This window comes from Procambarus clarkii, chromosome 32, assembly GCF_040958095.1.
Source record: "Procambarus clarkii isolate CNS0578487 chromosome 32, FALCON_Pclarkii_2.0, whole genome shotgun sequence".
Lineage (NCBI taxonomy): Eukaryota > Metazoa > Arthropoda > Malacostraca > Decapoda > Cambaridae > Procambarus > Procambarus clarkii.
Genome location: NC_091181.1, coordinates 30896394 through 31040572, shown reverse-complemented (window position 1 = coordinate 31040572; position 144179 = coordinate 30896394). Strand labels below are relative to the sequence as shown.

The 144179-nt window shown below is 39.1% G+C and overlaps 9 protein-coding genes and 1 long non-coding RNA gene across 24 annotated transcripts in view; 4 read left to right on the top strand and 6 right to left on the bottom strand.

Annotated features, from left to right (window-relative positions):
- LOC123759353 (nuclear cap-binding protein subunit 3) overlaps nucleotides 1-13062 on the bottom strand; it is a 25086-nt gene extending 12024 nt beyond the window's left edge. For 2 of the 4 annotated variants that reach the window (XM_045744286.2, XM_045744288.2), the window contains exons 1-7: nucleotides 12802-13062; nucleotides 9315-9401; nucleotides 6029-6100; nucleotides 2919-3019; nucleotides 2418-2569; nucleotides 1516-1649; nucleotides 251-640 (exon numbers count right to left, since the gene is read on the bottom strand). In XM_045744286.2, the coding sequence (XP_045600242.1) occupies nucleotides 251-640; nucleotides 1516-1649; nucleotides 2418-2569; nucleotides 2919-3019; nucleotides 6029-6100; nucleotides 9315-9401; nucleotides 12802-13023 (1158 nt within the window). In that variant the 5' untranslated portion in view covers nucleotides 13024-13062. The remainder of the gene's footprint in view (nucleotides 1-250; nucleotides 641-1515; nucleotides 1650-2417; nucleotides 2570-2918; nucleotides 3020-6028; nucleotides 6101-9314; nucleotides 9402-12801) is intronic. The other 2 variants (XM_045744289.2, XM_045744290.2) reach the window with 2 other exon arrangements.
- Nucleotides 13063-16379: 3317 nt separating this feature from the next.
- Nucleotides 16380-26290, bottom strand: Vps28 (vacuolar protein sorting 28). The gene is made up of 8 exons (XM_045744283.2): nucleotides 26162-26290; nucleotides 25785-26044; nucleotides 24103-24166; nucleotides 23481-23550; nucleotides 21716-21841; nucleotides 19606-19707; nucleotides 19216-19329; nucleotides 16380-17163 (listed from the first exon to the last, which is right to left on the bottom strand). Exons 2-8 carry the CDS (start codon nucleotides 25816-25818, stop codon nucleotides 17011-17013), a joined length of 663 nt encoding a protein of 220 aa, XP_045600239.1. The 5' UTR covers nucleotides 25819-26044; nucleotides 26162-26290; the 3' UTR covers nucleotides 16380-17010.
- A 6456-nt stretch (nucleotides 26291-32746) lies between these two features.
- On the top strand, nucleotides 32747-44042 carry LOC123759350 (insulin-like growth factor-binding protein-related protein 1). Its single transcript, XM_045744282.2, has 6 exons — nucleotides 32747-32904; nucleotides 33806-34007; nucleotides 37881-38028; nucleotides 38401-38544; nucleotides 41206-41379; nucleotides 43609-44042. The coding sequence occupies exons 1-6, from the start codon at nucleotides 32807-32809 to the stop codon at nucleotides 43638-43640; spliced, it is 798 nt and encodes a 265-aa protein (XP_045600238.2). The 5' UTR covers nucleotides 32747-32806; the 3' UTR covers nucleotides 43641-44042.
- Nucleotides 44043-47308: 3266 nt separating this feature from the next.
- Nucleotides 47309-57350, bottom strand: Cdc42 (Cell division cycle 42). Of its 3 annotated transcripts, none has more exons than XM_045744284.2 (5): nucleotides 57204-57350; nucleotides 52915-53039; nucleotides 52692-52764; nucleotides 50881-50990; nucleotides 47309-49202 (listed from the first exon to the last, which is right to left on the bottom strand). In XM_045744284.2, the coding sequence occupies exons 2-5, from the start codon at nucleotides 53017-53019 to the stop codon at nucleotides 48915-48917; spliced, it is 576 nt and encodes a 191-aa protein (XP_045600240.1). In that variant the 5' UTR covers nucleotides 53020-53039; nucleotides 57204-57350; the 3' UTR covers nucleotides 47309-48914. The 3 variants fall into 3 exon arrangements, with proteins under 3 accessions (XP_045600240.1, XP_045600241.1, XP_069191221.1); XM_045744285.2 differs by having other exon boundaries at nucleotides 57158-57270; XM_069335120.1 differs by lacking the exon at nucleotides 57204-57350 and adding an exon at nucleotides 57100-57179.
- A 4131-nt stretch (nucleotides 57351-61481) lies between these two features.
- LOC123759349 (FGGY carbohydrate kinase domain-containing protein) lies at nucleotides 61482-96081 on the bottom strand. 8 transcript variants are annotated; one of them, XM_069335111.1, is made up of 13 exons: nucleotides 96059-96081; nucleotides 78940-79129; nucleotides 77725-77836; nucleotides 76198-76279; nucleotides 75481-75636; nucleotides 74554-74678; nucleotides 71343-71519; nucleotides 69580-69772; nucleotides 68139-68289; nucleotides 66347-66421; nucleotides 65820-65940; nucleotides 63882-64038; nucleotides 61482-63375 (listed from the first exon to the last, which is right to left on the bottom strand). In XM_069335111.1, exons 2-13 carry the CDS (start codon nucleotides 79120-79122, stop codon nucleotides 63240-63242), a joined length of 1668 nt encoding a protein of 555 aa, XP_069191212.1. In that variant the 5' UTR covers nucleotides 79123-79129; nucleotides 96059-96081; the 3' UTR covers nucleotides 61482-63239. The 8 variants fall into 8 exon arrangements, with proteins under 8 accessions (XP_069191212.1, XP_045600230.2, XP_045600231.2 ...); XM_045744274.2 differs by lacking the exon at nucleotides 96059-96081 and adding an exon at nucleotides 82864-82989; XM_045744275.2 differs by lacking the exon at nucleotides 96059-96081 and adding an exon at nucleotides 82659-82981.
- Nucleotides 90235-100854, top strand: LOC123759516 (uncharacterized). The gene is made up of 8 exons (XM_069335117.1): nucleotides 90235-91047; nucleotides 91662-91792; nucleotides 92070-92175; nucleotides 96103-96208; nucleotides 97011-97117; nucleotides 97272-97527; nucleotides 98331-98520; nucleotides 98838-100854. The coding sequence occupies exons 1-8, from the start codon at nucleotides 91027-91029 to the stop codon at nucleotides 98995-98997; spliced, it is 1077 nt and encodes a 358-aa protein (XP_069191218.1). The 5' UTR covers nucleotides 90235-91026; the 3' UTR covers nucleotides 98998-100854.
- Nucleotides 100855-101897: 1043 nt separating this feature from the next.
- On the bottom strand, nucleotides 101898-117883 carry LOC123759348 (peritrophin-44). 2 transcript variants are annotated; one of them, XM_069335119.1, is made up of 2 exons: nucleotides 117727-117883; nucleotides 101898-104057 (listed from the first exon to the last, which is right to left on the bottom strand). In XM_069335119.1, exons 1-2 carry the CDS (start codon nucleotides 117760-117762, stop codon nucleotides 103068-103070), a joined length of 1026 nt encoding a protein of 341 aa, XP_069191220.1. In that variant the 5' UTR covers nucleotides 117763-117883; the 3' UTR covers nucleotides 101898-103067. The 2 variants fall into 2 exon arrangements, with proteins under 2 accessions (XP_069191220.1, XP_069191219.1); XM_069335118.1 differs by lacking the exon at nucleotides 117727-117883 and adding an exon at nucleotides 115937-116005.
- A 2939-nt stretch (nucleotides 117884-120822) lies between these two features.
- Nucleotides 120823-121737, top strand: LOC138370609 (uncharacterized). Its single transcript, XR_011230171.1, has 2 exons — nucleotides 120823-121630; nucleotides 121678-121737. It is a non-coding gene; the product is annotated as an uncharacterized lncRNA (long non-coding RNA).
- Nucleotides 121504-125550, bottom strand: LOC123759347 (uncharacterized). The gene is made up of 2 exons (XM_045744270.2): nucleotides 125346-125550; nucleotides 121504-122316 (listed from the first exon to the last, which is right to left on the bottom strand). Exons 1-2 carry the CDS (start codon nucleotides 125379-125381, stop codon nucleotides 121687-121689), a joined length of 666 nt encoding a protein of 221 aa, XP_045600226.2. The 5' UTR covers nucleotides 125382-125550; the 3' UTR covers nucleotides 121504-121686.
- Nucleotides 125551-136159: 10609 nt separating this feature from the next.
- Nucleotides 136160-144179, top strand: part of LOC123759345 (glycine receptor subunit alpha-2) — a 15931-nt gene continuing 7911 nt past the window's right edge. Inside the window, exons 1-3 of one of the 2 annotated variants that reach the window (XM_069335108.1) lie at nucleotides 136160-136321; nucleotides 142729-142886; nucleotides 143221-143365. In XM_069335108.1, the coding sequence (XP_069191209.1) occupies nucleotides 142834-142886; nucleotides 143221-143365 (198 nt within the window). In that variant the 5' untranslated portion in view covers nucleotides 136160-136321; nucleotides 142729-142833. Of the gene's footprint in view, nucleotides 136322-141713; nucleotides 141801-142728; nucleotides 142887-143220; nucleotides 143366-144179 lie in introns of those variants that run through there. The other variant, XM_045744265.2, reaches the window with a different exon arrangement.

Genomic DNA, 144179 nt, shown 5'->3' with positions numbered 1-144179 from the left:
TTTGTATTATTTGAACTTTCTGGATGATTTTCATAAGTTTTCGAGTTGCTCTCTGATCCCCATTCTTTCCTTACATCAGTGAGCGAATCAAATTCTGTTCCTGGTTCTGGGTAGGGTTGTGTAAATCTCAGGACTCCAATATGATACATGGGCTTAGTGGTACCAGTGCCAGAGCTCAGGGAAGCAACTCATGGGCCAGCCCAGAAAACCTTTACAAGTCAAAGAAAAATAAACTCCTGAAACACTTTACCTCTTCTTCGACAACTTTTTCTGGTTCCACTATATCTTGATCCATATTTTCAACTTTAACTTTCACTTTTTTCTTCTTCTTTCTTGTCTTTTCTTTAATATTCTCTGTTTCATTTTCAGATGAATTACTATCACTACTGCTGCTACTACTGCTGCTGCTACTACTACTGTTGCTATCAGTACTATTACCACTACTACTGCTACTTGAAGAGTCTGACGAAGAGCTTTCCTCATCACTCTCACTACTACTACTATTGCTACTTGAACTACTACTACTCTCAGCATCCTTATTACTATTTTTCTTTTTCTTAGATTTATCTTTCTTTTCTTTTTTTATTTTAATCTTAGGTGTTCTGCCATCATCACTCTTCTTATTACTTGTATCTGGTCTCTGAAAGACAGGAAAAATTTTGTTAGTAAGCAAAAATAATGATTTTGAATACCTAGACACTCCTAGTGTCCAGGTGAATGAAATATTGTTATCCACAATATAGTGATTAAAAATTTAAAAATAATGATAAATTAGTAGAATTATGATCTATAAAAAGTTAAGTGAGTTGCCTAGAAGAGCAATATTTGCATATACGAGGTGGTTCCACCACGTTCTCAACAATACACTAGTAGTCCTGTCAAATCTATAATGAATAGAGGAATCATAATTAAGTACGGTATATGGCCCCAGCTTTAAAATATTAGGCCTTTCTACCTGTGCCTTTCTGGTGCCAATATAGACTGTGCTTGTTGATTTCTATACTTAACAGCCATATTTTATATATTGTACAGCCAAATATATATTTGAAAAATGCACTGTGCATGCTAAAGACCTGTGCTTCAATAAAAAAAAAAAAAAAAGTTTTAATGTGACAATTTAGGTTGGCTAAAACCCAGTAGGCATTAAACTGTGGAGCAGTACACTGACAAATCACATCATGATGTTTCAATGAACAAATCCACAGGAGCCGTGATGAGGGTTCGAACATAAGCGCTTCGTGTTCCCAGGCACGCTCTGGGAACACTCCATTAAAATGGTGGAATAGATAACTGGATAGAATACAGGGACATACAACAGACAGCATGAAAAACACAACCAAGTGAGGCCCTTTGTCTGACATTTAAAATGAACTGTACACATAACAAATCTATTCTTAGAATAATAAAAATATCACCAAAGTATTTTGAGTATGCAACTGACATCTGAAATAGTAAAGAAATTATGCAATTATACAATTTAAATTTAGAATAAGGAACAATTAAAATTAATTTAACCTTTTGACCATTTCTGCTTTTAGAGGCACTAGTATGTCTACTTTTTTTTAGATCTGCTTCGCGAGGTAGAATTGGACAGGTGAGTCCTATCAAAGCACGCACTGGGCCAGCTGCATCTGGCCACACGACATTGCCTGAAAGAAAGGACACCTACATTAGGATTAAGTCATAATTACCAAGAATTTAATATAAAAGTTGTTGAAGGTGAAGAAAGTGTATTAAAAACTTCCTTTTTAGATGTAACCCACATCCTTTCTCAAGGTAATGTACACATTATTATACAACATTGGAAGAACAGAAATGGTAGAACATTGTACTAACTACCTAGAGAAAGGATGTAGGTTACATCCAAAAATTTGTTTTTTAATACAACAATACATATACATCTTTCTTCACATTCATTCAAACACTATGGCAATGTAATAAGTTTCTCCATAAAAGTAGTTAATATTAATAATGCCATTAAAATGTCATAAATTTGCTGACCATCCAAAAGATGGTCAACACTTTATCTGGAAAAATATTTTGGACCTAAAGGGATATGGCGACTTGAGGAACACCTATGAACAGTGCTGCATCAAATGAATGACTGAGGAGCAACACCAGCTGGTCCAGGAGCCTACAGCGCTGCCAACTGGTGGTGGCCAGTTACTACTAGCAGGTGAATGACTTATCTACTGAATGCTAGAGTTTTTCTAGATGTGCATCTTCACTGTCTGTTTCACTCTGTCTTTCTGGTGGTTTATTTTTCAGCTAGAGTGATTAATATCACCCAGCTTTTTGTGCCTCAGCAAAGAATAGGATGGGGTCTGGCTTGATGATGTGTGTGTGTGTGTGTGTATGGAGCTAACCATGCAGCGAGCCCTCCCAGAAACACTATACTGAAAGCAAAGTAAACTTACAGCTGTTGTCATTTATCCACTCGATACTTGCAGGGGCATAAGACTGAAAGTAGTCAAATATGTCTTTGGTACCAAGATCTTCTGTGCCTCGCATCAATAGAGAATCTGCCCGATAACGACCTCGAGCGAAGTCTTCATCTATGACATCCAAGCTGCAAACAAAATTTTTTTAAAATGGCTATTAAAATATTGAACAGGCATAATAAATTGCCAACTGATTTCACTGTGTGGACACAAAACATTATCTAATGAACTTCTGATTTCACAATATTGTACTGTATTATAAATAAAACCAATAACATAGTACGGTATATTTGTTTGACTAAGACTATGTTATTGGCAATTTAAATATTTCAGGGAATCCCTTTGAATGTGTGTGACGGGTACTGAATTCAGGATTGAAATCAAATGAGAGAAACACAAAATAGAGCAGAGAACAGTAAAACACACACAAAGCCTCAAACTGCATTCATTAATGAACAGTATATTTATGAGAAATACCTTTTATACAGCTTTGCAATAGCCTCTGGCGTTGGGGCGGACTTGGGTGTATCTGAAACTCCAAATCTTCGAGCCCTCTCAGACAAGACCTTGGTGCTAACCTGTTGATTAAATTACTTTATCAGCATTGTAGAAACAAACTTATATATTGTGTATTAATATTAATATATATAACCAGAGGAAGCTCTAGTAACAAAATTCAAACCACTCTTTAACATACTTGGAGCAGCGTATCACACATCAGTCTTAGTTATAAATGCCAAAAAATAAAAAAATAAAATGTAGGAAACAGAAATATAACACTTACTCTAAATGGCAAGGTACTGAGCCGTTACACATAAAAATCACAATTGCGTGATGCATCAATGAACAAATCCACAAGGGCCGTGACGAGGATTCGAACCTGTGTCCAAGAGCATCCCAGACGCTGCCTTGGGGCGTAGCTCAGTCGATTAAGGTAGTGTCTGGGATGCTCTCAGATGCAGGTTCGAATCCTCATCACAGCCCTTGTGGATTTGTACCGAGCCGTGTTCAGAAGTACACGTACTGTATCTGGGCATGTACATTATATTGGATACATATGCAAGAGTAAAAATGCTGAAATAAATCATATTAGCATCTTATGTAAAGCTCAACTGCATCCTCTAAAGGCACTAGCATTTTCTGGTAAAGGTGTTGGGTACCTATCTTGTGGATATTATACATAAGCACTGTTCGGTCCCCGATAGACTATGCAGCACCTGTTTTGTCTTACACAGGGCAAGGCAAATTAAAAACAAAACAAAAACTAGAACTGATACAGTATGCAGTTATGAGGATTATTCTTGGGTGTCAAAGAAATACAATGATTGAAATAATGAGAATGGAATTAAATTTGCAGTGTGTGCACTCCTTGACATTAACACTGTAGTACTGTATCTCTTCACTGCCTGAGGAGAGAGGGGAAGGAATTAGCGCTTTCAAAGCAGATTCAGGCTTGCTTGAGCGATGTTCAGACTTCCAAGAAACAGACATGCTACATAAGGGGATTGGCTAATGACCTCAGGGAATACGATGTACTTGACTGCTGCAAACCCTCTCAAAGGGATAGTAGAACTGGAAGGTACAGAAGGCTGAAGTAGAAATTGTACCTGTGCAGATGAAAAAGCCTCTGCATGATCCAGGACAGCTACGGTGTTTGTATGGAGGCATGATACTGTATCTCGGTTACTGAGAGACAATAGTTTACATACTTTAGTATATTGTAACAGATTGGTGGCTGAAGATGGTAAGGCAGGGTGTGGTGTCCTGATAAGGGCATTGTCTGTGCATTAAAGTGTGGACAGGAAAATTGGACATCGACTTAACAATTATATTTCATTCACACAACTGAACTGCAACCCTTTCTGTCTGGTTTGGAGGACGTGGTTCAAGACAAAGAAGATGATTTCGTATGTTGACAGCCGAGGAGCACTCAAATCATTGAACAGTCGAAACCCAAACTTCATGTCCATAGTTGAGCATTGTAAGAAAAGGATACGAGATAAAGTTAAAAGATCACAAAGTAAAACTCATGTGGAGTCCATCTCATATTGGAACAGTGCCCAATGACGTGGCAGATGAGCTGGCCAAATGTGCCACAATAAAGACCTCAAGTTGACATTGAATGTGTTTTAACCATGAAACAAATAAAACGCAAAATAAGAAAGTATTCAGGCACAGACAGAAATAGTGAAGAGATATAATATATGAGAGAAGTTAAACCATGCAACACTACAAGTGAGTCAAAACACTAATTTCACTTACAGTAAGAGCAAAATTCTGTAAACTGTAACCATGTGGCTCAGAAATATTTGTTAATATGTTGATTATTTGTGATGTGTGTAAATGTATATAAACATTTTGTACTGAATGGGGTGAGAATGGCTTGAGCTACCCTTTGTATGAATAGCCTTTTGTGTGTATTTATACCTCAAAAAACCTATTTCAATTTCAATTCTCCATAGAGAAAGGACGAAACCGGGACAGACCGTTGGCAAGAATGTTGGACACTATTAGAACATGAATGGCACGGAAAGCCAAACCTAGAAGAGCAGAAAACCCAGAGATCCCCCATACCCTACAGTTGAGGCAATGACCCAAGAGGGAACAGTCCAAATGGAGCCAGACTAAGGCGCCCATGTGAATCCGAACCCTCCACAGCACATGCCATATGACCACAAATTCCCGCACTGCACTGTGTGTCCAACGAAGGAGGGGCAGTGGGAAAATTGCGTACCTACTTACATAAACTATTGTGTATTAGCTTTATAATACTTTATGGCTATGAAGATTTGTCTTCTGTTAGGCTAAAAACATTACTTACAACTTATTAAAATACAAACTAAATAATTATGAGGACTTCCTATGTTATTACATTACTGTATTCTGATTAAATAATGGCTGATGAAACATTTGTGACATCAGTACATGCCACGTCACCAAAGGGAGTTAAGAACTAAATTAATACATTTAGCTGCTAATTAAATAACTACAGTTTATAGCTTTGACGCTTTACACTACAGTATTTAAAATGTTAAATAATACGATCTGAAATGGCTTTAACTTAAATCGCCTCTTTCCCCAAATAAAAAATATTTGCGTTCGTCTGAATACAAGTGAAGAAATAGACGGGTCCATGTTTGTTGGTATAGGAACACTTGTCAAATGTGGGTGGTGGCTACTATGTTTGTTGTTTGGTTATTCAGCATGGTGAGCAACATAGTTTATATATGCTGCTACTAGACATGTGAAACTGGTTATGATGTATGCCCCAAAAGCATACAGCCACCCATCTCTCACCTTGTGGCACCCACCCATCTCTCACCTTGTGGCACCCACCCATCTCTAATCTTGTGGCACCCACCCATCTTTCACCTTGTAGCACACCAACCAAGTTACAGGTGTCATCTTGTGACATACAAAGCTTTCACCTTCTATGTGACACAACACCGACACCACCACCTCGTGACAAATCAACCAGACTTCCACTGACTTGTGATGCACAACTCAAATTCCAGGCTTTTTGTGGTATACCAACCAGATTCTCTCCTTTTATGACATAGTAGCCAGTGATCCTTTCCTTTCCTTACCTCATAGATGCCAGAAACAAAGCCGCCACCACTCCTGTTTTCATACCTCCTCTCCGGCCAACTTTGTTTAGCCTGGTAAGGAAAATTGACATAAGTATTTATGCAATTGCTCAAAATTAAGAATAAATACCACAGTTTAATTACCATTAAACTTAATGCCTGATATTTACACAAACTTCATTAGCAATGCAGTCCATACTTACAGCGATTTGCACAAAGTATGGCAGATTTTGAAAGAATCAAGATACAGTAATCTGGATTTCAAATGCTAATCATAATTAGTGAGCACACATTCCCACTGTTTATGTCTCTGATATAAGTTCTTTCAATAAATAACTTTCAATTTTGTCAATAATCAAATGGTCAGTCACCACAGACTGCAACCTGTTATGTTCTGAAGCATCTATAACACACAGATGTATAACAACATAATGTAGCATAGACGACATTCGGTGACACTACCTTCACACAAAATACAAAGGCTAAAAATATGAAAGCATAGTAACAGGACATTTCAAATTTGATGCAGCATGGCAATACTATAAACAAAAAGTTATCTTAAAAGCAATAGATGTCTATTAATCTCAGAAAAAGTATCAAAAGTCTTTTCTTAGTTATAGTGCGTTTACATGCAGCCAAAGAGTGGGTTTGGGAGCCAACTTTAGATCCAATCACCATACAGCCCTTTCACTCTATCTTAGCACTGATAAACATAGCCTAGTTTAAATAAGTATAAATAAGGTGGTGTCAATAGGTGAATCTGGGTCGCAGTCACTATGTCAAAATTGTTGATACGAGTGAGAGGCAGGTGAGGTGGAGAGTTAGGAGGATACATGGACAACAATTCCCCCAAATTAGAGAAAGGAGTATAAAGTGTGGAATCATGTCCATGAAAATCATATACTGTACACTAACATAGAGTGGGACAAATAATACCAGAGCTAACTGAAATAATTCAGCTTATTAAGATGGCTGAGAGTGTCACACTAACAGAGACAAAACTTGAAGATAATATTTTAAACGAAGTCATATTCCTGAGGGGCTACTCAATTTGGAGATGTGACAGAAAAATTACAAAAGGTGGAGGAGTTGCCATGCTGGGAAAGAACACTGAATGGTAAGAGAGTTAATAATTGACAGCCCCCATTGCAGGTTTGAAATGAGGATGACAAACTGATAATTACAGTATAAATGCCTACACACGGGACAAAGGAGCTCAACGAAAATGAGAGAACCTCGTAATGATCATGAAAGAGATTATAGTATGTATGAGCAAATAACGATCAATCACGATTGTTGGTACAGTACTGTACTTGGTGATTTCAACTTGAAATCAATAGACAGGGAGGCCAATGAAACAAGAATGGAGGACATTAGGACTCGCAGGTTCATAAACCTCATCCTGAAGACATCCATGTTTCAACTGGTTAGACAGGCCACGAGAATGGGCAATGGGATGTTTCATCTATGCTGGATTTAATATTCAACAGGAAAGAAATATTTGACATTGCGAAAGAGTGACCATGTCTTATCGGAAATCAAATATGCAGCGAGTTTATCCCTTGGGGGGCACAGCTATTAATAGCCGACAACACTGCTGTGTGCAAGAAAGAATAGCTTCTGGAACTGAAAAACAAGAGTTACGAGGAGAGACTAGAGGCGTTAAAAATGCCAAAACTAGAGGACAGAAGAAAAAGAGGTGATATGATCACCACTTACAAAATACTAACAGGAATTGATCAAATTGATACAGACAAATTCCAGAAACCAGCAACTTCACAAACAAAAGGACACAGATTCCAGCTAAGGAAACAAAGGTGATGAAAAAATATTAGAAGATGTTCTTTTGCAAACAGAGTAGTAGTCAGTTGGAACAAGTTAAGTGAGAAGGTGGTGGAGGCCAAAACCGTCAGTTGTTTCAAAGCATTCAACCCGTTCTCGCAAATTCGTAAAGTCAATATTGACTTATTAACTACGTGCATAGGTGATATACTAAACATAATAGATACCCTTAAAAAGATTCATAGAAAACACCGACCTTCCCTAACCTTGTTAGTATCTTAAGATAAGCATCTTATTGCTTCGTAATTACAATTATTACTTAACCTATACCTATTATAGGTTAGGTAATAATTGTAATTACGAAGCAATAAGATGCTTATCTTAACATACTAAGTAGGTTAGGTAAGGTCGGTGTTTTCTATGAAGCTTTTCAAGGGAAACTATTATGTTAAGTATGTCACCTATGCACATATTTAATAAGTCAATATTGACTTATTAAATTTGCGAGAACGGGTTGAAGCATTATACGACAAAGAGTACTGGGAAGATGGGACACCACCAGCGTAACTCTCATCCTGTAACTACACTTAGGTAAATATATATATATATATATATATATATATATATATATATATATATATATATATATATATATATATATATATATATATAATTATATATATATATATAAATTACTTTTCATTACATTCAATACTGGATTTTTTAATTACTGTATAACTATAAATTTGGTATCAAAATTTTAACAAATGTACTAGAATAAAGATGCAAAACATATATGGTGTATGGATAATAGATTATGTGTGATGGAGCTGAATAGATCAATGTTTATGAACATTTCAACATTGCTCATTTATTTGTCATTAAAATGAAAATACTCGTACAACTGGTCTACTGTATATAGCTATAAACAGATAATAAATATAACTCATACATTTCCATTAGGTAATTTGCTAAGCAGAGAGGAAATACGCTGACAGTCAGAGCAATTGTTGTCTTGAATGATGAAGTGGTTGGTTGAGGCGATTCTTTTCAAGTTTTCTGATAAGCTCTGTCCACAATATGCTCGTGTATTTCAAGATTTTTGTCATGAAAGTGCAAATAGAGCTACTGTATTAAGAAAATTATTTGTGGAAATTCCAAGATCGAATGACATTCTAGTGTCATCAGAACATTACAGTAAATTAATAATGACACTGAAACACATCATTGGAATGATAAAATGTTAAAATGTAAAATTTATTTTCTAAGAGTTCTTTTTTCAACATTTCCAATTCAAGAATTCAGGATATTGAGAAAATTAATCCCCCCCCCCTCCCAACACACAATGACAAATAGGGAAGAGAAGAAAGGATATCCTGTGCCTAGATGTAATTTTAATTAATAGCTAATTACAGGGTAAATAAAGCAAGCAGGGCTTAGAGGTAATGATGTATAGTAGACAAAAATACCATTAGAAACATGTACTGTACTGTACTGTACTAACATCGTGGCCAAGTAAGTGAAGGTTTGGAGGGTTTGTGACACCCAATCTCCGTACCCGTTTCAAACCATCATCATACTGGGGCTGGAACTAAAACATGAAAGATTGAGAAAAGAAAAGCAAAAGTTAACACTAAACAGAAGACCTTCCATTATGGAAACATTGCTTACAACAACAAAAAAAGTAGACCTTGTAGGCAATAACAAATGAAATCTGAGAAGTATGCAGTACAGTATTATAAAAATGTACATGACAAACATGAGTTTTAGCCATTATAAGAACATTGGATGTGACCTGTTTCCATTCCAAAATTACTCTGGAGAATTTCTTGTGCTTCCTTGTGGTTACATGTTGTATAATTGAACTGATGCAAGGAAAGAGTGTACTGGTACTGGGTCACTGGAAATGTGAAGGTATAGTTTAAGAGTTTTTTAAATCAACATTAACATGCTGTGTAACCAATGACAGGGAAAACAAGACAGTTGAACATTCAAAATGGTAAGAGTCGAGCCCATGGCAGACTTCTAAAATTTTCCCGAGTACAGATTCTAGGTACCCTCCACGTTATCCTAACATGGAATAACTTTACCTATATACTTTTATTTACCCAATTTAACGATACCTTTTTTTTTGGTAAAATTATACAATATAGTGTACAGTAAATATGCAACAAAATTCAGTACTGTAGTTAGTAAGCAGTAGCATATTATTAACTTACCATGGCAAGGAAAGATCCCGGGCGGGGCAGAAATAGTTGGGCACATTTCCTATCACCTAATGCTCCTGTCCACCTAGCAGTAAAAAGGTACCCAGGAGTTTGTCAGCTTCTTGTGGGGTTTCATCCTGGAGAGGGTCAGAAATTCAACCCAAGGAATCCCTCAATATAAGCCTAACATGTACTGTATAAACTAGCTGCCTTTTCACCGACGAAATGAATTATTATTGTGAATTAAAACCCTTAGAATGCATAACGGTGACAATTGATCTAACGTACATTGACAAATGGCAGTCTTGAATTCCATATATACAAAACAGTATTAAGCAAATCTGTTCTATTTCATCAAAAGCCCAGCACTGAATGTAATGAAATGCCAGTTTGTGGAGGAGCCTCAGCAGCTCCCTGGAGCCATCTTCACGAGATTGTTTCATAATATAAGTTAACATCAGTTGCAGATAGCTCCAAAAGAACAAACCATACTCCAGAGCCAAAAGAACAAAACCTCCTGCCTCCAGTAATTATACAAGTGATGTAGGTTTTAAATCATTGAGGACAACATTGGTTGTATTAACATCAATTCAGATGTTTCGTATCATAGGGCATTAGACATCAGTAAAAGAACTCGGGGAGATTTTATTAATTATTTTTATTAATTATTTTTATTAATTATTTTTATTAACAGCCTGAACCTTTACAACCAAACAGCAGAGGTGAAAACCAACAAGAAAATCTGCTTAAAATCCTGAGCCAAAGGGGATAACCTGTAAATTTCAAAGAAAGAAAAGCCAAAACACGGTCAAGGGACCATGGATGACCAGGACCAGGAGGAGCATGAGCAGGAGCTTATGATTTACTCCTTGATTTGCATATAAAGTATATGGACATTACATGCATATACTTCTGGTTTTAATGCCATGTAAGTAATTCTATTGTGAACAAATTGATACCATATAGAACGACGTAGGACAAGAATTGAGGTGAGAATCCCACAAAGAGTACACACATTTTGGTGGTGTTGCGCACTCACAGGTAACCCTCGGCCGATTTATGAGTTTGGTGCGGGGTGGCATGCTGGGCTTTTAGACTTCATGTGTATATATATCCCTGTAGGGAATTTTATTGCAAACAAAAAGATACCAAAATTAATGCCGTAAGACGAAAATCGAGGTGAGAAAACTTAAATAAATAAAGTATACATATTTGAGTCTGGCTGTGCACTAACAGCCAACTCTCGGTGCACCTTGAGGTAGTCTTGGGAGCGCACAGTAGGGATGGGAAAATGTTAACATTAATAATTCATGAAAAAAGGCGCACGAAAGCTACAGTATACACAGGAACCTGTATACCAGCTGAGAGGCGGGATCAAAGAGACAAAGCTCAACCCCCGCAAGCACAATTAGGTGAGTACACAAGCCTTAAATGATCATTAGTTATCCATAGTGTTAGGTACCATTAACTTTGATAGATTTGTTAATTAAGTGCTTAATTTATAATTAATAATAATTCATTGAGTTGGGGGACAGGCACTCGCTGCCTGTCCCTCGATAGGGGGACTTTCGAGACTTGTATTGAGGTCCCCCCCCCTTGCAAACACACAATGTAATTGTCCCTATTTTCAGCTTGTTACAACTTGTAATAAAGTTGTTACATCTTGTTATAACATTTTTATGACGTATTAGAATGGTGTTACAACTTGTTATATAGGTTGCTACAACTTATTAGGAGGCGTTAAAACTTGTTCTAACATTGTAGCAACGTTGTGTAGTTTGATTGTAATTTTGACGTGTTTGGCAGGCCCCCCGGGGCCGAATTATTGACTCTCCCCTAGAATGCAACCCCACAATAAGCTGACTCTCTCTAGGGCACCTATTTACTTTTAAGTGAACTGGTGCATTAGGTGATAGGTAATACGCAAAACCACGCTGTCCTGCCTGGGATTCGAACTCATAATTCCCAATTGTTAGTCAAAAACAAACCCAATTGTACTGCCAGGACAATACTTTTTTGTATACACATATAATACAGTACTGTATTACATAAATGCTTGACCAGCTGACTAAAATGTGCAACAAAATGGTGGCGCTGACTTGGCAGTGTACAAAATGACTATATATTTTAATTTGAAAACATTTAAGCCTACTGGTGATTTTAAATTGTTAAATTGTATTATTCTAAATGTTTAATTTACCCAAAAGATTCCAAATTTCCCCTACTGCCTTGTGAAACTTACTGATGACATCCAATGGATTATGAGATTCCACGGTTTGTGAGCGAGGGGTCTTTAAACAAGCCTAGCCCAACCCAACCTAACCTATGCTCATTTTACCTAGCTGAACCTAACATTAAAATAACACACATAATTTGATGTTATATATATAGTGCGCACGAGATGTTTTGCATCGCCGTTATGTCATAAATTAGTTCCAGGGGAGTTGGTGGATGTTTGTGGTTTGTGACCACCTTTAAAGAATTGTTTTGCCCTGGTAAAACCCCCAGTAAGTATAATTATACAATTTACTAATATGTGGTTCCACTATGTAGTGTAATGTTGGTCATTAGGTCATGCCTGACAGAGAGCACCCCAGACAGTCAAGTCTTAAGGGACAAAAGCTATTACCAGCCCAACACAGGAAACATAAATCCAAATGCCAGTTTGTGTAATAGCACAAGATCAGATAATCTACTCACGTGGCTAACCTATAATGGTTACAGTGATACTGAGTCATGTGTAAGGCAGCATTAGACACATAAAGAGGCCAGGATAATACTCACGGGTTCCTTAGTTGTGCGGCCTTCCCCGCCGGCGTCGCCATCCCCGATAATGACATTAACTTCCACCTCGTCCTCAGACGCTTCTCCTTCCTCTAATTCATCCTCTTCCATTCTCGTCTCTCCGTCGTCCTCTGTTAATTCACCCTCTTCCGGCTGGAGATCGTTGGGAACCTCAATTTTAAGATTTGTGAAGCCCACTCGACTGCCCTCCAGTCCCGCCATGTTTGCTGCTGACTCTTGTTTACATCGCCAGGCTCTTGTTTGTTTTGGACCCCCCACACCCCCTCCCCCCACACACATACACATTCATTCATTCATTCATTAACACTACTAATGAAATTGTAAAAAATATAACTAAATTACCATGTCTTATTGTACCAAGTCAAGCATAATGTATTTTAAATTAGTAATAATATATTGTACTACTAAAGAAAAAGTGATAACCGACTTAAATGTTTTTAAAATCGGTTTTAAGTTAAGTTTTAAGTAAATGTTAAATCTGCCTGAAACGCTTTGCGTAAGTGGGTTTAGGCATTGTATGTACTAGCTCTATCTATAAATCTATTAATTTTTGTAAAATCTCTTGTATGTTTGTACCTTACCTGAATAAACATTTATTTATTATTATTATTTTTTTAAGATTCATTCATTGTGTGGGGGGGACAAGAAGTCAGTTTATTCATACAGTACTTGTGAGGCTTATATTGAAATCCCCCCCCCCCCTAGGATGCAACTCAAGAAGAAGCTCACTAACTCCTGGGTACCTATTTACTGCTTGGTGAACAGACGCATTAGGTGATTGGAAAAGCGCCCAATTATTTGTTCCGCCTGCGATTCCAACTGACAGTCGAGAACGAACCGATTTGTTTTGCCAAGATCCTATATAATTTAAATAGATAGATAGATATAGATTCATATATAGATAGATATAGATAGATATACTGTATACACATACATACCACTCCTTTATGTTGTGCACTTTACTATACAGAACACTAAGAGGAAATAAGGAGAAGTTTGTTTTCTAGAGGCTGTAGATTTCTTCGAACTCCTCCGACGCCGGGCAGGAACCGAGGATGCAGCGGGCATTCCCCCTCTGGATCACGACACTGCGGCGCTGGAAGAGAAAACTTGCTGCTCTAGGGTCTCTGGCAGTGTCAATGAGCCTGGAACCAAGATCTTTAAAAACTTTCTTGCACTCTCTCCCCATGGCCATGTATTTACCTTCCCAGGGGGCGTCTCACTTCCCTGGTGGTGGTGGACAAGATTCATATTCACTGAATTTTATCAGTAACACTGCTCTCTCTGCCTCATTAATAAAGGGGGCCAGGTGTCTTTTTTTTTTAGGCTCATGATCCCTGTAATCCTAAAAAAAAAAAAAAAAATGACTGATGACAACTTGTAATATTGTACTATATTAGCATTGTAGCTTCAGGGAGCCACAAGACACTTCCCCAGAGAAGTAACAATGTCACAATCAAATAAAATGGTAACGTGTATGATTTGACTATAAACATAGAAGATTTAATCACTTTAATGTGGTAACCAACTAACCAACTCTTTAGAACATCCTAGCAGATGGAAATTAAAACACAATAATGGTCGACAAAATATATTCTCATTTACAGTATATAAATAATCATGAAACGGCATCAGGACACTCTGGGTCACAATCAGGCTGGAGGCAGAGTCTTGATGTGATGGTGTAACTACTTGTTGAGCTGCATTGGAACTGATTTGATTAGCTTGCTTGCTTACATATCTTTACAAAGGCAAAGTGGAGGCAGAAGAAATGGTTGTGGAAAGTTTATTGTGAGAGGAAGTACAGTACCAGTTTAACTCACGTGCTCGATGTTCTAATGTTAGTCTTGGCTCGTGAAAACAAAGTAACGGACAGAATTGACACACATTTAAATATTAATGCATATGAAGTTTACTAATGCAGACCTTTATAGGTTACAGTCGAACTAGCCAAGAAGATTTAGCTATATTATGGCCCAAGTAGGACTAATCTTACATTTTTAATGTCACAAGGATTCCATATACATAAGCTCTTTCTTCATATTGAACTGAATACTTTGCTAAAGTTATTTGGCACTTCTTTATAAATGTAGAATTTCAGGAACCAGGTCCTGGATTTAAATGAATGCGCAAATTGGCCATTTCTTTAAAAATTAAAAAAAATTACAATTAGCTTAGATTTTACTGAAAATAGACAAATATATTTGCTTAGTTATGCTCCCTAAACATAAAGTCATCATTATTCACAGATCCTTTACGTGCTGCTTTCCTACAATGGGGAGATTTGATTGTGTTTTGTATTCTGTATTTTAAGGTCTTATTTTTTAAAATTACTGTACCTGGAATTTATCACTGTTAAACATCATTAAACAGGGGGCCCTGACGACTGAGTAGACAGCACTCGAGGTTCATAGTCCTAAAGGTCCAGGTTCAATCCCTGGCGGAAGGCAGAAACAAATGGGCAGAGTTTCTTTTGCCCTGATGCCCCTGTTACTTTGCAGTAAAAAGGTACCTGGGAGTTAGACAGCTGCTACAGGCTGCTTCCTGGGGATGTGTGTGTGTGTGTGTGAAAATCAGGATTAAGGACTTGCCCAAAACACTATGCCTGCTAGTGGCTGTACAAGAAAGTAAGAACTCTTGTATATATCAATAAATAAAAATAAATAAAAAAATTATAATCATGTAATTTTCTGCTATGCAATTGAAAACTCTTAATATCAGCATGTGGTTTTCAATGTATTCTACAGAAGTAATTTTCATGCAGATTTTTGTCATCTGCAAAATTTGGCACAAAATCGACTTGTATTTTTGTCTATATCTGATATGAGAACAAGGAAAAACAGTGATGCAAGGCCTGTGCCCTGAGATACAAAGCTTAATGAACTTAACCCAACCTAAAGTATTTGTACAGGCACATCAGTATTTTTTGAATGAAGAATGTAAATGACCGGGACGTGAATGAACAGTAATGAACTGGACTGGTGCTGAAAGGTCTAATCTTGCACTAAAATTCCAGTGCTGAATTGGACCCGTCTGAAATCATCATCCCTCACTAGGATGGTCATTACATTATGACCCATCCATTTAGCATTACCATACGACCACATAATGCAAGATTAAGTACTCTAATTCTTATTTTGATAAACTTATTTCTTCTATGTCAACATTTGTATTTTTATATACAAAAATGCTGGCAGAAGAATAAAACAAAATTGCCAATCATAAGTGTGAATATTCAAATTTATTTGCTATGGACAAAAGGCATTAAATCAAAACAAATTAACATCAGACAGTAATATCTATTAATAGGGTGATGTGAATATATATATAATATATAAATCTAGTGTGATGTCAGCCAGCCTATCATTTAGAGACCATGAAAGAGACAATGTTGCCTAACAAAGAAAATGGTATAGTGACTTGTGGTTAATTATTTCAAAAGAAAGGAATGTCACACCATTGAAATCTGTTTACGTGTACACAGATGTAACACGTGTCCTCTTAGTTTAAAAATGGTTAGGTGCTGTATATACAAAAAAGGCTAAACACACACACAGTAGATATATAATTTAATGAACAAATTGGAAGGTTTGCAAATAAAATATTTAAAATTATACAATTTAATATCTGTATTCAAAAACATATCCCAAATAAGGCATTTATAACAATGATGAACACAGACTAAATCTTAAAAAATTTACATTTAGTTATACTTAATTCCACCACAAAAAATATTCAGCATCAAGACATTAACTTTATTATGGAAAGGGTAAATACAGTTTCATACTTCTGAAAGCCTATAATTATACTTTCTCTGCAGCTTCACACTGATGAATACATGCAATAAAAAAATTGTGAATTTAATTACCGGTAAGTACCATATGCATAAATTATTCTCGATTCCTTCTTCAACTAAATCTAGGGAAATTTGGTATCGGCCCTTGATTAAAACACTTAAATAAGCACAGTACAATATACTTTATACATACTGTATATCAATCTGTCTATTATATATCTGATGTATATACAATAATGTATATGTACTGGAAGTACTGTATGTGTATATATATGCAAACGAAGTTGAACTTTGGCCTCGAGGGACATAAATGAATGCAAAGAGATTATATGAGTTCCTACAAAATAAAAACATTTAAATTAAGATAAGTTTCTTGGAGAATTTGTATAAATTTATGTATGTTGGAGGAGTCTATTAAAGGCATTATATGCTGACTCCAAATCGAAGATCATCTGTCGAACTTGAATTTCTGATAATGTCTCATCCGCTGTCATTCCTTCCAGTGTCCCAATCCATTCCTTAACTTTTGCTCGACCTTCAAAATCCTGTGGGTATGTGAGAGGGGATGTTGGTACACTAATACAGTGGTGAATGGAATGAAAGGGCAGCTAAGAGAAAATGACATAGGAAAACATATTAACTTTTTCAAGCCTGAGCCAAGTAAAGCTGTCTTGGTAAGTTTTGCCAATGCTTCAATTCCTAGATACTAAATTTTTTCAATGGACACATTTCTTCATTATTTCACTTTAAATAACAGGAACAATAACTGATCTGAACTTTTTTTCCTTGCAAAATTAAGTGATAAGCTATCAATTATTAGGCTTTAGCCCTTATACTGCTCCAATTGCTTCAGAGATTGGCTCATATGCACAAATTGCCTGGAGATGATTTATGGTGCCCCATTTTATTCAAAAACCCACTCAGTCTAGAGGGAACATCATTTGAACTAGAGACCTCTGCCGCTCGCTTACCATATTTGAAAAAAGCCAGCGTTGAATTTAATGAAACAAGTTTCTGGGAGAGCCCTGGAGGCTCCCTGAAGCTATCACACTTGATAAAGTACCATACTATTAGGTGGATCCAGTAAATGTAGCCAAATGTCAGCAACAAAATCAAGCACTAAGTTCTGAAACCACCTAGAATGTATCCCTCAAACTCTCATACTTACACCTCACACCTATTTTTTTGGTTATTACATTTCATCAATTTGAATACGATGACCAAAAATACACACCAGAAGATGAAGAAACAATGATATTTCGATCCGTCCTGGACTATTCGTTTCTTCATCTTCTGGTGTGTGGTTTGGTCATCATATCTTCAGCCACGTTATTGTGATTCATCGTCTGCATCGATTTGAATATCCTGTACTTTACTTTTATCATGGGCCCCCTCTTATTCTGTCTTTCTAGTGAATACAAGTTTTCGTAGTATCTCTTCATAATAGATATTTTTATTTCTTGGATTAACAATATCTTTCTCTATACATGCTTATGTGGATTTATGAGGACAAGATAAAAAAAAAAACACTGTCTTAGTGATAATACAAATTTTTTAAAACATGAATCACGGTATGTATCCTAAATGCTTTATTTTGAACATTTAAACACCAAATCTTGACTTAAGATCCATAATAATCATGGCTCTCAACATCTATCTCTACCAGGAATTGAGCCTGGGAACAACTGATTGTGAGGTGATGCACTAACCATATTGTCATCGAGCAAACCACTTGAAAATTTACTTATTTCTATGGAGTTCAAAAGTCACTTGAAGCCCTGCATGCTAGCAGTAACTGGGGTAAGTCCTTTGTGTTTGTTAGTGAAGCTCCAGGAGGAGGTAAAGCTCACAAAGGCAGAATTAACATGAAAACCCTAGGTGAGAATGCTTACTGATTACATTTACAGGTATGCAATATTATGTGCACTGGAAACCCGTATGAAATATTATTTAGTTACCCGAGGCATATTTTATATAACAAAATAAGATCCTTCAGCAAATGTGCTCATTGGTTATATTTTTAATTGTATTTTATGTTAGGTATAAAGTTACTTAGACCATATTTTCTATTAGAGATTGATTTATGTTTTGTTTTTCCACCGATAGGTTTTTGCAAAGATTTTTAATGGCATAGATGAAAGAAAACAGATAATGATGAACCATAGCAAAAGGATGCAAGTGAAAATTAAGTAGCATATGTAGCATAACTTTCATATAAAGGAATGAGCATTGCATTGTTCTCTTTATTAACCCATCTCTTGAGATGATTTCGGGGCCTAGTGTCCCCACGGGCCGGTCCTCGACCAGGTCTCCTTTTTGTTACACATCCCCAGGAAGCAGCCCGTAGCAGCTGTAACTCCCAGGTACCTATTTACTGCTAGGTAACAGGGGCATCAGGGCAAAAAACTGCCCATTTGCTTCCGCCTCCACCGGGGATCGAACCCGGAACCTCAGGACTATGAATCTGAAGCGCTGTCCACTCAGCTGTCAGGGGCCCCATATATATGGCTCCTTCATAAAAATGCTAAAACTCAAGTTTGTCGGTTCTATCTTAAATAGTTTCTGTAAATCTCTACAAAAATAATCTGGTAACATACCTGTGGTATTACGGAAAGTCTTGTCATATTTTCAAGAAGATCCTTCAAGTCTGGTTGCAGTTCATCATTGGCATTAATACCTAACCTCAGTTTGTCCATGACGGTGATGAACAACTGCAGTAAGAGACAATATTAAGCTTCAAATTTATATTTAGGTTAATACAGAACTAGTTCACTTTTTACTAAATTGTGTGTGTGCATGGTCTGTGGTGTGTGGGGGTGTGTTTTAGGGGTAAAATGGGCATAAAGCTGGTGGTGATGTAGTGGTCGAGTGTGGGTGAGGTGGTGGTGTACGTTGAGTGGGATACGGTGGGAATTTGGTTGGGTGGGGGTTCCCACTAGACCTTACCACTATTTATTTCATGTAATAAAATAAAGTTAGCTACTAACCGACACAATATCAGCAATGCACTTGCTGGTATTGCCCTTGTCGTCCTTAATAGTTATTGGGCGATCTTCACGGATACGGTCCAGAGCAGCCGGACAATCAAGCTGAAATATGCACCACATGAAACTACTTACATTGTACATTTCACAAATGAGATTATGTCCTAATCTCCAAAACATGTGTATTATTTTATAACTAAACAAATAAAGCACTAAGTGTTAAGAATTTTTCCCATCTGTGAGGTATCTAGAAAAAGATCAGTCATTGGCTACAGGGTTATCTTGAGATGATTTCGGGGCTTTTTTTTAGTGTCCCCGCGGCCCGGTCCTCGACCAGGCCTCCACCTCCAGGAAGCAGCCCGTGACAGCTGACTAACACCCAGGTACCTATTTTACTGCTAGGTAACAGGGGCATAGGGTGAAAGAAACTTTGCCCAATGTTTCTCGCCGGCGCCTGGGATCGAACCCAGGATCACAGGATCACAAGTCCAGCGTGCTGTCTGCTCGGCCGACCGGCTCCCCTACCTCAATAAGCCCAACAGACTTCCTATTCCCAACAATTGGATACCAAAAACTTCAGTGCTTATACTGTTGGATGCAACTTAACTCCAAATATGTCTGGAACTCTTAAAATATACAATAGAAATATACAAGTTATATATAGTAAGAGAAATAGTTGGAATGTGACTTGCACATGGGCTTCTTAAAAAAAAAATTAAAAATATTTTATTCAATATAAAATACTGTATAAAGCATTATTTTTTATATATTTTTGCTTTCAGGTAGTATATAAGATATCTTTAACCCCTGCACTGTACACTCAATTTACATGATAAACTGGTGTGTAAGAAAGAATATAAATTCTGAATTTTTTGCTCTAATTTTTAAGTAAATTTTTTTCCCTGATCACAGCAAAATTAAAAAAAAAATTATGTAGCTTATATTGGTTATGGTGGAGAGATGAAATCTCATGATGTCACACTTTATGAGGGAGCTGTATGGCAAGAGTTACCACAAATATATTTATACCGATTTATATCAGTATCACTGATTTGCTTTTCGTTTCTTTTGCAGTTTTATTATGCAAGTGTATAATTAAAGAAATCTCTAGTACAAAATGTGTGGAACATCAATACACACAAATACGTTCATGTCACACATATGTTCAGATTATTATATTCTTTAGACAATAAACCATACCATTTTTGCCAGGTCAAGGCCGCCAGAGGCAAGGAAAGCAACTCGGACAGTCCCAAATTTGTCAAGTCCGAACCTGGGAAGTCAACAACTGGTACTTCGACCAGCTCACTAGGAACCTGAACCCAGCTAGCTGGGAAAGAACCATATCGCTGGCTGGTAGACACGCAGATCTGCTCGGTCCCATACCATCCAGTTATTGAGATGGGACAAAACATGAACCCCCAACATATGAAGACAAGCCACAACTACTCAGGCCAAGCATGTGAACACAAATGGAGCCAAATTTAGCCCAAACAGGATGCAAAAATGGTAAGCCTTCCACCCCACCTTAAAACATAACCAATCCCCAAACTCAGTGTACTGTACTGTATAGGAACATGCCAATACGTGTACCACAGGTCCAGGGAAATCATCCAAGCATCCACTTAGAGGACGAGATGGACCTGGGACAGAGTGGTCATCCAAAAGGAGTAACAAGGAATGAACTGGTTCACCCTCAATGAATCCCATTTCTCGACTGGAAATAGTGGGGAACCCACTCACTCCGAGATGACTCTGTCGCAGGTGAGGCGAGGGAGCCTGCCCAAAAAGTGAACCGCAAAAGGGCCAGCACAAACTACGAGAGGCTGCCTTCTGAAAAGAATGAGCACAGCTCTGACCAAATGGGGAAGGACCAGCTGAGGTAAGCACTTTCAAACCACTGCACATAATTACTTTGCCAATGTGTGCTACAAATTAAAATTAATCCAATAAGGTGGGCTTTGAAACAATGGGTCAGAAAAGCAAAATAGGTAAGTAGGTAAAAACATAAATGCAATACTGTCCAGTTTGTTATAAGAAAGATATAATTTTGAATAACTTGCAATTCAAAATAAATTGTGGCATTCTACGATTAGGCAGTTACACGACTTACCTTGTACTTTTTGGCAAATGCTTCCACTGAAGGATATTCATCACATTGTACCAATTTGAAGGCTGCTTTATATTGCACAAGCAGTTTACTACACCATGCTGTGTATTCCTTGGGTGGAATCACATCCTAGAAAAAACAATGCATATGTTGAAGTATTTATACAAGTCATTACATGAAAACAACTTAGCTATTGTCATTTGTCAAGAGGTGTCATTCACTGTCAAGTCAGTTCAGCTCACTAAAGTTGCGGAGGCATCCCTGTTTCCACTGTACCAGTAACTTAAAGTGTGAGAGCTATAGTCTCTCAGGATGTGGGAATAATTTAGCCAATCTGGCCCACCATCAGGTACACATAACTTGTTGGCCTAAACCTGCAGGCCAACAAGCAGTGGATAGGACATCCTACGTCTGAAGGCCATCAATAATCATATTATTGTTATTGATGTCCTACACACCAAAAATCCTCCTATGACTTCCCACAATTATGTAGTGTATTAATAATTCTTAGAGTCCTAGGTTTGGCTGGGATGGTACGCTAGACTTTCAGATCTCTTGACACACACCAAAGAGCAAATAATACTTAAAGCAACATTAACAAAAACTTATTGAAGAATAGCAGAGTATGAAGAAAAGCTCTGAAGGAAGGGGTTGGCTGGAAAGACAAAGACGCTTCAGCAGGATAGAGAAGCTCAACTGCTTCTGCGCCTGTACTAGACGGGGCCAAATCAGGATCCACCCAAGTCGCATCCCTAGCTAAACCCTTTCTCAATTCCAAAACTCTCAAAAGTTTTGGAGTTGGAAGCAGGAGGGAGGGAGAAGGGCAAACTTTGGGCAAGGATAGAGAGATGCGAACGGAATCATGGTCAAACTCACCAACACCCACAAATTTGAGTCCCTAACACTAAGCGGGGCAAATCAAACCGGGCACACAACCTAGTTCTGGTTTGTGGTCCCCAGTAGGCCAATAGAACTCCGTAACTGATGGCACTCTGTAGTATGGCACTGAATTAGTGATAACTTCAGGGAGCCTAAAGGGGCACCCCTCAGAAAAGATTATCATTGTCAGCCAAATACACGACTCTCAAAATCAATAGGTCACCCTTGCCATACATTTTCCAAACTAATGGCACAGTCCATGGGTTAATAATTATTCCTAGCATTTTGTATTAAATTTACAGAACTGGACAGTTTAATATTTTGTGACATGCAAGGGTTATACTCCAGAAAAAACTTGTGCTCTGTGCATGCGTGAGTGCAAAAGAGCGAGAGATATAGACAGACAAAGAAGCAGAAATAGAAAATTAAAATAATGAATTTAACAATTAAAATTTTAAACAAGTCTCTTATGAACATATTTTTATACACATTTTTTTCTTAATTGAAACTACTAGCTCCAAGTCACCTTAGTTTACTGTGTTGAAGAGTGTAATATGACAATAAAACTATAGTATTGTAATTTACTGTACATATAGTAATTTTTATTATATCACGCTCAAATATCTTTGAGTTGGAAACTTATTTTTTCTACTGTATAAAGTTATTAACATTATTCAGTACAATTCAATTCTGCACAAGGTCTCAAACTTATACCTGCATATAGCTAGTGGTCTATTACAGTCAAGTTTCTCTTACTATTTATCACCTTTAGTCACACCAGTGTTTCCCATCTATACTTTGGGATTGATACAATCACTCCTTCCTGTTGGACTTGCTCATTTACACATGTTAAATGAGCAAGTCTAAAACACCCACATCAGTTACTGACCTTGATGTACATCTTCTCCAGAGACTGTAAAGTATTCATCACAGCATACAGTTCAGCAAGGTTGTCATACCTGACAAGCACAAATTATAAATTTAATTTATTCTTGTAGTCATTATGTTCAATAGTGTTTGTATCATACTCAACACAAATTATTTAAACTGAAAACTTAAGAGTACAGTGCTGTACATAAAGTCAAATCCTCACACGACTAGATAATGGTCCAGGATGGAACAAAACGTAGTCGTTTCTCCACTTTATGATGTGTGGCTTGGTTATCATATTTTCAGCTATCATGTTACTGTGACTCATTGTCCAAAAATTAATATCTTCTGAAAATTATTTTGTGAAGATCTTATGACCAAGATTTTATATCTTGGCTTGCTGGCATTTTAATTTTTCTCTGACAAATCAGTTTTTGAAAGATTATTTAGTAAACACATCTGATACATTACTAAGAGGAATCCTCAGCATTGCAGTCCAGATTCTGAATGTTCAACTTACCTAACTCTGTAAGCCTACAAATACAAAATTACTTAAATTTTCAAGTTTCTATTTTGCTCATTTTGTACATAATATAAATGAAAAGATAAACAAAAATAAATTTACTACTAAAAAAACTCACTTTTCTCTTTCACGAGCATTTGTGTAAAGCTTAACCTCTTCATAAAGTTCAGGGCGATTGTGATCTGGAAAAAGAATGTTTTACTGGTAGTAAAGATGTCAATTATACAGTACTGTCCTGTACACTGTATATTACAGTACAGCACAGTACATGTACTTTCTAGCACATCCCATTTTGTTGGGAAACTAGTTTCAAAGAAAGCATTTACTTTCATTTAAAAAAAATGGCTGTCATTGGAAACACTGTATCTGACTAATATACAGAAAGACAGATATAAATATTTATATATCTATATACACACACATTATATATATATTTGCAGTTGCCTACTGGCTTGAGGACCATTCAAGCTTGCTTGCATTATATATATATATATATATATATATATATATATATATATATATATATATATATATATATATATATATATATATATATATATATATATATATATATATTTATATATATATATATATATATATATATATATATATATATATATATATATATATATATATATATATATATATATATATATATATATATATATATATATATATATATACACATATATATATATATATATATATACACATATATATATATATATACACATATATATATATATATATATATATATATATATATATATATATATATATATATATATATATATATATATATATATATATATATATATATATATATACACATATATATATATATATATGCAACAATGATCACAAAAACACTGATCCAAGTATGCAGAATAACCACATATGAAAAATAGAAAATGCTTAACGCGTTTTCGGCTAATTCGCCTTCATCAGAGCAAAGTAGAATCAAAGTAGAATTCATTCTACTTTGCTCTGATGAAGGCGAATTAGCCGAAAACGCGTTAAGCATTTTCTATTTTTCATATGTGGTTATTCTGCATATATATATATATATATATTATAAAGTACAGTATATATATAGTATATATACATATATAATATATACATTCATATTACTATTAATTATAATTATATATCTATCAGTGAGAAGCTGGATTAGGTTAGGTTAGGTTTTAAAAGTAAATAAAAAATTTTGTGAACCATATTTTATACAGAAGTACTCGTATCCCACAAATCTAGGACATCATATACAACAATGGAAGGACAAGTCATATCGTACCTCACTTGCTTTGCCAATGGATCTTAAAACGTACGTATTCTTACCCTGCCTAACCTAACCAAGTGTAACACATCCTAATTTATATTTATATGGTTCAATTTATATGGTTTAGACAATCATAAAGCTCTGTGGAATCGTCTTATGTCCGATTTGAGCACCGGAACTCATTCATAGCTCATTCATTACTTTATAATCAACCACATAATAATGTAAACCGTGTTAAGAATAAATTAGTTAGCTGAATAATTTATTGGACTGTTTGAGCCAATACATTAGTGATAAGAGGATATACCCAGTGACGTCACCTTCACTCGAGGAAGTACTGTAGTAGTATCTTCGTTAAGTTAGTTATAAGAACAGCTATACCATAGCTCAACTAGACGAACTCAACACCTGCAGCTCATGAATAGCCTGTAACGTTTCCAGAACCACTCACAAGGAAGGGTCATGGTATGCATAATAATGGAGCTTAGATCTATAACTTGGGAGTGACTCAAGATTGTTACCTTGCGTGCTGTTGGAAGACAATGCACCAAACATTGTGCCGACGGTGTACTCCACACTCTTCTTCCTTGATATCTCTACTCTCTCTCAAGGTTTCTTCTCCCAGACGGTGGCGGGGGTGGAAGAGACGGAGTGGGAGATGGAAGAGACGGAGAGAGGTGGAAGAGACGTGGTCACAGCCCCATACACCTCGCTCCTACTGTCAACTACCACCCTTTCGTACACACGTTAAGGGCTGGCTTGTGTCACTTGCTGTTATCGTCTGCAAAGGCAATAATATAACCAAAATGAGACGATAGAATTTGCTAATAAGTTAATGCGAGTAATCAGATGGTACAAAATGATAATATATTAAAATAATGATCGACCAGCCACAAACCTGCAGTGAGGTCGAAACGTATATAACCACTTCGGAGGGCGTCAGTTTAGTACACAAAAGTTCAGTTCGTTCACAAACAGGTTTATATTCAGGAACCCTTTTGTATACGAGATGTGTAGACAAAAACACATACAGTATTTGTGCTGTAGACAAAACGCAACTATAAAACACACATATGCGCTGGCGTGTGTTCGCTTCGGTTCTCGTCTTCCAAGATAATAAAATGCCCAATAGAAATTTAGAATAAGTCAAAATTGTGACTAATAAGATGGCAAATGAGTATATTATATTATAATAATACGAAAGTATTTTTCAGATATGCGAGGCGATTTATCCTTATACAATTGAGTTAAAGTTCAAGTATGTTTATTAAGAAAAGAAAGAAATACATCTCAAAGGGATAGAGTAGCTTAGGCTATTTCTACCCTCTCTACTTCAAGTCCCTCAAGGGGCGCACAAATTCAGTGAGCACAAATAGACAAAACATTACAAGAATTACATTACAAATTGAATGAATTAAGTTCGCCTTAACAGCTTTCATATTGCAAAATCATATCAAAGTATCTACACTAAAATCATTAATTGTAGGTACATGCCTAAAGATGCGTATTAGTGGCTTTAGGAATAGTATATACTAGTTTTATCTAGAAGTCCAACATTCTGCTTGTAACTTTTTGAATGTATTTACTTTTACCTTTATAAACATTATTATCAGTATTATTATATAGATATTAAATGTGGGCTGACGTGCTTAACGCTCGGCTTATACTGTTGTATATCTTATTATTATCTATCAGCGAGGGCTTTGTCTCTTATTACAGAACGAATAGACTCAAGATAGTGCAAACAATACAACTGCAATAATCTTTTGGATTATTACATGATTGCAACTAGACCGTAGTTGCACTCTTCATGAACGAACTGAACAAACATCCGAAGCACAAACATACACGAACGGAAGCCCGACTATATGCACAACCCGAAGCCCAAGTGTCACCCCCAGAGCCCGACCAGTTTTGGTGACCGCAAGCCTAGCAAGCAAACATCTCATTCAACCCACACCAAGCCAAACAAACAGCCCCAGAGCCCAACCAAACTCCCTCCCTAGCTCTACCAAATAAACACTTCCTTAATTATAGCCCTACCCAACAACTGCCCTCCCTTGCCTTAGCAAATAACTTTGGAGCCAAAGCAAAAAAACAATTCAGTCCTATACAAAAAAAGAAACCTGCAACTCTTGCAAAAATACAACAATGAAGTCCTAGAAAATAAACATACACTCAGCCATAGCAAAGAAACATGAGATACTAGCACACAACCTCTGAAGCACAACCATACACGAACCGAAGCCCGACCATGCACAACCCGAAGCCCAAGTGACACCCCCGGAGCCCGACCAGTTATTTAACCGGAGCCCGACCAGTTGTGTAACCGGAGCCCAACCAGTTGTGTAACCGGAGCCCGACCAGTTGTGTAACCACACGCCTAGCAAGCAAACATCTCATCAAACCCCCACCAAGCCAAACAAACAGCCCCAGAGCCCACCTAAACTCCCTCCCTAGCTCTACCAAATAAACACTTCCTTAATTATAGCCCTACCCAACAACTGCCCTCCCTTGCCTTAGCAAATAACTTTGGAGCCAAAGCAAACAAACAATTCAGTCCTATACAAAAAAAGAAACCTGCAACTCTTGCAAAAATACAACAATGAAGCCCTAGAAAATAAACATACACTCAGCCATAGCAAAGAAACATGAGGTACTAGCACACAACTTCTGGAGCACAACCATGCACGAACCAAAGCTTAACCATGCACGAACCGAAGCCCGACCATGCACAACCCGAAGCCCAAGTGACACCCCCGGAGCCCGACCAGTTATTTAACCGGAGCCCGACCAGTTGTGTAACCGGAGCCCAACCAGTTATTTAACCGGAGCCCGACCAGTTGTGTAACCGGAGCCCGACCAGTTGTGTGACCGCAAGCCTAGCAAGCAAACATCTCATTCCACCCACCCCCCCCCCAAGCCAAACAACAGCCCCAGAGCCCAACCAAACTCCCTCCCTAGCTCTACCAAATAAACTCTTTCTTAATGCCCTACCTAACAACCGCCCTCCCTTGCCTTAACAAATAAATTTGGAGCCAAAGCAAACAAACAATTCAGTCCTATACAAAAAAGAAACCTGGAACTCTTGCAAAAATACAACAATGAAGCCCTAGAAAATAAACATACACTTTAGCAAAGAAACATGAGGTACTAGCACACAACCTCTGGAGCACAACCATGCATGAACCGAAGCCCAACCATCCACGAACCAAAGCCCGACTATGCACAACCCGAAGCCCAAGTGACACCCCCAGAGCCCGACCAGTTATTTAACCGGAGCCCGACCAGTTGTGTAACCGGAGCCCGACCAGTTATTTAACCGGAGCCCGACCAGTTGTGTAACTGGAGCCCGACCAGTTGTGTAACCGGAGCCCGACCAGTTGTGTAACCGGATCCCAACCAGTTGTGTAACCAGATCCCAACCAGTTGTGTAACCAGATCCCAACCAGTTGTGTAACCAGATCCCAACCAGTTGTGTAACTGCACATAGATGAGAATATTACAAACCATATCAAATTTGCAGATGACACTAAGATATTTAGTAAAGTGGGAAGTTAAAGTCATATTGAAACCTTACAAAGATCTACGTGAACTCCACAAATGATCAGATGACTTTTTAATGTCGATAAATGCAAGACCTTGCATGAGGGGCATAACAATCCACGTCACAACTACCCAATTGACAGCACTACCTTCCAACAGATAAATGAAGAAAAGAACCTTGGAGTCAGCATCCATCACGTAAGGCATAATACACTACTAAATCATCAACCTTATCTTGGAGTCAGAATCCACCAATCACTGATAGTTGTACAACAAGTGGGAGCGGCAGTAAAAAGGCAAACCAAACCCTGGGAATAATAACCTTCAAGGAAATGAAAGTAGACCTTAAATTGTACAAGTTTCGCCCCCACATGAATTATTGCATCCAGGCATGGAGACCTCATCTTCAGAGAGACATAGTTGCTCTGGAGCCATGTCTTACCAGAGCTATGGAGCTATGTCTTACGACAAAAATCATACCAGAGCTTAGTCATCTCTCGTATCAGGAACGGTTGAGGGCCACAGGCCTAACACCACCACAAACCAGGCATGACAGGGCGGACTTCATAGAAACCTTTAAAATACTAAACAATTTGGAGGATGTTGATCAGGACAATGTCTTCAAAAGGTCAGATGTTGCACGAACAAAGAGCAACGGGTTCGAACTCAACAAGCCAGAATGTTGGACAGGAAACAGTAGATGCTTTTTACCCATACGATTGTAAACCCGTGGAACTGCCTACCCGCCGAAGCCGTAAACGCCAAAACTCTGTTGGGGGTTTTAAAATACAGCTGGAAAAGATCATCAGGGCAAATGGGGGGACCTCTGACACGCCGCCAGCTTACTGTCCTCATCGAGGTGTTAGTGTCCCTCAGGTAAATTCAGTTCCTGGAAGGGTGTCCCTGCTCCTTCCCGTTGGGAAGTTGTTCATCTAACTCAACAGTAAAATGGGTACTTGGTTGTAACAACGATTCTTCGTGGGGGTCGTATTCCAGGGTCCTGCCCGAAACGATACGCGTACTAGCGGCTGTACAAGAATATAACAACTCGTGTGTGTGTGTGTGTGTGTATGTGTATGTGTATATGTGTGTGTATATGTAATATATATATATATATATATATATATATATATATATATATATATATATATATATATATATATATATATATATATATATATATATATATATATATATATATATATATATATATATATATATATATATATATATATATATATATATATATATATATATATATATATATATATATATGAGCCCATTATATGCCTCTGTAACCCTTTCCACTACTGCCCACAAGATGGGTATGGGGTGCATAATAAATGAACTAAACTAACTAACTAAAGTATTTGTACACTGGACTGTCGTTTGTCACTAAATTTAGTTTATAAACTATTAACTTTATGAAATAATATTACCTTATACGCGAGAATAATTCTGAATACCCACTGCGACCAAATTAACGAATGCAGCTTTGGGTTGGGCGGCCACGGAGGCGAGCCTGGCCTGAGGACAGCCAACTCTAAATGCTTCACCCTCCACATAATTCGAGTGCAAATAATTACCAACAGAACCTAAATACCGAACCTATTATATGCCTAATTAAACATAGAATATAACATTAATTTGTACATAATAAAAACAATTTTTAATACACAGTGCATGAAAGTCGATAATAAGTGCGCCTTAGGAGGTGAGGGGGGTCGACCGCCGCGTTAACGAGCCTAGTCGTCATAAAAGCGCTTTGGGAGGTGAGGGGTCGACCGCCGCGTTAACGAGCCTAGCCTGACGACAGGGTGGTTTAACACTCTGGGGAAGTGTATTCTACATAATATCCTACCCATATAATGTTGACAAATCATGATCCTCAAAATCTTCCACAATATCCGAGAGAGGACAGACTATTTAGCATTAGTGGAATACAAACATTTGAACCCGGATGAAAAAAACAATACGGAAACAATGACTCTCGGAGACATTTCAAAAACTCAATGTTATAAAAGCGAAGAAATGTATAATGCATTAAGCATTGTAGGTGGAGGTAGACTATATATTCACGCGTACCTCCCAACTGTTCAGACATATTAGTAAAACAAAATTGATCAGCCTTATCTACACGAGAACGACGATGCTCAGCCGCCGCTGCTTCCTGACGACTGGCGGGGCGGTAGTCGGTGACCCGTATGCGTCCAACCGACCCAGAGACCCCCTGCCTAAAATTATTTGAACGCCATTTTGAAATTCCTAGCGTATAGCGCCAGGAGTGTGTAAATTAATATTTATATGCATTATAGGCCGTTCTAAAGGAATTTATAGATCTGAATATCATATATATTGTCTAATAAACGCATTATTTAAGTTAATATTTTAATTATGCCGGATACGAGTCAGATCGCACACAAGAAGATTCGTCAGCGGATTTTTTATTAATTTTTTTATTTAAAAATAAAAAAAAAGAGTTCTTAAATTCTTGTAAAACCATTAGCATGCATAGCGTTTCGGGCAGGTCCTTAATCTTAATTTTTTTTCCTCGGAATACCGCCAAATTGTTTTTCCCGCCAAATCGTGTAACAACCCATTCTCTGCTGGGTGAACAGTTAAGGATTGGCGCTTGGCCACTCCTTTCGGCCAGGATACGAACCCAGGTCAAAGCGCTGGCGAAGAGCCGGGCGTGTGCTTTACCACTACGCCATAGAGACTGCTCCGTGGCGTAGTGGAATTTTGAATTTTGAAACCTGACTAACCTAGCTGAACCCAACCTAACGTAACCCAAATCAAAACAATCTAATCCAACTGAGCCAAATGCAGCCCAACCTTAATAACATAACCTAATACTTGTACTTGTATCCAGGACTACTAAGTAAATATGAAACTCACTAAACACTGTATCTAATCTACTCAACAACGTAACATAATCGTACGTTACACAGCCTAGCATAACAATACATCCGGTTTAAAACAGAAAATGAGTTTAGCCGAATCGTCTCGTGTCCGAAACGACCATATCCCGACCAGTTGTGTAACCAGAGCCTTTCACCAGTTGTGTACCCACAGGTCTAGCAAACAAACACCTCACCTAACCAGACAAACGTCCCCCTAACTCTACCAAGCACACCAAGAGCATAAGATCAATTTGCTGTGGTTGAACCCCATACACAGATACCGTATGTAAGATAGGGATAGATTAGCGCGTAGTGTAATGAGAGGAGAGCAGAGAGGGGAACATTCCAACAGTCAGCTCCACTAACTTGCTCTAGCTTCTGCCTTCCTTTTCTCGGCTACCTTATCATGGCGATGTTTGATGATGCCCCTAATTTGTAAAAGAATCTTGGGGCTGAATTAGCATGCAATATGATCTACTACACCCTCACTGACCAGCACATCTGTACGTTAGTTTCCTCAAATGCCAGCAGGAGAGGCAATCCACTGGGACTTGGTCATCCTTCCCTGGTTAGATATCACTTTTATCTTTCTCTTGATTACCGTTTTTTGGGGACTATGAAATACGCAGCGCTATGAAATGAACTAAAACTACATATCTATGACAAAGTACATGGTTGTTAGTGATGTTTCAAGAATATAATTTTCATATTAACATTGTTATCTGACCCATTGTTACAGTCTTGTGGTTCAAATAAACAAACTAAAAATAAAGTGATTACGTTGCTGGTGGCGGGGTTACGCCCTTGTTACGGGTCAAGCGAGAGCTTGGGCGTGAACTCCGCCTCCCTGGCACCAACCATATGCCATGCCTGACGTATGATCAACACTCACAACTTAATCTTACTGACCGGACTAACGTAATAAACTAACTAATAATTCCTACAACTTCAACACTAACATTTCTGAGATAAATTTACAGGCGAGGGTGCGTACGCGTCATTGAGCTGTTTGCGGTATGATAGTTTAAGGTGCCAGCTGAAGAGCGGAGGGGTGCCCGGGCGCGGGGCACGCGGGCACACGAGCACCAAGGGACATGGCTAAAGGGGTCGTCCTGCTGGGCATCGCCGCCGCTCTGTCGGTGGGCGCGGTGGTGGGCCAAGTTATCACCTCGACATGTGGCGAGTGTGACAGGTGAGGTGACCATTCAAATTCAAATTCAAATTGAAATAAGTTTATTGAGGTAAAATACACACAAAGGGATGAGGTAACTCAAGCTATTCTCACCCCTTTCAGTACATCGTGTTAATACATACATATAAACACATCACAAACAATAAACATATTACCAAACATTCTGAGAGATAAACATACATTACCTAGGTGACCATTACTCTCACTATAACATAAAATGCACATTTTTTGTGGGATAAACTTGCGCAATAATAATATTTGATTTATAAACATACAGGATCAGATTACATGCGGGGATTATTACAATATTTGTTCATTTTATAGAGCCACTGTAATTACCGTGTATATTACGGTGATGTTCAGAGTGAGTGAACCTGGTCGCACCCGGCTGTGTCACCACACAGGCAGTGACACAGTGGGCACACAGTTATTCAAGATTAACGTTAATTGAACGCTAAATTAACGTTATTTCTGGATTTTGTTCTGTCACTCTTGCGTTAATTACTGTACTGCTGAACATTGGTCAACGCTGAGGGTGGCACAGCTTATCTGAGCCCATCCCCAGACCAGATCCATTACCATGACAAACTACTCCCTCCACTCAAACCACCTGGATAGTTATCTAGATATTTGTGATGGTCTGAAAGCATACTAGTTCCAATAATAGTCTACATATAAACTGAGAATTGAATCTTTGCCCTAAACACAGATTACTCTCAAGTTATAACTTTATTGTATTATAAGTAGTTGGTTTAAAATATCAAGAGTGTGTTGAGAACGTTTCCTTTGAAGAATTTGGTTTTCTCTAAACAGAATTCTTGGGTACACTTAGTACTCGTGGCGAAGCGAATATTTCTCAATGAGCTCAAATTTACTCATGACCTTATGATTGATCTCACAGATCCAGCTGTGTTGATGTGGAAGCCTCTTGTCCGGGCGGTCTGGTGCTAGACGCTTGCGGGTGCTGTCAGGTGTGTGCGCGAGGCCTGGGTCAGCGGTGTGAGAACCGCACTACCAGTAGTCCTCCATTAACAACCACAACCTCAGCGCACTATGGCGAGTGCGGGGAGTACCTGGTTTGTCGCACTCGTACCGATACAGGCGTAAGTTAGTCTACTTCCTTCATGGTTGTTGTTAGATGAGTCCGTATCCCCTCATCACACGTTCTCTATCTTCTGATACATGTTTTTTTTATACTAAAATTTTGTAAACTACCGTTGTATCTGTTTATACGTTCTGTACATTGTTAACAGATAATTCCCGCAGTCACTGAGCAGTGACTGGGGAGATTAGCCTTTAGTCGGGGCAGTGACGCCTCAAGGATGGGCCAGTCACAGGCTAAGGGCAATTGTAGGTTTTAATCTTGGTAATAGTCGTCCATTCTGTAGTATGATTGCCAAGACTGCACAGCAACCCCCTTGTGAGGCCTCACTGGCACGAGAGATAAAGCTATACAATGACATCAGTATTCCTACAATGCAAGAGTTGTCTCCGTCTTGTGTCGTATTTTAATACACCGCTGTCTTAGGCTTTAATTAATATCATGTTTTTGTTGTTGAACTAACCAACGTTGCATGTGTCGTCTGGGCATCATGTGCATCATTGTTTACCAAATTGAAAATTTGCATTTGTTTTGAGTGAAATTAAAGTCACTTTTTGTCTTAAGTTGATATCGAAGTTCTGCAGTTTAAAAGCTTCGTTTAAGACTGGGGTAATATTATTGTTTTCATCAGTGGAGAAATTAATTAATTTATAATCAACTTATGATCATAAATGTATGACCTGATCAGACTATGTCCTTCATAAATAATTATGAAAATGCGTTTGTACTTTGAAGTAGAAATAATTTGTTTAACTTTATGACAGCTTACACAGAGCTAGTAAATATTAGCTTAATTAGTATGTTACGTGTTGATGTCTACCAAATTTTCTTCATCCCAAGAACTTTCTATTTTTATTCTGCTCTTCCATTTACTGTTTAATGTCTTCCTTGTGTGTGTCTGCCTCTTGCTTTATTTTATCTTATACTCAACAATATATATGGTCTTGGGAAACCCTAGCAAATATTTCAGCTAAGCAGTACTTAAGATGTCTAGAATGTTGTTAGTTGTCTCATATATTATTGTAGGACTTTAAACAGTAGACAGACTCCACACAGGGAATATCATACTAAACATCATACATTTATGATATTAAGTTGATTATGACACAAGTGGCGTCATAGTTAAGCAAAACCAAGACAAGCCGAGGAACTCTTGCATATACAATGTGAAAAATTATTATTATTTTTGTAAGTATGTTAGTTGTTGAGGATGAGAGTGAGTGAGGGCGGGAGTAGTGAGAGGAGTGGGTGTTGAGAGAGGTGGTGGGCGGCCTGACTAAGCTGGCCTGACTGTTGCACCCATCCCAGTGGTGACGTCACCTCACACCACCACCACACTCCCTTACTCCGCCCTTGTTATTTTGCATGTTGTCATTTACAGCATAATTTTGAACATTTTGAACATGTTGTTGAGCAAGGCTCAGCGTCTTGAATATATTAGACCCCAAAGCTGATCCGTCCCAGATACTAACTCTAATCTAGACAAACATTGCCACATGTGCGCGATATTTGATAGCACTAGGTTGTTGAGAGAGTGAAAATCTGATGTGAATGAATGAATGAGTGAATGATTGAATGTGCGAGAGAGAGAGAGAGAGAGGGGAGAGGGATGGTTGAGTTTCGACTCTTTGGTTCTGCTTCTTAACTGTCACTCAACAGATGTGCAAGTTACTGAGTCTGTTGGGATCTATCGTATCTACATTTTGGAACTGTATGGAGTCGGCCTCCACCACATCATTACTTAGTGCATTTCACATGTTCTCTCCTCTGACACTGAACGTATTCTTTTTAATAGAGATGGGGAAGGTATGAAGATGTTTACACTGATAAGGACAGTATGTCCCGTAGTTACAACGGCAGAGACAGGGAGGGCATGTTTGAAAAAAACAGGAAGGGTGTGTGGGAGACCTGGGCGTCGGGTCTACCCGGGCACTGCCGGGTAACATGTGATATGCAAGGTTCTTAATGATTTCTTCTTCCTCTTTCTAAAGGCAGTTCTTATTTTGTGCAACCTAGCACATGCCGCGGGCGATATCTGGGGGACAAGTTTAGTGTAATATCGACTCCGGCTTTCTCTCGTTTTTAAAGGGTTTCTACTTTTAATTGGTACCTTAATTGTGTGCGGCCTCCTATTTCCAGCACCCAATGTAATTACTCTGCACTTATTAAAGTTAAACTATAGTAGCCATTTGTTGGACCATTCCTTCAGTTTATCCAGCCCATCTTGTAGCCTCTTGCTATCATCCCCTGAATTAATTCGCCTCAATTTCTGCACCTTCGGCAAACATTGAGAGGAATGAGTCCACCAACTCACTAAATATGATAAAAGATATGTAGGTCGGGAACGCTTGTATTAGTAACAGGCAGATAATAGGTGGGAGCAAAAGCCGGAGCTTGGTCCTCCAAACACAACTTTATGAGCTCGTGCAAAAACACATTCACAAGAATTTATGGCCAGCAAGTCTGTGAGAGAAATAAACAACATGCCATATCCTCACACACATTACAAAGCGTTATATGACAAAGAGCGCTGGGAAGACGGGACACCACGAGCATAGCTCTCATCCTGTAACTACACTACACTTAGGTAATTACAAACATATACAAAGGGGCAAAGGCACACGGGGAATACATGGAAGCAACGGAGCCGCCGACCTCACAAACATAAACTGTTTATTGAGGTCTGTGTAAACTCTCGCCCAACTTCTTGTTCACTATCCCTGCGTCTTGTTCCCCTTTCAAGCGCCTTTCACCCTTCATGCTTCTTCCCTTAAAATATTAATTTCTATTAAGTTTTTATCTCACGAATAACAGTCAAATCCCAGAAATACCCATACAGCTGCCCCTGGTCAACGTCCTAGTTAGCAGGAGGCAGCGACCCGCTGCAGTGCTGGCTCAGGGCCCCACCTCCCCTCAGCTAGTTACAGCGGCGGCCTTGTGCTCCCCTTCCCTTTGGTCACGCACTCCCAGGGACGGGAGGAGGGGACAGTGTGTGGGGGGGACGGAAGGAGGGGATGCGTGTGGTGACGGGGAGACGAGAGGGGAGGTGGAAGAAGGGCAGGTTGTGGTGTGAGGCAACGTGTGGACACAGCAGAAACTTTGCACTCAGGAAGGAGCGCACAGAGAACTCTTGAGAAGCATGGCTTGGGGAGTGCTTCTTGAGTGACAGATGAGACGTGTGCTCAGTGCAACAATTAAGGGTGATTAATAGAACTAGGAAGAGGTGCCTAATGGAACTAGGAAGGGGTGTTTAATGGAACTGGGAAGGGGTGCTCAAAGGAAATTGGAATGAGAATGTTCCAAGTGCTTAACACTTGTAGTGGAATCTGTAAGACTTTTTATAGGTTCACATTCCCAGGAAGGGTTTATTGTTGTTGTTTTATATTTAGCTACTCAGAAAGAAGTGTTCATGTAGCACGGGCTATGGTGAGCCCGTAAGGCAAGCCTAGAGAGGGCGTTGTTGTACTCTTTATAGGTGTACTGGGTGTTAGTGAAGGTGAACAATGTTAAGTGTAGCGAGACTGAACATGTTTTAGGATGGAGAGGTATTTGCACATTTCCTTTCAACTGATATCATTGTTCACTTAGTGGTAAATAGTTTCCAGAACAATGGAGAATGTTGTTCACAAAAAATGACATTTTATGCATGCACCTGTTATGTATCATTGCAAGGTTTTTACTTTTTTTAAAGAATTGGGCATGGAGGCAAGTACTGGTAAACAAATTTAAGAATACAATGAGTGCAAAACATTTTATATTTTAAAATGTAATGTAAATAAATTGTAGGAAAGCTTTGTGAGTGAATAACAGTAACTGTTTCAGACAGATAATATCAAAAGGAAGTGGAAACTTGAATATTTGTATCATTGTGCAGGGTACTGGTGAGGCCACGTGTGAGTGTGAAGATCAAGGGGAAGTGTGTGGGACAGACGGGACCACCTACACAACTCTTTGTCACCTCTTAATGGAAACTGTAAAAAGACCTGATCTCAATGTTGCTGTAAGAGGTCCTTGCAAGACAGGTAAGGCATGAGAAAGACAACCAAATTCGAGTACTGTACTTTAAGTACAGTACTCGAATACTTTAGTACAGGATACTTAATACTTAAAGTAGTACAGTACTTTTAAGTATTACTCGCTACTGTGATACAGTACAGTACTGTATCACAGTATCAGCGATGACTAAATCAGTCCACATTTTAATAAGTAATGAAATACTCCATAATAGATTTCATGCCAACAATTCTTATTCATTTAATAGCTGTAGTCAAAACAATCAAACTCTTGGAAGAGTCGAACCCTCCTTGACTTCAAGGAAAAGGAGTGAATATAACGTTATGTTGTACTGTATTACATTTTTCAAATGACAATGGTATAAATCTTTTTATATACAGCCCCTGTGATCAAATCCAAGCCAGAAGATAAGATAAGACCACTTGGAAGCATTTTGGTACTGGACTGTGAGGTTGCTGGTTACCCAGTACCAGATATTACCTGGGAACTGAACCTTTCTGATGGATCATCATTCAAATTGCCAGGTGTGTACTTAAACTCATGGTAGTGATTAGTTGATTATTGTTTTGTATTTGGGAACTTAGCTTAAAATCTTTTTATCAGTGTATGAGACAAAGATAGACCTATTTGACTGATAATTTCCACTTTGTTTTTTCCTGTCTTTGTCATTTGTCTCAATGGATATTTATCTGTAGTGCTGTATCTATACTGTTGATGTATTTTTGCTTATTTATGTATAGTATGTGTTTATACTCACCTGTTTGCAGGGACTGATTTCCATCTCCTGGTCCCTATCTCTTAAAACATTTAGCAGTATATGTCATACATTCCCCATTTTCCACTTGCCATTTAACCATTAGGTTAAAGAGATTCTTTAACTTTATTTTTAAAGAGATTTTGCTATTTCCAATCCCTCTGACTTACCAGTATTTGAACGTTCAGCTTTTACTTGTACTCGTGCGCTTGCATTATTGTTCTCACCATCACAAAAGGGTGAAACACTCAATTTTCTCATCTATGTTCTTTTTCGTCTCTGTATTTGTAGTCCTCAATTTTTTGACAGAAATTATTAAAATTTATTTGATTTTAAGCCAGTCACCAATACCTAAAACATTTCATTGATAATTAAAACATTAAACTAAGCCAAAGAACACTTTATTGTCGAAGGACAAGAAAGAGATCATTATAAAATACTGTACTGTACTGCGCTTTCTCCACAATTTTTTAAATTAAAGTTTCTGCTCAATGAAAATATATTTCCTTTTGCTCTTACCACCTTCAGCAACATGACTGTTGTTATGATACATCACTTTTAATTAAAAGTACAAAACAGTGTAAATAATACCTTTACCAACTACTGTGAAAATAGTTAAAAACCATGAGAGTGAAATATTGGAGACAAAGTGTTTATTAGTACGAATAACCATGTATACCTTCGTTTCTCATATACTGTACATAGCCAATTAACCGATTCACATTATTTTTTCATAGACATAGTAAATAAAATATAAAAAATTGCGTAATTACCCATGTGGAATAAAAAATATTAGCTATGCCCATGGTGTCCTGTCTTCCCAGCACTTTATCATATAATGCTTTAAAACTATTGGTGGTTTTGGCATCCATCATGAATTTTTTATTTTATTATTTATTTATACACTGTATATACAAGAGTTCTTACATTCTTGTAAGGCCGCTAGCATGCATAGCATTAGGTTGGGCAGGTCTTTAATACTGTACTAATTTTCCCTGGAATACGACCCACCAAATCGTTTAACAACCAGGTACCCATTCACTGCTGGGTGAACAGAGGCTATAGTTAAGGATTGGCACCCAGTCATTCCTCCCCTGCCAGGCTTCGAACCCAGGCCAAAGCCCTCATGAAGCGACGGGTGAGTGCTTACCACTACGCCATGAGGACTATCTACTCACATAATTCGTTCCAACCATCTACCACTCTGTTTGCAGAAGTGAACTTTCTAATGTTTCTTTGGCAACTTTGTTTACTTAGTTTGAATCTATGTCCTCTTGTTCTTCAAGTTGCAGTTTTCAAAAATTATTTTGTCAATTTTGTACTCGGTGATCATATCACCTCTTTATTTTCTGTCTTCTAGCTTTAGTATAGTTAACCTCTAATCACTTCTTGTTGCTCATGTTTTTCAGTTCCGGGGGCAATTTGGTTGCATATCTTTACACCTTTCCAGTTTATTGATATGCTTCTTAAGATATGGGCACCATACAACCAATGCACATTCCAATTTTGGTCATGCAAATGTTGTGAAAAATTTCTTTAATATTTCACCATCCAAGTAAATAATGGCAATTCTAAAGTTAGAAAGCATAGCATATGCTCCTTGCTTATTGTTCTTTATGTGTTCTTAAGGTGATAGTTTTCTATCTAGAACTACCCGTAGATCTTTTTCTTTAACAGAATTCCTTAATTCTTTTTTCACACAATTTGTATGTTGCATGTGGCCTATTTTCTCCTATTCTACATTCCAAGGTATGACATTTATTCACATTAAATTCCATTTGCCAAGTGTTGCTCCATACACTTATTTTGTCCAGGTCTTCTAGAAGGACATGATAATAGACTGTATATCTTAACTTCTCTAATAACTTCACATCATCAGCAAACATATTTATATTATTCTGTATTCCTTTTGGTAGAGCATTCATATAGACAATGAACATTAATGGTGATATAACTGAATCCTGTGGCATACTACTTGTAACATTTCTCCAGTCTGATACATTGGCTGAGTATCATCCAAATTTTTGTCAGACAATTTTTCATCCATGTCAGATTGTCACCCATTTCAGTATGTTCCATTTTCTAGAAAAACCTGTTATGTGGGAATGTCAAAAGCTTTTTTGTAGGTACAGATAAATGCAGTAACCCAATCATCTTTGTCCTACAAATTTGTTGTGGTTCTATCATAAAAACTAAGTAGATTTTGTGTAGCATGTTATGATGCTGCCTCCTCCATTCTTCATTCCTTCTTTCCATTCACTGCACCTTCCTCAGCTGACAAAGCAATACAGACTGCTCTGAATATTTGAGTATACAGTATATACATAATCAACCCATCCACACTATTTTTACCTTAAATAATGTAATACATAGGACACAATATTTACAACCTATTCTGAGGCCTTTTTTTCACTATTTTTATTATTTCCAGGTGATGACCCTTCATTTGCTGTTCAAGTTCGTGGTGGTCCTGAACCTTACATGGTTACTGGGTGGGTTCAGATAATGCGTATTACAAAGGCAAATCTTGGTACTTACACTTGTGTGGCTACCAATTCTGAGGGAGAGGTTCGTGCTTCTGCTTCTGTTGCAACAGAGAAACCTGGTAAGTTCTCATTGACACAGATGGTTGCAGAATTAATTATTCATATTAGTTAACTGCATTCCAAGCACCTTAAAACTGTATGGAACATGCATACAATACTTGATTAGGGTTAATCCTTTAGTTTATTTCACATGTTTAGCAGACACTAGGTAAATTCAATGATGTCAAAGTTCATGTGCATGTTACTTAAACTGGAAGGTAGCTAACATTCCAGTTCCATCATTCTTACTCTTGTGGAAGTTAGCTTGCCCTTAGAAAAATAAGGCATAAAGTGGGATGAAATGATTGCTTCTGTGTTTCCTTGGTTGCTTCCCTAGCCATGGATTCACCCAGGTTATTGCTATCAATCCAGACTGTGGTCAACTTTGAGCTCCACTGTGGGAAAAATTTTGTTAAATTGTCTTGTCGCAGAGTTTTCGGGCGAGAAGACAAGTGAACACACCTCAATCAACCACTCACTTTGGTACCTAAGAACAGATCAAACTACTTACAACCTCTTCAAATGATCATTGGGACCATAAGAATTGTTGATTTGATTGAATGTAATTAGCAAACTATCTGCTACACTGACTGCCACTAGTTGTCATTCCTAGTTATTCTGGCACATGCATGGCCTGCGCTGAGGGTTCAAATCCTGGTTGGGTCACTTAAAGTTCTTAGTGATCTATGGCTTGTGCGTTCATGCAGCCTTTGTCATAATTGAAGAGTTGGTGCAGCCCATGCATGTGCCAGAATTTTATGAAAAACTGTACCTAGATTGAACCATCAGTATAGTTGGGGGGTTGGTTAGTCGTGGAGTTTTGTTAACAAGCACAAGGACAAACCGATCCCTTACAAGTGCTATGTAGTTGTAATGGCTTGGCACTTTTTTCTGATAAATAACTTACCAGGAACTTGTACCATAAGCAGAAGTGTCAGATTAGGAATATCTTTCTTAATCACTTGTGATGCTCAGCCTGTTAACCCCTGCACTGTGCTCCTTGTATAGCTGACATCACCCCAGTGGCCAAGAAAAAAATATAAAATATGTTGTCTACTAATGTTGTTCAAATGCATTTCTTGATCATGGGAACATAAAATTTTATTTTATGTTACTTTGGATGTGTTGCAGGTCTGAAAATCTCGCAATGATTTCAAAAGAATTCGTGGAGCAATCCACTCCCAGGCCAGGTGGGAAATGTAGTGAAAGATATTTTTACATATTTATTTCGATGTCTCTTGATTTGTTTTTCACCATTGTTTTTGCAGTAATATTATTTAATAGTGTGTCCTTTGAGAAATGTATATACAGCACTGTAATATAAAGTATGGAACATCAGAATGCTCAAATATATTTGTCATTAAGATGCACACCATATTTATGCTTAGAACAATAACACACAGTCCATCACATTTAGGATCTTCTATGACACTATCATTACAAAATAATTGCAGTTACTGTATTTATTTTGTCATTATTTAGTGATCATGTGGGCACAAGCTCAATGGCAGTGCTGTGAGCTGCTGAGGCATGCTCTACCTATGGTCACCTCTTAATATTAAGGCTTTCACACCTGAGGGATGCCCACAATTTTTTTCCAAGATGGTATCTGTTTATTGGAAGTAAACTGGAAGCATGAGGAAGTATATGCGAGTCCTTTGTACACGTAGGACTTTTAAATCTTATGTGATACCTTAAATCATCACCGATTGACTCACATAGTGGAGTCAGAAATGGCATGATCGTTCCTGATTAACTTTAAAAGACTAAACATTTAAAAAAAAAAAAAAAGTTAAAATGTGTAATAATTCATTGTGTCAGGGGGACAGGCAGCCAGTTTATACATACAGTACATGTTAGGTTTATATCGAGCCCCCTCCCCCCTCCTCCCCAGGCAAATTACTTACCTTCCTCAGGATGCAACAAAAGCTGACTAACTTGTGGTTACCTTGTTTACTGCTAGGTGAACAGGTGCATTAGGTAATAGGAAAAGCGCCCAACCATTTCTATCCCACCCAGGATTCAAACTCGGAATTCTCTATTGCAAGTCGAGAAGGAACCCAATTGTACTATTGGAACCCTGTAAATATAATATTGTATAATAATTTTGTCAGATAAATAACGAAGTCAATTCATGTCATCTGTTGCTGGTTTCGGGAACTACATATACTGTACACTATACAGCATAAAGTATAATCATGGTTTTGTTATTTTAGCGTCAACATTTATTATGTCTTCTTTACTTTCAGGAGAAAAAGAAAGTTCCATTCAAGACCTGTAATCATCAGAATCTGCAATGAGACAGCACAATTTCAGCTGTGAGCACTGCCATAGTATTTAGTCTTTATATACTTACTGTAGTTTTACACTTAAGTTTTATATATTTTATTGTCTATTATCTGAAATTAATTTTAGTACTTCTATAGATAGTGTGTGAATGTGAGAACTGTTGTAGTAATCTATTTCTTCAGTCACCATTTAAGAATAGCATTAACAGAAACACTATTTTACTCATTGAATTTTATACTTCTAAGATGCATCTTGTTTGAAATATTTACATACAGTATTTTAATAAGTCACTAGGCTAGAAGTAACTAAGTATTTACACTGGTATCATTACTTTTAATGTTAAACTGTGAGCTTTATTTTATTGATTAAGTGTTTAGTAAACTGTAGGAAGTTTGTCTTTTTTTCACCATTCCCCATCCAACTCCTAACTACTGCAAACTTTAATAACTACTGAACATGAAACATCTCTGCACTACTTGAGAAATATATCCTAGTTTGAGCATACAAATGATGGCTGCATAAGAAGTCTAGCCAAGCATTAATAAGGATTTCATTATTGCGTGTACTGTATTTTCAGGAATTATAGCAAGAGATGTAAATTACTTCAATTTTCAAAGTAACAATGAAGAGAAATAAGGGACAAATAATGATGGAAGGTAACTATTAAAAAGAACATCACAAGCAGTTATCAAAATGTGCCAAATCCTGAAGGTTATGTATAGCAAGATCATTACTAATTTGCCACTAGAAATCCAAAAAATCCAAAAGAGTAAATAGATCAATACCTGCAGACATTCACATGCAAGAGTTGGCTCACCATTATTGAGGCACAATAAGGTTGAGAGAAAGGGTTTCAAAATGTGACTTCAGAAACTAATGAAGGAATTGCCCCGCAAACTGTCTGCAATTAGTCACCCAAGACCACCACAGATATCTCACATTTATTGAGGCTTAACCAATACCAATGTCTTTAAGACAAAAATTTATACTTTACAATCTTGGTTATAATACACTTGTTAATGCTTTGTGATGATTAAGTGAAGGCTGTTAAGTAACACCTCTCCTTGGAAATTAATTTTTTACCACTTAACCAATATTTATGCCATTTTATACTTAAAAATTATGATGATGATTTCCTATTACCAAATCTCTTAACCTTCTTAATCTTTTGGTTAGAGAAGCCAAATACTGGCTGTATTATATTTGTAAGTAAACACGATCAAGAAGTTATGCTGGGTAACTAATCATATTACACACTCCCATGAACTGGCCAATTAAAATGTAAAACCTACATGTCAAATATGCCCACTGATCTTGAAATGTATGGCGGCTCCCAGCTTGACTATGTAAATAAATTCAAATACCTTGGCCTTGAGGTGCCACTGTATGGTCCTGTTGTATTCAGACTCTGTCATCAGTATAAAGAGAAGCTCAAAGCTGTTGCAGGTTATCACTCAGGCTGGAGCCAATGCCAGAATTATAAAAGAGATGTACCTTGCATACATCAGATCTTTAGTGGATTATGCTGCACCTCTGCTTGCTTTGATGCCTGAAAGCAAGCTTGGAGGGCTTGAAAATTGAAGAACGAAGCCTTGAGGATAATCCTTGGGTGCTCTTGTACCACAAAGATACTTAATATGAGAAGGGAACTTAAAATTCCAGGCATCGCTGATCGTGTCACTGAACTTAACTGTCAAATTGGTATAAAAATACTTAGGCTAGCTTATCTTAACCATTGCACAGAAGCCCTCCAGAATTTCTTTATTTTATTTATTATTATTCACTGTTCCAAATGGATAACTAAAACTTGATCTGAACTCAAAAGGTATCAGATTTATCATGTCTACCAAGAGAGAACAATAGTGCTTTCCTGCACCATGGGAGAGTACCACCTTTCCAACCAAGAAGCAAATTAGAAATCAGCCCAAGCTTCATCTTGAGGCAAAGTTCAAAGCCTTAAGCAATATTGATGCTCTGCCCACAAAGCATTCTCTCTGACAGCATGACACTGATGGTTCCGCCCAAATTGACCTGCAGTTTTTAAAATATAATGCCTATTGGAAATATGACTCTTGAGCATTGTTTTTGAGTGGAATTCAAAATACAATGGTGTAGGGAACCACCCAATGCGTGCAGGTGAAAGTGCAGTTGTCCTGACAATGGGTGATAGCTTTTATTTTTCCTGCTTGATGGGGTTCTGGGAGTTGTTCTACTCCAAGCCTGGCCCGAGGCCAGATTTGAATTGTAAGTTTTGAGTGGGGCGCCTGTAAAAACAACAGGGCCTCTACCCTTCAGACCGAACAATTTGCCTTGCTTCTTGCACCGAAATGTGTAAAAGTCTCAAAACTTGATACATTAATAGTAAGTGACTATCATCCTTAATTGCACTCAACTCCTCAAGATATAACTTAACATGCTTGTGTCTGAAGTTAGACACACACACATCAAAATTATTAATGAAAGTAACAGAGTCCATTTCATGTGGATTTCATCTCAAATTTAGCCTCCAAATGAATGATAAGAGCTGACGAGTTAGCCAAAGAATCTGCCTTTTTAAGGAGAAATTGAGAAAGTGAAATCAACACCAGTAATTCCATCTGTTATCATACTATCATGCAAGAGCAGCCACACATCTATGCATCACCCAATCAATGGCGATATAGATCACCAGCAGACTCCTAGATAATACTACTGCTCAGTTTAGACTGCTATAAGTATCTCTGGGAATTTTCATTATCTGCAGATGAAGACCTGACCAAATTATTCGCATACCCTGCATCACAGTGATGAAGTGTCATAAAAATTTAAATAATTTAATTTAATACCAAATACAATTTTTTTGGACTGTCCCAAGAATTTTTTTGTTAGGGCAAGGATGCACTGTAGTACTGCAATTAGAATTGACAAAATCGACAGGAATTCTTGAAACTAGCAACTTCAAGAAGGTCTTGGATCAACCGTAAAAGGTGCCATAAAGTATTAGAAATTGTTGTTTTGCAAACAGTGGTAGGTGATTAAACATATTAAATGAGAAGGGGTTGAATACCAAAACTGTTAGTAATTTCAGTCATTTGACAGTACTGGGAAGATGGGACACCCCCAAGCATAGCTCTCATCCTATAACTAAAATTAGGTAATTGCATATACATACAATGAAGAGCACTCTGGTGGCCTAGGTATGTACAGTCATTGTCATTTGCTGATGTAGGACTAGGAGCTTAAGTCTGACTTCAAATTATTTTCTGGCCATCCCATGGAATGTTGGGTGGTCAAATGGGCTATTGTAAGCAAGTAATTATCAAAAAGGCACCAAACCGGGAAGGCTATGTAACACCATCAAATGCGCAGGATAATCAGAGGGCGCTAAATATCACTAAGGACGCCAATACGAGAACAGAAACGCCTAAGGCGAACAATATCAAAAGTATCCGAGTCACAAAGAGACGGCGGGGGGACGGTCGGAAAACAAGACACGCTCGTCCCGGAAGTCAGGACATTCAACAAGGATATGCACGACTGGGGCTATTGTAAGCATATGATCAACACTGGTATTTAAGCAAAATGTTAATCATTTGTTATTTGCATTGCATGAGAGATCAACAAATGAAGATGGCCACTTTTAAAGGGCCATTGAAACACCTGGAACAATAACACAATCAATCCAATCCAAATGGTTTATTTGTAACTCCCTCCATAAATACCAAACTCTCTCAAAATGATCAGATTTTATCACACTTTAAAAGACAATCAAGCTGTCTTCTATTTGCAATGGTCAACATGACATGGCAACTATGGTTATTTTTAAACAAGAGCTCCCTACCAAGACCAGTGGTGGGTTAGTTAACATGAGGCAAGGTAGCTACCAACCATCTGGTTATCACCAAACTTTGTGTCTGAAGCAGCAGAAATTTAGATAATCATGGAATACTACTTTCAGATTTACAGATTTTGTACAAAAATAATGATTCATACCATTGAGCCAACTACTAAGTTAATATATATATATTTCTACTACATCAGACGTTCCCAATTGTCTTGTAGCACCCATACGATAGTCAGCACTTAGGACTGAGTAGGTGGGCGACTCATTACAAGCCATTGTTGCTGTACATGAACACAAAACACTGGGAACAACATGCTTTAATGTGAACAATAATTGATAACCCCTTTGCATAAATGCCACTTACTTCAAACCTAGTTTCTTACTCAGGCACACCACATAGTAATTATAATAATATTAAATCAATGGTCTTGTCTTGGGGATTATCTTGGTCTCTGAGCCCACAAAACCAAGGTTTAATCCATTGACACTCCTAAATTTGCACTTATTTTACAATAAAAAAGAAGATATAGTCATTAGATACACATCAGTTATAAGTGTTTATGTAAGAATAGGAAACTTATGATAGTCTGAGGCAGTTATATCAGAAGTTAAGCTCATACAAATATTGGTTACTTTTTAATTATTAACACTTCTAATTCCATTACTAGTAAATATGATGAGATGCATTAAATGTTGAGAAAGAGAGCAAGAGAGAAAGAGTGAATACTAATAAACTTGAAAATTGTGATGTTCATCACTGTTTTATGAATAAAATGAATCTAACAGATAATTAAAAGATGACTGGAATTGGATGATATTTGTGTTCATAGTCTCTATAGAAGTTAACATGAAATGTTTACATGAAAAACTAAAAAACTAAAAGGACACACTTGACCTAACTGGAAGCAAACCAAATGGAACCATCAGGTCCTCAAGTGGCACAGGTTGGATGCTGACCCAGGAAAAAGGGATAGGGCAAATGGGAACACAACAGGTTTATGGTACAGGCACACAATGACCATCAAAGTCAATATGCCTTAAAACCTAAATATATTGATTGAATAGGTTTGTGGTGTGATGGAAAAGGAGGTTGTGCGAGTAGTGTATTCTGCTGCACAATACCGCTCCTCCACCCATGTTACCTGGCAGCCATTTCTTGTGCTTAGGTTGCTTAAATTTCAAGGAGTTCAGCCCCAAAGCTGCATGAAGCTTCATTCATTCACTAAGAAATGCAAACTTTGGCATCTTCCATCATTCACTACTGGAACATACCTTGTAATAATAAAACACACACTCCTGTAGTTGTAACAATGGCAAATTCTCATCCAAGTAAGCTTCAGAGGCAAACCTAACTCCACAAAAACCCTACTGACCATTAAAGGCAATCTTGCACATCGTGTATGTTTGGGGCTCCTCCAAGGTCTACAGTGGATGTGTCCTACCCTACAGAACAACACATTTCCTTCGTTTCTGGGGTTCTGGGGGCTCTAAGGCTGCAAGAATGGCTTCATCAAATACATTCTTGAGCCCTTTCTGTGTAAGTGCAGAACATTCAACATACTTGACAGCCTTAAGCTCACGGCTCAGCTTGTCACCTTGTTCATAGGTTATTGGCTTCTGTTTATTCTTGGCCAGTTTTTCTACTGTAGCAGCATCATCTCTCAAATCAATCTGTGTGCCCACTAGGAGGAATGGAGTCTTCTGGCAGTGATGAGTAATTTCTGGAACCCACTGAAAAATATTTAATCCCATATTAACAATGATTCCAGATTTACTTTTCTAAGCCCTCATCCTTTTCAGGCATATAGCACAATTTTCTTAATTAAGCAATTTACATAATTGACAAACTACCAAAATTAGCCAACTGCACAACTCCACATATAAATCACACAGAGGACTTTTAGTGGAGCTCCACAAAACACTCCTTACCTGGTGCTAACTTTATCCAGAACTTCAATTATTTGGAAGCAAAGATACGTATACCAATTATTCCATATACTAGGGAGGGTTGCACATTACTATACTTTTATCTTTGCAATTTTTTCACAATTGTGTTATTAGTAAAATGAGAGCACACACTCTCTTGCACATTTAGATACAAAAATCCTTAGGCAAGGGTGATTAAAATGGTAATGTAACACATCAGATTACGTTTAAGTTTCATATACATAACAATGATGCCCAGCTAAACATAACCACATTTGCCCAGAATTCTTACTGTGAGCCATTACATGTTCTAATGCTTTTGAACTAATAATACATGGAACAAAAATATATGAAACAGTGATTGCCTCCGAAATAATTTATATGTTTAAGCAAGACAACCAAAAAGATGCTAGATCTAATTAGATATATTACAGTACAGTAGAACCTCAATTCGCCGAACCTCTGGTTGGAACACACTGTTTCCATGCCAGATTTACTCACCTGATTCAACAAAGAAGAGTTTCCAGAAGTTGGGGTTGTGTGGATTTGCTTAGGATGGTGGGACAGAGTTCACTTATGAAGGCAACATTACAAGAGTTGGGAATTTGAGAAAGCGAATGAGTATATTAAAAACCAAATTATTATCATTTTTTTTTTATTTCCAGGTAGGGGGTTTTTGTTCAGTAAAATATGAACCCCCGTTCCTTTGAAAATGAGATTTTGAGGCTTGGATGAAGGAAATTTGCTAGATGTGGTTAATCTCTTTACACACAGGTTCTCTTGTCGTTACCCTTCATATGACAGATTGAAATTATAATTCTGCTCGCCAAAATCAGCCCAGAGAGTGAGAAATATCTGGGTATGAATGGTAACTCAATATGGCTCCAATCATGTTTTTGAGGACTTTTTGTGGATGGACTCAACATTACAAGAAACAGTTGGAGCTTTGGGAAAGGTATTGAGAATATTTAAAACCAAATTTTAAGTTGGGAATGTTTTTGTTCACTTAGGTATGGTCCTGCTATCTTTTGAGAGTTAACATTGAGGCTGGGGACATGAGAAATGAGCTAGATGTGGTTAAAAAATTTTTTTTTAACATGCATGTTCTTTAGGTGGTACAGTAGTTTATTATAGGTTGAAATTAAAATTTTGCCAAGTGAAATTAGCCTATAGGATGTAGGAAATGCAACTTTGAGGCATTTCTGACTGCAACAAATCCTTCACTGCAATGAATTGGGTTTGGTCCTGTACAGTGCTGTCATTGAAGCAAGGTTGTACTGTACTATCTAGCACATTTAGAAATATGCTTTCAGGTAAGTGAAGAAAATAATTTTATTTTAAATAACTAATCAGTTTTAGACTTTTTTTTTAGACATAATGAATACCAAACAGAAGATAAACATTGCATAGAGCTAATAATTTGCAATACTCATGAAGTTTAGCAACCAAAATATTGGAAACTTTATCCCACATTATAACTCACCTTTTCCTTGACATTCTCAAATGATGATGGAGACACCACTGAGAAACAGACTAGGAATACATCTGTCTGGGGATAGCTAAGGGGCCGCAGTCTATCGTAATCCTCTTGTCCTGAAATACACATGCAAAACCACTGAAAAATTTAACAATTTATAATCTTACATAATCAGTGGCATACATAACAAAAGCTGAACATGTATAAAACATTCACAAAGGCATTAAGCCTTGGTATTTTGAAGTATCAGTATCTTACCAGCCTATTTTGGTACAGTACTATAGTATCAGTAATTTTCCACATTTTTTTCACAGGTGGGTACAATTCTGATAAAAACACTAAATATCAATTCAGTCTTTTATAGTACTGTACATTACGGTATTAGTATTGATCAAAATATTTGTACAGTATCTGTACAATTCTTATTTTGCAAGCTTTCAATCTAAAGTATTGAAACAATTTTAACTCAACCCATTCAAATTTATAGTCCCAATCAACCTTGATAATTGTGAACCAGTTACATTTTATGATATAGGCTCTTGTGGGGATAGTTCCAAAACAGTATTAACCTACATTAATACCTTTAGGTTTCCAAATTTCATTAGTTTTCTGGGGTGCTTGTCCAACTCAGCCTCCCAAAAAAACTTTATAGACATTTATGCAATTTAACATTTTAATACAGTATTCCATTGCGTGATTTTCTACTTTACATTTTTATATATAAAATTATTGCATCACATTCTATATGTACTGTACTTTATTTTGTAGTACAATATATACAACATGTTGTAATGTAATACAACATTTTCTCAGGGAAACCCCTTGTGGCTTCCTGAAGCAATGTCGCTGAGAAAGCGTTTAAATACTGTACTAAGCTACATCAGAAATGGGCATCTAGTTGGATTACTGGAGACCAGAGCCAGAACCTGGCTCCCTCAAAGAGGCACAGGAAGCAGGGACTTGGTGCAATCACCCTCATCAGGAAAGCACCCAGAAAGTAGACAGGAAAATACAGGCAACGGCCAAGGTTCATTTTGGGGCTAATTTGGAATTCTCCGTGAGCATCTCTCTTTCCTTGCCTTCTGCAGCTCTGCTCTGCCTGCAGTAGCATCACCGACAGGTGTTGGATTGGACCTGCGTATCTCGGTGATCGAGTGTTTGTGCGAGAGCCTGAACTTTGCCTGCAAAGTATTTCTTCTAGGCAGGGTTTGACTCCAGGCACTGTACTGGTTAAATGAACAAAGCCACAAGGGCTGTGATGAGGGTTTGAACCTATACAAGAGATCTTCCCAGATGCGCCTTAGTCAACTGTACCCCGACATGGTCAAAAGACTTGCTATCTGGAGTGCTACTACCATTCCTAGGATCCCAATGCATCTCCGAAGCCCAATTGGGGTACAATCGGGTTTCCACACAGTGAACCACTGATGGCGCATCCTTCTGTTGGCTCTGAATTGTTTGGTTGCCCCGAGGTGGACCTCTTCACATTGTGATGACCAAACCAACACACTAGAAGAGGAAGAGACAATGACATTTTGGTCCCTCCTGTACCACTATAAAGTCAATTGTGAAGGGAAAGATTGATTGATGAAGATTAAGCCACCCAAGAGGTGGCACGGGGAATAAATAAGGCAAGAGTGAGGTAAAAGAAGAAGGTAAGAATAAGGTGAACGACATGAATGGGATAAGTGTAATAATGGAATGAAGGAAGAATGGAATAAGCAAGAATAAGTCAGAGGAGCATATGACAACCCTAAAAAGGGTTGTCTATCTAGTATTGCACAAGTCTTCAAATTATAATACTGTACGGTACTTACCAGCAGTATCAAAAAGGCCTAATGTGTATGGTTCCCCTCCAATCATTACTGTAACTGCATAGTTATCAAATACCTGGAAATATAATTTAATGTTTTAATAAAGTCAAATTAAAGGTCTATGTTATAACTTGAAACTCAAATCTTTTTTTTTATCTTAATCATGAAAATTTTTTTTCCCTCAAAATATAAGATATAATAAAATATAATTTGTTACTATACATACCGTTGGAACATACTCGGAAGGGAATTTGTTTGTTGTGTAGGAGATGAGCAGGCAGGTTTTACCCACTGCTCCATCTCCAACCACCACACACTTTATTGTCTGCATCTCTCACGATCCCCAGCAGGCTATTAGAAATTGTACAAGTTAATTATTAGCACTGAATTTTGTGTTTCAAGTGGAATATTGTAATGTAGTTTACCAATCATTATTGAACATACAGTACCAATACTCTGTCGAGTGTGCGTCAGTTATAAGAGGAACAGCAAATTTAACCAAATAACAGGTAATGTTACGTTATGTTATTTCAGCACCAAACCCATGAGTATTTTTTGGGAAAAGCTTTAATATCTATGCTGTAAGAAGTTTAACAAGTAATAACATTACTGCATCCGACTATGGAAATGCATGTCGTTTAGATAGAGATATAACAACAAAGCTCAAATTTAGCTAATGAGCTATAACAAAGCTCAAATTTGTCATATATTAGACAAATTAAAAAAAAAAAAGAGACATTGAAATACAGTAATTATGTAAAAATATCTGCAGCAACCCCCGCCACACTGCCGGGCTCAAGCACACTGTCGCTGGCATGCACACTGTCAATACCCGAATGCTGCCAGATTTCTTCGTCCTATCACAGCCGTATGTCGCGCACACTTTTTTCTTTAAGTGATAAAGGATTGCATTTTAACAATATTACAACAAAAAAAGTTCTGGGAGATATAATTTTTTTTGTGCATAGACAACATGTTATTAAGCTACTGTGCAGTGCTGTAGTTTAGCTATTGGCCAGCAAGTCAGCCTTAACTTCCCAAGGGTCATTCACTGAAGACCAGCTACAAGTACTAATAAATATTAAAGCACTTCAATCACTCCATTCACCATTTTCAAACAATTTCTCTTGAAATGATTATTGTTGTTCGTATGAAGGGCAGAGACAAGACTTCTCACAGATCTCATAGGACAAAACTAAAATACTGAATACTTATCTTACTCTAATTAGGGCAACCACAACTCTTTTACATTTGTAGAAACCAGCATTTTTCATACACTGGTGTGTTGAAGTTTGGAGGGAAAATCAGAATGAAAGAAAAATTTAAAGAAATTGTCGATGTAGATTTTGGAAAAGTATTTTTCATAAATAGCCACTACCTGACAATGCTAAGCGACAAGCTGGTAGTCAGTAGTTTGGGTGGTTGTGTTTTTTCAATTAGCTGGCACCAATTTTTTTTAATGTCTAAAAATCACAGTTTTCCTTGATAATTTTGGTGCCATGATCAGTGTGATGTGAATTGAATAATGCCTTGTTCAATCTGCAGCAAGTTGTAAAAGATTGAAAAACCTCTGGATGAAACTCGGTAATATATCTTTAACCAAGATAAAGTTCCACTTCAGAATGCAAAACAAATATATCAAACTAAATGCTAATATTATAGCTATTGTACATTTACAACATTTTCACAAATTTAAAAAAATTAAGTTTCTAAATATATATTTGAGTGAAATATATTGGAACACATGAAGGAGATACATCTGTGATTTGTCTATTCTTGTGTTATATAATGGTTATCTTGAGATGATTTCGGGGTTTAGCATCCCCACAGCCCGGTCCTCGACCAGGCTACCTTTATGTTACACACACCCAGGAAGCAGCCCGTAGCAGCTGTGTAACTCCCAGATACCTATTTCTGCTTGGTAACAGGGGCATCAGGGTGAAAGAAACTCTGCCCATTTGTTTCCTCCTCAAACCGGGGATCGAATCCGGAACATTAGGACTACGAATCCGAAGCGCCAGGGGCCTGACACTTAAGCTGTCAGGTCTCTGTAGTGGTATGTAATTTCCATTCACAAAACAGGTCAGATACGATTAAATAATTTATTTCAGTCATAATATAAATGCAATCAATTGCAATTGGAGGAAATCGACATTTTTGTTGGAGCGTACTTCGTTCACGAAAAGCAAATTACTATACATTTAACAACTTATTTACAATTTTAAATGTTTCCAAATGATTTTAGTATTAGAATCAAAATGTAAAAAAATTCTAGCCTATAATACCGTATATAAATAGAAAAAATTTATATTAAAGTCAGATTTTATGCAGTTTTGTTATTGGAGTACCATATTAAATGGTTTACTTGAGCAAGACTTCATTACCCAAGGAATCTGGATATACTGCACTGAAAATAGGTTCACAGGGCACAGTGCCATTAAGATACAGTACAAATCTACTGGGTACTGTGCCACTGGTTCACAAAGAATCATTGTAGTACATTAACTATACATGAATAGTGCAAAATGCTATGGGCCTCTCCCAGCCACTTCATTCAGGGTAACTTATTTCCTGAGGCTATTGACATTTTTCCCAACTGGTAATTTTCTCCATAAATTTGAATTTTTAACACTATACACGTATTTCATATTTTTTAGCAGGTTTACACATACAAATTAACACGCATAGTCTTCATGTACAGACCCCTTGCACACGACGACAAACCATCATCTGTGAAGGTTAAATAATGTGAGTTAGGATGAGCTGCTTGCAAGGAAATCACAAGGAACCAACTGGCATTGGTTCCTTGTGATGTGGCCTTTCTGCACCATTCTCACTTTATACAACCATGCAGACAGTGCTCTGCCCCTATAGGCAATCAGTACAAGCCTTAAATCTCCGTCACTTGTCACGGTCACTTTGCACAGCCACATTATAAATGTCCAGTAATTAGTTGCAAATTCACATAGGGCCAAATCATAACTATCATATTAATAGTTAAACTGCATTCCAGTAGCCGTGCAGCTAATGAAGTTATGACCTAACCTATCCTAGACAACCTATCCTCACTACCACAATGAAACAGGTTTATTCTTGCTTTTTCTATGTATCACATAATGTGCATTTCTGGGCATAAACATGGATATGTAGCACAACCCTAGGGTACACACACGTCTCACGAACGTGTTAATTGTTAAATCCGTATAAGTCGGAACGTACGTTTTAAAATTAAAATCTACCGATGAACTATCTTGGGTTTGAAAGGGGAACAGTCCAAAGGTAAGGTAATTATGAGTTCAATACGGTATGAGATACCTATCATTTCAAAAGGTAAGGTAATTATTAGGAGGAAGTGCCAAGTCATTATGACTATAGCACTTGGAAAGGATACGAGGATAAGGATTTGGGATACAGTAGAATGGTGCCCAATAACCTGGAACATCGGGGATTGAACACCGACCTGAAAGAAGTGAAGCCGTTGTTGTGCCGACTAGTTCAAGTGGTTGAACACTTCAAGAGACGGTTTACATACAGATTGCCAAGGTAACTATTGCAAAGGTACAGTAAATTTCAAGAGAAAGTGCTAAAAATATTGCAAAACATTACCCGACCCATAATAGTTATGAATGTATTACGAATGAAATGAAATCGAATCTTAACAAGCTTCAATCTTCAACAAGATTAGGATGATGGATATATAAAATATTTAATTCCCAAATTTTTTCTACAAAATGACTAATGGTCAAAATGCCTTTGCCGGATAATATTAATGAGGTTTAAGACCATTAGGCTTCCATTTTAATCTCAAAGATGGGCAAATTTAATCATGATAAAAGATATAAAACAAGATATATATGAAAACACTCATGATTAAGAATCTTCTTAAATTCAACTCACTCAGGAACGTTTCCTCCTAAAATTAAAAACCAAACCATTTTATTTCGTGTGAGAACAAGCCATGTGAAGAGGCTGCCAGGAAATGCCATGATTCACCCGGACCCTCCCCGCGCCCTGCCTCCCCCAGTGACACACCTCTCCTGCTGGCCTGGTGCTGGTGGGCCCCCTGGCCACCCCGGGCCCTCACACCCTCACCCCTCACCATCACTGTGAGCGGTGAGGCTCCATGGAGGCTCCTGCCCACCTCACCATACACGGGGGGAAGAGGGGCAGACCACACCGGGTCTCTCATCATCCTCGCCTCCCCAACCTTTATCTCCCGCATATAGAAAACAATTACACTCGAAATCATGCATATGGAAATGCAAAAATGCCATACTGGAGCTCGGGCTAACACCTTGACATTTAATTTCCTAACGTCAAGTTGAAGTTTTTTTTTTTCAGCCATCTTGGCGAGCCCCGCCTTCATATCCAAACACTTTTCGCCGAAAACTAGACAAAAACCTTCACGCACACCGTACTCTATATTCTCGGACTACCCATGCACAGCAACTATGGTGAATAACGTGTACATTTAGGAGATAAGCCAGAGTGTAAATGGAGGAGGTAATGCCTCACCAGCTGGGCGTAGTTCATCAGTAACACTACTGCCCTCTGCCGCCTGCTCTTGTAAACACTCCTCCTCCCTCCTGCCTCATGCATCCACACTCACAATTTCTACCATTATATTTTCCTAATGACACGCTTCATTTGATGCTTTACGTTGCCTCAAATACATTTTAGATACAATTGACAATGTTACAATATCTCATATTTGTATAATTGTAGCATTGAAGGTACAATAATAAGAGTGTACTATCTGTGCTGACAATCTCTAGAGGTCACCTACATTCTTCAGGAGTGACCAGTCAGATACTCACATTTAATCTCTTTATTCACGAAGAAGCTACACACAAGTATTGTACCTGTTTAGATGAATACATATAATACAATAACACTTGCAATCTAGATATAAAATTTTATATAAATATAGAGAAGAAAATAATTTAGATGTTCAACGGGACACTTCGCACATATATTTTTACCATTTCGGACATAAAATTTGTATGTTTCGTATATATATAATTGTTTAATATTAAAACCACATTATAATGTTATTAAAATTTAAAATCTTCTACTTAACAGGCATATAATTATTAAATAAAATTTAGTGATGTAACGGACATAATCCGGGCTTGGTAAGACCACCGCCCGCCAGCGTAAACACTACACATTTGTGTGTTCGATCATGTTTGTGGGCACAAACATGATCGAACGCACAAAATACAAGACTGTAGGAAGTTATAATAATAATAATGCTTATTCAGGTAAAATTATATACGTATAAAATTAGTAACAACAGAATGTTGGATTTCTAGATAGAGCTAGTATATATATGCTATACCTAAAGCCACTAATACGTAAAGTGTTTCGGGCTTCTGCCAAATTAATAACGAGCCCGTAACGGACGTATGACTGTTACGGGCTCACCATATCCCGTGCTACATGGGCACTTCGTTTTGAGTAGCTAAATCTGAAACAACAACAACAAATAACATTACATTGCAGCAGATTGATGAAGAAAAGGACTTTGGAGTCAAAATCCACCCATCAAAGTTGCACAATAGGTGCGGACAGCAGTCAAAAACGTTAACCAAACACTTTGAATAATCAAGCGTACTTTTAACTTTAAGGAAAAGAAGATAGTGATTCAGTTGTAAATTCAGGTATAAATCTCTGGTATTCTCCCATTTGAATTACTGTATCCAAGCATGGAGACCTCATCTTCTGAAGGACATAGCTGTCTGGAGAAAGTGCAGCACCAGGCAACAAAAATAATTCCATAGCTAAGTTAACTCACGTATCAGGAACGGTTGAGGGCCACAGGGCTAACAACACTACAAACCAGGCATTACAGGGCGGATCTCATTGAAACTTAAAATACTGAACAATTTGGAGGATGTTGATCCGGACTAATTTCTTCAAAAGGTCAGATGTAACACGAACAAGGAGCAACGGTTTCAAGCTCAACAAGCCACAATGTAAAGGACTGTAGGACTGAGAACAGATGTTTTTTTCACCCACAGGGTTATAAACCCATGCTAGTTTAGTTCATTTACTATGCACCCCATACCCATCTTGTGGGCGGTAGTGAAAAGGGTTACAGAGGCATATAATGGGTTCGGTGACTAAACCCATGGAACTACTTACTCTTTGAAGCCGGAAAATGCAAAAACTCTGATAAATTGTAAAATCCAACTTGAAAAGATCTCCAGTGCAAGTGGGTAGACCTTTGACAAACCGCCGGCTTCCTGTCCTCGTCGAGGCCTCTAGAGTGTTACTTGTATTCAGATAAATTCAGTATGACGAGTAACTCAGTTTGCTTAGTATGGAATTGTCTGTGTGGACAGCCTGTACGTTTTCTGTGGTGGTCGGAGAGGTGCCGGCACGTGTTACAGGGGGGACTGTAGAGGATGCATGGTTGTTGTGCAATTTGAATTACAGTATTGGAGGCTGGGGCTGGACCCAAGAGTGTACGGGCCCACCATAGCCCGTGCTACTGGAACTTATTGTTCTGAGTAGCGAATCTTAAACAACAACAACAACCAAGAGTAATAGTTATACGGTGATAATTGGAAGTCCATTGTGCAAGATAAATTCTGGAAGATAGTCAGCAAAGACAGCTGCTTTTGTTTGCATTGATTGCATGCATTTTGTTTTTGTTGCACGTCAATGAGTTCCTCACTAGAAAAAGGCACGAACTTTTCTATAGATTCCGACAAGCTCGTCATAGCAATGAATTGAAAGAAAGATACTTTGTTAGAGTTCTCATTGGGAATTCCCAATGAAGTTTTAGAAACTTTTTGGGTATATTTTGTATGTAGCCCTGGAAATTCAGCTCGTTAATAAGATCAAGGAATTTACCACCTACTTTCTTACTAATTTGAATACTGTTAATTCCTAGATTAATTTGATCAGAGGATTCATTACCAAACAAAATATAGTAGGTTTTACCAATATTAAGGGTGAGTTTGTTAGCAGTTAGCCAAAGATGGACTTTATTTAGGTAAGTATTTACTGTCATTCATTTTTTTTTATTAATAAGTTTAGGTATACACAACAATGTGCTGCTACCCTATTATATACGAAATATTACACAATGTAGATAAAAAACTAGCTATAAGTTCATCTAATATTCCCCTCACAGGATGGCTAGTCATACATGAAATAAGGAGAAAAAATACCTGCATCAATACAAAAAATAAATCAACTCTGACTAAACAATAACTTTACGATTTTCAGAAAAGTTAAGCAATGAATCATGGAAACATTATAATTACTCTTACCAGTTTCTACAAGATTCCTCTCAAACACTCTTTTTCTTTTCTTTTTTAAACAAGCTTAGGTATACATAGCAATGTGCAGAATAAGAGGGTTAGGACTGGAGAAAATGAAGGTTGTGTCATCAGGAAATAAAATTGACTTGAGGTGTTGAGAGGCATTTGGAAGGTCATTAATGTAGATGAAAAAGAGGACAGGGCCAAGTATACTGCCCTGTGGAACACCAGTTGATGGGTAGGGTGGGAGAAATTGAATAATTTACAGACATACTGGAGCCTGTCACTAAGGTAAGAAAGTGACCTCTGACTTCATAATTATGTAATTTAAGAAGCAGGTTATTGTTGTTGTCAGAACCCATGAGCACCACACCAGAAATAAATACAGTTTTGATATTCCTAGAGTACGTCTTAATCAAACTAGAAATGCTCTGCAAATCAAGGGGCCCAGAATGTGGAATGACCTTCCCAACCATGTTAAAGACTGTACCTCTCTCAACCAGTTTAAGATAAAAACTAAACACTACCTAATAAATTCCCTGTAATCTACCTCACTCCTCTATTGTCAACCCATGTCTGTTATTTTCTTTTTTTTTTTTTTTTTTAATCAACACTGTTTGTCAACCTATTGTATTTGTGCTGCTTTTTCAGTCATGTTCCCCCTTTTTTTTATCTTTATTTGTATTTGTTCTCAACATCTTTTATTCTTTATGCTCAATTAGTATTAAGTTCTAGATATTAATGTTTTCTTGCCCGAAACGCATTGCGTAATAGTGGCTTTAGGCATTGTATGTACTAGCTCTATCTATATATCAATCCATTAATGTAACATCACTTGTATGTATATACCTTACCTGAATAAACATCTGAATCTGAATCTGAATCTGAAGTAATTTGTTGTAGACCAATGCAATGGGCAGAGCTAAAAATCTATAGACTTTTTTGTAAATTAGAGTCCGTATATCAGCAAGGGCACTTGACTTTAAGAGAAAAAATTATCTCATTAACATCAGAGGAATTAGCGGGAGTTAGGGACAGAGAGACTGGATAGTTTCCTGTAAAGTAGTCCTTAACATTAGTTAGGGATGCATGCTGGGATATTATTTGCAAGAACTCTGCCAATGGATAAGAAGAAACTACTGAATTTAATGTCAGTGTCAGAGATAAATAGTATTCCATCGTCATTGGCTAGCATTGGTTTCTTATTCAAGATCTTCGATACAAATATTTGGTAAATAGTGCTCCACGTTTTCTTCATGTTGCCCCTAGTTTGATTGAATTTATTTTCATAGTTTAGTTTAGCTCTCCTAATTATTTTAGACAGCCCCAAAGAGGACCTCCTTGAAACTTTTTTGGAGATGACCCTTAACCTCTACTTACTTCTCTTTGTTGCATTAAGTGCCCATGAGTCAACTGTGTGGGGCCAATACATAACCCAGCCAAAGACATTCTCTACTTCCTGTTTCTGTGGATATAATCTCTGAAATAACTGTAAAAGAATGTTAAAAAAAAAAGAATGAAAGAATACAGGTTTACACATTTGAAACCTTTTTAATATATATCAAGATACAATACATATGCACTAAAACTAGATGCTATTATTGAATCACAAAACATGGAATGCCTAATATTTTTAATATGTTAAAAATCTGCTCAAAGTTATCATTAAGCATAATGTTGAATTTTTTATGGAATGTCAAGAATTAAATTAGTATTTTCTCAGTTACCCCAGCCTACTTTCCAACTTGTAATTGCTCAAGTAATCAGCTAAGTGTAATTACATGATGAAAGCTACACTTGTGGAGTTCCATCTTTCTAGTACTCTTATCATATGATGCTTTGAAACTAAGTTTTGGCATCCACCGCATTCTCACCTAATTTGTTCCAACCGTCTACCACTCTGCTGTATTTGGAGAAAGAGAACTTTATAATGTTTTTTCAGCAGCTTTGTTTCCTTAACTTGATTTTTTGCTATACTTACTATGACTGTTTTTGAAGTTGCAGGTTGTGGATGACAACATTAAAGGCTTTCATGCACTCCAGAAAGATGTAATCCAGTCACCATTCTCTCTATGGCCATATCTTGGCAACTTTATAAAACGTGATCAAGTTCTTGAGGCATGCCTTTCTCTTTCTAAAACCATGTTGTCTCTCAGTTTCAAAGTTAATCCTTTCCAGATGTTCCAGAATTCTCTCCTGATTATCTCCACTATTATTTTAAATAGTACTGTATACAGGTCCGTGATAGAGGTTTGGCTACATGTGTGTATTTTTTCTTAAATATGGGAACCAGTTGGAATCTAGCATAATTCTGGTTAGTCCTTATTTGTTAATGACACATTGTAGATCTTAGTCAGAGGGCTACATAGTATTCTGCTGCCTTTTCAATATCCATGGTAAAATCTATTCTCGTCCTACTGTTCTGCGTACATCTAATTCTTTCAGGTATTTCTTTACCTCCTCCGTTACTACCATATTCTCCATAATATGGCTTTCATCCTACAAACAAACTGTGCCAGCCATCCACTCTAGCTTGATCTAGAATATTATATTGAGTTCTTTGCAGACCTCCCTGTTGCTTTTGGTGAGGACATTTACATCCTTTATTAGTCTAATAATTTAGTCCCTTAGTGTTTTCAGCTTGTAAAGCCATGTCATAGCATGACTGCTCTTTGTTTTTAGCCACTGTCATTTTCAAACAGACTCTTGGTGTCCCTCCAGACCCTATTGCATTAACTTCTAGCAGTCTTTTGTGCCTCTGCCTTTGCACTCTGTTGTTGGTACTTTTTCTAAACCTTATTGTTTCTGATTTGGCCACCTTGTACCGTCTCTTAAACTACAAGTTAGTTTTGTTGTTTTCTAGTTCTTTCCTGGGTGGCATGTACATTAATATGGCCTTCATGATATTATGTGCTATCTGTGCAGTGTTTGTGCTCCTCCCACTTTGCATGACATGTTTTTATTCCTTCTGATAATGTTAAATGATACGGTTAGTGTATGTACGTCTCCAAGCCACTTAACATGTTTGTACTCCACCTGCTCAATTTTCGTATTATGTTTGAGGTCCTCCTAGTCACTCCCATGGTGTGTTTGAGCTCTTACTGGTTACTTTTCATGGACTGTTTGAGCTCTTACTGGTTACTTTTCATGGACTGTTTGAGCTCTTACTGGTTACTTTCCATGGACTGTTTGAGCTCTTACTTGTTACTTTTCATGGACTGTTTGAGCTCTTACTGGTTACTTTCCATGGACTGTTTGAGCTCTTACTGGTTACTTTTCATGGACTGTTTAAGCTCTTATCATCATCATCACCACCACTTTGCACAGTGTATTTAGACACATGCATGATGTCTTTATACTCCTTCTGGTCAATTTGCATCTTTTTAAACACTGCATATTTTTGGTCATGGTACCTAAGGAAACAAGTATAAGACATACTGTTAGTATATTGGTCTCCACATCTACAATTTTAAATGCTTATTCATGTACTTTATTTTGGGCAAGTAAAGTCAATTTACAATATTAGGATATAAAATAGATTGGAGAATATTATTTTTAGACATGTGAGCCAATTAATCTGAAAATATTTATTAATAAATCAGCAATAATCCTTTATGATTTTGAGAAAACATGGAAACTAGACGACGTTCTGTACGCTCCTATATCTGGTTGTTCAACTTTATGTTTATTGAGGGCTGTCACACAGGCTGTTGCTATTTGGTACATTCTGGTTTGTACCAAACCAGAATGAATGAATGAATTCTCAACAGCAATGGTCTGTTTTGTTTTGCTGAATATATATATACACTATAATAGTCACATTAACAGGAAAAAGACATAGCAGACAAAGGATAGAACCATTAATGAAAGGAGAAAGAGAACTTTCATTTTTACCAAAGTTATGATACAGGGAAATCACCTTTTCCTAAATATCTCAGGTCTATAGCTCTGAGCTGTCCCTCCCATTGCCAGGGCTGCAGCAGTGACATCAGAATAGTTGCCAGATGCACTTGCTGCAAGCATGCTGGCTCCAAGTAAAACTGACTCCGTTTCATCAGGAATGAGCACTGGAACATCTGTCAAATGTTATGCATTTGACATTCAGTTAACTTATAAAGAACTACAGTACATATTTGGATTCTGAAATATAGAAAAGGTTATTAAAAACTAGTTTTACATGAAAGTTATATTGTAAATTATTTAATTACTACATATATAGTCTACAGTATCTTATAATATGAACATAGTATTGACATACTTCTTGTCTGGAAGACTCGCATCTATTTCTTGTTGGTACTGTAGCAAGTACCTGCTGCATTTTGACCAGTGGTCATCATAAGACCCCATAATGCTGTCATCATACTTTGATCACACCTGAGTCCCTTCAAGACAATGTAGCTAGAGCTCATTCAATACTGGCCATTGCACAATTAACATTTTCACATTCTGATGATGCATTAATAGTACATCCAACAATTTTACTTAATTGTTCTGATGCCCCAAAAACATGTCATCTCATAAAAAATATCCTAAAATTATTTCACTTCCCATCATTTATACCTGATGATGATGCAAGTCACACACCCATTTTTTTATATACAGTACATACGTAATTACTGTATTGTACTTTTCTTCGTAATTCTTTAGCAAGTCCTCAATAATCACTAACTTGCCAAGAAAATATCCTTTCATTATATTTTCGCCGAGAATCCTTGGAAACATTCATCTGTTATTTCACACCATTAAGCTCACTGGTGACCACCACAGATTACACAATTACATCTATGCTATAAGCGAGAATGTCTGTCTGGCTGGCTGAGACAGAGTAGGTATATGGATGGATAGATGGATATATTGTAGGATTGATTAATGGATAGATGAATAGGAAGATGAATAGGCAGATGGATGGATATATATATGGATAGAAAGATAAGTAGGACAGATAGATGTATGAATAAATGGATGCGTGGGAGAATGTATACGATATGATTCTTATTTCAATATAGCAGACAGCATAGAATTTATTTATTGGCACACACTCCCACACCCTGGGGGGGGGGGGGTGTTACCTTATACCTTGCAATTACCTTGCATTGATTTCAAGGGTCAAGGTCCTCGCAGCCGAGTCTGTGACCAGGCCTTCTGGTTTATGGTCTGGTCAACCAGGCTGTTAGATGTGACTGGTCACAGCCTGACATATAAATCCCAGCCTCCTATTAAGAGGAGCTTCAACAACACGATAAAATCCAACACAGGCAAGTGGCGTGAGTACTGTTCATCAATTCATGTCATTTAAATAAAATTTAAAAATTCCAAATAATTCATCAGACAACCCATTTGATATTTCATATTTGTTATAATAGCACAGAACAATAAAGCAAAATATCATAACATTTTTAGTAAACTACAAAATAAACAGTTAAAAGACAACTCCAATGCAGAATGCTACCATGAAAAATACAACCCGTTCTCGCAAATTCGTAAAGTCAATATTGACTTATTAACTACGTGCATAGGTGATATACTAAACATAATAGATACCCTTAAAAAGATTCATAGAAAACACCGACCTTACCTAACCTTGTTAGTATCTTAAGATAAGCATCTTATTGCTTCGTAATTACAATTATTACTTAACCTATACCTATTATAGGTTAGGTAATAATTGTAATTACGAAGCAATAAGATGCTTATCTTAACATACTAAGTAGGTTAGGTAAGGTCGGTGTTTTCTATGAATCTTTTTAAGGGTATCTATTATGTTAAGTATGTCACCTATGCACATATTTAATAAGTCAATATTGACTTATTAAATTTGCGAGAACGGGTTGGAAAAATACTGTGTTCATATACTAACCAAGGGCATCGACATGAGTACTGATGAAGAGGGGAGATTTGGAGAGTCCACCACACAATAACACACAAGTAATGTTGTGACCGGAGGTTGTTAGCTGCTCTATAATTTGTCGAGTCCCATACTGCCATTTGCAATATAAAAACATGCAGTTAGTTAATGCACAATCATGTGTATGAGCCAGTTCTGCCACTGTCCATCTATTTGCATCCAACAAACCATCGTTTATTTTGATGTTGGATGATAAATAACCGTTTCCTATTTTTTTATATTCTATTCTTGTACATCAATTCCCACTAATGAACTGAGTTTCAGCTGGACCATCAGTTCTAGTAACATGGCAACAGAGAAGGCTCATTAAACATGCATATGATATAAAGATCAGGGAGGATTATTTATTGGTATGAGCACAAAAGTTCACACATGTCTCAAGTACATGTTAAAAGCTAGTTCTATTATTAAAATGCTATGCACAACCCAAAACAAAGCAATTATGCTAGTAATTTGTATAATGCTAATACTGCACTTACAACCAATGCTTGCAGAGTTGCAACATACAGCAATGCCAAACTCTTGCTACTTGAATCCAGAGTGAGACCACATACCTGAAATAGAGCACATAGTATTACTGTAAAAATATATTTTCACATCTACAGTATAGTATTTCAGTTACTAAAACTCTAGTGCTGTATGCTATATTGTGCATATCTGTATATACTTTGGTCAATTTACATTTTCCAGTGTTTCATGTTATAAGATTTATCATAACACTTGCAATATTATTCATTTAGATTTTTCAGTGTCCTAAACATTAAGTTAAGTTTTTAAGATACAGTACCTTTAAACATCTTTATTTCAATTAAACTGAAGTGCATATCAGATGCAATAAGTAGGAAAAGGTAGATGTTAAGATTTTTTTAGAATGACCAATCCTTGAAAAAGAAAGCAATGTGAAAGAAGTTAAATATGATTAATTGTTATTTTGTATGAGAATTTTGTACATTAATGAATATATTCATCTTGTGAATCCAAAATCTACTGGAAAACAACATAATAATAATTTGCATTTGTACTAAATACTGTGCAATGCCTCGCACCGTACTTGCTGACCAAGGGAAGTGTTGCGGCACAACACAGGATGCCACCACATTTACTGAATAAAGTACTGAAAACATACAGCTAAGTACATACTGATTTAAATGAATAGCCAACACATTGGATTATGATTATCAACCGAATTGTGGTAATACTGCACAAGATAACAATGTAACATAATACAAGAGCTTGTGCACACACAACAACAACAACAAAGCACTCTTAGCAATTGTGTACTCACCTAGTTCTCACCTAGTTGTGCTTGCGGGGGTTGAGCTTTAGCTCTTTGGTCCCGCCTCTCAACCATCAATCAACAGGTGTACAGGTTCCTGAGCCTACTGGGCTCTATTACATAATTACAAGACTGTAATTATCATATCTACACTTGAAACTGTGTATGGAGTCAGCCTCCACCACATTACTTCCTAATGCATTCCATTTGTGTGGTCAGTTCCTCATGCATATGAGACCTGATTCATAGTAAACGAAAAGCAATAAATGCCCCATTCTAAGTAGCACAATATTATCACTCCTGAGCTCATGGGAGTGGTCCGTCTAATTACCTAAAGTAACAAAATTGTCGCTTGGATCGTCGATTTCTTATTGCATCAGCAGCCACCTAGTTTCATCTAATTTAATTAGAAAATATTATTTCAGAGTAAAAATATGTTTTTTCATGTTCTACATTCAGCACCAACATTGTGAGTAATATATCATATTTCTTTATTACTTTTGTAATGCTAGGAAGCTTTGGGTAACTTTGGGTAATTAGATGGACCCCATGACACTGGTTCTTAGAGACAACATGGGGAACCTGCCATGTCCAGTATATGTATAACCTTAATTATTTGGTTTCAGTTTTTGTCGAGTTTGGTTACACATAAATAGGAGCTGCCTCACATGAGCCAATAATACTTCTGCAGTTTCCTTTATTCTTATGTTATTCTCTCAGTAATTACATTTTTATATCCATAACAAGAGACTGACAATAACAATGCTTAAAAATATGTAGTTTTAAATATACTGTACTACAGTATTCAAGCAATTTATTTCATAAATATTTGGTTCCTATTAATAGAGTATTACTTATTATCACATTACCTGCTTTGTCCTCCTCTAACCATCAGTGTAAACAATTCAGAAAATTAAGGTGTATCCAAAACATTCTCATCTACACAACAATGAAAAACATGTACTCATATGAAGAAAAAGCCCTAGTGTACACACCATTCCCATCATGGAAGGGTCAGCCAGAGGAGACCTGTTGCCATGGAAGTCTGGATATACGTGTAAATCCTTAGTGAGGTATGTGGGACTAGACACGAAGTTCATGTCTGCCATTTCTTCCAATATCCCTTCAAGCCATTTATAGACATTTCTGCAGATTATTTCATATAAAAACATTATTACAAATAAATTAACATTAATTTTTTTTTAAATTAAGCAAGAATTAAAAAAATTAGATTACAAATAAAATACACTATAGTAATCACTAATTCAGATTCTAAGGGGCAAACCCCATCTGAGTTATAATGAAATTCCAGTAACTTGATTTTAATGTTATGATGATCTTTATATATTACAATTACTGTTTATGCTCAATTATCCAAAATACTGTATATGGGGCCTACGCCCATTCAAGTTAGCCGGACATTCCACTTAGCTGGACATTTAAGTTAGTCAAATTTTTACCTGAAAAGTACAAAAATTAAAGTATTTGAATTTATTTGGGTATTCATTTGCCAGATATCTTGGTAACCTGAATTTTTATTCGCAATCAGCAGTCAAAATTTTAATTCAAATTTATTCAGATTACCCAAAGGTTCAGGTTATTGGAATTCAGTAAGAATGCATGAATTCAGAAATTCATGATTCTGGAATGCAGGATCAGAATTCCAGAATTGAATTCCCATTTTTAAGGAACAAAGCTGGCCCCCCCCAAAAAAAAAAAAAAATTTGAATGTAATGAAACGCCATTTACTGGGTAAGCTCTGGAGGCTTCCTGGAGTTATCGGACTGATATACACTATAATAGTCTGGGGCTTCAGTCAATGGAATTCTGTCTACTGGGGACTACAAGCCAGAACCTGGCCCTCCTCAGGGAGGCGCAAGGAGCAATGGCCTAAGGAAACCCATAAAAAATCTAGATCTCGCTCCCCTATGGTCACTGATGGGTAAGCACCAGGTGAATGATCGAGTTATGACACCAACTGATCAGTGAGCTCCCAGTGTTGCCAGCTGATGGTGGGCAGCTGCTATTAGAGGGTGAGCAACCTAACTATAGGGTGGCTTGTTTTCTGAATGGTTTAGAGTGTCATGCTGTTATCTGTTTTGTTACATTCTACCTTTCTGGTGACTGTTTCCTCAGTGAGGGGTGATCAAGGCTCCCCTGCTCTCTGCACCTCTATGAGGGGACCAGGTTTCACTGTACAGAGCTTTATTATTATTATGCAAACTACCAGGCAACAAATGCAGAATTTTAATGTGAGTATTTCAGCTGCCCCACACATTGATGCTTCCTCAAGTAAGGGATTTTTAGGAACTTTTTCTATTGAAAATGCCTGGACTTTTCTGAAACATATAACCCCTTTTTTAATTTAGATAAGAAAATCTGTTGTCACATATATAAGGAAAGAAACCAAGATAAAGAAAGCAACTTTCTTCTTACTTATCTGTGCATTCCTTAGCAGCGGGATGACTTTTTATAATGTGATCTATAAGGCTACCAGTTGAACTCTGTCCACCCTCAGTAAGCCAACAGCCAGGAATCATTGCACTGTAGTAAGGTCCCCAAACACCCGGTACAAATATGGGATCTACACTCACACACATGTGACATGTTGATGTTCCACAGATTAGACCTGGAAACAGTTATGGAATCACTGTATAGACTGTAGCACTTTAGAGTATATCAAATCAAGCACTGAATATAATGAAATGCCCTTTTCTGGTGGAGATAACTGAGCAGGTCCTTGAAACATCAAATGATGGGATAACTACACCCACTGAACACCACAAAACTAGGAGCTGCTAGAGTAAAGGTTGCTATAAAAAACAAGGGAACAACCAGACCGCCTCCATCACCAGAAGAGAAGACCCACTAGAAATAGGCTATCATTGTAGACCTGTATCGTTTGTTAAGTCTAGTATCTAGTAACAAAAGAGACCAATCATCACTAAGGTCACCACAAAGGCAAGAGCCAGTATCATAGACCAGAGGCCCCAAAATGGCAGAGACTAGCAGTAGTACATTGGGGTGGGAAGATGGCAGCCCTGCAACAACTAGCAGAAAGACAGTAGCCACTGTGAAACTACTCAGTTAAGTGTGGAAACAAACGGGAAAGTCGTAACAACCTGACTGAAACAAAGAAGACAGGGATGAAGGAAACCATCAAGCTGATGGTCAGTTATGCCAGGCACAATAGAAGCTTGATGGCAGAACCCCAAAACTTGACTCTAGATGCCTGGCAGGAAAAAATAGGCAGTTATAAATAAGAACAATTAGCAAGTGTCCCTTCAAAAAGTGCAAGGCCACACAAGAGCAGGGACAGGTGCAACTGTAACCCCAGCACACAACTAATACTACACTCCCTATCAACAGGCCTTGAAGTGCAGAACAGGTCACAAGCATTACGTTATCTAGAAGTGAAGGGTCTGAAGAGTGGTCAGCTCATAGAGAAGGAACCCAACCCTTCAGAACATGCATCTCTAATGGGACAGGGCAAACAAGAGCTAACTACCAGAGAATAGAAACCTGACTGATGATGAAACTTATAAACAGCTTGAAGGGTTCATTAATGAAGAGAACAGTCATCTGTAAAAAATCTGTAGGAAATAATTCAGAATGCTCAAAAGATAAATGAAAGTGTAATTCAACAAATAAATATAGAGGACATTACAGAATTTACAAAAAGCACAAACCACTTTTTCATGAGGATTAAGAAAGTTTTCTGTAGTGATGGTAATGAAAATGGCACAACTCTGACCTTTCCCAGCTAACATTAAAACGACAATATACAACACACAGTGTGCACTTCAATGTAATATAGAAATACACTGTACTGTAAATTGTGGGGAGGGTGCATCATACTGTTCTGCATGCTAGGAGTGTGATTTCCAAACTTTACAAATCACCTATAATTCCCATGTTTCTGGTCCTGACCAGTGTGGGAACAAGTCTATACCATTATTCTGATTTATTCACTCACATTCTTTCATAAAATACTTCCACTAAACACAGTCCACATCTCCTCTAATATTTAATGCAAAACTTGCACTTTTCACTATTTTATTTAGTGAATGCAGGAACATAAGTGAAACCATAGCAGAAATCCCAACAGAATTGGTAAATTAATATATAATTTAAACAATAATAACTTTTATGAATGGACAACACAGTGTACAACAATTACAATATCTCATTTTCCTTACCTAATCTACCAATGAGATTTTTCTTGGACGTAGCATCGGCAGCCAATAGAGCAAGGCCTCCTGCATGAGCATCTATAATAGATGTTGCAACATGTGTACTCTCTGAAAGTCCCGACTCAAGAGCTGCAGCTGCTGACAACTTGCCACACTGGGTTCCCGGGGCCAACACAACCTTTCCTGATATAAAACCCAAACTGAGGAAATGAATTTGGTTGTAGTCTATTTTTAATGCATACATGAACAAAATTAAAATTTTAAATTTTTAAGTTATATAATGTCAACATTCTTAATATAATAAATCAAATAATGAACACAGTAAGCCTCACATAATTATCTTGAATGTAACTACAACACACTCTTAATTGAAAATAATTGTGGATATTTAATGTGGAACATTCCTATGTAAGGTATAAACTAAGAATTTATTTCAAGAATGCTTTGTTGATGACCTAACCTTCAGCCATTTTATTGTGACTCATCGTCTGCAATGCTATGTTATTCTCTGAATTATATGTACTGTAAATGCATAATAATAATAATTTTCAAAGAATGTTTTAATGATAAAACATTTATTTATAAATCTCTTCCTGCCTCTCTTCTCACAGCTGTAATTACACAACTGTGTAGTTGTTTCTTGCTTCTGCTTAAAGTGTTGGTACATGACTGTCTCCAGGATGAGGTTTACAAATCTGCCAGTACAAATGTCTTCCATTCTTGCTTCATATACCTCACAGTCTATTGCTTTCAAGTTAATGTCACCAGGTACCAACAATCATGATTTATCTTTATCAGCTCTTATTATAATCTCTCATGACCATTATGAGGCCCTCTCATTTATCATCCAGTTCCTCCTTTGTCCATGTGTTGCTTGCTGGTGGACTGTAGGCATTTATGATTATCAGTTTATCATCCTGATTACAAACCTGCAATGCCATTATGTCAACTTCTCTTGGGTTGTTGATAACTCTCTCTCTTACCTTGAAGTGTCTGTTCACCAGCAGAGCAACACTTCCACCTTATCTAATTGTTCTGTTATGTCTCCAAATTGAGAAGCCCTCAGGAGTATGACCTCATTTAAAAGATTTTCTTCAAGTTTTGTCTTTGACAATATCTGGCACCTTAAGTTGAATTATAGCTTTTAGCTACATATTTGTTTTTTCTCATTCCATCTACATTAGTATATAAAATTTTCAGTAACATGTTCTCTAGCCCTTTATGTCATTTGTGCACATGTATGTGTATGAATATGAACTTATAAAAGCAAACTAATATATAGAATCTTAACACTTTAATGTTCTGTCCTGTCGGCAAGTACTCGACCATAAATATACCGAGCATCTCAAGGACCAGCTGAGCAACACCTAAAGTGCTTGTACTCTATGTTTTCTCTTCTAACATTGCTCATATATTTCTAATATTCTTCATTTGACAACATTAATTCTTTTTTGTTTAATGTAATGAAATGCCTCTTTCCGGATGAGCCCCAGTGCTCCCTGAAGTTATCCTGCTTAGACTGATGCCAATTACTAGGTCACATCCGTCACAGTTCTGTTTGGCCAGAAGGGGTACCACAGCTAGAGCCTGGCCTCTCATATAAGTGCAGAGAGCAGGTGACACACTGCCACTCCACTGGGAAAGCATCCAGAAAATCTACTTACCAATTCACACCACTGCTAAGTTAAAATGAACCATAGCCCACAAAATCGTCAAATACTTTAAACTATGTGAACAAACGATCAACACTTTTGCAACTAGCTCAAACTGGTTAGTACCAAACTACTGTCACCAATGGGGCCTGGAGCCCCAGGGCTCCCACAACCACCAACCCCCATCCAGGTTACTTTTGGACTATATGTAAAATCTCAACCACCTGATCCTGGTTGGGAGGGAGGATATCAAGGAGCCACTGGCATTTACCCAGAAAGTGGCATCTCATTACATTCAATGCCGGTTTTCAAGGGAAGCCCCTTGTGACTTTCTGAAAGATAGCATAAAAGAAGTCAAAAGAATAGTCACTTGTGACTTCCTGAAAGGTGGCATAAAGATAGCAGTGAAGAGCTGCCAATGGACACAACAAATGATGCGCCCCTGGCTGAACCAGCCAAGCACCAAGATGCAAGGGACCCATCTGGAAAGTGTGCCGACTCAAATCTTTGCCAAAAAATAAGGGGAGGGCTACAAACAAACAAAATGCCTACCAGGCCTAAATGGACAAAACCTATGCCTCTAAAGAAAAGCTTGAAACTTCCTCACCCTACAACAAGTGGTGAGAGCCAACAGGAACACTGCCTTGAGAATAGAAACTTGGACCAAATGTAAAGCTGTAAATCATAAACAAGACAAAGATGAGGATGCAGTCAAGAGGACCAAGATGGCTCAGGAGCATAAGCAGACTAAAGTGAAACAAATCCCAGGACAAATTGTGGAATGGCACCGAGGCAGCATAGATGCTGAATCAAAACATCAGTGGTTCTGGCAAATGCTGAACGATAAAAGGCGACAGTATTAGGCATGAGATGTTGGTTAAGAAATAACCTAGACAGAAAGGAGAGTACTGTACAACCAAAACAGCATAAGAAAGATGACAGAGGAACAGTCTTTTCACTGGAAAGACAGAGGAACCCAGTGAAAGACCACTGTTGGATTCTTTTTGAACCCAGCAATGATCTGCACTGGAACAATGATTTTCTGGATGGTTTCCTGGTGGGGTGATGGAGTATCACCTGCTATCTGCTCCTCTGTGAGGGGGCAGGGCCACATTCTGGTTCTGGTCCTCAGTAGGCCAAACAGAACTCTGCAACTGATGTGACCTAGTAGTTGGGAGTAATCTTAGCAAGATAGCTTTAGGGAGCTACAAGAGGCTCCTCCCCCAGAAAAATATAAAAAGTATGGAAATGTTCACACATGATGTCCACACATACATCTATATTGATGTAACAAGTAAAATATAACTTCTTTCAGACTTTTCTGGCAGGTAATTTGCAAAGCATTGTAAAAAATACAAGCATGCAAATTACATTTTGAGTGATAGATATTTGGCTAAGGTGATCTCTGGATGGTCCAGATGGTCTGGATGATAAGCTATGCCCACATTGTGCTAAAAAAGAAGGGCTTTTTCAAAATTTTGAGATGTATGTTGTGTTTTAGCATCTTCGGAACATTTACTGTCATAGGTACAGAACACTAAAGTGTTAGTAGAAATCATACACACCAATTTTGTTCCAGTCATCATCAGCTAAATCTTCCAATCCAATGGCTTTGAAAAAGTTGTAGTCCCATCCCTGAGTCTGTTCATCACACATGTACGTCCACTTGCATACCAATGAGCACAGTGACCTTTGGAAAAACCAAAAGTAAGCTTGACTAAAAAGTAAACTGCAAAAATAAAAACTATTATACAGTACAGGTATTAGAAAACTTGACTGAGTGATGGACTGCAAGGAATGCTCGTGCCCTACTGAACATCAAAAAACATGTATACTTTACGCAGGCGATGAGTCACAATAATGTGGCTAAAGTATGTTGACCAGACCACACACTAGAAGGTGAAGGGACGACGACGTTTCGGTCCGTCCTGGACCATTCTCAAGTCGACACTCGACTTGAGAATGGTCCAGGATGGACCGAAACATCATCGTTCCTTCACCTTCTAGTGTGTGGTCTGGTCAACATGTATACTTTACATCCACTCTCTGAACTTCTGTAGTGTCAAATATAACTTGCTCAACTTAGGGACTTCATGAGATGCCTCAAATTGCCTCAAATCAAAGTTAGAATATTTATACAGTGCAATTATTGTTTGCCTTATTATCCAAGGGTGACACATTTTCTTCAAGAAGTTGCATTTATTCATTCAGGTGGGATTTTTCTGAGTTTTGCCTTGATCTCTGAAGCTCACCTCACCCAATAGAGATAGCTAAATCCTGGTCCTGGCTCCCAGGAGGCAAGGGCGAGTCACAAAGGCCTGATGAACTTTCAAAAGGCTAGGCTGGATCAGAGCATAGTTCTGGGAGTTACTGAGGAGGCCCTCCCAAAAAAGACACATGGATAGAAAGGCACAAATGCACACTAAAATAAACTGCTATAAACCCCCTTCAACATGAACAACAACATATATAGAAATTTGAAAATAACTCACCTCGAAAACTGCCCTGTGGATTTCAAGGTCAGGAAATCTGGCAAGTCCAAGAAGTGGGCGGCCATAGCCCATGTGTTTTTCATATGCTTCTTTAGCCAAAGGAGCTTGGGAGTCTGCATTTCTAGTGACACTTTCCCTCCCACATATTTCAATACACTAGAGACAAGAAAACAAAAACATAAAACATCTTAAATATGGTAGTTAGAAATCTTAAAACAATCTGGAGTAATGAACAGAGTAAATACAGTATAATAAACATGTGATGTTGGTGGTTGTATTTATTGTGACAGCAGTTATATTTATTGTGGATGTAGTTATATTTATTGAGATGGCGACTATATTTACCAGAGTTTACCGGGTAAACTCAGTTTAACAACAATGACTCAGGTCCCTGCTTGCCAACTACCATGCAACAAAATCAGCATGAACGTGAAGTTCTTTAACTCAGGAAACCCAGATAGGAAGGGGTGCTGCCACATGGTACTGGCCCAAATAATGCAATTAGAGGTTAGCAGAGCCCTCTTCTTGGTGGCCACTTGTAATGCCAAGGGAGGGTTTAAAGGGTTTTTAAGTTTTTATAAAGAAACTTCTGTTAATCATCCTTGGCTTTGTAATGTCTTCTAAGGTGACACCCTAGCACCTTAATGATCCTGTAGACCAACCTAAGAAGTTCCCTCTGGTTCCAGTGCTAGAAAATAAATTTTAAATGTTCCTTACTTGTGATCCTGGGAATTGATAAATTCAGCTTCTTGCTTTGCTCTATGATCCATCCACATCACTATATTGAAGTTGTTTTTACCTGAAATATCATAACTACATTATATAACTACTTCAATCATTATGCATTACCGTACAGTACTGCACAATTTGTGCATCTTATGAGTACCTTTTCTTATTTTATTTTCCTAGCCAGACAAACCAACAATTCTCCAAGTACTGATACTTATCAATTAATTTTACACATAAGAGGCTGTTCTGGAAACTGAAATATACTGGAAGAATAACAGGGAGACTTCTGATATCGATGAAAATTTTTTGTAACCGACATAAAAATGAGGGCAGTTATCAGAGACAATGTATCAGGCTGGAGAAATGTTACTAGTACAACTGGGTTCGGTAATAGCATCAGTAATGTTCATTGTTTACATGAAGGATCTACTAGAAGGAATACAGAATTATATGAACATGTTTGCTGATGATGCCAAACCGGTAGGGAAGATAAGAAATAGACAACTGTCATACCCTTCAAGATGATCTGGACAAAATGTATAAAGCAACACTTAGCTGATTGATGCCTTTTTCTCACACATTAGTCATTGGGGTCAGGAAGGTCAGCTGAGGCTGTCATGTTCTCAGACTAACTGGGTCATTAGTTATTATATGTATATATTATACATGTGTTATTATGTACCGTATTGGTATGGTAAGAATTGTGATTATGGTGGGGGGGGGGAAGGGGGAGTATCAGTGCATCATATTTTTATGCAAAGTCCATAGCGACTTATGTTTTGATAGAGTACTAGTGACTACGTTTACCAAGTTCCTAGCAAATTTAAATTTGCCATGTTCGCAAAGACTAAGTATGTTCGGCCCATAGTGACTTTAAAGTTTTGGTCAAATCCATTGATTTAAAGTTTATGACCAATATTGACTTAAAAGAATTCGAGTTTGTACTATTCTTACGTGTATCTAACTGCGGTTTAGTGCATCAATGTTCTAATAAGTACCTTGTACTGTATATAATGTAAATATTACTGTTTTTATATTACATGTTATTGCACTTTTATTATGAACTCACCCAGTAAACTGGTAGTCTGTCTGATGTAGTTTTCCCTTACACTAAACATATATCTTAAGGCATTCAAGCATTCTTTACTATTAACCAAGACAACACGAAACTTACAGGAAGCCAAGGGTTTTTGCCCAAAGTGCTATGCGTGTTAGTGGCTTTGCAAAAATGTAAAAACACCAATACTAATAAGCAATGACAATCGAATATTAGGACAAGAAATTTGCACTTAACAAAAAACACATTGTCTCTATTGACACAAAAGATGAATAACTGTTTTAAAAAATCAATCTGCAGACAGAATTTTACTTGACTATCAAACCATAAACACCTAGATCTTGAGAGTGTGCCTAAACTGATCATGCATACAACTATAAGAAAATCCTTTCCATTCCCCCCCCCCTTCCTTCCCACCAAAGACAAAAGTTGACTTACTGTATTTACAGAGCTCTTACCAGGACTGACAGCAATGGGCTCAAGATCCTTATCCAATACTACTAGAGAACATGTTGCAGTGAAGCCCAAACCCTGAATCTGGGACTTTTCTTCTATATCACAGGTTACAGCCTGAAAAATTTAGTCTGCATTTTCTTAAAATACTGCCTTACCAAGGGTCTAGAATCATGTCTTTATACCCTCTTTTCAGTATAATTTGTTTATCAACAGATTGATCTACTTGCTATATTCTACTTCAAAATATTAATTGAGAGGCTCTTCAACAAATACTTTTGGTATATTTCTACTAATTTTTTTAACTGTCAAGTGTTATTTGTGAGTGCACATACATGTGACTAATAATGATATAATGTATACACACAACAAGCTCTACTAAAAGAAACTAGTGAATGGGTAGGCAACATCCTTCTCACCCTCTCTGCTGCATGATGTAACACTTCCATGGCTCTATACACAAGTTAGGTCAGCTGTCTATTGTACACCAACAATAGTCATAATATAATTTATAATGAACAACACAATCACAATAACATGATGTATCAATGAGAACATACTGAAACAATATAATGGGCTCAAACTCACATCCCTGGACTCCCCAACCAGGCTGTGATTCATAGATCAGGCTGTGAACAGCAGCATCCAACAGCCTGGTTGACCAGTCCACAACCAGGAGGCCTGGTCGAGGACTGGGCCGCGGAGACGTTAAGCCTCGAAATCATCGCAAGGCAAGGTAACCCAGATCCATGCACTATCAACTGAACTATGATAAACTCAAAAGTATCTCAATCAGAAGTTCTACATTATTTTCTTAGTGTTTCAAGGATCCATCCAGTACCACATGGCTCGGTCGGAAATGGATACAGTAATTAATCACTTCCTGTGGCAACATATCAAGGAGCCATTCAAGAGAAAAAAAAGAGAGAACCCACTAGATAACCTATATTAGGTGTTTATCCAAAATAAGGTAGCTATAGAAAATTTTTAATATGATGTGCCACTAGGAGTCAATTACCACTATTACTGTATTGGATATGGGAACCTGCTAGAACAGGAATCTACATTACTGTATTTACATTGAAGGCTTTTTTTTTAATGTCTAAATTGACTAAAATATATCATATTAAGATATAGTAGTTATGGGTTAAAAAAAAAAGTGAAAATAGAATCCCAGGAAAGATAACAATAAAATAATTATTAAGTTAAAGTAATCATACCTTCACTGACTGACATACAGCTTGCCATATTTCATTGGAGTCTTGCTCATAATAGTCAGGCTTGGGGTTAGAGACAGTGATAGGGACACTGTGAATTCCAACAACAGCACCAGTGTGCCTGACAAGAGCTGCACGGACGTTACTCGTACCAACATCAACTCCAACATAGTATATATCTGCCATAATTGCACTGAAAATGTATTTAGCAAAAATCATTTTATTGCACACTGCAGCACATATACAGTAGTTCATTACAGTATCTTCATTATATGAAATTGAAATTGAAATTGAAATAAGTTTATTGAGGTAAAATACACACAAAGGGATGAGGTAGCTCAAGCTATTCTCACCCCATTCAGTACAACGTGTTAATATATACATATACACACATCACAAATAAACATATTACCAAACATTCTGAGAGGTAAAAATATACATTTCCTCCCTCACAAGTAGTATGGTATCAGACGTACACACAAATACTTTTATGACCTAGGTATACTGTATAGACAATTTGCAAGACACCTGCAGATAATTCAACAAAATATTACAATCTTGGTGCAAAATTCTTATATCTCTCAAGAATATCATCAACCTTTCCGTTGTGACACATCCAGGCTATTTGTTCAGGAACAGTCCTTATCTCAGTGTTTCTATATACACTAATCAACGGACAATCAAGAATATAATGGGCAAGGGTGTGAGACCTTAACATACCACATAGTTTACACTTCGTGTCATTACCATGAACATCTATCCCATATTCCCAGTAATATTTGTACCCAAGCCTGAGCCGCATGTACACAGAATCACTCCAAGCATTTCTCCTTTTACCATAAGTGAAATGGGTGTTTTGACTCACATACATGTAGTGTTGCATGGTTTGACTACTCTCATACATTATCTCTCTCCTCTCCACTCCCGCCTGTGCCTGAATATTTCTGATTTTGCTTCTTATTTGTCTCATTGTGAATTCACATTCAATGTCAACTTGTGGTTTTGATGTGGCACGTTTGGCCAAGTCATCCGCCACCTCGTTGAGCTCTATTCCAACATGAGATGGAATCCACATGAATTTCACACTATAACCTTTCAGCTGTATCTCAGTTATTCTTCTCTTACAGTCCTCCACTATAGACATGAAGACTGGGTTTCGACTGTTTAAGGACTCCAGTGCTCCTCGGCTATCGACAAATACAAAAACATTTTTGTCGTCATGACGTACTTCCTCCAAACACGCCAGAATGGCCTGCAGTTCAGCTTGTGTGGATGATATATAATTACTAAGCCGGAGTTCAATTATCCTGTCCACAGTCCCAAACTCCGTATAATCCCTTATTAGGACACCACACCCTGCCCTGCCATCCTCCGCCACCGACCCGTCGCAATATACATGTAAAGTGTTGCCTCTTGGTAACCGAGATATCATGCTTCCATACAAACACCGTAATTGTCCCGGTTCATGATGAATCTTTTTCACCTTGAGGGGTACAATTTCGACGTCTATTTTCTGTACTTTCCAGGGAGCAGACATATTACACTTTCGAGAGGGTTTACAGCAGTCAAGTACGTCGTATTCCCTGAGGTCATGAGCTAATCCTCTCGTATAGCGTGTCTCCCTCAGTTTCCTGGAAGTGTGTACGTCACTCAAGCAGGTCTGAACGCTCTCAAACAGCTTATCCCCTCCTTTTCTCCGCATGAAACGAATAGATACTCTAGTGTTAATGTCACGGACTCTATCACACACACTCTGTAAATTTAATTCTTCATTATATTGTACAGTATTATGAATGTATTTTTGTGGTGTGAGGTACTGTATGTAGGGGTGCTATACTGCTAGGTCAATTGCTCTATCAACACCAACACAGAAATGTATTGATAATTTGCCACATAAAACTGTTCAAAATAAAATGAATTCAGCTGCAGTTAACCTGAAAAGAACAGAAATAATATCTTGTATATCTTGCAAGAGTGCCAGCTAACAGCACACTGAAGCTTCTGATAAGGCAGAAATGATAAGCAATGGGCCTAAGATCATACAGATAAAAAGATACGTAACGAGACTGACATTTATATAAAGATACATAAGCATATACATTAATATCCAAGGATTGAATTGTGAATAGACAAATAGATTTACTGTATCTACAAACCAAGTATTCAATGTAATGAAACGCCTCATTCTGGTAGAGCGTTGGATGCTCCATGAAGCTATCTCAGTTAGATGGCTCCCCACAATGCAAGAGTTCTGTTTAGCCTACTGGTGAAAACAAAAAACAAAACAAACAAGCAACACTTGGTTCAACTAGACCCCTGGTTCTTAATGACAACCCCCCCCCCACCGAATAAAGGTTCCTCTCCTCATCAGGGCCACTATATCTATAGTGGCCCTGTAAATCCTATAGATCTATAGGTAAATTCAGGTAAATTAATGTATTTCATGAGAAAGGAAGTGCTTTAAAATCAGCTTATTATGACCACTAATGAGGCAGCAATCCCAATACTAAATGCTTCAGTTACTGCAGTGTTATTTGTGTATAAAAAAATATTGTTCTATATTGTGTAAGAAAAATGACTGACAGATCATCCAGTCTCACTTGGCTAAACGTAATCAAGAAGCCCTGAAATTAAAACACACAATACCTGCTTGATACCTGCTGGATGGGGTTCTGGGAGTTGTTCTACTCCCCAAGCCCAGCCTGAGGCCAGGCTTCATACCCAAGACTTCTACAAATTAAGAGGTATTATCAGGCAACATCACCATGACAAGGCAACTGAGGAAAGGATAGAACAACAAATCAATGAATCTGTATGCTGCTACAACATGGTTGCAACTGACAATCCCAATTATTATGAATGAAGAGGAGGAGGACGCGGGAGAGAATAAGTAATAGCGAGAATCTGTCTTGGATACAAATATCCATTGAGATTCGGAATGGAAACAATAGCTGAGCAACAGAGTTGCAGAATCTGCAGTGAGTGACAGACACCGCCTTGACCACTACCTGAGAGAGTGTGGACATCTAAGAATCATTAGAAATATGTGTAGAATAATAAACCCCACATAGTTTGAGTTAGGAAACACTATTTGTCAAATATAGATACTGTTCTTAAAAGATCCCATCATTTTGCACCTGTAAGATAACTTAAGATTTTAAGGGTTGACAAATGCTGTCATTTTTTTTATTGTTATTTTTTTCTCATGTGTATTTCATATATATAAAATGCTGAACTGTAATGTCAATCCTGACCTTAAAAGCTTCCTAGAAGGTTGTAAAATCCCATGAGCACCACACCAGAAACAAATACTTATTTGATACTCCAAGAGTACGACTTAATCAAACTAGAAATGCTTTACAAATCAAGGTACCCAGAATAGGGAATGACCTTCCCAATCATGTTAAAGATTGTACCTCTCCCAACCAGTTTAAGATAAAAACTATGCACTACCTAATTAAATCCCTAAAATGTCAACCCATGTCTACTATTCTAAACAATGCTGTTTGTTGACCAAATTGTATTTTGCTATTTTTTTCTGTCATGTTCCCCTACTTTTTTTAATTTTTGTATTTTCTCAACTCAATTTATACTTTAATCTCAATTAGTATTAAGTTTTAGTCTTAAGTGTTTTTCCTGCCCGAAACGCTTTGCGTAATAGTGGCTTTAGGCATTGTATGTACTAGCTTTATCTATAAATCCATCAATGTTTTGTATCTCACCTTGTATGTACTGTATGTACTTTAACTGAATAAATACTTGATTTGATTTGATTTGAATGTTAATCTTGTTTGATAAACTGTTCACTTAAGACAATTAAGCAAGTCCCAGTTATGTCTGGGTACAAGTGACAGGATGAACAACCCAGCGGGGTTTCTTCCTATTGGGGAGTGTTGTACACACTGCTATAACGGTGTGTCCACTCACAGGATGAGTGCCACTGCCCAATAAACTCGCCCCTCAGGGCCAAAATTTAAGGCTTGCGAAGGTCACCGCTCCTCCTCCTCCTCCTCCTCCTTGTTGTTGTGGTGTGTCCGAGGGGCTACGACTGACGGTCTAAAAGTTATCTCTAAATTCCGCGAATTTTTCACATTCCATTATATAATGACGCAAAGTATGCGAATAACACCATCAATAGTGTCCAATAAATGTGTAAGTACTTCATTCATAATGATGTGCTGCCCGAAATCTTAGCTTAGTATACATACATATACATACATATATGTACTGTATGTATGTACATGTATGTATGAGTATGTGTACATGTATATATAACATTAATAGTTTTGTAACTAGCGTCAAAAGACTGTTATTTGCTTAGCTAAACGAACTAGAGGGTTCAGTTCCTGAACCGATTATGAGCCTCTGTAATCCTTTACACCACCGCCCACGAGAGTGGTATGGGGTGCATAATAAAGAAAGAAATTGAAAATCTAAAAGTAGCAAAATTGTAATTAAAGCAAAATTACGCAAAGCGTTTCAAGCAAAACTTAAAATAATTTGTACAAAAATTATTCAAATGTGTGAAAGGGTAAAAACTCTTTAATACTAAAAGAGAAGTAGGCTAACAAAAATTGAGAAAGTTCAAGAAAATAACAGATGAATGCAATAAAAAGGTAATAGTTAAAGATGACAGGCATATATACTATTACATTATGGAGTCAGTAGTTCTACCAACTGTACATTAGTTTGTTTACATTAATAACAGAACGTAAATACTCTAATGAGTAATTTACAAAAGCAACTGGAACATAACATAGAGTAGAGTAATAAAGTATAATTTAAGTTTAATGTAATAACCCTTGAAATATAAATTAAGATCAAAATAATTTTAAATAATAATTATTTAAATATAAAATAATAATTTGCAGTTCCCGTGGCGCAGTGTTAAAGCACTCGCCCGGATACAAATCCAGACCAAATTTTTTACTTGCGAAGCACCAGTCAAGTGTTTTACCACTGCGCCACGGAGACTTTCTATCTTAGAAAGCAGTGAGGAGTACCGCTTAGGCAATTCTCTGGGAATTATCCCTAGCCTGTATAAGGTGTTTCATGGACGGTTCCAAGATTCAAGATATGTTTCAAGAACGGTTCCAGGATATGTTTTAAGAACGGCCTCAAGATATGTTTTAAAAGCGGTTTTAAGATATGTTTTAAGAACGGTTTCAAGATATGTTTTAAGAACGGCCTCAAGAGATGTTTTAAGAACGGTGAGGTGTTTTTAAGGAAGAGGGACAAATGACCAACACTCGTTGCATTGTGCAACCGATAAAAACAATGTATATATTTCTTATCAGCTGCTGATTCATCACCATTTTTCAATATACAGTGACGGTGTGGTTGTTTTCAGGTCGTTCAGTGGTCACAGCATTCAGTCATCGGGGTGGTGACATCATGTTGCGCTCTAGTAGTGACATCACACGTTATGCACCACCGAAGTCAACCATCAACCCATCCATTATTTTTGCATTCGGAGTCGAACATGATCATACAACTTCCTTATCCACCACACGCTGTTGACAAAGGTTGCAATGTGGGTTGACGGGAGACATGCACGCCCATGGTGGTGGGCGTGACATGGGTGTGACACACATACACACACACTTTGGGGGCCTGGAGGCTGAGTGCACAACACTCAGGTGTCGTAATCCTGGGGACCGGGGTTCAATCCCCGGCGATGGCAGAAACAAATGGGTAGAATTTATTTCACCCTGATGCCCGTTACCTAGCAGTAAATAGATACCTGGGAGTTAGACAGCTATTACGGGCTGCTTCCTGGGTGTATGTGTGTGTGCAAAAAAAAATTTAGTAGTTAGTAACAGTTGATTGATTGACAGTTGGGAGGCGGGCAGAAAGAGCAGAGCTCAACCCCCGGAAGCACAACTAGGTGAATACAGCGGCTCACCTGGCGTGGGGGTCACGCCCCGACGCCAGAAAGTTTTGCTGTAACTGTCAAGAGAAAATTTGCGTAATGTGACGCATTACTTTCTCCACGTCTGAGGTTGAGACACGGACGTGATCTACTGTCGATGGCAGGGATGGTGGTGATGGTGGTGGTGGCAGTGTTGGTGGTGGTGGTGTTGGTGGTGGTGGTGGTGGTGGTGGTGGTGCTTACCTAACAGTGTCTACCGGGGAGTAAGGTCTTCCTCGTTATGCCCCGCCTAATTGTCTTGTTGTGCCTGTTGCATTACAATTTAACTATTCTGACTTTCAAACTCTTTGTCGAATTTGGCCTTAAAGTTGTGGATGGAGCATGGGTTGCGTCGTCTGCAAAGATTGACTTACACGAGTTCATTCCTTCAGGAAGGTATTCACATCAATTAAGAATAGTAGTGGTCCAAGGACCAACCCTTTGGAGACGCCACTTGTTGCCTTCCTGCGACTATATGCTTCATCTCTGACTGTGACTGTTTTCTGTGCTTCAGGTGGTCCTTCAGGTGGTCCTTCAGCTGGTCCTTCGATTGACATCGAGCTGGGAGCGAGCTAGGGAACAGTGATCACAAATAAATCAGATTTAGCATAGAATGGAATAGATTTGTAGGAGAAAATTATGTTAAAGTGCCAGATTTCCGAAAAGCTGATTTTAATGACATAAGAAATGTTTTAGGTGTAATAGATTGGAAAGTCCTAGACATGGGGGGTGGGCCGGTCTTGGAGAGAGACGTGAACCCAGCGATGGGCGACATAAGAAAGGATTTCGACCTGCATTCAAAATATAGTTTATTTAAAAATATTCTAAGCAAAGCACAGGAACGTTGTATACCAAACGAATTGAATGGATCGAATAATAATAATAATAGATAGCGTAACATAATAGAAGTAAGATCCCTTGATTGTTTCAAGGGTAGGCTAGACATATATACATTATATATATATATATATATATATTGGGAGATATAAATAGGAGCTGCCTAGTATGGTCCAACAGGCCTTCTGCAGTTACCATCATTCTTAACTTGTTATGTAATACTGAGACTACGACAAGGAAATATGTGAACAACTGAACACGAGGTCTTCGCAGGAGTACCTTTAAGAACAGGAGAACACAAGAGTTGACAGATGTCAGGCTAGTGGCAACACTGAACGACATAGTTGTCAGTGTGGAGGAGGTTAAGACCAAGCGATGGAACTGAAGAGTTATAATGCACTGTTGTAATGGTTGGTGATAATGTCATTGTTGGAGATGATGTTGTTGTTAGTGTTGATGTAACAAAAGCGGTTTGACCGTGACATACACGGACTCCTCCCCGGAAGAACTTGCCCTTGTTGCCAGACTTAATATTTGTTGCCAATCCTCAATATAATATTACCTGCGCTGGTTCTCTCTGCTTCGAGCCTATACAGCTCCTTTTCGAGAGGCTGACTGCCATTTTACACTGTAATTTCAGGGTAGGCCGGTCGGGGAGGGGACAGCACGCTGGACTTGTGATCCTTGTGGTCCTGGGTTCGATCCCAGGCGCCGGCGAGAAACATAGGGCAGAGTTTCTTTCACCCTATGCCCCTGTTACCTAGCAGTAAAATAGGTACCTGGGTGTTAGTCAGCTGTCACGGGCTGCTTCCTGGGGGTGGAGGCCTGGTCGAGAACCGGGCCGCGGGGACACTAAAGCCCCGTAATCATTTCAAGATAACCTCAAGATAGGCCTATGTACCGAAGAAATGAATGAAAATCGACAAGAAACCAAATACATCAATACAAAACAATCATTCTAACATCTTGTCTTAAACATAAGTTACTACATGACAAATTGATAGACTAGATTATATTAATGACGCTGAGCATGACAATTTTTAATTCACTAGGGAGCCAGATCCATAGACTGGGCGGTCTTTTATTTGTATGGCGTGTTTGCATAGATTTAGTCTGACTCTGGGGTTATAGTTATAGATTCAGCTACTCGCAACAAGTTCCAAGTAGCACGGGCTATGGTGAGCCCGTAACTGACTCTGGGGATCTTAAAGATACTGATATATTTATTTCTGGTGAGGTGCTCACGGGTTTCTATTACATCTATCTAGGAAGAGTTTCATAAGTTATTTGTTTATTATTAGTTTAATAGTTTATTATAATTAGGTTAATACATTTGTTATCTGAGTATTTTTTTTTTTGCTAGAGCCGGTGTGCGAGAGCTCCGTTTTGCCTGCAAGTATAATGAGAACATTTGGAGCGCGCGGCGGATAGTGAACACGGCGGCAGCAGTGAAAGTGAGGTGGTGATGCGAGCGGGACGCTGGTGCCTCCGCTCTGCCACCCACCTAGGCGTGCATGATGCCTCTATATTACAGGCACGTGCCTCGACACACAGAACATCGCTCCCGTGCCAGGTAAATCCACTACGGGCTCACCATAGCCCGTGCTACTTGGAACTTGTTCAGAGTAGCTGAATCTATAACAACAACAACAACAACATCGACACACACCTGTGTACGCTAGCAGTGTCAGTCAGCAGGTGAGCGGGTCGGCCAGCAGGTGTGTGTACTCACCTATTTGTGCCTAAATGGTCGAGCATTGGCTCTTGGATGCCGCCTTTCTAGTCGCCGGTTGTTAAAAGCAATGATTCCTGTCTTATTTCCCTATCATATCTGCTTTTGAAATCTTGTATAGAGTTTGCTTCCACAACCTGCTTCTTTAGTTCATTCCAATTTTCCATTCCTCTTATGCCAAACGAAAACTTTCTAACATCTCTATGACACATTTGAGTACCCAGCCTCCACCATGTCCTCTTGTTCTTGTTGTCGTAGGTCCTCCTTGACCCTGTCACAAGTCTAGAAGCTTATATTGTTTCCAACACCCCCTCGACGGGTCGCAGTGTTAAGGAAACTTGGCTTTGACTAAGAAGTCCCTCAGCGATCTGCCTCTAATCCCTGCAACCAAGGCAGGTAATTGTGGGAAGATTGGCCACGTATGGTGTTACCCGGAGGTGGTCTGAAGACAGTCCCATAAGGTGAGGACTTCTTGGTGAAAAGCTTCCGCTATTCCTGCAAAATAGAGGAGCGGAAGGATTATCCTCTCATTCGTGCTTCGCGCCCGTGGTCCGTTCAGGAGGTCTCAAGGTGATTCAGGAGGGTGAAGAAATGATAAAGAGAATGGCAATGGTGGACAGTAGTAACACACTTCAGAATTATTCAATAATAAATACAAATTCGTCCTTCACTTATGGTAAAGGAAAGTCTACTTGGAAGGATTCAATTTACATGAGATTACGATTAGGATATAAATATATCTGGCAATACGGTGTTGATGTCAGTGAAAAAGATAAGGAGTGTAAATTATGTAGTATGCCGTACGCCCACACCTTAGAACATTATGTATTAGTGTCACCTTATTGAAAAATATAGAAATAAGGAAATAAATAGTGTACCACATCAAATTGTTTGGATGTGTGATAATGGTATAATAGACAGTATACTTAGGAGCTACAAGAATTTTGCCCCAAGAATGTAACAATTATATGCTGTACTTGCTGTATGCAATGTTAAATGGGATTCTTGTACTGTTATATGTCTATTTGTACTCACTGAATTTGTGCGCCCCTTGAGGGACTTGAAGTAGAGGGGGGTAGAAATAGCCTAAGCTACTCTATCCCTTTGAGATGTATTTATTGCTTATCTCAATAAACATACTTGAACTTGAACTTGTCTGGTTTTTGGGGTTAACTTAGTTTGTGACGAATGAAGAATCTCCTCTGGGTGGCCTCTGTTCCTGAAGTAAGTCCTTACGTCTTCCAGGGCTTCCTGAAATTTGTCGTTACTGCTGATGATCTGTTTTGTACGTATACCCAAGGAGGAGGGCAGCGATTTCTCGAGCGATAGAGGATGACTCGATGAGAAATGAAGGTATGAGTGTAGATGTGTTGGCTTGTACTGTAGTAGATAGTGGTCCAGGAAGGAAATAGTGGATTCATCCATTTCTAGGGTGAATTTCAAGTTTACGAGTATTATCCCAGTGTGTGTGTATTTACTATTTGCGCCTGCAGAATCGAGTTATTAGCTCTTGGACCCAGCCTTTCTAACTAATTTATTTTTCCTCTATTATGTCTACTACATATATTTCTCCTACAAACACACACAAACATCCCCAGGAAACAGCCCGTAGCAGCTGTCTAAATCCCAGGTACCTATTTACTGCTAGGTGAGCAGATACACCAGGGTGAAAGAAACTCTGCCCATTTGTTTCTGCCTCGGCCGGAGATCGAACCCGGAACCTTAGGACTACGACCCCAAAGCGCTGTCCACTCAGCCGCGATGTGTATATATGTGATTCCTGGTGACAACGCTACCATCAATTACAAATAACGAGCGGTTGAGCAAGTCTGCTAGCTGTGCCTAACCAAATAACGAGTGAAATTTGTGTGTTCAATGAGAGATTGGAAGGCAATGTCCCGTAGAACACCTGCCATGATGATAACGTCACGTGAGGTGTAAACCCATAACAGAGATACACTGCCAGGCGGGCTAGGCTACGGCCCGCTCCAGCGAAAGTAAACTCATTCACGGGATGACATTAATAAAAATATTATTAAGCAATACTTCTGAAATACATTACGTAATATTACAAATCAATCATATAAATATGAAGATGTTTCTTACATTGGTTCTGCAATTCTTAACCGAATATCTAACAAATCTTACCATTTGATCTTTGCCCTTACAGTATAGTTTGGTGAATCAGTTTTCTGGTTGCTCTAATTACAGTCACAAGTCGTCAAATGTTTCTTGGCATCCAACTCAGACAGATATTTTATTTCGTAGCTTCAAAAAACTTGTAAATTAGAAATTAATTCTTCGTAGTCACTCTTTTATGCCTACCAAATATTATTAATATCTCCCCATCGGTTTTTGATAACTTGTATTTTGATTAGGCTTGAAGGCACTCACTCGTTGATGACAAGTAGGACCTAAGACCTGACTAATTTAAAGATTTTGTTTCATGTTTTGTACGAGGTGTGTGACATCACAGTGACGTCATAATGTTGTGTACGAGGTTTGACATCACAGTGACGTCATACTGTTGTGTACGAGGTGTGACATCACAGTGACGTCATACTGTTGTGTACGAGGTGTGACATCACAGTGACGTCATAATGTTGTGTACGAGGTGTGACATCACAGTGACGTCATAATGTTGTGTACGAGGTGTGCGACATCATAAAGTTGTGAACAAGGTGTATAACATCACAGTGACGTCAAAATGTTCATGCCGACACAGGCCTCAGGTCCCACTGCTCATAACAGTGCAAAAGGCTGTAGTGCATTTGAAGGTATAGTGGAAGGCTATTAAAATGGAGGCCAGTGGCAAGAGTCAGTCAGCGGACAGAGTTGACAAAGGCTGCGCAAGGAAGGTGGGACAAAGTGTAAACATCGCACCAGGTGTGGTGGGGTATGATGGCTGCCTGGGGAAGTGTTGAGAGGAAGGTGTGAGGTGTGCTGCCGTGTGGCGGTACTCCTGGTGTGTCGTGTTGCTCTTCCATGCCATAAAAGTGAGAATGGGGTATGGTATTGGATTGTTTAATTCGATCCCGCACTTTTATACCCCATGACTGATGATTGTTTCTGTGTGAGGTGCCGGAAGCAAATGGAAATCGATAACAGCGACTGGCAGGGGAACTTTGTGACAACATTCCCGACCAACCTCAGGTGTGAGCCACATGCACGTTATGTAATGATGGATGAATAACACTTCCCCTCTCCACACCCGCGACGACCCGGTCCATGGTTCGCCAGTTCCCGCCACCACCCCCGCCATGCATCCCCTCCGGCGCACTGCTAGCTCCGCCTGTGTTTACCCGGCCTAACGACACGCTCCTTGAGTTCGAAAGTTGCTATAAAGGCTGAATGTACATTCGTCCTTGCAGTCCTTCACACGGGTCCTCCGAGGCGACATCCACACCAGGAGCCGGTACCAACTCATGTTGAAGCATCACAGTCGCAGCACGAGTACAATTTGCCGAGATCGACGAGGCTGAGTTCGAAGGGTGCCTGCCTGATAGAGTTGAAGCAAGACACCTTAGCAGGTGTCAGCTGTAGTGCCAGGCCACTCCTCTCCGAGGCTACCTCACAAGGACACATCAGAGCCTTCAGCCACTCTTGCAGGATGGTTCAGGCCTTGTTTAAGGTAAGTCAACTAACAGTGTGTGAGATAATGGCTGACATTATCGCTACTTTTGGCAAGGGGGGGGCGGTGGAGGTCGTGCTTATACCAGTGTACCTGATGGGCCTCTTAATTATTTTCCTATTATATATATATAATAGGATATATGTATGTATGTATGTATGTATGTATGTATGTATGTATGTATGTATGTATGTATGTATGTATGTATGTATGTATGTATGTATGTACAGTACATACCTGTATGTGTATATATTTATATATTTAAGACAAGGGTACCTGTGCAAATAACGCTGCTTCGTGTTAGCAGGCCCTTTGCACAGTTGAAATTAAGCCTTACCCTACTCATTTTCCCTGCAACACAATCCGCCAATCAGCTTACAACCAATTTCCAAATTATTGCTGGGTGTAGGACAGTTGCCCAAACATGCTTCCCTGCCCAGGACTCGAACCCGGCCGGCAATTTGGTAGTGAATGTAGTTAACCAGTTGGTTACCTGGAGCTCCTATACTCTCAAGAGCATGTCTATACTCTCAGGGGGTTTATTACTACTATGTGAGTTCCAGTACTTGTAAACGACATTAATGCCACTAACAACATTTGGGTTGACGACACAGGCCCAGAGAGCAGCGGCAGCGACCATAGGAGCCGTGATGGTGACCCTGGCGCAGTTGGTGACCATCGCGCAGCTGGTGGCTATCGCTCAGCTGTCGACGGCGCAGTCCATCCAGATATCCCCGTCCATCAAGTACGTTAACATCACAACTGTTGGGTTCTCTCGGATTCTACTTGTTCTGGCTCATATCGCATCGGTATGTTTATATACTTCAGATTCCCATCTTCGGGTTCTGTTTGTGCTATACCCCCTCCGACTCCCTTTCTGGGGCTTTCCTGTGATTCTTGGCATCTGCCTGAGTTCTTCGTCTGGGTCACTGCCTAGCTTCTTTGTCTATAATTTTGTAATATGAATTTGTATACCATATTTTAACAGTTCTTCATTACTCTATGTGCGTGTTCTCCGGCAGAAATGGCGGCGTGACTTTCCCGCTCTTCTCGCCCTCCGTGCTCTACGACCAGAGGATGGCTGAGTCGTCAGCCACGCAGGCCGTGGTCCTCCCCGCCCCTCACCAGGTAGTTCCTCTCCTAATCCTGCTTGTTTTGTCTCCCCTTCTTCCTCTCTTCCCTCCCCTCTCTCTCTCTCTTATCCTTCCCCCTCCCTCACACTCCTACTCTCTCTCACGCGTTGATTACTTTTGTTCTGTTCTCATTCATCCTTTCATACTCTTCCTTACTCTCACTCCCTTCTAATATCTCTCACTTTACTCTCCCACACTTACTCTCACCCATTCCGGCATTGCCATTCTCCTTCTCTATGGCTTACATCATCTGTTCTTTCTGTCCCGTTTGGGGTTTCGATCTCTCTCTCTCCCCTCCTATTTCTATCCTCCAAACTTCTCACTTTCTCTCCATCACAACAAGAACGTCTCCCATTTCCTACGACCCTCGTTATCTCCATTTCCCGCAACCTACTTCTCCTGAGAGTTACGTCTCCCCGTCATCTGTGTCCCCCGTCACCTATATCTCCCGTCACCTACGTCCCCTGTCACATACTTTCACTTCACCTTCGCGATTAAATTGACTTTTCACCTTGAGTAACCTCCCTGTCATTCCTTCCCGGTCTAATATCCCGTCCTGTATAGCCTTCCCGTCCCATCCCTTTCCGTCTGTTGATCACGTGAACTGTCAATAACAACGTTACTACATACGACAGGACACAAACGGGGGAGACTACGGTAGATCACCCACGACTAGACCCCTCCACGCCTGACAGACCGTCCAACACATTACTAAACTGTTATCGACTAAAGGGAAGTGCGCATCTTCGTAAGTATTGTGTCTCTTTGTGTTGATATCTTTCCAGCTAACTGCTATCGTGCCCTCTGTTGGGGCATGAAGCAGCTCTCTGCTGTACCCAAGGCAGTGACATCCGACGACCTGATCTGGTGACAGCTGAGTGACACGACTCTTACTACCACCTCACCAACTATGGAATGACTTCAGCTCACGACTCCAAACATACAATTCCTTTTCACTCCACAGCTAATCATTCGTAGACCACAATAGGTTGTTAAGGGAGAGAATGCTAGACAGTTAGCTAGGCTAACAGCTAATATTCCACCTGAACTGTTCTGCCTAACTTCCCGGTACCTTTTCGTTGCTAGTGAACGGGCCATCAAGTGTGCCCAAACGTATCTTCTGGCCCGGGAATCGAACCCGGGACCATTCGGTTGCGAGCCAACAGCGCTGATCTGAACGCTGTGCTACGTGTCATAAACGCGAGTTTTTTCTGATAGTCAGTTTTCACTACGTAACCATATCATTAATTTACGATTAGTTCGTTGTTACAACGTTGAAACAACGTAATAACACTTAAAAAAACCTGTGAACATGTGTGTGTTTGCTGGGGTAAGGACTTCAGTTTTGAAGCTAATTTTAGCACTAATGGCGTATAAATATAACTGCTATTAGCAGTTGTATACAGGTACTATTAACACACTGTTGTATACAGGTCCCATTAGCAGACTGGTGTATACAGGTCCCATTAGCAGTGGTGTAGTTAATTACTATTAGCTGACTGGTGTACAGAGGTACTATTAGCATACTGGTGTATATAAATATCATTAGCAGAATCGTGTATACAGATAGCATTAGCAGACTGGTGAATACAAGTACTATTAATGAACTGGTATATAAGGTACTATTACCAGACTGGTATATATATATATAGGCACAATTAGAAGACAGGTGTATACAGATACCACTAACAGACAGGTGTATACAGATACCACTAATAGACAGGTGTATACTGGTACCGTTAGCAGACAATTGTATACAGATATTTAGTAACAGACAGGTATCACTAACAGTCAGGTGTATACAAGTACCACTAACAGACAGCTGTATACAGGTATCACTAACATGCAGGAGCCACTAAGAGACAGGTGTACACAGGCACCATTAGGATACAGGTGTACACAGGTACCACTAGGATACAGATGTATACAGGTACCATTAGCAGTGGTGCTGCCAGTGTCCGCCACTGACCAGTATTATCCCCCGTAGGACCGACGGCGCTCCTCCTACCGCTCCGCCGACACCGGCCAGGTGAGTGGCTCTCTTGTCTGCCCTCTCGTATCTCCAGCTGACCTCCTCCCTCGCCACGCTCATTTAGGGTCAGCGTGTTTCTGTAAGCCTCCTGAAGCTGTACTTGAGCTGCTGTGAGTACGCGAGCGAGCTCCACACCGAAAAACAAACGTGATTCGCCATATTTATCGCATTCCTCACAGTCACTTTCTGTTACGTCAGATGTGATGAGATTGCGTGAGTAGGTAGAATGAGCTCAAAGTTATTTGTGAAACAGTTAATCTGGGTTTCTGATTTGACAGTTAACTAGTAATCCTTATTGACATACGAGAAGTCTCATAATTTTTATGCTTAGAAAGTTGAAAATATCAAATACTGACGTCAAGTGAGATAGAAGTCCAACCTGCTTTTCAGCTTTTCAGAAGTTTTCAGCATCATGATGATTAGATGTTACTCTATTAAGTATCGGTATTTCTGCCTGACGTGACGAATCGTATACTTGAGACCCTGACTTAAACCTTGACAACTTCATCTAAGGAGTTTCAGACAAGTCAGAAAATCAACACTGGTAAGAATGTCTACCTAAAATGTATATCATTTTCTGGCCTGTTGATGCAACGTACACTTGACATTGGTTAAATGAGACCTTTAACCTCACACAAATCAGTTATTTATGAAAATAATATTGGGTGACTGAGGAAGGAATGTTTCGACTCTGAACTTATTATGACTGTCACTAAATATATATCAACTCGAACCTCGGTTGTAAACATTTCCTCTACTTCAAAATAATAACATGCATATGCTTGATTGTCTTTAAACCTTTCTATTAAGTATTTTTCAAGCATTTAATCATAATCATAAAGACATCTTATAGTCTGAATTTTAACTTCATGTGTTTGGCTCTACTAATTATATTGATTAGGCTTCTTATTATTTTCTTCTTGGAAAAGTTTTAATTTGAGTAAATAGGTCTATATGTGCTAATAACGATTGACTAACATTATTCCACTCTTAATTTGGTGTCATATTTTTATTCATTTCACTAGATGAACTTCAATTATATGTTCCGAGTTTTACAAATATTTCACAAGTTATTATACTGTATTTCAGATTTTAACAATGTTAGTTAAAATATTTGATTTTGTCTAGGCCTCATATATATAAACTAACTAATTCCCCTTTTTCGGGACATGAAGGTTGTATTGAGGTCCTCCCTAGGTCAATATATTGACCTTCTACAGGATGTAACCCCAAACAGTTGCCTAACTCCCAGGTACCTATTTACCACTAGGTGAACAGAGGCATTAGTTGAAATGAAACGTGCCCAACCATTTCTCTCCTGCTCGGGTCATTAAAGTTTGCTATGATTTTGGTTTAATATTGATTCAAAATCCCTCCAACTAGAAACTAACAATCCGTCCTCTTAACTAATACGTCTCTTTGTGTATGTTATGATCTCCGACGTATAAAATAATTGAAAAATCAGCGTTTTCAATGCAATGGAGGCTTGGATAGATGGATGGCTTGAGTTCGTACGTTCCTGCCATGGTTAGCAATTTGTATTTTGTATTTTACACAATACATTGTACGTCCTTGTATAATAGGCTACAATTTCTCGCAGCAGTTCAGTGTAGGCCACAACCTACCTCAGCAGTTCAGTGTAGGCCACGTACCCTTCATCGTTCAAAACTACGCTATAAAACCCCTTCAGTAACCCAGACCAAAATACCCAAACTGGTCATTACTGGCCCACTAGGCACTACCCCCTCTAAAGATGTGCAGTATTTGCACTAAAGCTTTCCCCAGACAGCTCAATATTAGGTCACAAGCATCCCAGCGGCTGAGCATAACGCCATAGATCACTGACCAGCAACAAGGTGTCCACAGTTTGAGCTCCGCTTCTTCCCGCAGATCAAGAGAGTGTCCGACTACAGCGTCGTGTCCCCTGACTTCCACCCACTTGACTACGCGAACGACACCGCCAAGTTTGACTATGCTTCTGGGAAAACGTTCTTTGGTATGTTGTAACAATACCTTGTGTTTCACGCTGTTGTTATGGCTCGTTGAATACATTAAGTGTATAGGCGGACAAATTATGTTTATATAAATTATTTTTTGGATAAATATATATTTAATCACCTTCGTCTGTGGGTAGAACATGTTGTGAGTTGTAATTTACGTAACATTCCATGGTAATAATTGATGTGACTTCATGAGAAGGTGTTGTTAAGCCAGATCATAATGTGAGAATGATCATTAGGATGTTGCATCATGCTTATCATACCTGCGATGCGAGGCTATAACTGGAGCAAGTGTAACCAATATCCTCATCATTCACAGTCCTTTCTCGCGAGTGTGAGGGAGGTAATTCCTAAGCCCACAGCTAACGATTCGTGTTTCTTGGGCAAAATATTATATTTTGCCAACAAATCTTAAACTGCTTCACTGGTGGGTTGTTGTGAGCACAAACACGCAAGACAAGTCCTGGGTACGCAATCATTTTTCACTTTAATATCTAGAAATTGATTGTGCCAATCCGTTTACACAAGCTACGGAGTTGACTTCCAGGTCAACTCGTCCTGGTGCTATTATACTCATTTTGAAAGCTATACTATTCTTTACTAGGGGAACCATTTTTCACAAACTTTACTTGATAATAAGCCTCCTTGCGTTAAATTCTACGGTTTGGTTACACGACATTTATAATTATTGTGTTACCAAACTGTAGCATTTGGCATGAGGTGCTTTATTTCATCGTTTCCTGTCGCCTCCCGCGCAACACTGTCACTACCCAAGTTATTATGTAACTGGTCCTCCAGACACAGATACAGAGCCAGAGACCTCCAGCTATTCCTACCCGCCGATGAACTACAAGAACCAGAGCGGTCGCTTCTTCACCTTTGGCTCCGGCGCCAAGACCCTCGACGTAAGTATCAGTTCTGGTGCCTGTGGGACACTTGGCATCAGTGCCAGACACTCACTACCTTAATGGTATGAAGACAAAATATCATGATATAAAATTGAGGAGAGAGGAAGAGGGCACGAGCTTTGACACCACTAACAATCACTCTTGGCTTCAGCTTGGTCTCAGCTTCATTGTGCCCTTCGTATCCATCCCGACGTCGTCACTACTCAACATCGGGGAGAACCTCGGGGCCACCACCAGCACCGCCCTCAGTTCCCTCATGTCCATCAACTGGGCCTCTATCATCTCCATTGGTGCGCTGATATTAATCGCCTCTCTCCTCCTGCCGCAGTTGGCCGCCTGGGTCTCCACCCTCATCTCAGGCGGCACAGGCGGCTACTCCAACTCCTACGGCCGGAATATTGAGCGTGGTAGGTTCACACCTCCAGATATTCACACTCGCATCGGAGCCATTAATGGCTGGTTGTAGATGACTGCTTTTTCAATCGTGTAATAATCCTCATCGTTTATCCTGTATATACATTTAATCGCTCAATGTGTTTTCTCACCACACTTCATCTCTCTCTTAATAAGAAGCGCTACTCCTGGTTCATACGGGCTCACCATAGCCCGTGCTACATGGACACTTCGTCCCGAGTAGCTAAATCTTTAACAACATAACCTGGTTCTTCTCTTTACGGGCTATTCATGCCCGTGCCACCTCTTGGGTGGCTTAATCTTCATCAATCAGTGTTGTTGTTGTTTTAGCTACTCAGAATGAAATGTCCATGTAGCACGGGCTATAGTGAACCCGTAATTGAGTTCGGTTATTTGCGATAACCTTGTTACTGTGATATTTATGTCAAAGATTTAAATTGTTTTCAAATTTATATGATCCGTCTGTATTTCAAGTAACATTCTCATATCAAGATAAAATAGAACATGAAACAATGGATATAAATTGGGTAAGTTTAGATTTAGGAAATACGTAGAAAACTGTTGTTTGGAAAGAGGGTTGTTTTTTATGTAACAAATTACCGGGTAACATGTTAGACGCGGATAGTTTCAAGCGCAGGTTAGACATATATGAGTGAGTTTGGGGGAATATAAACAGGAGCTGCCTCGTACGGGAAAATAGGCCTTCAGCAGTTTTCTGTATTCTTAGTCATTTTGTATATCATACATTTGCTAGCCATGTCAAACATTCGCCTCTGACGCCGTCTCTCTGGTGCAGATGGAGGCCTGCTGCCAGTGGCCCCCTTCACCTCTATCCTCAGCCAGCTAGATGATGCCCTCGCTCAGTACGACCTCGACTCCACGTCGTGCATGCAGCGCTCCGTCTGCACCTACGTCGCCGAGTCTGAGCTTAGTGTCAAGGAAGGTGACGCTGACTCAATTGAGATGATTGTGTCAGGGCTGGCCAGGTGAGTACTCCCTAACCCCCCCCCCTCATCTTCCCAGCTGTTGTTGTTATAGATTCAGGTACTGGGAACAAAAAGTTCCAAGTAGCACGGGCTATGGTGTGCCCGTAGTGGACTTACCTGGCACAGGAGCGGGGCTGTAACTTGACCTCCCCACCTTCCCAGCCTTCCTTAACCTTTTGGTCATCGTACCTGGTTCCGCCAGGTAAGTCTCCTCACTCCACAACTCCTTCCTACCCATATCTTAATACAGTATTCATTTTTTGTCTTAAACAAATTGTATTTTACTTTATATATATTTTGTTTTCTTTCCGAAACAGGAGTTTGTGGCTGCAGACGCTGGTAGGGAAGACCTCTTTGACGGAGGCTATGGAGATGGGTCGCTCTGGTGCAAACTGCCAGGTCCAGTACCCAAAGTGCCCCTTCTCCCTCACCGGTGTCCTCAGGTTCCTCGCCACCTACGCCTCCCTCAATAGTTGAGGTACCAGGTTTCCAGCAATCTTCGCCTCCCTCAGCAGTTGAAGTACCAAGTTCCTCGCTATCCGCGCCTTCTTCAGCAGTTTAGATATCAGGTTCTTCACTATATACGGCTCTCAGCAGCCGAGGTACCGGGTTCTTCACAACATACGGGTCTCAGCTGCTGAGGCCAGAACGCTTTACGAGAGATTCTCTTAGGAATATGATTTTAGACTAGTCATCCTCAGTCCAATTTTTTTTAACATTTGAGCTGGTCTTAGATGAGGTTTTCTTTTGAGAAATGATTCCTTATTGGGCTTGCATTATGACAGTGATGGTAGGAGCTGCTTCTAGCCAGCAACTCAACTAGTGTACACTACTGGCTGTTCTTTCCAGTAGTCAGGATCCTCATAGATCAATGTTTTGACGATTTAAATTGCCGTTATCCCGTCCATAGCCTCTGATTATTTTATAACTTCTTGCCTTATGTCACCTGTGAATGATGCTGCAGTGGATCTTTGGATTGAACACGTGGCAGCAATCTGTCGACTCAATAAGCCTTCCTGATGAAGGATAACGATGTATGATTGATTTTCCCGCGGTGTCTGGGGTCCCTTTATGTCAAGTCTGAACTGATGCAACATCGATGCTTCAGTAACACAAAATTAAAGTTCAAACCACCAGAAATATATACATTTTTTGCGAAAAAGATTGCAATAAATGGAATGTTACATGATGTGACTCCACAAAGCCGATCTTCAAAATACAAACTATCACAGGAAGTGTGATCATTCTCATAACTGTGGCCTCACATGTGCTGTCACCCTCACATTTTGTTTTGAAACTGAATAAAGAGAAATAATTAAATAGTTCTTACAGGATGCAAATCGTCTGGTCAGTGATGCTGTTTAGCCTTGTCGGCTAAAATTTAGGTTTACATTATTTATATGTAATATAGTATCTGTTGTTTCTTATTTATATAAATAATTCCCTGTATATAAGTCAGGTGGACCAAGTTTATATTATTGGTTATTATTATTCTCATCAGTGCACACTTCACAATTATTTAGATGTTCATCGTCAGCCGTTGATTACAAGAAGAGTTATGGAATAGAACAAGTTTCAAGAACATAAGTATTCACCTACGGTACTTCCAAGAACAATTAAATAAAAATAAAATAGGAGCTGCGTCCTATGGGCCAGCAGCCCTTCTGCAGTTTCCTTGATTCTTATGTTCTAAACAAATAGTATATTAAAATTTATATAAATACAATGTATACGATAGGATTAATAATTTATTTGAATGCAAAAGCAGGAGTGGATTACTGCATTTTCGTACCAGTTCTAGGCAGCAGCACTCAGCCGACACAGTGTATAGAACTGAGAACATGAACTTTGAGAACAACTGCTGGATAAACCCAACTCTGTACAGGGATGCTACCTTCACTGCTTAACTATTTTCAAACAGAAATTCAAGTATTTTTGTCGTGTTGAATGAAAACATTTGCTGCCAGGGTATTTTGGTACCTTAATTTTAAATTGATTTTAGCTTACTTAACGTAACCCAACATAAAAGGACGCATTATTCTCCTCTCTATAAAAAATATATGAAAGTTTGTGAACAAGGTATTAAGAAACTAGCCAGTTTTGTATACACTCCAATTATAAATTACTTATTTTAAGACTATTAATACATTCATTGAGCATTTATATGACGAATATTTTAAGAATTTTTTAAAATGAATTATTCTCTTGTGTTACCGGACTACTGATAATGGACTTGGTCCGACACATTAAAAAAAAATTAAAATGAAAACCAACTATGATTCTTACCCGAACCTAATTAGTCAACACATACACACATGTGTGTGGACTATATATTCCATCCACTTGGAGGCACTCATGATCTGAGTACACTCGAGAGGTGCATCCTGCTTCTCGGTGAATATGGCCAGAGTGCTGACAATAAATGTCTCAAAAGATAAACTGACTTCACCCTAACATTGTAGAAAATGAAGAGAATTTAATTCTGCTAATAATTTACTAAAACTACCAAGCCATCGTAACTAATATTATCTAATGGGGAGAAAACTTTGTTCGTATGCATAATAAATCGCTAATTTGAACTTTAAACCCGACCCTTCAGGGCTCGAACTTTTGCCGCCATGGAGACCATTCAATCTTCTGCATACTTTGTGAAAGAATGTGTAAATTCAGCATGTTCAAAATGTCGAAGAAAACTCTTTTAATCTCTTCTCCGCGAGTGTAGCGGGGTAATGAATGTGCCTCAACACAAATTAGCAAATGCACTCAAGCCCTCATTCCATATACCTCTGTGACTTATGAAGAATGTGTAAACATTAGAAGAACCGAAGACAAGGATTTGAACCTAAACCAAGAACTATGCGAGACCTCTTCAACATTACCGAAAATTTGTCATTAATGCGTAATGGCCACAACTTGTGACCCTTGTGAACATTAATCCTCGTCAACTTCATGAACAATATTGTCTTTAGAAAATAACTTAAATTTTTCACTTGGAATATGAGAAGTGTGAGTAAGAGTCTTTGTTCTCATGTATGTTGGTGCCGCTGACTCTCAGGTTATGTATCATTTCCAAATGTTGGTTCACATGACGTCAGAATCTTGATGTATGTTAAAAGTAGCCTACAAGTAAAGAGGTTAAAATCCACAAGTGACAACTCACACGTTACTAGTGGTTTCAAATTGCTAAAGCAACTTTTTTTTTATTTAGTTAATGTGGATGTAAGGTGTCACCAAATGGTGGAGGCTTCTCTTCCAAAAATCACCAGCAGCTCTGAAACTATTGTTATGGATTATTTTAATGCTAGATATACTAGCTTGGGTGACGTCAAGGCAAATATAAATGGTAAGGTGTTTGTAAAATATGTCAGGGACAATAATGTAAGTATTCAACTTTAATTTGACTCAAAGTCACACATCTCAGGGATTATCTCATTGCTCACGGTCTCATCTATAATGCTGTCAACTGTACATGAATTACAGTAATTAGTAATCATTTTGCCATCCTCGGTTTAAATACCATAAATAATGCCAAACCTCAAAGTTTTAAAAATAAAATATTCAATATCCCGGAAAATTTACACATTCACTTTGTACAGTATTTCTGAATTGTATAACTGATGCTCTTATACTACCGTTAATGCATTATATGAGAATTGTGTCACTAAAGTAACAGATTACTGTGATACTATTGTAAAATCCACTAGAACCAAAACAGCAATCAAGGAACAGTGGCGGTGGTTCTCTGATTCCTGCAGATTTCACATCCTAGTACTCCTCAGCGCGCCCACCACTCTCCTGGCCTCTTGTACCACCAACTGTGTAACTATTTTATTGACTCAGGTGTTCTGGACGACATCCTAACAATTTACCCAAAATTTGCTTGTCCATTTTAAAGAATGAAGAACAATTTTTATTTATATTACTTCTAAGCTGTATCACTTATGAACCCATCCCTGCCCTTGTGTGGCAGTGCACAATAGAAAGTTGTTTTCACATATCCATACATTAAAACATTGATTGTAACCATGATATATATGTGCTCCAGCCTATAGTTTAGACCTATTGTCTTATGTATGACCCTCTGTCCTGCGTGACAGTGAATACTAGCATTATCCACAATTTAATAAGACTATCAAAATCCTCAGATTAGGCAAAATTGTAATTAATTTTGTCAATAAAGATGTTAATAATAATAAACCACTCTCCTACAGGCTACGCTGACATGTTACTCCAACAACATGCAAGCACTGCCAGTGTAAAAAACTACTCTTGGATATACAACACCATCTTGCTAGTACCAATATATATAAACCGAAACTTCAACATTGAAAATGTCTGTAGTGAAACATCTCAACGTCTAATTATTATTATTATTATTATTATTATTATTATTATTATTATTATTATTATTATTATTATTATTATAAGGGATAGCCAGAGTGATGTTCAAGATATATTTCCACTCAAGTGCTGTCTTAAGATTGCTGATTTTATTATCAAAATTAGTACAATCTTTTGATGTGATGCAAATTAGCCAATTAATGCAGTTAAGATTTATCTTTAGGCGATTCAATGAATTTATTTGTTTTTGTTTGAGAGGATGTAGGGAATGGGTGGGAAGAGGTGGGTGTAGAGATCTGGGTGGATATGAGTGGAGAGTGCTGGGTAAAGAGAGGTGGGGGAGGATACTTGGGAGGGAATAGGTGTGGTGAACTTAGTGGGTATGGGCACTCTGCCTGTGACACGCACATCATAGTATCTGGATTAATAACCTTGTTATTACTGCATGTCAAAGCCTGCACCTCGTGACTTATATCAGAAGACGTGCAGTGGTAATAGTGTGGATCACACCTGTTGGTGCATCTGGGAAAGTAGCCCGTTTTCTGACACACGAAGGTGTCCACACAGTGGGCAGCATTGCCTTCAGTCGTAGTGGTGGTGCCTCCTCCACCTGTACAAGGCTGGTTACATGTTGCTTCTTCTGAACATACCCCTGCATTTTCATCAAAATTTCCTGTGGCGCACTGATATAAGCTGGTTTCCTCTGGGTAACCCTCATATTCACAGAAGTAGAAGTTGGTGCAGTTGGTTGGGTCAGGAATCTGTGTGTAGCGCTCTGAGCAGTAGGCTATGCACCCGTCACAGCACTGGGACTTGTCCGCCGTACAACCAATTCCATTGAAATAAGGTGTATTGCCGCTACACGTAATAGGCTGCGGTGGATTGCCTGTTACACATATATAAAAGGTGCTGCAGTCGGTTCGATCTGCTATTACATCATAATTTGTTTCGGAACACGAAAATTTGCAAACTGGTTCACATAAACCACACGTCCCGTTATCAGCACATTTGTTCTTCCCAGCATCAAATATTTGACCTTCGGGACATTCTTCTGTAAAATCAGACACTTTCCCATTCGCTAAACAAATGTAATATTGTCGACAGTTGGTTGGATCAGGGACGAGATCTCCTGGAGCAGTACCATTACAGGATGGTGTACAGCTGACAGCCTCGCCCCGGGACCATACACCCGGGACCTGAAACACAAGTGAACACCGTCTTAGCATGACGCTAATTAATTATTATTATCAATAAAATACAAATTCATCATTATGCGCGTGTTACGAATCATTAAGTTATTATTATGCTGTACAACAGGAATAACAGGAACGTTTCTGTAGTGTTTTGGGTGTTTGCTCCCCCCCCGCCACACGCACACACACTCAGGCATGCACGCACGCACATGCATGCACACAGGAGTGAGGGGTGTTACCTATCGTACGTTACGGCTCGTGATCCTACAGCAGCCAAACTTTAATAAGTCTAGGGATACGACACAACTGCTGTTCTCAATAGCGAATCACCAGTATAACCCCTTAATGGGTAATGAGCATAAAATAGAATCTTCATAGGACTGAAGAATAAAGATACTAAGTATATATATATAATTTATATTAAATAAATCTCAAAGGCAAACAGATGATTATATGGTCACAATATATCACATTAAAAAATATCACTGTAACTTCCAGACATTAAATCAATACTAAGAATAATTATATGGCTAGAATAAAAGAATGACTTAACTCCAACAAGTGTTATCTCCCCGGTTTCTGCTCAGCCACTGAACTCCAATATGAGAGTCAAAAACACATTGCCTTGCCCCGCGAATAAATTGCCAAAGTTACAATTATTAATATTTCAACAATGGAGCACTACATTGTGACAAGAGTAATCTTAAACTAACTTAATGAATAATTAGTACATATTGATATAGACAACAAAAGTACGTGTTTCTTTACATAGTAATTAAAATATGCATACAGAATAGCATAATGGCATGCACACCCCAGCAACGGACGATCCCACGACAATTTGCCAGATACAGTTCACTCAATTATTATTTCACTCTGTTACCCACTGATGATCACATATAAATCATTAGTTCCCGTGGGAAAACTGATCACACAAAGAAATAAACAATCATTCCCACGATACGCTGGGCCTAACGCCAACACTGTAACATGAATGTGCATTTGCATAGAACATATAAGTATAACAATATACATGCTTGTAATTTACATACAATTATAAATGTACATATTAATATATTCACTTACGTATCTTATAAGGGTACGTAACACTTCCACCTCCAAGAAAAAAAATGCAATGGATTGAAGATCAATGGCATTTTTTCAGAAGTAAAAATGTTAGGTAAAAAGAAACATTTCATTTATGGTACATCAAAACTTCTTGACAAAGCATCAGCAATAACATTTTGTCTGCCTGGAATATGTTTGATTTCTACATTAAATTCCTGCAAAAACAATGACCATCGCAGAATTCGTTGGTTCTTGACTTTCATCATATTTATAAAGATAAGGGGGTTGTGGTCTGTAAATACTAACACTTTATTTCCTGATAAGTAAATCTCAAACTTCTTGATTGACAATATAAGACCCAACGCCTCCTTTTCTACCACGGAATAATTTCTCTGAGCTGCATTAAATTTTCTGGAATAGTAATACACAGGATGCTCAATCTGGTCTAAACCAACTTGAATAAGCACAGCACCTATCCCAACATCTGACGCATCAATGTGTAATATAAATGGTTTATCAAATTGGGGACTAGCAAGAATAGGTGAGGTGGACAATATGCCCTTTAGGTTCTGAAAAGCATTCTGACAATCTTGTGTCCACTGAAACTTTACTTGCTTGCGTAACAAGTTTGTCAAAGGAGCAGCTACTGTTGAAAAATTTCTACAATAACGCCTATAGTATGCACACATACCAATAAACCGTTGGACTCCTTTCTTATTGGTCAACACTGGGTAGTCCACAATGGCTTGAATCTTATCTTGTAAGGGGATAATCTTACCTTGTCCCACCTCGTGGCCAAGATAAGTTATCGTACCTTTTGCCCAACTACACTTATTCATATTTATGGTTAACTTTGCGTTTTCTAACACTGTAAACAAGTTCTTAAGGCCTAAGAGATGATCTGCCCAATTTTTACTGTACAAAACAATGTCATCAAGGTAGGCCCTACAATCTGGCACATCCTTGAGTAAGAAATTCATAAGTCTTTGAAAAGTAGCAGGTGCATTTCTCAAACCGAATGGCATGACATTAAATTCATACGCACCATCAGGTGTAACAAAAGCAGTAACCTCTCTAGCATACTCTGTTAATGGAATTTGATAATACCCTTTTGACAAATCAAGCTTACTTACATATTCGGCATGACCTATGGACTCTATACATTCTTCCAACAAGGGTAAAGGAAAAACGTCCACTGTAGTGTTCTTGTTCAGTTTCCTGTAATCCACGCACAATCTCCAGGTTCCATCTGGTTTTGGCACTAACAAACACGGAGAGCTCCAAGTACTTTGACTTGGCCGAATGAAATCATGCTGGAGCAGATATTCCACTTCTGCTTGCATAATTTTCCTCTTTTCGGGATTCACTCGGTACGGATGTTGTCGAAATTGAAATTGAAATTGAAATTGAAATAAGTTTATTGAGGTAAAATACACACAAAGGGATGAGGTAGCTCAAGCTATTCTCACCCCGTTCAGTACAACGTGTTAATATATACATATACACACATCACAAATAAACATATTACCAAACATTCTGAGAGGTAAAAATATACATTTCCTCCCTCACAAGGAGTATGGTATCAGACGTACACACAAATACTTTTATGACCTAGGTATACTGTATAGACAATTTGCAAGACACCTGCAGATAATTCAACAAAATATTACAATCTTGGTGCAAAATTCTTATATCTCTCAAGAATATCATCAACCTTTCCGTTGTGACACATCCAGGCTATTTGTTCAGGAACAGTCCTTATCTCAGTGTTTCTATATACACTAATCAACGGACAATCAAGAATATAATGGGCAAGGGTGTGAGACCTTAACATACCACATAGTTTACACTTCGTGTCATTACCATGAACATCTATCCCATATTCCCAGTAATATTTGTACCCAAGCCTGAGCCGCATGTACACAGAGTCACTCCAAGCATTTCTCCTTTTACCATAAGTGAAATGGGTGTTTTGACTCACATACATGTAGTGTTGCATGGTTTGACTACTCTCATACATTATCTCTCTCCTCTCCACTCCCGCCTGTGCCTGAATATTTCTGATTTTGCTTCTTATTTGTCTCATTGTGAATTCACATTCGATGTCAACTTGTGGTTTTGATGTGGCACGTTTGGCCAAGTCATCCGCCACCTCGTTAAGCACTATTCCAACATGAGATGGAATCCACATGAATTTCACACTATAACCTTTCAGCTGTATCTCAGTTATTCTTCTCTTACAGTCCTCCACTATAGACATGAAGACTGGGTTTCTACTGTTTAAGGACTCCAGTGCTCCTCGGCTATCGACAAATACAAAAACATTTTTGTCGTCATGACGTACTTCCTCCAAACACGCCAGAATGGCCTGCAGTTCAGCTTGTGTGGATGATATATAATTACTAAGCCGGAGTTCAATTATCCTGTCCACAGTCCCAAACTCCGTATAATCCCTTATTAGGACACCACACCCTGCCCTGCCATCCTCCGCCACCGACCCGTCGCAATATACATGTAAACTGTTGCCTCTTGGTAACCGAGATATCATGCTTCCATACAAACACCGTAATTGTCCCGGTTCATGATGAATCTTTTTCACCTTGAGGGGTACAATTTCGACGTCTATTTTCTGTACTTTCCAGGGAGCAGACATATTACACTTTCGAGAGGGTTTACAGCAGTCAAGTACGTCGTATTCCCTGAGGTCATGAGCTAATCCTCTCGTATAGCGAGTCTCCCTCAGTTTCCTGGAAGTGTGTACGTCACTCAAGCAGGTCTGAACGCTCTCAAACAGCTTATCCCCTCCTTTTCTCCGCATGAAACGAATAGATACTCTAGTGTTAATGTCACGGACTCTATCACACACACTCTGTAAATTTAATTCCATTCTCATTATTTCAATCATTGCATTTCTTTGACATCCAAGAATAATCCTCATAGCCTCGTTCTGTATCAGCTCTATTTTTTGAATTCTGCCTTGGCCTGTGTAAGACAATACGGGTGCTGCGTAGTCTATCAGGGATCGAACAGTGCTTATGTATAACATCCGCAAGATAGGTACCCCAACACCTTTACCAGAAAAAGCCAGTGCTTTTAGAGGATGCAGACGGGCTTTACATAAGGTGCTGATATGATTTATTTCAGCATTTTTACTCTCACATGTGTATCCAACATACATGCCCAGATACTTGTACTTCTGTACACGGCTCAGTTCCACACCATTTAGAGTAAGTGTTATATTTCTTCGTTTCCTATACTCGTATTTGGTTTTATCTGCATTTATAACTAAGCCTAACTTGTGACAGGTTGTACCAAGTATGTTAAGAGCATCTTGAATTTTGTTCCCAGAAGTGCCTTGTATAAGAATGTCATCAGCATATATGATCGTCGTGACCCCTGGAGGATACATCTCTGATGCTAATCTGTTCATTAATACATTGAATAAGGTGGGACTTAATACTCCCCCTTGTGGGGTACCTAACTGAAACCTCCGTTCCTCAGACATGTATCCCTGGAAATACACCTGACCTTTTCTGCCTTGCAGGTAATCCCTTATCCAGTGTAGCAATCTCCCTGTTATTCCCAGATTGGCTAATTCGTATAAGATTACTTCCCCATTGGCTTTATCAAACGCTCCTTGTAGATCAACAAAAACTCTACAATTGTCATCCACATTAGACAAACACTTTAAGAGACAATCCGCAGTACTTTTGCCTTTGATAAAACCAAAGAGATTATTGGACATGTTATCACCTACAAGGTAGAGTAGCCTATTTAACAAAATCCTTTCCATCATTTTACAAAAGCAGGATATTAAGGAGACAGGTCTGTAGCCTCCGTTTGACTTAGGGATAGGAATGATGACAGCCTCTTTCCATTTTCTTGGTAACTTTCCCTCTCTATAACTCATATTAAACAAATCAAGTAAGGGATTAGGTTTCATACCGGCTAAATAATTAAGTATGTCATACGTTACTCCATCTTTTCCCGGAGCAGTGGAGCTGCCACTTTTTATAGCATCCAGTAGCTCATCGTGGGTTATCTCAGTGCATGCTATAGATCTTGTATTTAAGGCACATAAAGTTACTCCATTTCTAATATTTTCCCATGACTCAATGGTGACTCTCGTGTCTGCAGGTAAGGACTCCATACCAGCAGCACTTGCCCATTTATCTACTAACTCATTAGCAACCTTCCCTGGATCTGAGTGAGCAATGAATTTAGTCTTACAACCCCTGACTTTATTTACTGCTCTCCATATGTCTTTAAGGTTCTTAGTATTACCAATGGCCTGAGCAAAGTCTTGCCAGTATCTGTCCCGCGCCTCCTTCCTCACCTGACTGCATTCCCTAGCCACTTCCAACATTGTATTTTTCTCTTCATCCCTCCTTCCATTTTTTAACCATGCTTTATGCGCACCCCGTAGCATTCTCTCCCATCCCTTGACTTGCTGATCATTGGAATATTTAAATTTCTTAGGTCCGTGCGTCTTGCTTCCCCTGCCCCCGTTATTTTCCCTCTGTACTAATTTCTCTATGTTCACGACCATGTCCTCGTAAAAACTATCAACGCAGAGCGGCGTGTAATGTTGATACCAATCTCCCATATTTTGAATAAAATAATTTTTCATATCTTTCTTAATATTTAGCCTTTTCCTTTGAAAGTGGACTTGTTTTTTCCCCAGTGGTAATTCAACGTTCAAGGCAAAGTGGTCACTAAGTAGTTCCCGAACAACCCGAGCCTCCCCCATAATCCCCTGAGAGTTTAAAACGCAGGCATAGTCAAGCCGTCCTCCCCTGATGTGAGTTGGTTCATTGTTTCCCAATAGACAGGTATCTGGATGATCTTGTAGAAATTGTAACCACTTGACCCCATTAGCATTAATACTACCCACTGTCCCAAGGCTTGTGTGCCGAGCATTAAGGTCCCCAATGACCAGTGAAGGATTAGTATAAATGCAGTCAGGTAAATAGTTAGCGTCGAAGCAGTTCCTGGATACATACAAATTAACTACAATAAATTCCCCTTCCCTTAATGATAATTTAACACAAACACTCTCTATACCTTGCGTTTTTGACGGCGGTTCTACTAACTCTGCTGGTATGGAGTTCTTAACATAAATCGACGTGCCTCTGATGTTATTTGCAGCGAAGAGGTGAAACCCTTTATAGCCATTTAATTTCAATAATCCTTCATTCCTATCCCCTGTCTCCTGGAGAGCTACAACATCAATATCATTTCCCATCACATAACAATGAACATCTGTAACCCTGTTTCTCAAACCATTAACATTCCATGACAACACTTTCAGTCTAGGGTGATCCATTATTAATCAATTCATTGCCTAAGTCATCCCCAATAAGTTCACTAAATGATAGCCATACCTTGTATAACATCTCCCACCTCCTCCCAAGTTCACCAGTAAAAGCGACATTGCGATTCTCAAGAGATTTTTTCAGCCCTGAGATGTCCATTATTGGCCCAAATGATTCCTTCATTTTATGTGTAATTATAGGGTTCTTCCTTTCACTACGACTACCATCATTCACACACACTTCACTTTCCTTCATTTCATCACTCAATATTTCATCTTTGTCCTCAACCACTATATCCTGATTATCCTTCACCGTTTTGTGATTTTCCTTGACCTCCTGAACGTTTAATTTAGCCTCGATGGACTCGATTCTCTGCCCCAGATTTTGGAGGAACTCACCAACTTTTTTAAGTTCAGCCCACACTTCCTTGACCATATTATTATGACCCTCTCTCTGAGCCACAGTAGCCACTTCACTCACCGTTACACTGTCACTGCCGGAGTCCTGAGTGGTGGCGTGGCTGCTTGTTGCTGGAGCCTGCCTAAGTAAAGGTGACTCCTTTACCCACGCATTCGTCCGGTTCACTGGCACTGTTTGGGGCAGACTGTTTTGCTGTGCTCCCGGTGTCTGGGTAAGAGCTCTTGCTTGCTCTGTAACATTCACCGGCCGGAGAACAGCCATACTCGGCCTCTTGCTACACACAGCCGAGCTCGCATTGTGAACACCTCCACAGTTGCAGCATCTGGGAACTATTTTCTCACCCAGATTCAGTCTGTTTCTACACACAGTAGAGAGGTGAGACTTTCCGCAGAAACGACATCGTGGATCATTTTGACATCTCCAGGATTTATGCCCCCATCTGCAGCATTTCAGGCATATTATGGGCTCTTCCACATACTTTGCTACATGCCTGTAGCCAGCCCCGGTGATGAACACTTTTTCGGGTACGTCACCTCTCACTAGAGCCACCACCTGACTCCTAGCTTCACCTTTAATAAGGTGACGCTTGGCCCACACAAATCGTTGGTCGTCGAGTATAAACTCGGGGTCCAGAATCTGAGGGTATTTATAGATAATTACCTTCGTCAGCTTCTCGTTCCCCTCCGGTATTTCCATAAGAATTCCATCGTATCCTTGCTGGGTAAGATACTCCACTGCCTCCATAGAACCTACCGTTAAGTAAGGTCTGTTTACACCTTCCTTCAGCAGGGGCTCGAACTTGCGGTGTTCTCTTCCGAGTTTGACGGTCCACAGCAGCTTCTGATGATAGGCCAGCGTGCATGAGGCAGGGAAGAGAAGCCTCCATCTCCGCTGATCCTCACCTTCCTGACATCGTTCCGTCCGTTTGTCTGCATCAGTCTCGGCGTCGTTCTTCATTCTTTTATCGTTTCCGTTAAGTGTATTACTGTCCACACTACGCCTTGCCTCCTGTCTTCTTCGTTTCTTCTTATTCCTTGTCAGAACTTCTTGAAACACGCCCTCCTCGTCTGACTGGCTGCTTTCAGAGTCCATGTTAATAACGCCGTGAGAAGTAGCCATGTCTTCTGGTGACTGAGTCTCCATCTCAGTACCCAGCATGGGGGGAGGGGGGGGGGGGAAGGTGCGGAGCAGGTATCTTGACCCGACCGCGTCCCAGGTAAGACTGGATGTTGTCGAATGGGGGTGCTGTCCAGGAGCTGAATGTCGTGTGTGATGAGGTGGGTCTGGGTAGGAACCTCCCCAAACAGAGATGTATGGTTGTCCAGCAGAACCTGGAACTCATCACGTTGTTCCTCCTGTAAATGACATAGCATCTCCCTGCCATTGGAACTGGAACTGAGAAGTGGGATATTAACAACATGTCCCTCACTACAATTATCCTCAGGTGGTAACTCTTCCCGACTAAAACAAGCTACTACACCAGGTCCAACATAAGCTTTTAATCTGTTAATGTGCACAGTCATTTGGGGTTCTGAAAGATTAGGGTTAATTAGTTTATAAGTTAGGTCTCCCACCTTGTCTACCACTTGGTAGGGTCCTGCGAACTTATGGGACATGGAAGTCCCCATACGAGGTTTCAACACCAACACCAAATCTCCGACATCAAACGACCTTAGCTTAGCCTTGAACTTCTTGTCATATCGTACTTTCATGGCTTGTTGAGTCCTTCCCAGATGTTCTTTCGCCAACTCACGAGCCCGACACAACTTAGCCTTGACCTCGCTCAAGTACAATCCGCTCTGATGAACAGAGACATCTCCCAACAACTTTTCTTGTAGCATTTTAAGAGGACCTCTTACTTGGTGACCAAACACTAGTTCAAAGGGTGAACAGCCCAATGACTCTTGTAGCCCTTCTCTAGCAGCAAACAACACAAAGGGGAGATTCTCATCCCAATTACGTGGATGAGTTTCTCCTGTTGTCTTCAGCATTTGTTTCAAAGTCTGGTGGAAACGTTCAAGTCCACCTTGGCTTTGTGGATGATATGGACTGGACAATTTGTGCCGAATCCCTCGGGATTCGCAAAAAGTTCTGAAAACTTTAGAAACAAAATTTCCCCCATTATCACTCTGAATAACTCTAGGCATTCCAAACAACGAAAAGAATCTTTCAAGACACTTGATGAGATTATGAGCCTTGGTATTCCGTAGAGCATAAGCTTCAGGAAATCGAGTAGTCATACACATGAGAGTGAACAAAAACATGTTACCCGATTTAGTCTTAGGTAAAGGACCCACACAATCAATTACAACATGAGTAAATGGTTCATCAGGAACTACAATAGGTTGCAATGGTGCTCTAGGTACAGATTGATTTGGTTTACCAACAATTTGACAGGGTATACAGTTATGACAATATCTGACCACGTCTTTCTTTAACTTTGGCCAGAAAAAATATTTACTTATCTTATGGTACATATTCGTGATACCTTGATGACCTCCCATGGGGTCATCATGTGCAGCCTGCAGGACCTGCCTACGATAATCATTGGGGACAACGAGTTGGGTTCTAATCTCACAATCCTCTGAAGAGGGAGTTCCCTTGGGTCTCCACCTTCTCATCAGAAGTCGATCCTTGAAGAAGAAACCCGTCCCTTCCTCCAATGCATCAATATTATCAGGAGCCTCAGAAATACACTTACTTAAACTAGGATCAGTAGTCTGTACAACACTTAAGGGCAATGACTCAGACTCAGCAGCGAGCGGGCAAGAACCTAGTAGCTTGATCTCTTTTCCCGATTGATCGGAATAAAATGGAGTCATAGCTACTTCGGCCTCACTCTCGACAACTGGCGCACTGGAGACAAGCGGGCAAGGTACAGATAGTTCAGCCTCCTCACCTTCACTTTCCTTGTGATTTAGGTTCGGCGGGGCTTCTACTACGGCCTCACTCTCATCATCCAGTCGAGTCATAAAAGAATCCTCAAGATCCACCTCCCACTCCTTTACTGAAGGGGTCCTGGTCTTGGGATCAGCAACCTTAGTGAAGACAGGATTACTCTCACCTGTTTTTCCCATTGATCTAGTAACAACACAAGCAGGGTAAATAATATCCTCATCTGCTTCCGGTTGAGCTAATACATTATGGGGTTTAGTTAACATGATGGGACACTTGGGCCCTACAACCATTTGGTTGCCAAAATCATTACCTAGAATAATGTCTACCCCAGGAATGGGCAGTTGTTTACTTACACCAACATTACACCATCCTGAAGTATATTTAGAATCAAGGTTAACTTGCAATAAGGACACTGGTTGCACACTACCGGCAATACCCTGGAGAAGCACAACTTCACCCAGATCTCGGGTGTCAACATCATCAAGTACCTTCTGGGTAATAAGAGACTGTGAAGCTCCAGTATCACGGAGTAATTGAACAGTCTTATGTCTACCATTAGTACATAATAAGGTACCTGTGGACATATAGGGTTTGAATTCAGCCATCCAATTGGGACTGACTGTAATACATGAAGAATTAATAGGTTGCACTCCTTTACTCATAATAAGACCAGTTGGTCGGAGTTCAGGATGCAAACTAAAACATGAAGAAATCACATGCCCCCTTCTCTTACAATGGGTACAATGTTTGACAGTGGACACACTGGTATAACCAACTGCCGGTTTAGAATTAGCATTACTAGGCTTAGATGATCCTGGCAATGGAGTAACCATCTTAGGGTTAGTAAGAGAAGAGTTCACGGGAGTAACTGTCGCACCAGGAGGAGACTTATACTGATAAGGAGTACGGTGAGCATTGAAATTTACTCTACGACTAGACTTAGGTGAAGTGGCCATAAACGGGGCCTTAGTCAGCAACTCATGCTCATCCGCGAGCTTTGACAGCTCATCAATATCGGTTACATTCTTTTGTTCTGCCATAAAAGTAGACAACTGGTCTGGAAGACAGGACAATACTTCTTCCATTATGAGAAGATTCTTTAGAGCATCAAAATCAGTGACTGCAAGTGACTTTAACCATCTGTTGCAAAAATTCGTCTTCTGACGAGTAAAATCGGCTATTGTCTGATCCTTGATTCTCCTTAGGTTCCTGAACTTTTGCCTGTGTGCCTCTGGATTTAGTTGGTATGCATTGAGGATGCTTTTCTTTACAAAGTCATAATCAAAACTATGAGCGTCAGGGAGGGATGTGAAAACCTCCTGACTACGCCCCTTGAATTGAGACTGCATAATGGCTACCCACTGATCCCTTGGCCAGTTCATACTGATGGCAATTTTATTAAAATGTGCAAAGAAAACCTCAGGATCTTCCTCATTGAACTTGGGCAACTCTATATACTTATTCATCCTGATGGGATTATTATCACTATTTGTTGAAACATTACTAGTATTTCCATGCCCAGCTGCCATACGCTGTGATTCAAGCCTGAAGTTAGTGTCAGCCATTTGTTGTTGAATCTCTAATTGTTGCTTCTTTGTGGCTTCAAGTTGCAACTCAATTAAACCTCTCTGGTTTTGTGCCGCAATTTCTAAACGCCTAGTCTCCAGCTCCCTTTGCTGAGCTTCAGCCTCTAATATTTGCTGTTGCTGTTGAGCTTCAATCTCTCTTTGACGAGCTCCAGCCTCTAATATTTGCTGTTCCTTTTGAGCTTCAAGCTTAGCATGGGCTATTTGCGCTTCTAACTCAAGACGCTTTAACGTCATCTGATCACTCGACTCCTCTCTTAACTCTTCTAGAATTTCTTCATCTAAATCCCCATTCTCAACAAAATGCGTCACAATGACTTTCAATATTTGGGCTTTAACCATTCTATTGCTGGCGGTCAAATCCAAATGATTTGCCATTTGTATTAACTCAGTCTTTTTAAGGTTCTGAATCCCTTCAAAGTCTGGGTGAGCCACCAACGCTGCAACTTTCTCCTCCATCGTTACTAACACTTGGCACTTGATTCACAAAATTAATTAACACAATGGCACTGCACTACACTTCACTGTAAAATTGTCACCACACTGAAAATTCGCTTGGCCTCACTGCACAAACAAAATATATAGGATGACTTACCTCAAAATCGTGAAACGTTGTTACTTGACACACAGGAAGGCTTGCTTGGCACATGGAATAGTTCTTAAGAAACACACAGAGACACTTGACACTGGTACCTAGGAAGGCAAGGTTAGATTAGCATAGTTAAGTTAAGTGGGACAATATATCCCGGACAGGCCCCCATAACTCTTTGTTACCTATCGTACGTTACGGCTCGTGATCCTACAGCAGCCAAACTTTAATAAGTCTAGGGATACGACACAACTGCTGTTCTCAATAGCGAATCACCAGTATAACCCCTTAATGGGTAATGAGCATAAAATAGAATCTTCATAGGACTGAAGAATAAAGATACTAAGTATATATATATAATTTATATTAAATAAATCTCAAAGGCAAACAGATGATTATATGGTCACAATATATCACATTAAAAAATATCACTGTAACTTCCAGACATTAAATCAATACTAAGAATAATTATATGGCTAGAATAAAAGAATGACTTAACTCCAACAAGTGTTATCTCCCCGGTTTCTGCTCAGCCACTGAACTCCAATATGAGAGTCAAAAACACATTGCCTTGCCCCGCGAATAAATTGCCAAAGTTACAATTATTAATATTTCAACAATGGAGCACTACATTGTGACAAGAGTAATCTTAAACTAACTTAATGAATAATTAGTACATATTGATATAGACAACAAAAGTACGTGTTTCTTTACATAGTAATTAAAATATGCATACAGAATAGCATAATGGCATGCACACCCCAGCAACGGACGATCCCACGACAATTTGCCAGATACAGTTCACTCAATTATTATTTCACTCTGTTACCCACTGATGATCACATATAAATCATTAGTTCCCGTGGGAAAACTGATCACACAAAGAAATAAACAATCATTCCCACGATACGCTGGGCCTAACGCCAACACTGTAACATGAATGTGCATTTGCATAGAACATATAAGTATAACAATATACATGCTTGTAATTTACATACAATTATAAATGTACATATTAATATATTCACTTACGTATCTTATAAGGGTACGTAACAAGGGGAATGAAGAAAGAGAGAGAGAAAATTGGAGGGAAGCAGACTCGCAGCCAATCGAACAGCCCGGGTGTCGTAGTCATAATGGGCTCGGATTCGTTTCCCGGCCGAAACAGGAACAAATGGGCAGTGTTTCTTTCACTTAGTAGAAAATAGGTACCTAGGAGATAGACACGTGCTACGGGCTGCATCCTGTGCATGTGTGTGTTTTCAGTATATGCAGGCACAAATAGGTGAGTACACACACACACACACACACACACACACACACACACACACACACACACACACACACACACACACACACACACACACACACACACTCACCAGCTTTCAATTTCACTCACCAGCAACTTCACGAACAAGAGGACACAGATTCAAGCTAAGAAAACTGAGATACCGAAAAAATATTAGAAAAGTTTCTTTTACAAACAGAGTTTTAGACGGTTGGAACAAACTAAATGAGAATGTGGTGGAGGCGCCAAAACCGTCAGTAGTTTCAAAGTGTTATACGACAAAGAGTACTGGGAAGACGGGACACCACGAGCATAGCTCTCATCTTGTAACTACACTTAGGTAATTACACAAACACACTGACTGTGGCCCTTCGACCTGGATTCATCCGTATATGTGCCTGTCACTCATTTCATTGCATTATATATGAGTACGTCTGTCACTGGCTCAGCTATTATTGTCCGCTGTACACTTATATGCTGATGTAAACAGGAGTGGCGCCAGACTCACCAGGATAAGACCAAGGTAGAGGGCGAGTGGTAACATCTGGTGAGGTGGAGGACAACTGATACTGCACTTCCTTCTTCGGTCATATTAGTACTAGAGATAAGGAAATGCTTCTAGGCTGATTATATTTCTCTGTGATATGTATAATCAGCCTTAAGGACAAAACATAATCTGTCAGCTATTTATCTTGAATGTCTTCTAAATTTTTTTTTTTTTTTTGAGATATATACAAGAGTTGTTACATTCTTGTACAGCCACTAGTACGCGTAGTAAATTACTGTTGTTGACCTCAAGCATATTAGGTTATTTATCCTTAAGGTGAAAATACTCTTCATATGTGACGCTTCTTTATAACTGGTTCGTGTCCCATGTGTGACTTTCCCATCGGGCGAGGCGATAACATGTGAAGGTTGCGAAACACCGTAGCCTAACATTTCTCTGGGTTGTGAGACGCAGTAACTTATACTTGCCCAGGTTGTTAGATACAGTAACCTACGCTCTCCCAGGTTGTGAAATGCACTTTCACAGGTTGTGAGATGCAGTAGTTTACACTTTCACAGGTTGTGAGATGCAGTAGTTTACACTTTCTCAGGTTGTGAGATGCAGTTTACACTTTCACAGGTTGTGAGATGCAGTTTACACTTTCTCAGGTTGTGAGATGCAGTTTACACTTTCACAGGTTGTGAGATGCATTAGTTTACACTTTCATAGGTTGTGAGATACAATAGTTTACACTTAGCCACCTTGATTTCCCCTATTATCATTGATAAACCACTGGGCTGGTAAGGACGGTATCAGGTCATTGTACTGAGATATTTGTATTTCGATCACTCGGTGTTAAGTGTTGCTCCAGTACTGTATCTTTTTGTAAATACTTTAATAAGCTCTAAGTAAGTAAGTAATTATCAAAAGAAGAAGGCACCAAGCCGGGGAGACTTATAGCAATGTCAAAATACAAAATACATGAACAAATTTTAAGAAAAAAACGGAGAAAGATCTTTTTCTTATCAAATTTCGTTTGTTCAACAACATAACTGTTTCGGATGGTCTTGTAACTGCGGAAAAGAAAGACATAAAGAAAAAAATCAATACAATGCATTCAATGCAGTCCCCGTGGTGTAGTGGTTAAGACGCTCGCGAGCCCTTTGTCCTTGGTTCGCATCCTGGCCGGGAAGGATTTACTGGGCGCAAATCCTTAACTGTAGCCTCTGTTTAACTCAACAGTAAAATGTGTACCTGGTTGTTAAACGATTTTTCGCGGGGTCGTATTCCAGGGAACATAGGATTAAGGACTGCCAGAAACGCTACGTGTACTAGTGGCTGTACAAGAATGAAAGAAGTCTTGTATATATACATAAAAAAATTACAGGAACCGAAGGTGTGCAAGAACCAAAGGTCCACTGGTATGTGGCAGCACAGGAGCTAAGAGACTGGTCATCGAAATAGTCAAAGCAAGCTGAGAGACAAGACTGTTTCGATGATCTGTGAAGTATTCGATATAGACGAGTGTTTAAGTGCACCCAGGAAGGCACCCCATTTCAACTGAGGCCACGGTTGGGGCCTTGAACCTGTTTCAAGTGAGGTTCACTTCACCGAGTGCTGGACGCCTAGTGTCAAGGTATGCCGTGGACGGACTCCTGCGTCAATTACACAGCTCAACTTTAATGTCCAAGACCGAGGTTTCTGAGTGAGGGAGACTCAGACAGCCTTACCCTCCGTCATCGTGTGCAACTTTGATTAATTTATTTATATACAAGAAAATGCATTGAATTGTGAAAATGTATACATTGGTGATTGTGGTACATTCTTGCAAAACCACTAACACACATAGCGTTTCCCGTAGGTCCTTAAGCTAACCAATAAATGTAATAATAGGTACTTTGTAACAAAATTTGAATTTAACATAATAACTACATTATAAATTAAAATAATAAATTACATAGATGAGATTGCACTTTGTAGTAATAAACTGGGTCAATGGGTAGCACAAGATACCGCATTGTTAGCAGCACAAAGTGGGATACTATGAAAGTGAAATTATGTACTTTTTGGTTCCACTTTTGAATAAGGCATAAGTTAGACAATATTTTTTAATTCGTTATGGAGTAAGATCCATATATTGGGTTCTTTTACTTGCACGGAGTGTTTGTACAGATTTAGTCGGACTGGGGATATTAAATAGATATTTATTTATGGTGAGATGCTCATGGGTTCTATTACATCTATCAATTAAGAGTTTCAAATCAGAATTAGATACTAGCAATAAGGTTTTGTAATTGTAAATAGCATAAGAGAATGTGTGGAGTGAGTGTATGTTTAGCATGTTTAGGGATTTAAACAGTGGGGCTGTGTGTTGTCTGAAGGCACAGTTATAGTTCTGATGGCAGATTTTTGCTTGGTGATGATGAGTTTATGGTAGTTTGCAGTGGAGGAACCCCATGCATAGATACCGTATGTAAGATACGAATAGGTTAGCGTGTAGTATAACGCGAGGAGAGCAGATTTGGGAACGTAATATCTGATTTTTGAGAGTACACCGTCAGTTTTAGGCTATGTGTTGTATGTGGGTGCTGACGTTAGACTCTCGTCTATAAAGGCCAAGGAACTTTCCATAATTTTTAAGGACAATGTTAATATTGTCTATCTGAAGGTGTATTTGTTTGATGATTTACTTTCAAATAAAATGTAGTAGGTCTTTTCTGTTTAGTGTGAGTTTGTTAGTTGACATCCATGAGTGGACTTTTTTAATTCGTTATTTATAATATTATTTAGTGTGTGGGTTGGTGTTTGAACAGATGAAAGGTAGAATCGTCAGCAAATAGTATAGGTTGATGAACTTTAGACATTTGGCAAGCCATTGATGTATTAATGATATAGGAGAGGTCCAAAGATGCTGCCTTGTGGCACTCCTACGGTTAATGGTAGAGTGTGGGAGGTTATGTCATTGATGGCTACATATTGATGTCTGTTATTAAGCTATGATCGGATATGGTACAGAGCAAGGTCTCGGATTCCAGAATGATGAAGTTTAATTTAGAGGTAGCTATTTTTTACGGTATCAAAAGCCTTTCTCAGGTCAGTGAAGAGGCCAATTGGGAACTCATTTTTGTCAAGGACTGTATAGATTAAATCAAGCAAATTAATAATAGATAATTGCTACAACAGATCAGAAAGCAAAATGGCTATGACTTAATATGTTGAATTTTACATGGTAAGTGTAAAGATGGATATAAATAATTTTTACAAATATTTATGATAATATTGGTAGGCCCGACATTGGTCTGTAATTGTTTGTTAGCTGTCTCGCCTCCTTTATGAACTGGAGTTACTTTCATTTTTTAAGGATATCAGGAACAGTATAACACTCAAAAGATTTGTTGAATAGCAGAACTGTGGCTGGTGCAAGGACATAAGCGGCCCTTTTGTATACCATAGTCGGTATGTCACTAATGCCCCCAAGCTTTGGGTTTAAGTGAGTGAATTTTCTCAAAGATACATCGTCCAATTGTGATTTCATCACCATTACCCGCAGGCCAGAGTGTAGGCGGGCCGACTGTATAAATCCTGGTTGAGTTTCAGTCTGGGGCCTCCAGAACCTCCCAGTAAATTCAGTAGAGTTCGGGGTTAGTAGGCTTTTGTCCTATCGTGGCCGAGTGGGTTAAGACATGTGTCTGTGAATCTCCAGAACGGTTCAAGTCATCCCTTTGACTCAAAATTATTTTCTCATATATATATTAGAATGACTTTATTGAACTGGGAATGGATACTAATAAACTAAAGTTGATTATTTATTTTTATTTGTAAACCTCAATAATTTCAAACCAAAACATTCATAATTTTACATTTACATATAGTGAACAGTATGCCCTCATTATGTTTACCCGACACTCATTTGTTTTTGTGTCAGGTGCGTCGCCAGGTGCGTCGCTCACCCGTCCAGGGCTGCGTCGCCAGGTGCGTCGCTCACCCGTCCAGGGCAGCGGCGGCGGCGGCGCAGGGCTGTACACACTCAGCTGACGCGCTGCACGTCCCATCTGCAGAGGAATAGTTTTCTCCTTCCGGACACGTGTGTAAGTCATCAGCCTCGGGATAGTAACCGGCAGCCGAACAGAAGTAATAATTTGTGCAATTTGTAGGATCAGCGATCTCGGTGAAGGCAGTGTCGCAGAAGACGGCACAAGAGTCGCAACACTGATTTATGTCGGACTGACACGCCGTCCCGTTAAAGTAGAGATCAGTACCTGAATCACATTCCAGTGCGACGGGAGGGTTAAATATTCCACACAATAAGTATTTGGTACAGTCGGTGGGATCTGCTATTGGGAAGACTACCGTATTATTACCACATGAATATTTGCATGTTGGTGGACATACACCACAAGTAGCATCAGCAGAAGCTACGCATGCAGATGTATTTGTATCAAATTTCTCGCCTACATCACAGTCGAACACAACATCACTCGGATGTCCATTGGCCAGGCAGACGTAATACCTGTTGCAGTTTGTCGGGTCAGGAATTTGATCACCAGCAGCGTGGGTACTACAGTCGATGTCGACGCACTCCTGTTTTGTCACCCCTGTTATACCCAGAACCTGCAGGCATAAAGTTAACATTTGATACATTATATTCATATATATTCATATATATTCACACACACACACACACACACACACACACACACACACACACACACACACACACACACACACACACACACACACACACACACACACACACACACACACGGGTCTCGTAGCCTGGTGGATAGCGCGCAGGACTCGTAATTCTGTGGCGCGGGTTCGATTCCCGCACGAGGCAGAAACAAATGGGCAAAGTTTCTTTCACCCTAAGTGCCCCTGTTACCTAGCAGTAAATAGGTACCTGGGAGTTAGTCAGCTGTCACGGGCTGCTTCCTGGGGTGTGTGTGTGTGGTGTGGAGAGAGAGAGAGAAAAAAAAAGTAGTTAGTAAACAGTTGATTGACAGTTGAGAGGTGGGCCGAAAGAGCAAAGCCCCGCAAAAACACAACTAGTAAACACACACACACACACACACACACACACACACACACACACACACACACACACACACACACACACACACACACACACACACACAGTGTCAGAGTAGTTAATAAATGGGTGGAGGCTGACTCCATACACAGTTTCAAATGTAGATATGATAGAGCCCAATAGGCTCAGGAATCTGTACACCAGTTGATTGACAGTTAAGAGGCGGGACCAAAGAGCCAAAGCTCAACCCCCGCAAGCACAACTAGGTGAGTACAAACATACACTTTTGGGGGGCCTCGCGGCTGAGCGGACAGCGCTCTGGTGTCGTAGTCCTAAGTGCCCGGGTTCCATCCCCGGTGGAGGCAGAAACAAATGAGCAGTTTCTTTCACCCTGGTGCACTTGTTCATCTAGCAGTAAATAGGTACCCGGGAGTTAGACAGCTGCTATACAGGCTGCTTCCTGGGGATGTGTGTGTGTGTGCGTGTGTAAGAGAAATACACATGTATTTCACGCGTGTGTAATAATACACTACTATTATGTAGTAGACATAATAGAGGAAAATAAATTGGTTAGAAAGGCGGAGTCCAAGAGTTACTTTGCAGTTACAGACAGTAAATACACAGCCACGACAAAGTATCACAGGGAGCTGAAACATTAACACACCATTATCTAGGTCTATGTGGTATGGTTGAGAGGTTCACCAGTGGTGTCCCAGATCATAAACACACCGAGATCAATTACAGGAGATGGAAAGCAACAATTATTGGAAAAAGATGGAATTTGGGGAAAAAAATTAAAGCTAGGCTAATCAAAATAAACAAAATGGCTAACGCCACGGATACTGAAATGTCAACACGAAGCAATAATTACAAGGGCTTCACTCAGGAGGAAATTAGCAATGCTGGTTTTATGGGCAGATTAGTAAAAGTTGAGGATCTGCAAAAGATTCACGAAGAAAAACTTGTTTAATTAGCCAGAGAAATACAAAATAAAAATAAGTTAATAAGTTTGTAAAAGAAAACATTTTTCAGAAAGAGCTGGAAGTTGCCAGCTTGACAGGTAAGGTAAGACCACAGGAAGAACAAATTAAGGAACTAGTGAAATAAAATGAGACATGGAAAATGAAGGGGGAATGAATATGCTGAAATCAACAAAAAGATAGATAGATATGGAAAAGAATTAAGAGGAACTATACAGGCGAGATAAACTATAGAGTTAGGCAAGGAATTTCTAAGAAAAAATTCATGGGCAACTCCAATGGAAAAAGTTATTAGAGGATTGGAAACGATCAAAGAGGAAACAAAAGAAACATATGCAAGTTGCAAAAGAGAAAATAAACTGGCAATAATTTCACACTCGGACTTAGTCCTTTTATGCTACACAAGTTTTCTTTGAAGTAAACAATTTCCAATCCAACTTAAGTTATCCCACTTTACCATGTGCTTCTATCTTTCAGCCAGCATTTCATTAAGCTCTATCAAAAACTTAGATTACGTCACCGTAAATAATATCACAATTACCCACAATTGAGTGCTTCAAATATCCTGGAAGAAAACAATAGCAAACCCATAACAAATGGTTGACCCCCAACAAAGTTACACTACAGAGTTCCCACCAGTCTCTGGTTCTTCAAGATGTATGAATGTCACCTTCGACCATTCATACATCTTTCCCACTATAGATAATTCTTAGTTATATATGCAAGTAAGTAATTATCAAAAGAAGGCGCCAAGCCGGGTAGGCTATGTAGCATTATATATGCGAGACTTTTTACATTCTTGTAAAGCACTAACACGTATAGTGTTTCTGGCAGGTCCTTAATCTTAATTTTCCCTGGAATACGACCCGCCAAATAGTTTAACCAGGTACCCATTCACTGCTAGGTGAACAGAGGCGTACGGTTAAGGATTGACGCCTAGTCAATCTTTCTTGGCCAGGATACGAACCCAGGCGAAATAGCTTGCGAAGAGCGGGACGAGTGCATTACCACTGCGCCACGGGACCCATCTGTCAAGCCAACTGGTTAACAGTCCCACGCAACTCTCCCCAGGGACCCTCACAAATGCGTTGGTACACTTACTGGGAATTTTTCAATAGATATAAGAAAGTTAGTTAGGGTGAGAAAATATGGTTAAAATATAAAGTGAAAGAACATGTGTTGGGTGAGAAGCAGCGCCACCTCTGGGGTGTGGCAGCAGGTACGGTGGGGTTGATATTCAATTAAGTGGACTGTATATTTCAACTGATGCAAACAATTACCCGGGTGCATCACGCGGTCAAACCCCCACATCCACGGTTTAAGGATTTTTCGTCTATTCATTTACCAGGCACTTATGGGCGGCCGTCCGGGGGCAAGTGCATGATGGGAGGATCCGGTGAAGCTGCAGTTGACTTGGCGCGGCGGCGGCTGTCTCTCTAAAGTGCTAGGGAAGAGGAGATTATATGAGCTCTGCTACACCCTGCGCCGTTACTGGCGTGGGTGTCGTAAGGTGTGTACCTCAACTTGTGTCTTAACTAAATACCAGAACCCAACATTAGTCTGCGAGCCATTCTTACTTGCTTATTTTAAATATAAATAAAGGAATGTATGTGATGGGAGAGTATAGTTACCAGGCCAACAATGAGGTATAGGACCCTGGGTGACATCCCGGAGGCTCGCAGTGTCTTGTGTCTTGGCTTTATGGACCTCCTTATGGACTTGCTGGTGTGGGGAATTGATGAAGGAGTTTTGTGGTGCTAGGATTTGCTGGTGCGGGAACTTGTAGACGAAGGGCTTGCTAGTGCGGCTGTCATAAGGTAACTGGCCGCCCAGCTAGCTCCCTGGCCTCATGATAAACAACAGGTTACGTGACCTAATAAGCCAGCTGCTGGTTCTCATGTGTTTCTACATGCGCCTAGCAAGTCCAACGAACACATTAGCTAAGCTGAAGATATAATGATACATATCACTGGATATGATGACCAAATCACACATCAAAAAGGGAAGAAACGAAGACGTTTCGGTCCGTCCTGGACCATTATCAAGTCATGTAATAGAAGAGATGAAGGTGGCCTCCGAATTCATGATAGAGCTGATGAGTTAGCCAAAGAAAGAATAGAATATAACTTGGATTGCATATAAGCAGTCTGTGAACAATAGTATACCAAAAACGTCAACAAAACCTTGTAGATCTGAGGCAGAGTGAAATCTACACTAGCAAATCCATCTATCATCATATTTTCATGCAAGAAGAGCCACACATCTATGGATCATCCCATAAAATCAGCCGACTCCTAGATGTTACTACTGCTCTGCTTAGACCTTGGCTATAGGTATCTCTGGGAATTTGCATTACCTGCTGATGTAGCTGTAAATGTAATGTAAAATGTAAACTTTCAACAAATTTATTCACACACCCTCCGTCACTGTGAATGAAAAATATACGTGAATTCTTGAATAAATGTTCAAGAGACGTGTAACTATTTCATTCAAAATGATCTGCTATCAGAAATCTTAGCCAAATATCCCCAGTTTGCTAACTGTAGGTAGTAACTGAGTGACTGTAACCTCTCCAGTCCCCGTGGATCAGGAACTGTATAGTCTCAGGTCCGCGCAGGAATATCCCTGGAAAAAAGTCCCTGAGTGCATGATGTGACTGTAACCCTTTCCACTACCTCCCACAGGATGGGTATGGGGTGCATAATAAATAAACCAAACTAAAAAAAAATGAATAGAACTGTAAGTATATTTTATTATTGGTCAATCATAAATTATTATTCATAACCTATAAGCGCATATCAATATCATGGATATCAGTAATTCGTATAAACCATAAACTCGCATTATTCGGTACTAAGTATAGATATCAATATCATGGATATCAGTAATTCGTATAAACCATAAACTCGCATTATTCGGTACTAAGTATAGATATCAATATCATGGATATCAGTAATTCGTATAAACCATAAACTCGCATTATTCGGTACTAAGTATAGATATCAGCAGCTATTTATTCTGAGAAAATAAAAACTACATGTTGACAAGCCTTGCGCGTCTCCAGCGTGGCGCATGTTCTACAGCGCTGGTGTTGCCCATGTGCTCACCGCTGGCTTTTTTATGATATGCCAGTGGTTTAAACTCCATATTGTTTTAAAGATTTAAGTCTATCCTTGCAATGTCGAAGAGGTGAAACTGCAGTTTTAATGACGATCTCCAGAAGGAATTCAAATTTATTAAACTGGACAAACTGCGTAGTGATGGAACAAGAGTGATATGACAATATTTTAATGTCCATTTTTCCGTTTCTCAAGGAGACAGAAGCGACATCAACCAACATCTACCTAGAAAGATAAGGATGCTGAAAAGACTCTGGCTTCTGTTAAAAACATAATGTAATTTATGGTGAGACGTGATGGTGATAGTGAGAGCGATAACATTGCAGCAAGTGAAGCTCTAGTTGGTTATCATACTGTGTGTCCCGGCCAAAGTTTTCGCGCCAATGACAGCTTGTTGACATTGATAAAAGAAAATTTATGAACCAAAATTGTCCTCGTCACATACCAAATCAGAATCAATAGTTACCAACATTTTATCATCATCATACATATTGGGCAAAGTAATAGAGGATTTCAATAAAACAAAAGGCATTAGTCATTTTAGACGCATAAAACCAAAAAGACATCAAACTTTTTCAAATCGTCGTGCTAGCAGGGGGGTAGAAATAGCCTAAGCTACTCTATCCCTTTGAGATGTATTTTTTCTTGTCTCAATAAACATACTTGAACTTGAATCGTCGTGCGGTAATTTTTGCCAAATTGTGGCGTTTAAGGCAAAAATTACGGAGTTTATTTCCTTACCCGGTGGAACGTGCGACCTACAGTGTGCTATGTTGAAGGACGTAAGTGACAAATTTGTCTTACAAAACAAGATTGTTGCTTTATGTGCAGACAGCACGAACACCATCTTTGTTGGCTGCCAAAATGTGTAGCGAAGACTTGGAACTGAACTTAAGAGGCAGATTACCGGTATTGGTTAAGGCGCTCACATGCACAATTGTCTCCAGTGTGCTGTTGACTCTTTACCAAGTGATATTGTATGTTTTACAATGAAAGTATACAAATACATTAATTATTAAATATGACCGAAAAAGTAAGATTAATAATTCTAACACGAATTTTCTCAATCTTTCGTACATTTCTTTTCACTGTTGGAGGTAAATCAAAAATCAATTCTCCAAAATTCATTTTTATTTCTAGTCTGACGCGACACGAGCGCGTTTCGTAAAACTTATTACATTTTTAAAGACTTTAGTTTACAACTGAACACAACTGAATAGAACTGATTGATTGATTGATGAAGATTAAGCCACCCAAGAGGTGGCTCGGGCATGAATAGCCCGTAAGTGGTGGCCCTTTCGAGCCATTACCAGTATCAAAAGATGATACTAAAGATCTGTGGAGGCGCAACTGCACCCTGCGTGACGGGAGATGTCTCCCGGACCAAGTGGTGACCAAATGGTGTGAATAGAACTTACGCATCTCCGATTTTATATCTACATTTGAGTGAGGTGGATGGGGTGAGGTGGCATTAATAGGGTATTAATTTCATCAACACAAGACAGAACAAGAGGTGGCATTAATAGGGTATTAATTTCATCAACACAAGACAGAACACGAAACAATGGGTATTGAATAGAAGTGTTTGTAGAAAGCCTATTGGTCCATATTTCTTGATGCTTCTATATTGCATAAGCCTTCGTGAGAACAAGGAGATAGTTGTCAGGAGAGGTGACAAGTCGCCAATATATGTCATTCTTAAAAAAGACGAATATCTGGCGAAAATGAACATCATACTCTCTGACCAAACTAAGTTCCAAAGGGTAACGAAGGACACTACAGCCGAATTAAAAGCAAAGGTCAACAAACTGATCGAAACTGTGAACGCCAAGAAATCCGGACTCCACCTGCCAAAGATCATTGGGGAATATAAACCTGGATATGCATATGGAAATGTCAAGACACACAAGCCTGGAAACCCACTTCGGCCAATCATTAGCCAGATACCCACACCCACGTACAGACTGGCGAAGCGACTCAACGGCCTGCTGACTCCTTATGTTCCCTGCGCCTTCAGCCTGAAGTCTCCAAAGGAATTTGTTGACTTACTGCGGGGCACACGGGCCACAGGGATAAGAGCCTCGTTGGACGTAGAATCGCTGTTTACCAACGTACCTGTGGACGAGACAATCGGGATGATAGCCGACAGAGTGTATCGTGATCCAGCCTGTACTCCTCTTGACATACCAGAAAATATTCTGAGGAAACTACTCCAAGCTTGTACTAAAGAGGCATCCTTCTTGAGCCCGGATGGGCACATGTATAAGCAAGTAGATGGGGTCGCCATGGGTTCTCCCCTAGGTGTCCTGTTTGCAAACTTCTACATGGGTACCATCGAGCAAAAAGTCTTAGTCGACATGAACTTGAAACCGGCCATATACTGCAGGTATGTTGACGACATTTTCACACAGGTACCTGATGTCAGACATCTGCAGGAGCTAAAGGAGGCATTTGAGCAGAGTTCCGTGCTGCCATTTGCAAGAGATCAAGTGTCTACGTTGCAAACATACATCAGGAACGACCTAAGGTATATCTTGAGGTTATCTTGAGATGATTTCAGGGCTTTAGTGTCCCCGCGGCCCGGTCCTCGACCAGGCCTCCACCCCCAGGAAGCAGCCCATGACAGCTGACTAACACCCAGGTACCTATTTTACTGCTAAGTAACAGGGGCATAGGATACAAGAAACTCTGCCCATTGTTTCTTGCCGGCGCCCGGGATCACAAGTCCAGCGTGCTGTCCGCTCGGCCGATCGGCTTCCTAGGTACAAGCATTAAGCAACGGGCATGGTATCAATACATTCCAAGAAACAAGCATCATATGTACCCAATCTGAACATCTTTACCATTGTGATCATTGCTGTCTTATATGTGCTGTCAATCTGCTGTATGGTGTCTATTAACCTTGTTTAAATTACTAATCAAGCTGTCAATGTAATCAATCAGAGCTTTAATATAACAATATGCTTTAATATACCTACTTATCTCTCTCATCTCATTTTTCTCTTGTAATGTATCTTTATCATTTATCAATTCTGATTGAAATTACCTACTTAAAATTATCTGCTAGATTAAGGACCTGCCCGAAACGCTGTGCGTACTGGTGGCTTTACAAGAATGTAAATACTGTACTATCCAATGTATTCTCACAAACCCAATGTACCTTCTTGTATATATATAAATAAATAAATAAATAAATAAATAAATAAATATAAACATACATAGGTTGCTACAATTGGTGGCAGCGGTGGGATACGAACTCATGCATCTGAAGGATAAGCTGCCACAGCTGTGAGATCAGTACTCAAGGCAAGGGTAAGGGTAAGCTGACACAGCAGTGAGAATAGTGTCCCCCCCCCCCCCCGTGTCGCCCCTCCCATGTCACCCTTCCAGTGCCACTTCTCCCGTGTCACCCTTCCTGTGTCATGCACACACTCCCATCTTCCCACAACTACGTACAACAGCTGTGCATTTTCACTACAGATAAAGATTATGAAACGCATCTTCGTGGGGTTTTTACTCAATGTTTCTCAAGACATTGACGGGTCATTAGATATCATCCGCCTTGTCTTCATCAAATTGAAAAATTGCATCAACCTTCATAATCTTGTAATTTTTTAGGTGAGCATACACAGAACAACATTTGCATACATGAAGGGAACTATGAGGGAGGCGGGGAAACGCCAAGCCATTACAACTATATAGCACCTGGAAGGGGTCAGATGAGCTAGTTACAAAATTCAGTATAAGTCGTCACATCATCAATGGGTTCGAGATATATCACAAGCACAGTTTCTAAATTAAGCAACTGACATATGTGGAGAGCTAAAGTCACAATTGACATGTTTGTCCTGCACACCGCCCCCCATCCAGTGGGCAGCGGTGGATAGGTTACAATCACTTAGTTACTACCTACAAATGGAAAGCAGTTCCTAATGGAAAGCGTGTTATACAATTTTTCTAAATATCTTCTGATATGGGTGCTGACTTCTCAATTCGTGTACCTAATACTTGAAGGCTTTTCTCTAGTTCCTTGTAGATTTTATACCAGCAAGAACAATAAGTAAGGGCTCTGAGTACAATTGCGTCTATTACACTATTCTTATGACTGCCTTTGAGCAGCCGGAGAGCAGTAATATTCCGGGAATCTCAACTAAATTTCGCAAACTTGAGGCAAAGTGAAATTCACACCAGTTACTCCATATATCATCATTCTATTATGCAGGAAGTACCGCACGTCTATGGATCATCTAATAAGGTTAGCAGACTTCTAAATGTTACCACTGCTAGGCTTAGGCTTGGCTATAAGTACTTCTGGGAATTTGTAACATCTGCTGATGTAGATTTAACTAAATGTAAACTCTGTCAGCAGAACTATTCGCATACTTTGCGTCATTATATAATGGAATGTGAAAAAATCGCGGAATTTAGAGATAACACCATCAATAGTGTCCAAGAAATATGTAAGTACTTCATTCATAATGATGTTCTGCCCGAAATCATAGCGAAGTATCCAAAATTTGCTTACTGTAAGTAATGCATGCACATGACTGTAAAGCTGCCGCCCAGTTGGGTGGGTGTGCAGCAAGACTAGTAACTGTGTGACTCACCATAGATGTAAAGTGCCTTCTATAGTGACTGTTGTGAGCCTCTTGTTGATCACTTGTGACAAAAGATTATTGATGTGTGTATTTGTGTGGGTGATTAAATATATATGTGCATGTATATTTGTATACGTATGCATATGTACATGTATATATAACATTAATAGTTTTGTAACTAGCGTCAAAAGATTGTTATTTGCTTAGCTAAACGAACTAGAGGGTTCAGTTCCTGAACCGATTATGTGCCTCTGTAATCCATTACACCACCGCCCACGGGATGGGTATGGGGTGCATAATAAAGAACAGTACATCCTAAGCAGACGTTATATAATGATATTCTCAACAGTAGATACAAGAAAATTAATTGTTATCTAATACCAGAATAGTATAAAATCTTATCATAATAAGCTACGGGATTTGTGGATCAGTGTTTAAAAGGAATTCGGAAGTAATAATGATACAGCTGATGCCATCTGTCGGCAGACGAGAACACTATCAACTGGCAGGTTAATAGTGGCCATAAGATACAGCTTACGACATCTGTTGACATCAAATTACACTTATAACAAATTACCCCACAAAATACCACTAACGCCATCTCTCTTTTTTCCAACGCACTATAAATAGCCAAACAGCAACCCATAAGGCGGGTTGTTGTGCTCGGGTAGGAGGTTCCAAGCTCCGCCCACAGATGGTATGGGGTGTATAAACAATGGCATATCATTGGTAGAAACTCTTTGTTGACATTCACACAACAGCCAATGACAGGAAGGGATCAGCTAAAGGTGCCATCCACTTAGTAAATCATCTTTATTCAGCACACCATCCTTACTTATGACATTCTGCTTCAACTTTAATCTACCTAAAAAGTAAAGGGTTAAGTATTTAAAAGCATTAATAAAGTGATAATTAAATACTTCAGGATGTAACGAGTGTTACAGAAACATGGGCTGGCTACCTAGCTTGTGACGTCATCAGCGGGGGTTGCCTCACGCAAATAATATCGGCGATACAATGCTCCGTTCTCTTATTGTACTAAATTATTCAGTTAGATGGAAATTTCTGTCTTGTACAAAACGAAGAGGTTGTGTTTGAAATAAAGATATTGTTGTGCAAAAAGACGTATTTCTTAGTTTGCATTTAATTATAGAAAGAGTGTTGCCATTCCCAGCAACAGCCAATCACAGGAAGGTACTTGCTAAAAGTCCGTCTCCTTACTGACGTCTTCAGGAGCGACACACAGATCTAGCTTATGGCTTGCTGTTTCATCTCGTGTATATAAAATATATGAATATTTCGGTTACTATGATTATTAAAAGTATGAGATATAACAATTGTGACACAAAATAGCTAAAGGCTGCCATTAAAAAGAGCTCATAGTGGATTTTGTAATAGTTTTATGGAAAGCGTGTTATACATTTTTTTCTAAATATCTTCTGATACGGGTGTTGACTTCTCAATTTGTGTTCCTAATACTTGAAGGTTTTTTTCCAGTTCCTTGTAGATTTTATACCAGTCAGCACACTGAGTAAGGGCTCTGAGTATAATTGCGTTTAATACACTATTCTTATATCTATCTGTCTGACCATTCATACACATTCCAGTGTTGATGGGTTTAGTATAATCTTCTGTGGTGAAAGTTGTTTTAGGTTCTCACGTAGACATGGAGGAAAGGGTGTGTACCATCATGCCTAGTTCATGAGTAAAGTTAGGCACTGAGTTGCGGATAAGTAGACCCTTTAATCGCTACAATTCCAGGAGGGTTTTCACACATACGTATATATTATCGATGTATCTGCAGTAGATGCGAAGTTTCCCTGTGGTATTGAAGGTTTTCTAGTGTTCATATTTAGAGTAATCATGGGTTTTATTTATATTTTTAATACAACATAAATTAATTATTATAATGTTTCGATTATTTCTGAGTGGACCCAAAAAATTATTTCCCTAAATAAATGCACATTATTATCATTATGATTGACTAAATCTAGTCCTTGCTAGCGAGATCAGTTGTGAACGCCAGCTAGCGCACAAGTACAAGAGCGCCCAAAATTAACACATAAGACATGTAGAGACAGGCGTGTAGCTTCTGACTTCGCTTTTATTAATAAATATTACATGTTAAGCGTTTATATATTAGTACAACAATCACACAGTAAATGTAATAGGAGTCTACCCAAAAACTGGCCACAGTCAAGTGTTTTGTGCGTTCGACCATGTTTGTGGGCCTTCAGATGCGAAGTGTAAACACTGTCGGGCGTCGTTGTTATGAAGCCCATCACATCACTCAACTTCATTCAATAACTATATGCCTGTTAACTAGAAGATTTTAACTGTTAATAGTCTTACGTTAGGGTTTTAATACTAAGTATATATATATAAATAAATAAATAAATAAATATGTTTATTCAGGTAAGGTACATACATACAAGTGATGTTATATTAATTGGATTGATATATAGATAGAGCCAGTACATACAATGCTTAAAGCCACTGTTACGCAATGCGTTTCGGGCAAGAAAAACATTAATATCTAGAACTTAATACTAATTGAGCATAAAGAATAAAAAGTGTTGAGAACAAATACAAATAAAGATAAAAAAAGGGGAAACATGACTGAAAAAGCAGCACAAATATATATATATATATATATATATATATATATATATATATATATATATATATATATATATATATATATATATATATATATATATATATATATATATATATATATATATGCGAACAAGCCTGAATGGTCCCCAGGCATATATGAAACTAAAAACTCACACACCATAAGTGACTCGAACCCATACTGCCAAGAGCACCATGCAATTGGTGTACAGGAGACCTTAACCACTCGACTATCACGACCGTACATAAGATGATGGTAGCCGAGGCTATTTGCCCATCATCCCGACGGCACTATGACGGTAATCTTGGGCATAGATATTTTATCAAATCACCTCATTTTGGGGGGCCACGTGAGAAACATATTATGTTAGATTCTTTTAATTTGTCCTTATATTATTTAATATATATAAAGGCTTTCCTAATGTGACGATGTCTATTGAATTTTGTAACTAGCTCATCAAGATTGTAACTTGCTTAGCTAAATAAATTGTGGGGTTCAGTCCCTGAGCCCGTTATGTGCCTCTGTAACCCTTTCCGCTACCGCCCACTAGATGGGTATGGGGTGCATAATAAATGAACTAAACCAACCTGCCTTAACATCTTTATATTATGATAATCACATCAACATATCAGCATTAAGATCAGTGTGAAATTCCTGTTTTGGCCAGAATGTCTACCACTCTGCTTGAGTGCACTTTGTAATGTTTCTTTTCGGCAGCTTTATTTCCTCAGTTTCTGAACTGGTCTCTTTAGCTTGTATGTTGTAATAAGCTATTCCAACATTTACAGTTGTTCTTCCTTGTGAAGATTTAACAAAAAATTGTGTTTGTAAGGGTGATAAAGTTCAGCGCCGGCAGCACCCAGTCTTACTCCATACTTCCACCTTTGTGGGACCTGTATAAGCCTAACTTGTATATATACACTGGCTGCCTGTCCCCTACACAATGATTTATCATTAACTATTATATACAGTATGCCCGGCTAAAGCGAACACAGTACAGTTTCGTCATAGGAGATTACTAGATTGGAATTTACTACCAAATTTCAAGATATCAAAGTATTTTTGGTATGAAATGCTGTTATTTTATGCATCATTTGTTGTTTTAATAATATTACGGCCATCTCAACAAAGATCAGTACATCCTAAGCAGACGATATATTATGATATTCTCAACAGTAGATAAAAGAAAATTAATTGTTATCTAATACCAGAATAGTATAAAATCTTATCATAATAAGCTACGGGATTTGTGGATCAGTGTTTAAAAGGAATTCGGAAGTAATAATGATACAGCTGATGCCATCTGTCGGCAGACGAGAACACTATCAACTTTTTTTTTTTTTTTTTTTTTTCTTTTTAGCAGGGATAATCCTGCGCGGGCCCTAAGCCTCTGGCTGGCCCACTAAGTGATGCTCGTTTCTGGTTTACCTGGGCGGAGGATGAGTATGTATGACCCGTATGGTCGCTACAGTGAGATTTTGCCATATGTGTTTAACAACTTCCTCTGCTCTGTCGAATCGAAGGTGAAATCTTAACGGGTTTGTAACTGTGCACTGTGTTAGATAATGTTCCAGTGGTCTGTCGGGCATTTCTCCACAGTGTTGACATTTCCTCTCACCTTCCGGAACCCGTAAGCCTATTTCCCATGCACATGGGTATCCAAGCCTGATGCGATGTAAGTGCACTTCTGTTGTTCTACTGCCCCCTTTCATCAAACTAAGTGGTTCGTAGTTGGTGGAATTCTTGTACCAACCCGCAGATCCTGATGTTGCAACTGCTGCGTCGTGGTCACTGTACAGCCTTCGCATTGCTCTGTTTCGAATCACTTTCTTCATCTGGGAGAGACTCGGTGGTATGGAAATGTCTACATTCCTCCTCTTAGTAGCAAGTTTTGCAGCTTCGTCTGCAATGTCATTACCTAATAGTCCCACATGACTTGGCACCCAGTTGATAAGCACCCGTCGGCCTTGTCGGTGGAGTGTGTGCATGAACGATAAGACATTGGTGATCAGATGGATGTTATCACATATGTGTTCCTGTTGCAAGGTTTCAATGGCGGTTCTCGAATCTGTATGGACGATAACATGTTGGCGGTGTTCAGCAAGAGCATGTTCCAAAGCCTTTTGAATGGCCAGCATCTCAGTCTGTAAAGTCGAACACCCATTTGAGAGCCTCCAACTATATACAGAGTTTCCTGCTTTAACTGCAGCTCCGGTTTCCTGTCCCTGCTGGTCTACTGACCCATCCGTGAAGTAAGTGAAGCTGTCGGATGCCATGCTTGCTTCTATATGCATCTGTGCAATGTGACGTAGCAGATGAGGATGTGTCTGGGTCTTCTTTCCGTCAAGAGCCATAATCTGAAAGTCTGCTGGCAGAGATTCCCAAGGGGCTTGTATAACAAAGTCTGCATGTATGTCGTCGACACCCCTCTCAGTGACTGTGTTTGCCATATCGAACGTATCGATGGCGTTTATCGCACAATGGGTCCACCTGTTGCTATTGGAGGCTCTTCTGTCCAGAGTTAGTGCTCCAGTGATCAAATCTTTAAGTGAACTGATTCTAGGTCTAGTCAATATCTTGGTCAGCATGCACGCAGCAATCCCCTTTACCCTTACTTCAATCGACGTTAGCTTCGTCTCTAGTCTTAGGTTCAGGATTTTAGTCCATCCGGGAGCACCTGTTATGACTCGCAATGCATCATTTTGAAGAACCTCAACGTTTGCCCACTGACCAGGAGAAAGAGTGAGTAAGGCAGGTGCTGCATAATCAACCAGGGAACGAACGGCGTGTATGTAAAACATTCTCAACACTCTGTGTCCCGCTCCTAGACGGGGCCCTGTGATTGCTCTCATTATATTTATTCGTGACTTTGCTTTCTCCTTTAGATATTGAATTTGCTTATTGAATGGCATCTTAAAATCAATCCACACTCCGAGATATCGATATTGTGGAACCCACTGAAGGTTAATGTCCTGAATGCGTAGGTGCCTGTCTGGAGCCTTGCCACCTAGTCTCATCGCCTTAGACTTCTGTGCAGATATTTTTAGCCCTAAAACACTGCATTCAGATGTCACCTGATCTAAAGCACCTTGAGCTTTATTTAGAAGTGAAGGACCCGTAACGACTAATGCTAGATCATCAGCATAGCTGAGCAATGTAACCCCTTCTGTAAAGGACATGGTAACAAGGTTTTCCATAAGGATGTTAAAAAGACTAGGACTGAGGACTCCTCCTTGTGGAGTCCCATTCTCGTGCAAGTGGTAGTCCGACACTTGTCCTTGCAACTTTACTCTGGCATACCTGTGACTTAGGTAATCTTGAATCCATGCTAGCATTTTCCCCCTCACACCTTTTTTAACTAAGGTGTGTAGTATTGCTGGCGGGCTTGCAAGTTCAAATGCTTTTTCCAGATCAAGGAAGACCACTATAGCTGGACCAGAGTTAACTGTTCCTAGTAATGTTGCTATGCAGTTGGCAGTACCTACACCTCTAGTGAAGCCAAATATGTGTTTATGAAGGTCTCCAGTCTTCCACAGTAGCCTATTTAAGACCATCCGTTCTGCAGTTTTACTAACGCATGATGTTAAGGAAATGGGTCTGTAATTGCCAGGTTCATTCGGCTTAGGAATCGGTATGATGTCTGCTTTCTTCCAAGAGGGCGGTAGTTTGCCTTGCTGCCAAGACGCATTGATGACGTCCAACATCCCTCGGTCTCCAGCAGGACCTGCATGTGCGATCATTGAGTATGTAATGTTATCAGCACCTGGTGCAGTGTCCTTACCACCCTTTTTGGCTCTGCTTAGTTCCTGTTCGGTGAAGGGACAGTCACATTCGTCATTTATAGCTAAGCCCTCATGAATGACTGTCATCCTCTCTTGTTTTAAGTGTTCTTGCTGCCTTCGGACCATTGCAGGAAGCTGATATGAAGCTGTTCTTTCACTATCAACTGGCAGGTTAATAGTGGCCATAAGATACAGCTTACGCCATCTGTTGACATCAAATTACACTTATAACAAATTACCCCACAAAATACCACTAACGCCATCTCTCTTTTTTCCAACGCACTATAAATAGCCAAACAGCAACCCATAAGGCGGGTTGTTGTGCTCGGGTAGGAGGTTCCAAGCTCCGCCCACAGATGGTATGGGGTGTATAAACAATGGCATATCATTGGTAGAAACTCTTTGTTGACATTCACACAACAGCCAATGACAGGAAGGGATCAGCTAAAGGTGCCATCCACTTAGTAAATCATCTTTATTCAGCACACCATCCTTGCTTATGACATTCTGCTTCAACTTTAATCTACCTAAAAAGTAAAGGGTTAAGTATTTAAAAGCATTAATAAAGTGATAATTAAATACTTCAGGATGTAACGAGTGTTACAGAAACATGGGCTGGCTACCTAGCTTGTGACGTCATCAGCGGGGGTTGCCTCACGCAAATAATATCGGCGATACAATGCTCCGTTCTCTTATTGTACTAAATTATTCAGTTAGATGGAAATTTCTGTCTTGTACAAAACGAAGAGGTTGTGTTTGAAATAAAGATATTGTTGTGCAAAAAGACATTATTTCTTAGTTTGCATTTAATTATAGAAAGAGTGTTGCCATTCCCAGCAACAGCCAATCACAGGAAGGTATTTGCTAAAAGTCCGTCTCCTTACTGACGTCTTCAGGAGCGACACACAGATCTAGCTTATGGCTTGCTGTTTCATCTCGTGTATATAAAATATATGAATATTTCGGTTACTATGATTATTAAAAGTATGAGATATAACAATTGTGACACAAAATAGCTAAAGTCTGCCATTAAAGAGAGCTCATAGTGGATTTTGTAATAGTTTTATGGAAGGCGTGTTATACAATTTTTCTAAATACCTTCTGATATGGGTGTTGACTTCTCAATTTGTGTTCCTAATACTTGAAGGCTTCTTTCCAGTTCCTTGTAGATTTTGTACCAGTCAGCACAATGAGTAAGGGCTCTGAATATAATTGCGTTTAATACACTATTCTTATATCTGTCTGACCATTCATACATATTCCAGTGTTGGTGGGTTTAGTATAATCTTCTGTGGTGAAAGTTGTTTTAGGTTCTCACGTAGACATGCAGGAAAGGGTGTGTACCATCGATGCCTAGTTCATGAGTAAAGTTAGGCACTGAGTTGCGGATAAGTAGATCCTTTAATCGCTACAATTCCAGGAGGGTTTTCACACATACGTATATATTATCGATGTATCTGCAGTAGATGCGAAGTTTCCCTGTGGTATTGAAGGTTTTCTAGTGTTCATATTTAGAGTAATCATGGGTTTTATTTATATTTTTAATACAACATAAATTAATTATTATAATGTTTCGATTATTTCTGATGCCCATTATTTCTGAGTGTGTCTAAAAATTTATTCCCTAAATAAATGCACATTATTATCATTATGATTGACTAAATCTAGTCCTTGCAGGCGAGATCAGTTGTGAACGCCAACTAGCGCACAAGTACAAGAGCGCCCAAAATTAACACATAAGACATGTAGAGACAGGCGTGTAGCTTCTGACTTCGCTTTTATTAATAAATATTACATGTTAAGCGTTTATATATTAGTACAACAATCACACAGTAAATGTAATAGGAGTCTACCCAAAAACTGGCCACAGTCAAGTGTTTTGTGCGTTCGACCATGTTTGTGGGCCTTCATTTGCGAAGTGTAAACACTGTCGGGCGTCCGCAGGGACACTAAAAGAAGCCCCGAAATCATCAAGATTCAAATTCAAATGTTTATTTAGGTAAAGTACATACATACAAGGGGTGATACAAATATTGATGAATTTATAGATAGAGCTAGTACATACAATGCCTAAAGCCACTATTACGCAAAACGTTTCGGGCAGGAAAAACACTAAAGACTAAAATTTAATATTAATTGATAACCTCAAGAAGAGAGGTGATGAAGGCAAACTCCATTCACAACTCTAAATGTAGATATGACAGAGCCTATGTAGGCTCTGGAATCTATCCACCTCTCGATTAAGGGTTGAGAAGCGGTCCCGTAAATTCCCGGAAAGTACAACTATGTGAGGAGGTGGAGGCTGCAGAGGGTTGGGAGAGGACAGGAGCCTAGTGTCGAGCTGCTTGTCAAGGACTCTCATAGGCACTCACAGGGGTGACCAGCGCCTCGCCTCCACTCCTCTCCTACGGTAAGAGGATCAAAATATTCCATAAGCTCATGGCCCGTCGTCTATATTTAGTCATTTATTATACAGCTCATGTATGATAGTGTGATAACGCTCACGAACTTAACTTCAATGTTCGTTTAACTATAAGAAGTTACAACATTGATGAACTAATTACAGAGTTTGTAAGTGAATCCAATTATAAGTGTAAGTGACAACAATTATAAATAAACATTGACAGTTTATTTATGATTGTTGTTCTTTACAATTATAAATAAACATTGACAGTTTATTTATGATTGTTGTTGGCTCAGTTTATAATGGGGCTCATATCCATCACATCGTACTAAAATATGAATTTTTAAAACATATTTCCAATTTAAAATGTTGAATGAGAAGTTAGTAAAGTATCAACACGACTCCTCGCTCTTTGTTCATGAGGCAAAGAAACTTTATTGCTAAGTTTTGTTGTTTGCGTGCAGCCTCATCCGCTTTTATTACACACTTCAAGTTGAGAACCCTACGCCATTCTTTCACTCAAGTTTCTTTACACCGAGGACAAGTGGAGGAGTGATGACGCCCCTGGCAGTGAGCCTGGCTGAGAGCTGCCTGACATCCTTCCCTCTATCTTTTTCACTCTTAGAAAGACGTCTGGTAAGAGTGTAAGGAGGAGGATGGGGGTAGGAGTAAAGCTAGGCTGGTAGATGGTAATACTATCAGCGGGAAGCAAAAATTAGTGCCCCGTCCGTTATTAGTGAGATATAAGTGGATGAGAGTCCTTGTAATTAGTTCTTCATATCCATGACAATGATAAAGTATGGTTGGTTTACGCCCTGGACGCCAGCAGGTGTGTGGTGTCCAGCATGGCTCACCAAGTAGGCACCCTCACCATTCATTATAGCAATTACTATGTAGCACTAGACGCTTGTTGCTGCCCATTATATATAAGGGTATCTTGTTTGTGTACATACATACAGCTTTTAGATCTAAACAATATAATATTATATAGCATTGCTTTCCAGCTTTACTGTCCGTGGTTTCCTTAGAAACCACGGACCTCTTTACTATCAGGGGGAAAGCGCCAAGTCATTACGACTATATAGCACAGGTGGAAGGAGGGGGAAGAGCTTATATGCATACACAGGTGGAGGGAGGGTGAGGGAAGAACTTATAAGCATACACAGGTGGAGGGAGGGGGGAGGGAAGAGCTTATAAGCATACACAGGTGGAGGGAGGGGGAGGGAAGAGCTTATAGGCATACACAGGTGGAGGGAGGGGGAGGGAAGAGCTTATAGGCATACACAGGTGGAGGGAGGGGGAGGGAAGAGCTTATAGGCATACACAGGTGGAGGGAGGGGGAGGGAAGAGCTTATAGGCATACACAGGTGGAGGGAGAGGGAGGGAAGAGCTTATAGGCATACACAGGTGGAGGGAGGGGGAGGGAAGAGCTTATAAGCATACACACAGGTGGAGGGAGGTGGAGCGCGCGCGCCGGGTGGAGGGCTGGCTGGCGGCCGGGGCCTCCCACACATCACACTCTGCGGACCGCACCACCAGCGTCAGGTCAGTCTTGTGCGAATATATTGTTTTGTTTGTACTTATTTTTGTGCCTTCGTACTAAGTGGCCAGATGGTTTTGTTTCCTTAGCGCCGTGTTTTCCAAAACCCCGTCCACTAATCGTATTTTTTTCCCTAAATTTACCTGAAGGCTGCTATCTCTCTAGTAGTCTCGACGGGGAATCAAGTTAGGCCAAATTGCCTAACAAGCCGAATTTTACTGAAATATAATAATGTTCAAAGTATTTTCTTATGGAATGATTAAGCTTTCCATTATATTATATATGATACCAATTGTTTTGGGTAATTGGAGTTAAACAGAAATTTTATCAAACTTAACCTAACCTAGCCTAATCAACCTAGCCTAACCTACCTAACCTAACCTACCTAATCTAACCTAACCTAACCTAATCTAACCTACCTAACCTAACCTACCTAAGCTAACTTGCATAACATAACTAAGTAATTAATGTTCTTAATGTACAATATTAGCTGGAATAAACCACTTTGGAAAGAAATATTTGAAAATAAGTCAAATCAATCTGTTTGTTATTGATTAATGGCTTGGGGACCAGTCAAGCGCTATATACATGTTGAATTGGCGTTCTGGTGATTCCCAGATACCTTAACCCACTGGGCCACGATAGGATAAAAGCCTACCAACCCGGAACTCTACTGAATTCACTGGAAGGTTCTGTAGACCGAAACTGGTACCCCAACCAGGATTTTACGATAGGCCCACCTACATTCGGGCCTAATGTGTTCATATCCTTACTAGTTAAGTAGTTGTCTTCCCTGAAACGATCGATCGATCAGTAAGGTGGTCCAGGTGAGGTAGTTCTCGTGCCTATACTCCTAATTTTACGACAACCTGATTCGCAGCTATAGAAGGTTTAATTCATATACTGTATTCCAATATTTATTAACTTCCGCAGATTCATCAGCTTGCGACATTCCCACCGGCTCATCCGAGCTTCAGTCCACTAGTACGACTCCCTCCTCCAGCAGGGGGTCGTGTCTCGCCTGCCGGGACAAGCACCATGGTGCTGGTGGCGGCGCTCCTGCTGGTGCTGGCCCTCGCTGCTAGTGGTGGGTGAGTTGCAGGAGGACGGGCCTCCTCTCACGCTCTTGGTTGATGCAGAGTATGACTTGTGCATGGTCTTTGGTGGTTTTTCTGGTTTGTGTGGACGATATTTGGTTCGATAACTAGTTTAGGGGTTTGTTGTTTAATATGGCATTATTTCTTCCTACTCTATCACCCATTTCTTCATTTCCTCAATCATCACCTCTCATTTCTCTTCCTTCTCCATTTTTCCTCTCATTTCCCTAATTATTTTTTTCCTTCACCACCACCTGTGTATTTTCCCTGTATCCTTCCCTGCTCCCCTTCCCCTCACCACCACCTCCGTCTCCCTGCCCCACTGCAGGTCAGGAAGGAAGAGCCTGAAGATCGAGGACATGCTGCCTGCGGGCTACGACAAGATGACGCCTCCCAAGAGGGACGAGCAGCCCACTATCGTCTATTTCCACCTCACCATCATGAGCATCGATTCCATCAAGGAGAGCTCTGTGGTGAGCCGCAGGTCAACTTGGGTCAGCGAGGGAGGGCTGCGGGTCAAGGGGATAATCCTGGGCTCTAGATCAACAAGGGACGAATACTAGATAATGTACGAACGTATAGTCTCATTGATATTTCATTATTACCTCTCAAGGTCTCATTAGCATTCCTGGAATTCACATGTATAGGTCATTGGGCCTTCTGCAGCTTCCCCATATGTTTGTGAACAAAGACATTGTTTTTCACCTCGCCTAATTCTTGCCTATCTATCCACCACGTACCACAACCTCTTGGGTGGTGTAATCTTCATCAGTCAATTAGTAATATCCATCTTTCTGAAGATGTATTATTAAATACGAAAGTACTTAAGGAATTTCCTATCTCCTTCCCTTTTGACGACCAAAGATCACATTCACTCAACAAATCTACCACTTACGGGTTATTCATGCCTGTGCCACCTCTTAGGATGCTTAATCTTCATCAATCAATCCTTCGTGGTCTGATATTGTTCATCGCGTGTTAATTTCTTCTTGATTTTCACACATAGTGCGAAGGCAATGAGTTGTCTGATTAATACTGTTGCTCTAGTTTTATTTAATTTATGAGGTTTGCAAAAGTCATAACTTAATATAATAACTTATATGATTTTAATCTATTAATATGATTTAAATATTATGATTCCTGTAATACATTTGGTAAGTTTATTATATAATTGTAATCGAAACCAATTCTTATTTGTTCATTACCATTTATTTTATTTATATAATATGTTCTGCAATTAGTTTTGCGTGACATATTTCACAATGACTGGATTTCTTTGCACTAATT

What these genes read in the sequence shown, in the direction of transcription:
- Cdc42 (XM_045744284.2), bottom strand. Translation starts at nt 53,019, where the DNA reads ATGCAGACAATAAAGTGTGTGGTGGTTGGAGATGGAGCAGTGGGTAAA. An exon ending in AGGCCTTTTTGATACTGCTG is followed by an intron (nt 50,991 to 52,691) that starts GTAAGTACCGTA and finishes TGTGTATTTCAG; the next exon opens with GACAAGAGGATTACGATAGA. An exon ending in TTGAGAATGTCAAGGAAAAG is followed by an intron (nt 49,203 to 50,880) that starts GTGAGTTATAAT and finishes AATATTTTTCAG; the next exon opens with TGGGTTCCAGAAATTACTCA.
- LOC123759348 (XM_069335118.1), bottom strand. Translation starts at nt 115,990, where the DNA reads ATGTGCCAAGCAAGCCTTCCTGTGTGTCAAGTAACAACGTTTCACGAT. An exon ending in CAACGTTTCACGATTTTGAG is followed by an intron (nt 104,058 to 115,936) that starts GTAAGTCATCCT and finishes CTTGTGTTTCAG; the next exon opens with GTCCCGGGTGTATGGTCCCG.
- Vps28 (XM_045744283.2), bottom strand. Translation starts at nt 25,818, where the DNA reads ATGTTTGGTGCATTGTCTTCCAACAGCACGCAAG. An exon ending in GTCTTCCAACAGCACGCAAG is followed by an intron (nt 24,167 to 25,784) that starts GTAACAATCTTG and finishes TTCTTTTTCCAG; the next exon opens with ATCACAATCGCCCTGAACTT. An exon ending in CATTTGCCAAAAAGTACAAG is followed by an intron (nt 19,708 to 21,715) that starts GTAAGTCGTGTA and finishes TGCATATTTCAG; the next exon opens with CTTGATTGTCCGGCTGCTCT.
- LOC123759350 (XM_045744282.2), top strand. Translation starts at nt 32,807, where the DNA reads ATGGCTAAAGGGGTCGTCCTGCTGGGCATCGCCGCCGCTCTGTCGGTG. An exon ending in ACATGTGGCGAGTGTGACAG is followed by an intron (nt 32,905 to 33,805) that starts GTGAGGTGACCA and finishes TTGATCTCACAG; the next exon opens with ATCCAGCTGTGTTGATGTGG. An exon ending in TGTTGCAACAGAGAAACCTG is followed by an intron (nt 41,380 to 43,608) that starts GTAAGTTCTCAT and finishes CTTTACTTTCAG; the next exon opens with GAGAAAAAGAAAGTTCCATT.
- LOC123759516 (XM_069335117.1), top strand. Translation starts at nt 91,027, where the DNA reads ATGGTTCAGGCCTTGTTTAAG. An exon ending in TTCTGGGAAAACGTTCTTTG is followed by an intron (nt 96,209 to 97,010) that starts GTATGTTGTAAC and finishes CTGGTCCTCCAG; the next exon opens with ACACAGATACAGAGCCAGAG. An exon ending in ATTGTGTCAGGGCTGGCCAG is followed by an intron (nt 98,521 to 98,837) that starts GTGAGTACTCCC and finishes TTTCCGAAACAG; the next exon opens with GAGTTTGTGGCTGCAGACGC.
- LOC123759347 (XM_045744270.2), bottom strand. Translation starts at nt 125,381, where the DNA reads ATGTCACCCAGGGTCCTATACCTCATTGTTGGCCTG. An exon ending in TATACCTCATTGTTGGCCTG is followed by an intron (nt 122,317 to 125,345) that starts GTAACTATACTC and finishes TTATGCCTGCAG; the next exon opens with GTTCTGGGTATAACAGGGGT.
- LOC123759349 (XM_069335111.1), bottom strand. Translation starts at nt 79,122, where the DNA reads ATGGCAGATATATACTATGTTGGAGTTGATGTTGGTACGAGTAACGTC. An exon ending in CTGTATGTCAGTCAGTGAAG is followed by an intron (nt 77,837 to 78,939) that starts GTATGATTACTT and finishes TAAATTTTTCAG; the next exon opens with GCTGTAACCTGTGATATAGA. An exon ending in ATCAATTCCCAGGATCACAA is followed by an intron (nt 75,637 to 76,197) that starts GTAAGGAACATT and finishes TCTTGTCTCTAG; the next exon opens with TGTATTGAAATATGTGGGAG.